The sequence below is a fragment of the Theropithecus gelada genome, chromosome 11, assembly GCF_003255815.1.
Source record: "Theropithecus gelada isolate Dixy chromosome 11, Tgel_1.0, whole genome shotgun sequence".
NCBI classification, from domain to species: Eukaryota; Metazoa; Chordata; class Mammalia; order Primates; family Cercopithecidae; genus Theropithecus; species Theropithecus gelada.
The window spans coordinates 115,164,477-115,308,655 of NC_037679.1; the positions used below are offsets into that span (position 1 = coordinate 115,164,477).

General features: G+C 35.7%; 1 protein-coding gene across 2 annotated transcripts; it reads left to right on the plus strand.

Moving 5' to 3' along the window:
• Window positions 1–16,049: 16,049 nt before the first annotated feature.
• Window positions 16,050–113,707, plus strand: SLCO1B1 (solute carrier organic anion transporter family member 1B1). 2 transcript variants are annotated; one of them, XM_025401665.1, is made up of 16 exons: window positions 16,066–16,092; window positions 18,295–18,296; window positions 20,203–20,351; window positions 59,950–60,091; window positions 61,999–62,131; window positions 64,218–64,339; window positions 66,042–66,188; window positions 66,388–66,486; window positions 84,324–84,566; window positions 87,842–88,006; window positions 89,824–90,019; window positions 92,374–92,539; window positions 97,553–97,737; window positions 99,946–100,010; window positions 102,326–102,443; window positions 112,890–113,707. In XM_025401665.1, exons 3-16 carry the CDS (start codon window positions 20,268–20,270, stop codon window positions 113,098–113,100), a joined length of 2,076 nt encoding a protein of 691 aa, XP_025257450.1. In that variant the 5' UTR covers window positions 16,066–16,092; window positions 18,295–18,296; window positions 20,203–20,267; the 3' UTR covers window positions 113,101–113,707. The 2 variants fall into 2 exon arrangements, with proteins under 2 accessions (XP_025257449.1, XP_025257450.1); XM_025401664.1 differs by lacking the exon at window positions 18,295–18,296 and having other exon boundaries at window positions 16,050–16,092.
• The last annotated feature ends 30,472 nt before the right edge of the window (window positions 113,708–144,179 follow it).

The window sequence follows — 144,179 nt, forward strand, 5'->3', positions numbered from 1 at the left end:
TAAGTGAGTGAATTGTGCACAGAGAAAAGACTTAACTTTCTCCAATCACCTCAAACCTATCAATAGTGGTCAAAAAAGGGCCACAGGTGCTAGAATGAGTTACTACTTCTCCAGTTTGTCTCCATGGCAAGGGGTTGCCAAGTAGTCCAGGCATACTTACCCTAATATTGACATTCACCATCTCACCAATACTGTCTGCCTTGAATTCATAAGAATTAATCTCATTATGTCCTTTGCTCCCATTTATGTCAGTCACGTGAAAAGCTCCAAAATTGCAAGTTAGTTTTCATTCTTTTATAATTGCCATAAGTCTGACCTCCATATACCTCCTATGCTCCACCTTTTCGCCCAGCTTCCAGTTCATAAATGAGCATTCTGTTCACCACTGCACACTCAGCGAAATCTGCTTCCTCCGAAACCTTATCATACAATGGGTGTTTACTTTGTCTTACAACTCTGTGGTTAAAGGGCAAGACCTTGCTTCTCATTTTAGCTTCCAGAACATTATTCTCGCTCCCTCCTTGCCCCCCACAAAAAGCAGCTTCACATTTCATGTCCTTAGACCTTAACACGATACCTACGTCAAAGTTACGTTCCTCTTTTCCAATGATTTGAGCTCCTCTTCTTGTTTCAAGGCTACCCTCATCTTGAATCTTGGTTATTTTTAAGACACTCAGAGATAAAGTTTCAAAGTTCATGGACCTAAAACTTAACCCGTAATTTTTCTCCTTAAACCTGTTCTACACATTCTTTTTCATCACAGTTGCTTCTGGCTGATATCTCTGGACCTGTCTGGGGCCAAAGTGAACTCATGGCCCTAAAAGGAAGTATGCAAGCCATTCTGTAGGTTGCCTGTACACTCTAATGATAGTAATTATTTTTTTCTGCGCAGAAGCATTTTAGCTTAATTAGATCTCATTTGTTGACTTTGGCTTTTGTTGTAATTGCTTTTGGTGTTTTGGTCACCAAGTCTTTGCCCATGCCTATGTCCTGAATGGCATGGCCTAGGTTTTTTTTTCTAAGATTTTGGTTTTACATTTAAGTCTTTAATCCATCTTGAGTCAGTTTTTGTAAAGGTGTAAGGAAGGGGTCCAGTTTCAGTTTTCTGCATATGGCTAGCCAGTTTTCCCAGCACCATTTATCACATAGGGAATCTTTTCCCCATTGCTTGTTTTTTTGTCAGGTTTGTCGAAGATCAGATGGTTGTAGATGTGTGGTGTTATTTCTGAGGTCTCTATTCTGTTCCATTGGTCTGTATGTCTGTTTTCGTACCAGTACCATACTGTTGTGGTTATTGTAGCCTTGCAGTACAGTGTGAAGTCAGATAGCATGATGCCTCCAGCTTTGTTCATGTTTTGTTTAGGATTGTCTCAACCATATGGGCTCTTTTTCTTTTCATATAAAGTGTAAAGTAGTTTTTTCTAATTTTATGGAGAAAGTCAAGGGTAGTTTGATAGGAATAGCATTGATTCTATAAACTATTTTGGGCAGTATGGCAATTTTCACGATATTGATTCTGTGTATCCATGAGCAATATCAGTATGATATTGGCTATGGGTTTGTCATAAATAGCTCTTATTATTTTGAGATATATCCCATCAATACCTAGTTTATTGAAAGTTTTTAACATGAAAGGATGTTGAATGTTATCAAAGGCCTTTTCTGCATCTATTGAGATAGCCATGTGGTTTTTGACATTGGTTGTTTATGTGATGGAATACATTTATTGATTTGCATATGTTGAACCAGCCTTGCATCCCCGGAATGAAATTAATAAGCCTTTGATGTGCTGCTGGATTCCATTTGCCAGTATTTTATTGGGATTTTCGCATCCAGTGTTCATCATGGATATTGGCCTGACATTTTCTTTTTTTCTTGTGTCTCTGTCAGGTTTTGGCATCAGGATGGTAAAGGCTTCGTAAAATGAGTTAGGGAGGAGTCCTTCTTTTTCCATTGTTTGGAATAGTTTCAGAAGGAATGGATCCAGCTCCTCTTTGTACCTCTGGTAGAATTTGGCTGTGAATCTGTCTGGTCCTGAACTTTTTTTGGTTAGTAGGCTATTAATTACTGACTCAATTTCAGAACTTGTTGGTCTATTCAGAGATTCAATTTCTTCCTGATATAGTCTTGAAAAAGTGTATGTGTTGAGGAATTCATCCATTTCTTCTAGATTTTCTAGTTTATTTGGGTAGAAGTGTTTATAGTATTCTCTGATGATAGTTTGTATTTCTGTGTGGTCAGTGGAGATATCCCCTTTATTATATTTTATTGTGCCCATTTGATTCCTCTCCCTTTTCTTCTTTAGTAGACTGGCTAGAGGTCTATTTTGTTAATTTTTTTTGAAAAACCAGCGCTTGTATTCAATGATTTTTGAAGGGTTTTTTGTGCCTCTATTTCCTTCAGTTCTACTGTGATCTCAGTTATTTCTTGTCTTCTGCTAGCTTTTGAATTTGTTTGCTCTCATTCTCACTTCTCTAGTTCTTTTAATTGTGATGTTAAGGTGTTGATTTGAGATCTTTCCAGCTTTCTGATGTGGGCATTTAATGCTATAAATTTCCCTCTTAACATTGCTTTAGCTATGTCTCAGAGATTCTGATTTGTTGTCTCTTTATTCTCACTGGTTTCAAAGAACTTTTTGATTTCTGCCTTAATTATGTTATTTACCCAGGAATCATTCAGAAGCAGGTTATTCAATTCCCATGTAGTTGTGCAGTTTTGAGGGAGCTTCTTATTCCTGAGTTCTAATTTGATTGCCTTGTGTTCTGAGAGACTGTTTGTTATGATTTCATTTCTTTTTCATTTGTGTTTTACTTCCAATTATGGGGCCGATTTTAGAATAAGTGCCACATGGCTCTGAGAAGAATGTATATTCTATTGATTTGAGTTGGAGAGTTCTGTAGATCTCTATTAGATCCACTTGCTCCAGAACTGAGTTCAAGTCCTGATATTCTTGTTAGTTTTCTGTTTTGTTAAGCTGTCTAATATTGACAGTGGGATGTTAAAGTCTCTCACTATTACTGTGTGTTTGTCTAAGTTTCTGTGTAGGTTTCTAAGAACTTGATTTGTGTATCTGGGTGATCCTGTATTGGGTGCATATATATTTAGAATAGTTAGCGCTTCTTGTTCGATTGATCCCTTTACCATCATGTAATGCCTTTATTTGTCTTTTTTGATCTTTGTTGGTTTAAAGTCTGTTTTTTCAGAGAGTAGGATTGTAACCCCTACTTCTTTTTTTTTTTTTTTTTTTTTTTTTTTTTTTTTTTTTTTATTTGCTTGGTAAATATTTTTCCATCCCTTTATTTTGAGCCTGTGTGTGTCTTTGCACATGAGATGGGCCTTCTGAATACAGCACACTGATTGGTCTTGACTCTTTATCCAATTTGCCAGTCTGTGCCTTTTAATTGGGGCATTTAGTCCATTTACATTTAAGGTTAATGTTGTTATGTGTTAATTTGTTCCTGTCATCATGATGCTAGCTGGTTATTTTGCACACTAGTTGATGCGATTTATTCATGGTGTCATTAGTCTTTATGTTTGGTTGTTTTTGCAGTGGCTAGTACCAGTTTCTTTTCCATATTTAGTGCTTCTTTCAGGAGCTCTTGCAAGGCAGGCCAGGTGGTGACAAAATTCTTTAGCATTTTGCTTGTGTGGAAAGGATTTTATTTCTTCTTTGCTTATGAAGCTTAGTTTGGCTTTATTTGAAATTCTGGGTAGAAAATTCTTTTCTTTAAGAATGTTGAATATTGGCCCCCAATATTCTGGCTTGTAGGGTTTCTGCTGAGATATTCACTGTTAGTCTGATGGACTTCCCTTTGTAGGTGACCTGACCTTTCTCTCTGGCCGCCCTCAACATTTTTTCCTTTATTTTGACCTTGGAGAATCTGGTGATTATGTGTCTTGGGGTTGATCTTCTCGTGGAGTATCTTACTGGTGTTCTCTGTCTTTCCTGAATTTGAATGTTGGCCTGTCTTGCTTGCTTGGGTAAGTTCTTCTGGATAATATCCTGAAGTGTGTTTTCCAGTTTGGTTCCATTCTCCCCATCACTTGGTTCCATTCTCCCCATCACTTTCAGGTACACCAATTAATCATAGGTTTGGTCTTTTCATATAGTCTCATATTTCTTGGAAGCTTCGCTCATTCCTTTTCATTTTTTCTTCTTTAATTTTGTCTGTGTGCCTTATTTCTGCAAGGCAGTCTTCAATCTCAGATAGCCTTTCTTCCGCTTGATCAATTCAGCTATTGATGCTTGCATATGCTTCACGAAGCTCTCTTGCTGTGCTTTTCAGCTAGATCAGATCATTTATCTTCCTCTCTAAACTGGTTATTCTAGTTGAAATTTTGTGTAACGTTTTATTAAGGTTCTTAGCTTTCTTGAATGGGATTAGAACATGTTCCTTTAGATCAGAGGAGTTTTTTTATTATCCACCTTCTATGGCCTAGTTCTGTCAATTCATCAATCTCATTCTTCGTCCAGATTTGTGTCCTTGCTGCAGTAGTGTTGTGATCCTTTGGAGAAGAAGCAGTCTGGCTTTTGGAATTTTCAGTGTTTTTTCACTGGTTTTTCCTCACCCTCATGGATTCATTTACCTTTGATCTTTGAGGCCGTTGACCTTTGGATGGGGTTTTTGTGGGCAAGCCTTTGATCTTTGAGTCTGTTGACCTTTGGATGGGATTTTTGTGGGCAGGTCTTTTTTGTAGATGTTGTTTTTGTTATTGCTTTCTGTTTTTTAGTTTTTCTTCTAACAGTCAGGCCCCTCTTCTACAGGTCTGCTGAAGTTTGCTGGAGGCAAACTCCAGACCCTGCTCACCTGGGTATCACCAGTGGAGGCTGCAGAACGGCAAAGATTGTTGCCTGCTGCTTCCTCCAGAAGCTTCATCCTAGAGGGGCACTGACCTGATGCCAGCCAGACCTCTCCTGTATGAGGTGTCTGGCAATCCCTGTTGGTAGGTCTCTCCCATTCAGGGGGCATGGACGTCAGAGACCCATTGAGGAGGCTGTCTGTTAGCAGAGCTTGTGCACGTGCTGGGAGAATTCCCCTTGTCAGGATCAGAGCCGGTAGGCTGGAATGATTAATTTTATCTGTAAGCCCCTGACAGCAGCTGCTGCGTTTCTTGCAGAGATGCCCTGCCCTGTGAGGAGGAAGCTAGAGAAGCAGTCTGGCCACAGTTGCTTTGCTACGCTGTGGGAAATTCTGCCCAATGCAAACTTCCTGGTTTGCTTAGCACTGTCAGGGAAAAACTGCCTACTAAACCCACAGTAATGACGGTCGCCCCACCCCCAACCAAGCTCTATCATCCCAGGTATCTCCAGACTGCTGTGCTGGAAGAGAGAATTTCAAGCTAGTGGTTATTAGCTTGCTGGGTTCCATGGGAGGGGAACCCACTGTGTGAGACCACTTGGCTCCCTGGTTTCAGCTCTCTTTCCAGGAGACTGGATGGTTCTCCTGTCTCACTGGAGTTCTAGGTGCTGCTGGAGTACAAAAACTCCCGCAGCTCAGTGCCTGTCCAAACGGCCACCCAGTTTTTTGCTTGAAACCCAGGGCCCTGGTGGTGTAGGCTCATGAGGGAATGTCTTGATCTGTAGACTGCAAAAATCTGTGGGAAAAGTGTAGTATCCAGGGTGGGTAGCACTGTCCCTAACCGCTTCCTTGGCTGGGAGAGAGAGGTCCCTGGCTCTGTGCACTTCCCAGTGAAGCGACACCCCACCCTGCTTCTGCTCGCTCTCCGTGAGTTGCATCCATTGCCCAACCAGTTGCAATGAGATGAGCTGGGTACCTAGGTTGGAAATGCAGGGATCACCTGTCTTCTGCGCTGATCTCACTGGGAGCTGCAGACCGAAGCTGTTTCTATTTGGCCAACTTGGCCCCTCCTTGCCTTTTTATTCTTAATAGTGTTTATTTGTGCTTCCTCTCTCTCTTTACTTGTCTTTCTAGATTATTTTTATTGTTATTATGTTTTACCTTTTCAAAAACATAGTGTTTTATTTTTTGTTACCTCTATAGTACATAGTCTATTTATTAAATTCTGCTTTTTATTTTTAAAATTTTATTTTATTATCAATCATTTCTGTTATATAGAAAAGACATTGGTGATAAGAGTTAAGTCATACTATAATCCAGCATAACCTCATTTTAACTTTTAACTTAAATAATTCCATTTGCAAAGACCTTGTTTTCAAATAAGGTAATATCGTGAACTTCTGAATGAATATGAATATTTTGAGGAACACGACTCAACACAGTACAAGGTGTTCTATCTCATTAATTAGATTGAAATCATGAATCTGGATTAATCTCTTCATTCCATATAGATACATTATTTTCCCTTTGGAAATTGATATCCCAGAAACTATTGCCCATTTATAGACTTAGAGCCTGTGCATTCAGCCTGTGAATTCGGTTCTGTTTACTCCTTTATGCTTCTGTTTAATTTCTGGAAAACCAGATGTCAAGGACAATGTTTATATTGTCTTTGAACATAGATACGTCCCTGTGGAATTTTAAAAGTATATTGTACCAGTTATTCTTATTTGATATAGAAAATATATCAATATGTAAATTATTTAATTATTTATCAGGTTGTTCTACTTTTTTTTTTGAGATGGATTCTCACTTGGCCACCCAGGCTAGAGTGCCATGGCATAATCTTGGCTCACTGCAACCTCCAACTTCCGGGTTCAAGCGATTCTTCTGCCTCAGCCTCCTGAGTAGCTGGGACTACAGGCGTTGCCACCACACATAGATAATTTTTGTATTTTTAGTGGAGACAAAGTTTCGACTGGTCTCGAACTCTTGACCTTGTGATCTGCACACCTCAGCCTCTCAAAGTGCTGGTATTACAGACGTGAGCCTCTGCATCCAGCCTCTTTCACTTTTAAACTAGCTTTTTTCAAGTCCTGAAGTACCAAATCATCAGGCTTTTAGGAAATAGAGGGAGTAGGCAATGCTTTATTACTTCTGTTCTATTATCTTTTTCCTCTCCTTTCTCTCCCCTTTATTTCCCCTTCTCAGGCTCAATCACCAAGCACAATGTCAGAAACATTATAATCATTCAATGCATTGTGTCTGTCATAATAGTTTTTATCAAAGTATAGACAATACTGTAATAAACATCTTTTTATGTAATTATTTGAATACATCTGTAGTTTTCTACAGTATATCATCTTGGAACCAAAATTACTGAATCAAGGAGTGTAAGCTTTTTGAAGTTCGCTTTTCAAGTTTCTTTTCAAAAAGATTTTACCAAAATAGGTTTTCCATACAGATTGTCCCTGCTTATTCATATTTATCAGACATAGGGTTTTTTCAGTATTCAATAATTTATTACAAAATATCTCATTGTTTGTTCATTTTTGTATATCTGATTGTAGATGGCATGTATGCTATTTTGACAGGAATTTATGATAGAGTCCTCTAAAATATTTTGTATGATAGAAACTTTTCTCAACTCTTTCTGGTTCTCTTGGGCTCATCTAGAATAATACTTTTTATACTCAATAGCTAAAAAATGTGTGTCCTCTTGAATAGCACCAATGTGGCTTTGGTTTACTGTAACAGAAATCCTAATTAGTGCTCAGTTTTCTGATATATAATCAATAATGTAGAAAACAAGATAAAGAGGTTTTCTGAAAATTTCAACTTTCTCATAGAATTCTGAAGTCATATATTCTCATATGATATAACAAAGACCAACCACAATACCTCAGATTTTCTTTGCAGCAACAGCATTCTCCTGTCCTCAACTCCTGCTAATTAAGTGTCTCCCGAAATTCCAGCTGTGACCTGCTTGGATCATCTTGCTCATCTGCCTTAGACCTCTAAAAATGTGTTCCCTGTTCTGTTGACTGCAAGCCTTCTGAGATCGTCTTGACACACTGGATATCTATAGCTGCCTAATAGTTTTTACAACACATTAAATATAAAAAACAAGTTTCTATAACAACCCAAAAGATCACACTAGCTCACCAGCATCCAAAGCAAGCAAATGTGAATTGCCAGAAAAAGAATTCAGAAGGTTGATTATTAAGCTACTCAAGGAGGCACCAGAGAAAGATGTAAATCAGCTTAAAAAATTTTTTTAAATTGTAAGATATGGATGAAAAACTCTCTAGAGAAATAGATAACATACATAAAAAACAATCTCCACTTCTGAAAATTAAAGACACACTTAGAGAAATGTAAAATACATGGAAAGTCTCAAAAATAGAACTAAACAAGTAAAAGAAGTAAATTTAGAGCTTGAAAATAAGACTTTTGAATTAACCCAATCTGATAAAGACAAATAAAAAAGATTAAAAAATGAACAGCCCTCAAGAAGTTTGGGATTATGTTAAATGACCAAACCTAAAAATAATAAGTGTTCCTGAGGAAGAAGGAAAATATAAATGTGTTGAAGATTTATTTGAGGAAATAATTGTGGAATACTTTCCTGGCCTTGATAGAGATCCAGACATCCAAATACAAAAAGCTCAAAGAAAACCTTGGAAATTTATCACAAAAACATCATCACCTAGGCATATAGTCATCAGGTTGCATAAAGTGAAGACGAAGGAAAGAATCTCAAGAACTGTGAGGTAAAAGCATCAGGTAACCCATAATGGAAGACCTATCAGATTAATGGCAGATTTCTCAGCAGAAACCCTATAAGCTAGAAGGGATTGGGATTCTATCTTTAGCTTCTTTAAACAAAATAATTATCAGCGTAGAATTTTATATCCAGCAAAACTAAGCTCTGTAAATAAAGAAAAGTTAAAGTCTTATCCAAACAAATGCTGAGAGAATCTGCTACTACCAAGCCATTTCTACAAGAAATGCCAATAAGACGTTCTAAACCTTGAAACAAAACCTCAAAATACACCAAAATAAAACCTATGTAAAGCATAAATCTCACAGGGTCTATAAAACAATACATAATAAAGAAAAAATAAGGTAGTCAAACAGCAACTAGCATGATGAATAGAATAGTACCTCACATCTTAATACTAATATTGAATGTAAATGGCCCAAATGCTCTGCTTAAAAGATGCAGAATGGCAGGATGGATAAGAATTCACCAACCAAGTATCTGCTGTCTTAAAGAGACTCACCTAATGCATAAGGATTCACATAAACTTCAGGTAAAAGGATGAAAAGAGATGTTCCATGCAAATGGACATCAAAAGTGAGCAGAGGTACTTATTCTTATGTCAGACAAAATAGACTTTAAAGCAGCCGCAGTTAAAAAAGACAAAAAGAGACATTATATAATGATAAAAGAAATAGCCCAACAGGAAAATATTACAATCAAAAAAGTATGCATTCACCTAACACTGGAACTTCCAAAATTATAAAAGAATTACTACTAGACCTAAGAAATGAGGTGGATAGCAATCCAATAATATTGGGAAACTTCAATACTTCACTGACAGCACTAGACAGGTCATCAAGACAGAAAATCAACAAAGAAACAATGGACTTAAACTATACCCTAGAACAAACAGACTTAACGGATATTTAGAGAACATTCTACCCAACAACTGCAGAATATACGTTTTATTCATCAGCACATGGAACATTCGCCAAAATAGACAATATGATAGGACACAAAGAAAGTCTCAATGAATTTAGAAAAATCAAAATTATATCAAGTACTCTCTCAGTTCACAGTGGAATACAATTCTAAATCATCTCCAAAATGAACTCTCAAAGCCATGCACATACATGGAAATCAAATAATCTACTCCTGAATAACCTTTGGGTCAACAATGAAATTAAGATGGAAATTTAAAAATTCTTTGAACTGAATAATAATAGTGATGCAAACTAACAAAACCTCTGGAATACAGCAAAAGTGGTGTTAACAGGAAAGCACATAGCATTAAATGCCTACATCAAAAAGTCTGAAAGAGCATGAATTGACAATATAACATCACACCTCAAGGAACTAGAGAAACAAGGACAAACCAAACTCAAGCCTAATGGAAGAAAAGAAATAACAAAGATCAGAGCAGAACTAAATGAAATTGAAACAAAAAATATACAAAAGATAAATGAAACAAAAACCTGGTTCTTTGAAAAGATAAACATAACTGAATTTTTTGAAAACCTTTATCTGTGCTTTCCCATCCTTCTGAAAGCCTTCTCATATTTCTGAGTGAATATCTCACATTGAAGGCCACTGGGGTAGAGGATTAATAGCTAAGATAGAAGAAGAGATACCAGATCTCTTTCTTTGTGCCAGACATGTTCAGAATTCATGAAGTTGATAATGGAGAGATTTTTGAAGGCATAGCTGATTCATTTATTCAATGTATTTATTTTCTATAATAATAATTTATTGTAATATTAAGTTACAATGAACTTTATTATAATAAAGCTAAATTTATTATAATAAATTAATATTAATGAAGGTTAAGTTCCTATAATACATTAAGTATCTTAATCTATTTTAATATTAAGTTATTATAATAATAATTTATTTTCTATGTATAATGATTTATTCTTTGTGGTAATATGCCAAGCACTATACTAGAATCTGATGACTGATGAAAAAAGATGAAGTTCCTGATCTTTTGTTGATCATATTTATGGAAGAAAAGACAATATACAAACATATTTCATAAAATCATGTAATTTTAAGAGATAGGGGGTTAGGGCAAGAAAGTAGAAATTTACAAATGTTACATTTTTAAGTAGGTCAGGGCGAGCATCTGCAAAGCAATAATAATTGAGCAGAAAAACAATTGAAACAAAAAGTGGACGTCTGTAGATAAAACATTTCAAGTAAAAGGAAGAATCATGTAGCTTGCTTCATGGTCAAGTTTGACTCTTTAAACAAAATAAATGTTGACTGCTTCCTATTTGTATCACATGTATTGATGATTGAATAACTGCTTCACATACAATTACTGTCATCTTTCTTACCATTTAAAAATACTATTGCAGATTAAGTGTTTGTTTTTAACATCAGTTCATTGGTATGCATTTTTAAAATAGATATTTCATTTATTTATTTAAAACATATTTATTGAGTATCTTCTAGGTATGAGACACTATTCTTGGAACTGAGTATACAGCAGTGAACAAGGAAAACAAAAACCTATCTTTGTTCGTCTGGAGATTCCTCTGCAGCATAACTTAATGGTTGTTGAGGCAAAGGAAGGCTGGCAGTAAACAAAACATGTGAGTAAAATTTATAGTATGATGATGAGAGAATAATAATTGAGTACCAAAGGGAGTAATATTTAAAAACTGTTAGAGAAGACCTCGCTGAAAAAGGGTCATTTGTGTGGGTACTAGAATATGGTGAAGGCGTAAGCTATGCAGCTATAGGGAAAGAACATTCCAGACAGAAAGAAAACTAGGAACAAAGATCCTCAGTAGAGGATGTATAACTTATAAGGCCTTAAAGCTGTTCTTTTGATTTTTGAGTTGATCTGTGAAGCCAATGGGGGATTTGAGCAAAGCTGTGACATGGTATGACCCTCACTGATGTGTTAAGATTTACACAGGGGAATGAGGTTGGGGAAGAGGGGCTGTGAGTGGTCAGGAGAAAAGCCGAGATGCAAGTATGAGGGTATTGCAATAATTTAGGACCATCCTGAAAGTTGTGGAGGAGGCGAAAAATCATCAGATTCTGGGTATATTTTGAAATTAGAGCCTAATATGAGTGTGAGAAATAGAGAAGAATGATTCTAATATTGTGTGTGTGTGCATGTGCACGCATGTGTGCAACTGGAATGATAGAATTACAATGTATGTGGATTATTGTCTTCCCTGGACAATAATCCTTGGAAATGGGGATTATTATAAGAGGAGAGGTTTGGGAAGGGAAGACAAAGATACCAGTTAGAAAATCCTAAGTGTAAGATGCCTATTAGAGATATATAGGAAGATGGTGAGAAGTCAGTGGATAAATCTGGAGTTCATGAGTAACTTGGCTAGATAAAAAATTTTGGAATTATCAACATGTGGATAGGATTTAAAGATATGAGAATAGATGAAGTCACAAACACACGATAAGGTTATTTTCTGACATGCTTCAATTTGGAAGACAAAGATAAAGAATTTAGAGTAAATGAGGTGTAAATAGGTAAGTCAGTGAGTTAGAAGGCAAACCACATCCTGCAAAGTTTTGCTTACGGAGGGAATTCTCAGTTCTGAAAATTGCTGCTAATAGCTCAAGTTAGATGAGGACTATTAGATGTAGCATTTAGGTAATTTATGACTTAGGAAAAGTAGTTTCAGTGGAAATTTTGGGGGGCAAAAACCTGATAAGAGTGTGCTCAAGGAGAATGGAAAGAGAGAGATTGAAAGCAATAATTAAACACGCTATTTCTCTGTAAAAATAACACAGAAATAGGGCAATATTAGGAAAAAATGGGATCGAAAGAGAGATTTTTGGAAGATGAAAAAGTGACAGCATGCTTACATGCTGATGGAAACATTTCTTTAAAAAGAGGATGGTGATATCCTTAAAAACACAAGGGGAAGAGTCAATGTCATATGCAAGTGGAGATTGGCCTTAGCTTAAACTTGGGTAGTTCATGAAGGTAGACCATGTGATACTGGGGCTTTATGTAGATAAGTATGGTCAAGGAAGCTTTTGAAGTTTCTTCTTTATTTATTTATTTTTTTTCAGTCAAATAGGTCATCAGCTGAAGGTGGGGAAGAGATGTATTAGAATTTCAAAAAAAAAAAAAGATGAAGGCACAAAATACTCAGAATGCAAAATGATGTAAACGACTTCTTGGCAAAATAAAAGGTCCATTTGGGCTTCCTAATCATACGTTTAAAGTCAGCATGGTTGAGAGATTTTCCTCAGTTACATTTAGCTTCATGAGGGAAATGTGCAGTTATTTGAGAGTTAAATTTCATCAAGATTGTGGCTTTCACATGCAATTAAAATAATGCTAAATAGTCAAAATTACATGAAATTATATAGAAGACAGTGATTACCATGACCATTAATTAACCCAGATGTATAGATAAGGAACAGTGAAATCTCTGGCAAAATCAAATTGTAAGTTATATATCCTGGTCAGTGGAAGCATGTGGATCTAGGGTGTTACTGAGTGTGAGCTAGGAATGATAAAGAGTGGTGCTCCAATCTTTGATATTATGGAGAGATTACAGTGGTGTGAAGTCTAGGATATGCCCATAGCAGTAGGTAGAAGCCAAGATCATTGAGCAGAAGGCTAAAAATTAAAAAAAAAAAAAAAAAGAGAGAGAGAATTAAAAAGATTCTCTTCGTGGTCATCACAATCATGAATAATTAAAATAGTAGTAGCGTTTTGAGAGAATGGCTTTGAATCGAGAGCTAAAATTGTCATGAAATGAGTGGGAATGACTGAGGGTGGATAGATGATTTCAACAAGAAGAATAAGTGATAGAGTCTTTTAATATGAGATCCAAAACTGTAGATTATGAGTGTAAAGGGTGGGGAAATGTAAAGGAACTAGCAAAGTGAGGCACATTGGAAACCAGTCCATCTGGTTTGCAGCAATATGGGGGATAAGGCAACCCCTGTGTATCACTGCTGCGGGAGAGGGAGTGTCTCAGGGAAGACCAATTTTTAAGTTCAAGCCAGAAGTGAAGCAAAATAACTTGGAGAAGAGGTAAAGGTAAGGGGAGTTTCAGTCATGATTAGTGATGAGTTCCAGAAAACTCAAGAGAAGAATTTCAGTCCAGGATTGGGAGCGAGAGAGAAGATGAGGGCAAAAATAGGAATGTGCAGAGCCTTATGGGGATTAGAGAAGTGGTGATGAGTCATCAGGGAATCCTTACCTTCTTTTAGTGGTCACTAACATAAGAGAGATAATTGCCATGGTAATATTGGTCTTGATGATGCCAGAGCTTTGAGCATTGGTGGGTATAGAAACATGTTTGGAGAATAATATGTAGAATAGGGGTTCTTTCCAGGAGAGTGTAGCTTTCTGGAGCTGTCTCTTAATCAGCACCAGTGGAACTGAAATGTTCAGGTACTGGCGGATCTGCTGTGAGCCTGATGGTTCCCTCTTGAGGTGTGCCTGTGGTACACACATGAGAACTCTGGGGCTAAAACCTATTGGAAATATCTACAGGATACAGATCTCAGAGATTTTATTTGTACTCATTTAATATAAAGTAACTGCTTTAAAAATATATAATATGCAAATCTCATACAATTAGTCTAATTAGGTATTGAATCTATAATGTGCCAGGCATTATGTAAGGCACTTTACATACACTAAATCTTTATTCCAAATATTGACTTCCTACTTTATAGATGAGCGCACTGATGCTCAGAAATGGTAAATAACTTACTGATGTTTATACTGCTGGCACGTAGCAGAGACATATTGGCATTTAAGTCTTTCCGACTTCAAAGGCCATGATATTTCATCAGAGCTGTGATAGTTGTTCCTGCAAAAAATTCAGCTGATTCTTTCAATCTATTTTTGTCATCTAATTGATGCATGACTGTTAGCATAATATTGATCTTGAAAGATGTTTCACAACGTCTTTCCCCTGGTGTACTCTTGTTTTTCCATGATCCCACAAAATGAGCAGTCTAATTATTTACACAATTAGGAAGAGAAAAGGGGCACAGAGAATGCTCTTTGATCTCTGAAAATATTGAAGAATTTTACAACTGGCACCTTTACCTTAGGATTAAAAAGGTTGTTAGTTTGTACTGTTTTATCTTCATTGTATATAATATATATATTAGTCTCCAAACATGTTGATGTGTTTTCAATGAAATAGGTGTCTGAGGAGAAAACCATTATCCTGAGAAAACCCAAACTGTATTCCCATTGTGAATAAAAGGAAGTCCATAAAAATGATGGAAAATGTTCTGCATTCCTGCTATGATATCCAAATCTGGCAGTACGTGAAAATTTTTCAAAGTGCTTATTTAAAAGGCATAATCTTTGGTCTCCTGAGCCAGAGTCTGCTGGGTATGGGACTGGATTGCTATTTTGACAACTCGCCAGTAGATTCTTACTCAGCAGAGTATTTGGAAGCCTTACTCTAATGTTTTGGCCTTGGGTCTACATTTCTCAGTTTTGCACAATCATTCTTCCCCTCTACACTCTTTAGTTTGTCTCATGATTCCAATACTCTCAATAATTAACAAAGAATAGAACTAATCAATCAGATGACTGTGACACAGACATCAAATACATTTTGCTGCAACCATATCAACAAATATCCCATGAATGATGAGGAGTAACCATATTCTCATATATGCATCCTCACATTACCACATATATATGTGTATATATGTGTCTAAATGTGTGTATATATGTATACATGTATGTTTGTGTGTATATACACACACATATCTTCACACTTTTCTGAAGTATATATGTTTATGTGAGAGAAGGGTCTGTACTTTATTTCAGAAGAGAGCTTAATGTCTGAAGTATATGGGAGTCTAAAATGTTTGAGTTATTGAATTAATTAAACTTCATCTCTACTCAAGAAAACTTTAACTGAGTTAAGCTCTTCCTTTCTCCAAAAGTCAAGTCAATAAAAGGAAACTGTGATATTAATAATTCTTTCAGGTTTTGATGTAAAGAATCTATCGTACAAAGCAGTCTTAATTTTTGTCATTCAGAAAAATGGTATTGCAGTTAATTTGGACTTTCCTATTCCAGATGGCATATCCAGTCTCCATATATACCATATTAGAACCATACCTATGTACCAAGCAAAGAGGGTATATTTTAATTTGTAAATGCCAGTGTAACCTGTAAGAATATTTTTATGTGTCTTAAATTATTTCCTATTTGGAAGTTTTGAGTACCTTGAATAATTTATTGTATTCATATTTTTAAAGAAAAAAATCTTATGCCACCAACTTGATTGAATAAACAAGTAAAAGCCATTCCCGAAAGTAAGGTTGACTTGTTAAGATTAACATAAAATAATGTGAGAATTCTGAGAAATACAATCTTTAAATATTGGCAGCTGGGGTGAACTCTTAAAACTAACTAGGTTTTATCTGTTTGACTAGAGCAATGACATAATAAGATGGTTAATCATCACTGGACTTGTTTTCAAAAAGCCAACTATTTTAAGAGGAATAAAGGGTGGACTTGTTGCAGTTGCTGTAGGATTCTAAGTCCAGGTAAGAACCATTGAGATTCTCTAATTTTAACGTATATTTTATGTAAGAAATTTTCACTAATTTCATGGAAAAAGATTTTGATGGTCTTGATAAATATTACAAATGTTATGCTCTGTGTCTTCCACATGCTTACATTCTGAGTTCTCAAAACATAGTAAATATTCTTTCTGGGAGTAGAAGAGCCTCAGATTTTTATACTGTTAAAAATAAAGTAGAGAAAATAATACCTTTATATATTTAAATATAAAGTTTCAAATCTTGGTCTTATTAATTTCTAAGCAAATAAAAATCAAGTCACAAAAATGAAGCTCTAGTTACCTTCTTAAAATATGCTACAGGATAATTATTTTTATCAACTACATTGACTGATCACACTAGACTCCTTATTTCTTTGATGTCTTCTTAGCTGGATGAAGGCGGCCAAGGGTGGGAGTAGAGGGAAGAGTTAATTGGCAAACATTAAAAAAAAACAGGTGTCTCAAAGTCACATAACCACCTCAACTTCCTTATTTCAACTTAAGTTTGATACAGGGTGAAGGGAAATACATTTTCTAGATAATTTATCTCCAATTAAGCAAAAAGTGTTCTCAGCACAGTTTTTGGCATGAACTAAGGCCTCGATAAGTATTAATTCCCTGCTCCAATTCAGAAAAGTGTCTGCCTTGGTAAGACAATTGTTTTTATTGTGAAAGTAAGGTGGAGATGGGAGATGTGTCCCCTATGAAAGGTCTAAGAAGTTAGCAAATGCTGTTTTTCCTTTTTGCTCCTCAGTTGCATAGGTACATGGTAGAAATTGGGTCACTTTGCCTAAACCAGTTTTCTATAACCCATTAAGTATTAAAAGCTTGACACAGATAAGTAGAGGCTGATAAGATTCTGCCCTGCACCCTACTCCTATCAGATTTGGAAGAACTGAATTATTCAGGAAAGAGATGCAATACTAAATCCAAATGCCTATGGCTCTATCTATCTTATAAACAAACGGTGCCCTCAAAATTCATTTATGTAAATCATTTGAAGTTTAAGACAAAAAAATATGTTCAGAGAAACATATGTTAAATGTCAAGGTGAATTAGAAAGTGTGGCATTTAGTCAAGCCTAAATTAGTATTCCAACTTTCTAGTTACTTTGTAGTCACTTATTTAACATTTTGGTGATGTGAGGAACAAAGTGTCCACCTTTTTTTTCTCCATATTTTATCTGAAGATCTAGGAGAGAGATGTGGAATAGTTGTCTGGGAAAGTAGGGGAAATACAAAGAAAAGTAATGACTTTAGGTATATTCTCCACTGGCACAGCAGGGTGAGAGATAATATCAACAGGAGGTAAGTATGAAAATATTGAAGAGGTACTATTTGGATCAGCATTACAACCAAGAGATGGAAAAGGACATTCAGGATTGAAAGAAACATACAGGAGGGCAGAAAGCTTTCTTCTTGGGACTGTAGTTCGATGTGTCTGCAGGTGCTATGGGTATTTTGAGAATGGTTCTAAAACCACGGGCTTGGTTTAGGTTGTGAAGACCCTCAAATAGAAACCATGAATTTTATTTTGTGTGGTTAAAGGGATCATTGAAAGTTTCTTAGGATAAATACATAGGATAGAAAGAAAGGTGGGAGACAGGACAAACAGAAGTTAATCAATTGAAATAAACCAGGTTTGGAGTGGTGGAACAATAGCCTTCAAGACTTCAAGAATATTTGTTAGTAGAGAGAAAATAAAAGCCTAAAACTAAGGGAAGAGTATCCACCTTGCAAGTCATGCAAAGATATTTGCTATTACATATCCTTTTAAAAAAAAGGATTTCCTAATATTTAAATTATGAAGAAAGAAATAGAAACAGATATTCATGGAAAAAGTGGGGTGAAATTTATCAAAGGACAGCTTATTACCTTGAGACTACCCAGTCATTGACTTTTTCCTCACTCACTGAACCCAGAAACCCGACCTATCTAGGTACAGGCATGCATAAAACACACACACACACAAAATGTAATAATTGGAGTTCACTTAGAGGTACACATATATGGGTTTCTGTATTCAACCATATGTTTATATATACTCACATATACATAAGTGATAATATCCTATTTATTGCTTCCACATTTATGCACTATCCCTTAAATATGTATTATAATATTTATATTATTCAGAATCAATAAGCCCTTGTTGAATAAATTAGTGAATGAAATATGGAGTCGAGCCGCATTATTCACAAATTCTATGTAAGAAAATTTATCTACTCACTAAAATTCCTTTGTGACATCAAAATCAATACTGTTGGGCTTTCATGGGCATTCACATGCATGTGCAAAGTGGTGAAAAATTTGAGCTGCCATGTTCCTAACTGAGGTTGAACAAAGTGAAGCTCTCTCTTCTTGTTTCAGCTCACATATGATAAACAAAGATCCTTTTCACAGTGTGTTTGTTGCCACATTTTTGGCACTTTTGTGTTTTGTGTTTCTGAGTTTAATGTTTCAAATGGGCCCCAAAGATGGTGCTGAGTGCTGTCCGGTGCATGAGAGTAACCGAGGGAAAAGACACATATGCTGTGTAAGCTTCCTCTAAGCCTGAACTACAGTGTTATTGACAACTAATTCAATGTTAATAATCAAGAGTATGTATTAAATAAAGTGTCTTTAAACAAAACATACAGAAAACACAGTTCTCTATTGAACATTTTACAAAAATATTGTGACCAGAGGCACACAGGCACGTAACTACCCTGACATCTCTCCAAGGAACAACCTTGGAGAGATGTTCGGTGTTCCCAGCAACTTTATTAAACATAACTATTGTAACAAGTATCAACTGTACATATAACATATATCACACATATTTTATAATTAGTGCCCTATTTAATATCATGTATCTATGCTGTGTCTGCTTATATAGATATCTTAGATACATAAATATGTATTGTTTATACACATATGAACTAGAATATATTTCTAAAACTCCATGAAGAATACATTATATTCTATATAAAAGAGTCAATTGAAGTAAAAAGTGAAGTCATTTTACTAGTCTTTAAAATAGGACCTTAATGACTTTCAAAATAACAATTTCCCTTATACGTTGACTCCAAAACTCTAGTTGTTGAACTTATTCTACAGATATGGCCACATAAAACCAAAATGGCACACGATATATTAAGAACATCTTTAATATGAAATGATTAGATACAACCTAAATGCTGATTAATATAGAACCAGTTACATATATTATGGACAACTTAATACCCTGCTACCATAAGAAAAATGAGAAAGACTTTTATTAACACAAAGTTAAGTATATAGAGAAGATAAAAAGGTAGAAAATAATGTTTAAGGTATTGCTAGGACTTGTGTTGAAAAGGAAAATATTATGTACTTACTGAAAAATGCATATTATATTTCTGGATAAGGGGACAAGAGTCAGAGGAAGAGTCTTTGGTTTTTTTTAATTTGCATTTTCAACTATATGCATTTTCTCTTGGAAAAGAAATGAACAAAATCAAAATAAAGTAACATCATGATGGTGGTAAAGTCAAGCAATACCAGAGTTGCTCTGAGAAGTACGAGGAGTACACTTTGCTCTTTTTAACAAATCCAAATTCTGTCTGCCTTTTGAGCCTGATTCCAGTGGTGTCTCCTTTATTAAACTGTCTGAGGCCATTCTGATTTAATTGTTTATATTGTTTTTGTATCCATTTTGAATATCTACTCTGTGCAAGGGACTAATTGGCACATTTTAAAACTATAAGGATAAAGAAAACATATATTTGCTTTTATAAATTTTACAATATAGGTGTGTAGAAAAGATAATTTAAGTTTCTATAATGTAAAATGTTCGTGTAATCTGGCGTGTGATTCTATATTACCTATTTGTTTCAAATTTCTCTCCACAAATTTATTTTTCTATTAAGTTATAATATCCTTAGGCTAGAATTTATGTCTGTCTTTCCTATTTTTGTGTCCAGCATTGATCTAACAGAGTGGTCAAGACATAGTAGACCCTGAATGAATGTTAGTGAATGGTTGATTGATTGGTGATGGCCTTGTGGCTTTTCTTATTTCTAAATTATATACTGTAAAAAATAAAATAAACTATATTTTTTCTTCCTTAGTAGGTGATTGTTTCAAAAGAAGCATCAACAACAACTGAAAATATTCATATGATATCTATATTTCAATCATGGACCAAAATCAACATTTGGATAAAACAGCAGAGGCACAATCTTCAGAGAATAAGAAAACAAGACACTGCAATGGATTGAAGGTAGAATAAATTTTATGTTTTTGAGCTAAAATAAGTAAACAAGGAACTTTAATGTATAGAAAGCAAGTTGTTAAAAAGAACATTATATTTCAAATTACGATTTTCAATTGAAGCATATATTGAAATATTAACATAATGATTCATACCTTCATTTCAACCAGTCTTTTAATCTGATCAAGTATTTCTTTGGTGAAATTTTTGATACTTAAAAGTTTATCAATGTAGAAAATGTAGAAATATTTTGATAGCTTCTCTGGTTTTGGATTGATCACGAGATACTTACGAATGTGATTAAAAATAAAAATGCAAAATGAATAATATGTTAAAAATTCTTGAAATTAACTTAGAAACTTAGAAAATGTCTTGGGACTCACTTTGTGATACTGTCTTATTTAAAAATTATTTTAAAAAAAACAGCATTTAAAAAAATTCTGATAAGTAATTTAGGCTTATGGAACAGAAGTCCATGATAGTCAAAAACCTGGCTCAAAGACCTGTTTGATGATTTAGAAAAGATATTTAATTTTTTCATTTGCGAGCTGATAAAAGTAATAATTCTGCCTTTTGCTTTTGACACAAACTGTATTAAATGATACAGGTGAGGTGTTAAATGATGCTGGCATTTTAATAAACAGGAAGGAGTATTCCTAAGCACAATGCTAAATGGGAAGCCAAGACTCAGAGAAGTTAAGAAATTTACCTGAAGTCATGTACATTGTGAATTGCAAACCCTGGAACCCAAGTCAAAGCCTTTAAATCCCCATACGGAAGTCTTGAGGAAATCAACAAATAAATAAGGGTCACCTTTTAGCAAATGTTTTACATTTTTTATTTAGTCAAATTTGTAGTCTTATATACAGCTGAATAAAGACCACCAAGATTGGAGTCGATTGCAATAATGTGATAAAAGGTTCCTTTTAACTTCGTCCAGGGAACATAAAATTTGTTTTCTGAGATCACTGATAAAATCTTCTCTGATGAAATATTTGAGTATTATTTAGGCAGAATGGCAGACATAAGGAAAAAGTACTGGTTAATGCAAGTGAATTATGTTCTATATTCTAAGGGTAACATAATGTGCTGAATTGTTTTTATTTTGAAATACTGAGTGTTTCAGTGATTTCACTTACATGTGCACAGCAAAATGGCAGCAAATTGCCTGGAGCAATAACATTTCCAGAGTGATCCCTAATGGCATATCTGGAGAAGCTGGGAGTTAGGGAATTAGCATTGTATGGAAAGGACCTTAACTGCAGCCCAATGAAGACGACCAGAGCTAGAGGAAGATACTGGGTATAAGACTGACATCACTAATGCTGGTATTTCAGAAACATCGCTAAATTGGTTAATCAAGTCTACAAGTGATATTTAAAATAGTATTTTCACTAACTTAAGTTGTTAATGTTGATATGTTGTTGAGAAAGAATATTAAACTCAACAATCATTTTATAATTCTGTAAATACCTGTGCCTGTAGTTGAAGTCTGTTGCATTTCTGAGCTTACTTTTTATTCATGAGGAATGAAAACATGATGAAAGAAAATTTTTTAAATGAAGAGTATTTTAATTTTTTATGAAGTTTAGGACTTCAAAGTATTAACAAAAGTTGTTGAAAATATATTGACTTTTACTTTCATTAAATTACATTTTATCTGATTTCTTAATTTTCTGTATTTGAAATATTATGAATTAGAGATATCTCTATAGATAGAAAGATAATGAAAACATAATGGTAAAACAAATGTAATTCAGGAGCATAAAAAAAGATGAGAGAAACCTTAATAATAGTAGCTAACATTTATCGAGCATTTACTATATATGCCAGACATTGGTTTAGTGTTTTACTTTTGCTAACAGATTTTTTTCTTACCACAATTCTGTCAACTGGATGCTATTATCTCCCCTTTTCAGATGAAAAAACCTAGACATAGAAGTGGCAAATGTCTTCTCCTAGGTCTCAAAGTTGGTAATTGTGTACACTGAAGGTCTGAACTCAGGCAATCTGATTCCAAATCTTATGCTCTCAACTCTATCCCATATCGCTAAAATAAATGTGGATTTTTGTAATATTAGTACCCTCAAGATGTTATGGCAAGCAGGGTTTTATAAGTGCTCTCTTTAATAACCTCCCCCTACTTCTAAAAAATTATCTTAAGATTAAATTATTGAGTGTCAAGCAACCGTGGATTCTAACACTTGCTAACATGCATACACACACCCAAATATACATGTTGTTACTTACTTACATATACAGACCCAGCAGGTGGCAATGTATAAGTGCAAATTGATAATGTATCCATGTAAATAAAAGCAATACTTTCAGAAATCAAATACTTGGATTCTTTTCTACCCCTTCTCCTCAATTTTTGTACTGAACTAACTACATTACATAGAACCTGCTAGTATACGCCTCATCATTATGCTCGTCATTTCTTCTCTTCAAATTTAAACTCAACAAGATACAGGAGAAGATTTAAACACAATCCAAAGAAAACAGGAAAACAATTCAAGAGTTTAAAGATGACATAGTCATTTTAAGAAAGAATCAAAATTAACTTCTGAAATTAAATATTTTACTACAGGAATTTCATAATACAATTATAGTAATTAACAACAAAATAGACCAAGCTTAAGAAAGAATCTCAGAGTTTGAAGACTACCCCTTTGAATCAACACAAGCAGACAAGATTAAAAGAAAAATATTAATGAAGAAAATCTCTGAGAAATATGGGATTATGTAAAGAGACTAAACCTGTGACTCACTGGCATTCCTGCAAGAGAAGGAGAAAGAGTAAGCAACTTGGAAAACGTATTTGAGGACACAGTCCGTGAAAAATTTCCCAATCTTGCTAGAGAGGTCAATATGCAAATTCAAAAAATTCAAAGAATCCCTTCAAGATACTATACAAGATGGCCATCCAGAAGACACATAATCATCAGATTCTCCAAGGTAAACATGAAAGAAAAAAACCTTGAAGGCAGCTAGAGAGAAGGGGCCCCATCAGTCTAACAATAGATCTTTCTACAAGCTAGAAAAGATTGGGGACCTAATTTCACCATCCTTAAAGAAAAGAAATTTCAACTAAGAATTTCATATTCTGCCAAACTAAGCTTCATAAGTAAAGAAAAAATATTCCTTTCAGTCGAGCAAATGCTAAAAGAATTTGTTACCATTAGACCTGTCTTACAAGAGATACTTAAGGGAGTCCTAAACATGGAAATGAAAGAGTGATACCTGTCACCACAAAAATGGACTTAACTACAGAGCCCACTGACATTATAAAGCAATTATGCAATCAAGTCAACATAATAACCAGCTAACAACACTATGACAGAATCAAATCTTCATATATCAATATTAATCTTGAATGTAAATGGGTTAAATGCTCACACTTAAGAGGCATAGAATAGCAAGTTGGATAAAGAAGCAAGACCCAACCATTTCGTTGTCTTCAAGAGACCCAACTCACAGGTCATGACATCCATAAGCTAGAAAATTAATAAATTGAAATAATATTTATCTCAGAGTTGTCAGGATATTTATAAGGTGCTTAGCATAGTGTTACATAGAAACTCAATAAATTGGAAAGTTCCAACATAATAGCATTATAGTTGCTGCCCTTTTTTTGAGACAGGGCTTCTGTTACCCAGGCTGGAGTGCAGTGGCATAATCTTGGCTCACTGCAAACTCCACCTCCTAGGCTCAAGTGATTCTCCCACCTCCTGGGTAGCTGGAACTACAGACACATGCCACTTCACCCAGCACTTTTTTTTTTTTTTTTTTTTTTTGTATTTTTAGTAGAGATGAGGTTTTACCTTGTTGCCAGGCTGGTGTTGAACTCCTAGGCTCAAGTAATCTGTCTGCCTTGGCCTCCCAAAGTGCTGGAATTACAGGTATGAGTCATTACAGCTGGAAGCTGTTTCTTTTTAAAGTGACTACATTAATTTACTTGATCACAAGTAATATGTAAATGAAAATTGGAGTATACATTCGCTCCAACATTTGGAATTATGTGACTTCTAGATTTTTGCAATTTAAGTAGGCATAAAATGGTGTTTTATTTTGGTATTTGTCTGTGCTCCTTGATTCTTATAAATATTGTATTATCATGAAATTCATTGCTGAATGCAAGTGGGGCTGGTTACATTTGCCTATTTCCAAGTTTTAGTACATTTATTTTTTAAATATATTTTATCAGTTTAAGGACTTATTTGTAATATCTTTGTCTGGTCTTGGTATTAGGGTAATGTTGGCCTCAATAAATGAGATAGAAAGTATTTTTTCTGCTTCTAACCTCTGAAAAAAATTGTAGAGAATTGATATAAATTAATTCTTAAGTATTTGGTAGAATTCATCAGTGAAACCATGTAGGCCTGTTTCTTTCTGTTTTGGAAAGTTATTAAAATCAGTTCAATTTCTTAAACAGAAATAGTCCTTTTAATATTGTCTATTTATTATTGTACAAATTTGGGTAGATTGTGTCTTTCAATATATTGGTCTATTTTATATGGGTTATTATAGTTGTAGGCAGAGTATTGCTTATAATATTTCTTTATTATCCTTTTCGTGTATATAGGATCTGTAGTTATGTACCCTCCTTTATTTCTGTTATTAGTAATTTGTGTCCTCCCTCATTTTCTTAGATAACCTGGCTGGGTCAATTATCTTTCTAAAGAATTAACCTGTGGTTGTGTCAATTTTCTCTATTGATTTCCTGCTTGTAATTTAATTGATTTCAGGCCTAATTTTTATTCTATTTTTTCTTGTGCTTACTTAAAATTTAATTTGCTTTTCTTTTTGATTTTCCCAAGGTGGAAACTTAGATATTGATTTTAGAGTTTTCTTATTTTCTAATATATGCATTCAGTATAATAAATCTTTCTCTAAGCTTTGATTTTGCTACCTTTCACAAATTTTGATCGTTTGTATGTTTAATTTTATTTTTTTCAAAATGTTTTAAAATTTTTCTTCAGATTTCTTTTGACTCATATGTTACTTAAAAGTGTGGTAGTTAATCTCCACATATTTTGATATGTTTCCAGTTATCTTTCTGTTATATTCTAGCTTAATTTAATTGTTGTCACTACAACCTCTATTAGTTTAAATGTGTTAAGGTGTGTTTTATGGCTTAGGCTGCGATATATCTTGGTGAATGTTCCATGTAAGCTTAAGAAGAATGTGTATTCTGCTGTTGTTGGATGAAATAACTTATAGATGTTTATCATGTCCAGTTAATTGATGATGTTGTTAAGGTCAATCATGTTCTTCCTGTTTTTACCTGCTGTATCTTTCCATTTCTGGAGAGGTGTAGAGTCTCCAAGTACCATAGTGTATTCATTTATTTCTCCTTGTATTTCTACTAGCTTTTACTTCAGATAGTTTGCTGCTCTGCTGTTTGGTGCCTGTATGTTAAGAAGTGTTACGTCTTTTTAAGAATTGACCCCTTTATCATTTTGTAATGCCCCTTTTTTACCACTGTTAATTTCCTTGCTTTAGAGTCTGCTGTGTCCAAAATTAATTTAGATTGTGTTGCTTTGTTTTGGTTATTATTACCATGGAATGTTTTTCTCCACTTCTTTACTTTTTAAAAAAATTATACTTCAAGTTCTGGGATACATGTGCAGAATGTGCACGCTTGTTACACAGGTAAACACATGCCATGGTGGTTTGCTGCACCCATCAACCCGTCATCTACATTAGGTATTTGTCCTAATGCTACTCTTCCCTTAGCCCCCCAATCCCCAACAGGTGCTGGTGTGTAATGTTCCCCTCACTGTGTCCGTGTGTTCTCATTGTTTAACTCCCACTTATGAGTGAGAACATGTGGTGTTTGGATTTCTGCTCCTATGTTAGTTTACTGAGAATGATGGCTTCCAGCTTCATCTGTGTCCCTGCAAAGGACATAAACTCATTCTTTCCTGTGGCTGTGTGTCCAGAATTGGTGGGTTCTTGGTCTTGCTGACTTCAAGAATGAAGCCACGGACCCTCACAGTGAGTGTTACAGTTCTTAAAGATGGTGCGTCTGGAGTTTGTTCCTTCAGAGGTTCAGATGTGTCGGGAGTTTCTTCCTTCTGGTGGGTTCGTGGTCTCGCTGACTTCAATAGTGAAGCTGCAGATCCTCATGGTGAGTGTTACAGCTCTTAAAGGTGGTGCATCTGGAGTTGTTCGTCCCTCCCAGAGGGTTCAGGGTCTCCCTAGCTTCAGGAGTGAAGCTGCAGACTTTTGCAGTGAGTGTTACAACTCATAAAGGTGGCACAGACCCAAAGAGTGTGCAGCAGCAAGATTTATTGCAAAGAGTGAAAGAACAAAGTTTCTACAGCATGGAAGGGGACCAGAGCGGGTTGCCACTGCTGGCTGGGGCAGCCTGCTTTTATTCCTTTATCCGACCCCACCCACATCCTGCTGATTGGTCCATTTTACAGAGAGCTTATTGGCCCATTTTACAGAGAGCTGATTGGTCCATTTTGACAGGGTGCTGATTGGTGTGTTTACAAACCTTGAGCTAGACACAGAGTGCTGATTGGTGCATTTACAGTCCTTTAGCTAGACACAAAAGTTCTCCAAGTCCCCACTAGATTAGCTAGACACAGAGCACTGATTGGTGCATTTACAAACCTTTAGCTAGACACAGAGTGCTGATTGGTGCATTTACAATCCTTTAGCTAGACACAAAGTGCTGATTGGTGCATTTACAATCCTCTAGCTAGACACAAAAGTTCTCCAAGTCCCCACTAGATTAGCGAGACACAGCATTGATGGGTGCATTTACAAACCTTGAGCTAGAGACAGGGTGCTGATTGGTGTGTTTACAAACCATAAGCTAGACACATAGTGCTGATTTGTGCATATACAATCCACCAGCTAGACATAAAAGTTCTCCAAGTCCCCACCCAACTCAGGAGCCCAGCTGGCTTTACCTAGTGGATCCTGCACTGGGACTATGGGCAGAGCTGCCTGCCAGTCCCATGCCGTGTGCCTACACTCCTCAGCCCTTGGGCAGTCAATGGGACCCGGCACTGCGGAGCCGGTGTGGCGCCCATCTGGGAAGCTCAAGCCATGCGGGAGCTCACTGGCAGTGGTGGCAGGGTGGGATTTGGGCATGGTGGGCTGCAGGTCATGAGCCCTGCCCTGCAGGGAGGCAGCTGGGGCCCGGTGATAATTCAAGTGCAGCATGGGCGGACCAGCAGTGCTAGGGGACCCAGTGCACCCTCCACAGCTGCTGACCCAGGTGCTAAGCCCCTCACTGCCTGGGACCGGTGGCACCAGCTGGCTGCTCAGAGTGCAGGGCCTACCGAGCCCGCGCCCACCCGGAACTCATGCTGACCCACGAGCACCGCATGCAGCCCCAGTTCCTGCCCATGCGTCTCCCTCCATACCTCCCCACAAGCAGAGGGAGTTGGCTCAGCCAGCCCAGAGAGGGGCTCCCACAGTGCAGCAGTGGGCTGAAGGGCTCCTCAAGTGTGGCCAGAGTGGACACCGAGGTCAAGGAGGGGCTGAGAGCAAGCGAGGGCTGCTAGCACATTGTCACCTCTCAGCTGCATAGTATTCCATGGTGTATATGTGCCACATTTTACTTAACCAGTCAATTATTGATGAGCATTTGGGTTGGTTCCAAGTCTTTGCTGTTGGGAATAGTACTGCAATAAACATACATGTGCATGCGTCTTTATAGTAGAATGATTTATAATCCTATGGGTATATATCCAGTATGGGATTACTGGGTCAAATGGTATTTCTGGTTCTAGATCCCTGAGGAATTGCCACACTGTCTTCCACAAAGGTTGAATTAATTTACACTCCCACCAACAGGGTAAAGGTGTTCCTATTTCTCCACATCCTCTCTAACATCTGTTGTTCCCTGACTTTTTGTCTTCCTTTTTTTTTTTTTTTTTTTTTTTTTGAGACGGAGTCTCGCTCTGTCACCCAGGCTGGAGTGCAGTGGCCGGATCTCGGCTCACTGCAAGCTCCGCCTCCCAGGTTTACGCCATTCTCCTGCCTCAGCCTCCCGAGTAGCTGGGACTACAGGCATCCGCCACCTTGCCCGGCTAGTTTTTTGTATTTTTTAGTAGAGACGGGGTTTCACCGTGTTAGCCAGGATGGTCTCGATCTTCTGACCTCATGATCCGCCTGTCTCGGCCTCCCAAAGTGCTGGGATTACAGGCTTGAGCCACCGCGCCCGGCGTTCCCTGACTTTTTAATGATCTCCATTCTAACTGGCGTGAGATGGTATCTCATTGTGGTTTTGATTTGCATTCTCTAATAACCAGTGATGATGAGCTTTTTTTATAGGTTTGTTGGCCACATAAATGTCTTATTTTGAGAAGTGTCTGTTCATATCCTTCACCCACTTTTTGATGGCATTGTTTGTTTGTTTGTTTTTCTTGTACATTTGTTTAAATTCCTTGTAGATTCTGGATATTAGTAGCTCTTTGTCAGATGGATAGATTGTAAAAATTTTCTCCCATTCTGTAGGTTACCTGTTCACTCTGATGATAGTTTCTTTTGCTGTGCAGAAGCTTTTTAGTTTAATTAGATCTCATTTGTCAATTTGGGCTTTTGTTGTCATTGCTTTCTGTGTTTTAGTCACGAAGTATTTGTCCATGCCTATGTCCTGAATGGTATTGCCTAGGTTTTCTTCTAGGGTTTTTATGGTGTTAGGTCTTACATTTAAGTCTTTAATCCAACTTGAGTTAATTTTTGAATAAGGTGTAAGAAAGGGATCCAGTTTTCATTTTCTGCATATGGCTAGCCAGTTTTCCCAACACCATATATTAAATAGGGAATCCTTTTTCCATTGCTTTTTTTGATCAGATATGTCAAAGATCAGATGGTTGCAGATACGTGGCATTATTTCTGAGGCCTCTGTCCTGTTCCATTGGTCTATATATCTGTTTTGGTAAAAGTACAATGCTGTTTTGGTTACTGGAGGCTTGTAGTATTGTTTGAAGTCAGGAAGCGTGATGCCTCCTGCTTTGTTCTTTTTGCTTAGGATTGTCTTGGCTATACAGGCTTTTTATTGGTTCTATATGAAATTTAAAGTCGTTTTTTCTAATTCTGTGAAGAAAGTCAGTAGCAGTAGCTTGATGGGGATAGCATTGAATCTATAAATTACTTTGGGCAGTATGGTCATTTTCACGATATTGATTCTTCCTATCCACGAGCATGAAATGTTTTCCCATTTGGTTGTGTCTTCTCTTGTTTCCTTGAGCAGTGGTTTGTAGTTCCCCTTGAAGAGGTCCTTCACATCCCTTGTAGGTTGTATTTCTAGTTATTTTATTCTCTTTGTAGCAATTGTAAATGGGATTCACTCATGATTTGGCTCTCTGTCTGTCTATTATTGGTGTATAGGAATGCTTGCGATTTTTACATATTGATTTTGTATCCTGAGACTTTGCTGAAGTTTCTTATCAGCTTAAGGAGATTTTGGACTGAGACAATGGGGTTTTCTAAATATACAATCATATCATCTACAAACAAAGACAATTTGATTTCCTCTCTTCTTATTTGAATATATTTTATTTCTTTCTCTTGCCTGATTGCCCTGGCCAGAACTTCCAATACTATGTTGAATAGGAGTGGTGAGAGAAGGCATCCTTGTCTTGTACCAGTTTTCAAAGGGAATGCTGACCGGGTGCGGTGGCTCAAGCCTGTAATCCCAGCACTTTGGGAGGCCGAGATGGGCGGATCACAAGGTCAGGAGATCGAGACCATCCCAGCTAACACGGTGAAACCCCATCTCTACTAAAAAATACAAAAAAACACAAAAAAACTAGCTGGGCGAGGTGGCGGGCACCTGTAGTCCTAGCTACTCAGGAGGCTGAGGCAGGAGAATGGCATAAACCCAGGAGGTGGAGCTTGCAGTGAGCCAAGATCCGGCCACTGCACTCCAGCCTGGGTGACAGAGCAAGACTCCATCTCAAAACAAACAAACAAACAAACAAACAAATCAAAGGGAATGCTTCCAGCTTTCACCCATTCAGTATGATATTGGCTGTGGGTTTATCATAAATAGCTCTTATTATTTTGAGATATGTTTCATCAATACCTAGTTTATTGAGAGATTTTATCACAGCTGCAGTGTGCAGCTCCCAAAAAGATCAACGCAGAAGGTGGGTGATTTCTGCAATTTCAACTGAGGTACCTAGCTCATCTCATTGGGACTTGTTAGACAGTGGGTGCAGCTGACAGAAGGCAAGCTGAAACAGAGTGAGGCATCACCTCACCTGGGAAGTGCAAGTGGTAGGGAAACTTCCTTCCCTAGCCAAGGAAAGCCATGAGGGACTGTGCCGTGAGGAATGGTGCATTCTGGTCCAGATACTATGTTTTTCCCACAGTCTTCACCACCTGCAGACCAGAAGATTCCCTTGGGTGCCTACACCACCAGGGCCCTGGGTTGCAAGCACAAAACTGGGTGGCCATTTGTGCAGACACTGAGATAGCTGCAGATTTTCTTTTTAAACCCAAGTGGTGCCTGGGACAGCAGCAATACAGAACCATTCACTCCCCTGGAAAAGGGGCTGAAGCCAGGGAGCCACTTGGTGTAGCTCAGCAGATCCCACCCTCATAGAACCCAGCAAGCTGAGATCCACTGGCTTGAAATTCTCCTTGTCAGCACAGCAGTCTGAAGTTGACCTGGGATGCTCGAGCTTGGTAGGGGGAGGGGTGTCTGCCATTACTGAGGCTTGAGTAGGTACTTTTCCCTCACAGTGTAAACAAAGCCACTAGGAAGTTTGAACTGGTTTGGAGTCCACCGCAGCTCCACAAAGCCCCTGTAGCCAGACTGCCTTTCTAGATTCCTCCTCTATGGGCAGGGCATCTCTTAAAGAAAGGCAGCATCCCCAATCACGGGCTTATATATAAAATTCCCTCTATCTGGGACAGAGCACCTGGGAGAAGGGGCGGCTGTGGGTGTAGCTTCTGCAGACTTAAACTATCCTGCCTGCTGGCTCTGAAGAGAGCAGTGGATCTCCTAGCACCATTCTCAAGCTCTGCTAAGGGACAGACTGCCTCCTTAAGTGGGTCCCTGACCCCTGTGCCTCCTGACTGGGAGACACCTCACAGCAGGGGTCAACAGACACCTCATGCAGGAGAGCTCTGGCTGGCATCTGGCAGGTGCGCCTCTGGAATGAAGCTTCCAGAGGAAGGAACAGGCAGCAATCTTTGCTGTTCTGTAGCTTCCGCTGGTGATACCCAGGCAAACGAGGTCTGGAGTGGACCTCCAGCAAACTCCAGCAGACCTGCAGCTGAGGGGCCTGACTGTTAGAAGGAAAACTAACAAACAGAAAGGAATAGCATCAACATCAACGAAAAAGATGCCCACACAAAAACCCCATCTGAAAGTCACCAACACCAAAGACCAAAGGTAGATAAATCCACGAAGAGAAGAAAAAACCAGCGCAAAAAGGCTGAAAATTCCAAAAACCAGAATGCCTCATCTCCTTCAAAGGATCATGTTTACTTTTAATCTCTATGTGTTTATATATTTAAAGTGGGTTTCATGTAGACAACATATAGTTGGTTATTGTTACTTGATCTACTGTGTCAATTTCAGTCTTTTAATTAATACGTTTAGATCATTTGTGTTAAAAGTGATTACTGATATATAGTCATGTGTCATTTAACAACAGGAACACATTATGAGAAATACATTGTTAGATAATTTTGTCATTGTGCAAACATCTTAGTGTGTACATACACAAATCTAGATATTGTAGCCTACTACACACCTAAGCTTATGATATAGGCTATTACTTTGAGGCTACCAAAACCTGTACGTTATTGTGGTTTATTAAAGACTGTAAGAATTACAACACAGTGATATTGGTGTATCTAAACATATCTGAGCATAGAAAAGATAAAGTAAAAATATGGTATTATAATCTTATGGGACCATTATAATCTTATGGGACCATCATTGTATATGCTATCCAACATTGACTTAAATGTCATTATGACGTGTGTGACTATAGTTAGATTAATATCTACCTAGTGGTTGCCTCGGAGTTTGCAAGATAAATTTACAAATAATGCAAGTCCACTTTCAAATGACATCATACTGCTTCATGGGTAGTGTGAGTACCTGATAATAGCAAATTATTTCTAATACTTTCCTTCCATTTCTTGTATCATTATTGTCATTCATTTCAAATTTTTGTCAGTATACATAATCAAATACATTATAGATACTATTTTAAAAACAGTTATGTCTTAGATTAAGAATAAGAAAAGTAATAATTTATATTTTATGCTCACTTATTTCTCCTCCAATGCTTTCCTCGCTTTAAGTAGATCTGAGTTTCTGATTTATACCGTTTTATCTTTCTGTAAAGAACTCCTTTTAACATCTTGCAAGGCTGGTCTAAAGCAAAACAGTTCTTTAATTTTCATTTCTCAGAGGAAGTTTTATTTCTCCTTCATGTTAGATGGATAAATACACAAGGTATGGGGAAGGTATTTTTTCCTCTGTATTATTTTGGTATTTTTTTCCTTTGTCTGTGATTTTCTATAGTTTTAACATGACATGACTAGGTGTAACTTTTTGGGCATTTATACAAGTTTTTATTCTATGTATTTCCAGGATCTGTGGTTTGTTTTTGCCTGATATTAATTTGGGGAAATTCTCAGTTGTTACTGTTTCAAATATTTCTTCTGTCTCTTTCTGTTTCTCCTTTTAGTGATTCCATTATGTATAGGCTATACCTTTTGTAGTTGGCCCACAGTTTTTTGATACTTTGTTCTATTTTTTGTCTTTGCTATTTTTATTTGCTTTTTAGTTTTGCAGATTTTAATTCATATATCCTGAATCTCAGATATCCTTTTTTCAGTCATGTGCAGTATACTGATGTTTACCAAAGGCGTTCTTCATTTCTGCTACAGTGTTTTGACATTATAATATTGCTTTTTAATGAAATTTGTATCTGTCTGCTTTCATTGTTCTGTTCTTGCCTGCTTCTTTATTTTACCACTAGAATGCTTAGCATATTAATCACAGTTGTTTTAAATTCTCAGTCCAATAAATCCAACATCCTTTCTGTATCTGAGTTTGGTTCTGATTCTTGCTCTGTCTCTTCAAAATTATATATTTTTTTCTTTTAGATGATTTGTAATATATTCTGGATATCCAGACATAATGCACTGAGTTTTGTAAAACATGCTAATCATAGGCCTTTAAGAATTGTTGCTAAGGTGTGGGAGAGAAGAGGCTTTTTTTTTTTTTTTTTTTTTTTTTTTTTTTTTTTTTTGCCTCTGGACTGTAACCTTCACAAGTGTTTTGTAGTATTTTTTTTTCCTTCTTAGTCAGAATGGGTTTGGTAGCGAGAGATGGATTTTTGTATTTTCCATCTGTCACATGGAAGACTAGAACTGGCTGGAGTTGGGTATTTCCTTTCCCTTGGGTCAGTTAGGCTCTAATAACACACCATCTTATGAGGCTCTGATAAACTAGTTCTGCCTGAGGGAAAGCACTACGAGTCCTGTTAAAAACAGAGGGCTCTGGTCTATTTCGAAATGTGTCTTGTCCCCTCATGCTACTGAAAGAACAAGATAATTTTTCTCCAACATTTACTCTAAGAACCTGGTACAGCTCCTGGAGGGAAAACTCAAAATGTGGAGGTCACTGACTGGGTTCCCTTGGAGTGTTTAGTGCTGACTTAACCATACTGAATGAGACTGTAGCAGTTTATCAAGTAGAGTGAAAGTATTTCTATCTTCACACTAGTTCCTGTGTGGTTTCTGTTCATGAGTCTCTACTGCTGTAAGCTGTGACTCTTTGTAATCACCTATTTGTCTCTCCAATCTTGAAGGCAGTCGTTTGCCACTGGTCCTCACCTCTTTTACAGATCCAGGAAGAGTTGTTGCATTTTAAATTGGTTCAGTGTTTTTTTTTGTTGTTACTATAAAACGGCAACCTCGGCCGGGCGCGGTGGCTCAAGCCTGTAATTCCAGCACTTTGGGAGGCCGAGACGGGCGGATCATGAGGTCAGGAGATCGAGACCATCCTGGCTAAAACAGTGAAACCCCGTCTCTAGGTCAGGAGATCGAGACCATCCTGGCTAACACAGTGAAACCCCGTCTCTACTAAAAATACAAAAATTTAGCCGGGCGAGGTGGCGGGCACCTGTAGTCCCAGCTACTCGGGAGGCCGAGGCAGGAGAATGGCGTGAACCCGGGAGGCGGAGCTTGCAGTGAGCTGAGATCCGGCCACTGCACTCCAGCCTGGGCGACAGAGCGAGACTCCGTCTCAAAAACAAAAAACAAAAAACAACAACAACAAAAAAAACAAAACAGCAACCTCCAGCTCTTTGAAGTTTTCCAGAGCTAGAAACCAGAAATATGAGCATATATTTTTTATTGCATTTTCTTATCTCATGTCTTACAGTTATACATTTTACTTAAGATTTCATTGTGATTTCTTGATTAATACACAAGTTGTTTAAAAATAATTTTCTTCAAATATTTGGAGATTTTTCTTAATAAATTTTTTTGCCACTAATATTTGTTGTAATTGCATTGTGGAAGCTATGACAACTAATTTTTGAAATTAGTTGAGACTTCTCTACGTCCTAGTACATCATCAATGTTTGTAAGTCTCCCTGCTGTACTTAATAAAAATGCATATTCTTTGAATTGTTGGATGTATAATTTTATATATGCCTGAGAGGTCAGTCTTGTTAATAGTGTTATTAGGATCTTGTGTGTCCTTGCTAATTGAAAGAAAGATCATGATTTAGCAATATCTCTTATAAAAAGCATGGAGGTAAATTTTGAAGAAAAATGCAAACTGGCCGGGCGCGGTGGCTCAAGCCTGTAATCCCAGCACTTTGGGAGGCCGAGACGGGCGGATCACGAGGTCAGGAGATCGAGACCATCCTGGCTAACACGGTGAAACCCCGTCTCTACTAAAAAATACAAAAAACTAGCCGGGCGAAGTGGCGGGCGCCTGTGGTCCCAGCTACTCGGGAGGCTGAGGCAGGAGAATGGCGTGAACCCGGGAGGTGGAGCTTGCAGTGAACTGAGACCCGGCCACCGCACTCCAGCCTGGGCGACAGAGCCAGACTCAGTCTCAAAAAAAAAAAAAATTTACAAGAAAAAAACAAACAACCCCATCAAAAAGTGGGCAAAGGATGTGAACAGACATTTCTCAAAAGAAGACATTCATACAGCCAACAGACATATGAAAAAATGCTCATCATCACTGGCCATCAGAGAAATGCAAATCAAAACCACAATGAGATACCATCTCACACCAGTTAGAATGGCGATCATTCAAAAGTCAGGAAACAACAGATGCTGGAGAGGATGTGGAGAAATAGGAACACTTTTACACTGTTGGTGGGATTGTAAACTAGTTCAACCATTATGGAAAACAGTATGGCGATTCCTCAAGGATCTAGAACTAGATGTACCATATGACCCAGCCATCCCATTACTGGGGATATACCCAAAGGATTATAAATTATGCTGCTATAAAGACACATGCACACGTATGTTTATTGCAGCACTATTCACAATAGCAAAGACTTGGAATCAACCCAAATGTCCATCAGTGACAGACTGGATTAAGAAAATGTGGCACATATACACCATGGAATACTATGCAGCCATAAAAAAGGATGAGTTTGCGTCCTTTGTAGGGACATGGATGCAGCTGGAAACCATCATTCTTAGCAAACTATCACAAGAACAGAAAACCAAACACCGCATGTTCTCACTCATAGGTGGGAACTGAACAATGAGATCACTTGGACTCAGGAAGGGGAACATCACACACCGGGGCCTATCATGGGGAGGGGGGAGGGGGGAGGGATTGCATTGGGAGTTATACCTGATGTAAATGATGAGTTGATGGGTGCAGTAGACCAACATGGCACAAGTATACATATGTAACAAACCTGCACGTTATGCACATGTACCCTACAACTTAAAGTATAATAATAATAAATAAATTTAAAAAAAAAATTAAATGCAAGTTTAAAGCAAAAAAAAAAAAAAAAAGAAAAATGCAAACTAAAAATTACCTATCTGTAAACTAGCAATTTTGTCCACTTATGTTTATTGTATCTATTGATATAGTTAGACTTGTTTTTACTATCTTAGATTATTATGCTGATTTTCTCCTTTATTATGCTCCCTTAAAATTCTTTCTTATACTTTTTGAATTTATATGCCTATCTCTCTCTTAACAAGACAAGCACTCTAGCATGATTCTATGGTCTGAATGTTTGTTTCTCCCCAAATTTGTATGTTGAGTCATAATCACCAAGGTGATTCTATTAGAAGGGGGGGACTTTGGAAAGTGATTAGTTCATGAAGGTAGAGTCGTCTTGAACAAAATTAATGTCCTTATAAAAGAGACCCAATAGAGCTTCCTTGCTCCTTCTAACATGTGAGGTTGCAGTGAGATGATAGTTTTCATCAAATACCAAATCTGTTGATGTCTTGATCTCAGATTTCCCTGGCTCAAAATTAAATTTCTATTGTTTATAAAGTACACAGTTTTCTTATATGCTGTATTTTGCTATACTTTCTTATAGCACTCCAAACAGACTGAGACATATGTTCACATAATCTTTGATATGCCTCCTTACCGGCTATACAGTATGATGCTATTTGGATTTTCAATCTAAAATTTTAAATTTTAGATACTATGACTATTTTACCTCCTTACCTGTTTTTAGTTTTATTTTTTTAAGACATTGAGAAAATGTATCAAGTATTTTATTCACTTTGCTTTACAAATTTCATGCAACATCTTCAGAATTTGATTCTTCTTTTATTTAAACAATTCTTCCAAAATTGTTTCCAGTGTGAGTGTTTGGTTACAGTATTTTTGAGGTCTTATATGCTTGAGCATATATATCTTTATAGTTGAGTGACTGTTTAGCTTAATATAAAATTATGGGTTCAATGCTCTTTTACTTCAATATTTAAAAAATATGTTTCTTTGTCTTTTGTATACCCACTTTTGCTGTTAAAAGGGATATACTTTCTTTCCTGAAAGGCTTCAAATTTTTTTCTTGTCTTTGATATTCATAAATTTTAATATACTTCTTCCAAATATGTCTGTGTTCTTACTTATCTCTTGTGTTGAGCATTCAATGGGCACTCTCAACCTGCGTTTTTGTTTGTTTGTTTGTTTTTAATCTTAGTAAATTATTGGAAAATTTTCATTTATTATTTCTTTAAATATTTCTCCTCTTCAACTTATTTTTTTTTCTAATTTGAAGGCATTAATAATTAAATTATTCTCAATTTTAGTTAAAAACTATGTGTATCTTAACATTTTACCTATATATGCTTTCAATATTTTAAATGAAATAACCAATTTTATTTTCCAATTCTTTTCTTGTTTTAAACCCATATATTATTTGAAACTATTATACATCTTGCACTCCATATTTTCTACTTCTTTTTTGTTATGTTATTTTGCTTCTATGTCATTTGGCTAATTTTTTTCTTATATATTTTGTGTATTTGTAATGCTTACTTTAAACTCCTGGTAAGTGTTTTCTAAAACAATTACTTCTTATAGTGTCTTCAAACCGGTTTGCTTTTTTCTTTCTCTTTTGAAATGTTTTCTCAAAAACATCACTATTTTGCCCTGAAGTCACACTTACCTAGCTATGATGGTTTCTTTTTTATAGTAATTGCACAAGGGAAGAGCTAAAGGATAGAACTCTGTCATTGTGAACCCGCAAAGGTCAGAAAAAGGGGAGGGAGATGAGCCTGAAGGCGAAGACCAGTCACCAATAAACCACATGTCACTCAGCACTTTGACAAGCATTTCTTTACCCATGGCTCCCTTAGGCCCCTGAATGCGAAATTGCTTTGAGAGATTGTTAACCGGTACTGCAGAAATACTGAGGGGATTACCTGTAGAAAGGAATGCTCCAGGCTGGTTAGTCTTTCGTCCTTTGCTCAGCTGCTCTGTTGAGCAGGACTTCAGAGCTACTCTGATTTTACTCTGGAGGACCCCTGCAACCAACGTCTGAACAGTCGTACTCAATCCCTGCATTGAGGTAGAAAGCACTGATTACTAGAGGCTGATCTGAATCATGCAACTGTATTGAAGGCAACAAAAACATAATAAAATAGCCATGTATTTTAATAGGGAAAGTATGTAGTAATTGAAAAGAAAAACCAAAATCAATACAAGAAGTATTGTGACTGAGAGACAAAGGTAAATTTGAAGATAGGTTTGTGATTTCATAACAGAGACCTTTGAATGCTAGGAGCTACACCCTCCATTTGTAAAGAACAACATTAGGTAAATGATTAAAAAATTATGTCAAAGTCTATGATTTTGAAACTCTACCATGTTTGAAAATATTATATTAAAATAATGATATTAAACAAAGAATTTATGACAAATGTTCATCTTTTAAGTAAAAGAACTTTAAAATTCATAAGCAACTAAATCTAATGACATAGGCAACTGCTAGGATATCACAAAAGAATGAGATTTTAATGGTGAATTTATAAAATTTGCCTGAAATTAATCAAATCAGCACAGAAATGCACAAACAGATGACAAGCATTGTAAAATGTAAGAGGAATTAATCATAAGAAATTTATTTGGCTAACGTGACTACTGTTAAAGATAGAATTGCCTAATGTTAGTTAATAATGGAAAAAAATCTGAGATTTTAAAAAGTGCTATCTTAATCTATCAAAATTATATAAAGTTAAAGCAAAGCAATGTAGGTTTATAAACAAGAACCTTTTAAAAAGCATAATACTGATGCTTAATACAAATTTATATCTTGAGCTGGGGTACATCATCCAATTTATGCATGAGAAAAGTGTTTTATAATTTTTCATTCTGTAATTCATATTTTAAACTCATCCGAAAGGTATTTTACAGAGGTGATAACAAGCAACTTGATGCTCAACTCTCTTCCTGCTCTTCTCCTACTGCTAACATAATTTGTGTAAATGAACTGTGAATGAATTTAAGTTTCAGAAATAAAATTTATATGAATAGAGAGAAAGAAGGATAAATCAATAGTCTTCCAAATATGATACATGTACAATGCATTGATATTCACGAACATGTTCATGAACACATGAACATAATTTCTTTTGAATCTTACCATGAGCTTCTAAAATAAGTAAGTTAAATATTCTATATTATACTACTATTTATGAGGAAACTATATTTCTGTGAATTGTGTAACTTTTTCATCTTTGTAAGGTTAGCAAGCAAAAACAAATAGCAGCAAAATAAACAAAAAACAAAAACTTGGCCCAGATCTGACTCTAAAGTACATTCTCTTTTATTGTATAACATACAATCTAAGTCCACAGATGGGTTTCTGATTTAGCCAAGACTATAGTAAAGTGAGTGTAAAGTAGAAGAAAAAAGAAGGAAAATATTAGGTTTAGAAACACACATGAAATAAAGACAGCCTACGCTTTCTGAAATGCACCAGTAAAACGTACTTGAATCATGTATATTGAGTTTATACTCATACATTCAATTCAAAATTAAACTAAAACTATGGAAACTGATGGCTAATAATAAAATGATGTATACAACATTCTAACCAGAAAATCTTCTAAGCAATTGTACAATTCAGATAAGAAGAAATAACTACAAATGTTCAGAAGTTAATTAAGACTGTAAATTTTTTTTTTTTTTGAGATGGGGTCTTACTGTGTCTCCCAGGCTGCAGTGGTCCACTGCAAGCTCCGCCTCCCAGGTTCACGCCATTCTGCCGCCTCAGCCTCCTAAGCAGCTGGGACTACAGGCTCCCGCCACCACGCCTGGCTAATTTTTTGTATTTTTAGTAGAGACGGGGTTTCATCATGTTAGCCAGGATAGTCTCGATCTCCTGACCTCATGATCTGCCCCTCTCAGCCTCCCAAAGTGCTGGGATTAGAGGCGTGAGCCACCGCGCCCAGCCAAGACTGTATAATTTGTTCCTGAAGGGCAGGGAAAATGCAGTGGTAATTTTTCAAGATGAATTGGAAGATAAAGAGAGGCCAAATTATTTGTGTTATTCAATTGAAATAGTTTTGAATTTCAATAAAACAAGTTAAGGAATGCCCTTTGTCATCAAATTGATGTGAAGAGTAAAATATTTTTAAAAACTGCTTGGGTGTGGTGGCTCACGCCTATAATCCTAGCACTTTGGGAAGCTAAGGCGGGTGGATCACAAGGTCAGGAGATCCAGACCATCCTGGCTAAAACGGTAAAACCCCGTCTCTACTAAAAATAGAAAAATTAGCCAGGCGTGGTGGCCGGCACCTGTAATCTCAGCTACTCAGGAGGCTGAGACAGGAGAATGGCGTGAACCCGGGAGGCGGAGCTTGCAGTGAGCCGAGATCATGCCACTGCACTAAAGCCTGAGCGACAGAGTCAGACTCCGTCTCAAAAAAATAAAATAAAATAAAATAAAATAAAATAAAATAAAATACTAAATTCTTTAATATGTGAAAATAATCAAAGATTATTTAAAATTCAACAAACATTTAACAAGTGTATACCCATCCTATGTTCCAGTTTTATCCAACTTCTTATTCCTAAGTATACTAAGTAAAGTAATAGCTATTAATATGTTGATGTCATTAGCAGAAAAATAACTTTGCAAATGATTAAGTGATGACAATTGTATATCCATGTTATTAGATGTTCAAAATTCAAAAAATAATTAATTCAATAAATTTTTGAAACTAAATTCATAGAATAAAAACATAATTTTTCAAACTGTATTTTTCAAAGGTAAAAATTTCTCACATTAGGCCAGGTGTGTGGCTCATGCCTGTAATCAATCCCAGCACTTTGGGAGGCCGAGGCAGGCGGATCACGAGGTCAGGAGATCGAGACGAGCCTGGCCAACATAGTGAAACCCCGTCTCTACTAAAACTACAAAAATTAGCCAAGTGTGGTGGCACGTGCCTTTAGTCCCAGCTACTCAGGAGGCTGAGGTGAGAGAATCGATTGAACCCAGGAGGCAGAGGTTGCAGTGAGCCAAGACCATGCTATTGCACTCCATCCTTGGAGATAGAGTAAGAGTGTGTCTCAAGAAAAAAAAAAAATTCTCATATTATTGTAAATAACATTACAATAGCTAACATAAATTCAAGATTTATAATAAATTACCTTTTTTTTTTTTGCTCATACAAAATACACATTTTACTGGATCTTGGGTGTTGCAGTAGAAAACAATTTACTAAAATGAAAAAATATAATGTATATCTTAAATACATAGAATATTATTTGTCAATCATACCTTAATATGAGAAAATAATGTTCTTCTTTTTCAAAGAAAAAAATTAATGGAGCAAAGCATTTTTATATTTTACAACAATTTACATATAATCCATAATTCTGTCTAATATTTGATATTCCACTAATTGAAGCAGTGCTTGCCGACATTTACATATATATGAATAATCAAACTGTAAAAGTTCTGAGAAGATGCTGATCTGAATTACAAAAGTTCCTCTATGATAGTAAACATATGCATAAATTAATTCTATAAGGTTTTATTGCATTTTCTCAAAATGCATTGAAGTTCTGTAGTCAAAGTAATCAATAGAGAGTCAAAACTGTTTTTGAACAGTTTAGCATATTTTCACTATTAAAAACAAAACTTGCAGATAGATATAAGAAAAAGAGCTGGCCAAATTAGTTTATTAGAGTTTAAATTGCATAAAATAATTTTGAAATTCTAATATTGTATTTTAGAAAATCTTGACAGATAGAAAAATTATTTTAATACAGGTCTTATTTGAATTAGGTAAACTTATATTCTATACCTGAATAAAAAGCAATTGAAAATACCTATGACTTTGCAGCAATAAAAAATGGCAAATGAAAAAAATAATAAATACAATTTATTCAAATTTTTCTTAGATAAATATTTGTGAAAAGGGGAAACTGAAGAGAGAAAATGTGATAGTTTATTTAAAGTGAAACATTTACATAGTTCAACGTAGATAAAAGTAAATTGAGAAAATTCCTATTTAGCATTATTTGTTGTGAGTTTACCAAGATAATGTTTTTCACCATTTTAAAAATAATGGTCTATGGTCAAAAAGTAAGTCAAACTATCCCTGTTTGCAGATGACATGATTCTATATCTAGAAAACCCCAAAAGCTCCTTCAGCTGATAAACAACTTCAGCAAAGTTACAGGACACAAAATCAACGTACAAAAGTCACTAGAATTCCTATACACCAATAACAGACCGAGAGCCAAATTGGGAAGGCAATCCCATTCACAATTGACACAAAAAGAATAAAATACTTAGAAGTATAGCTAACTGGGGAGGTGAAAAATCTCTACATTGAGAATTATGAAACACTGCTCAAAGAAATTAGAGAAGACACAAACAAAGAGAAAAATATCTCATACTCATAGATAGGAAGAATCAATATCATTAAGATGGTCATACTGCCCAAAGCAACTTACAGGTTCAATGCTATTCTTATTAAACTACCAACAATATTCTTCACAGAACTAAAAAAACAAAAAGAATTTTGAAAGTCATACAGAACCAAAATAGCCCAAATAGCAAAGACAATCCTAAGCAAAAAGAACAAAGCTGGAGACATCATGCCATCTGATTTCAAATTATACTACAGAACTATAGTAACCAAATCAGCATGGTACTAGTAGAAAAACAGACACATAAACCAACGGAACCAAATAGAGAGCCCTGAAATTAGGCTGCATGCCTATGATCATTTGCTCTTCAACAAAGCTGACAAAAACAAGCAATTGGGGAGGGGGGGAACCCTGTTCAATAAGTGGTTCTGGGATAATTAGCTGGTCATACACAGAAAATTGAAACTGGACCCCTTCCTTACACCATACATAAAAATCAACTCCAGACAGACTAAAGACTTAAATCTAAAACCTCCAACTACAAAAACCCTGGAAGACAACCTAGGCAATATCATCCTGGACATAGAAACGACAAAGATTTCATGACAAACGACACCAAAAGCAATCAAAACAAAAGCAAATATTGACAAATGCGAAATAACTAAATTCAAGAGCTTCTGCACAGAAAAAGAAACTGTCAACAGCATAAACAGATATCCTACAGAATGGGAGAAAATATTTACAAACTATACATCTAACAAAGGTCTAATATCCAGCATCTATAAGACACTTACATTTATAAGAGAAAAACAAATGGCCTTATTAAAAAGTAGGCAAAGCGTATGAACAGACACTTTTCAAAAGAAGACATACACATGGCCAATAAGCACATGAAAAAAAAAAAGGCCAACATTACTGATCATTAGAGAAATTCAAATCAAAACCACAATGAGACTATCTCACACTAGTCAGAATCACTATTATTAAAAAATAAAAAACTAACAGATGCCTGGCAAGGTTGTGGAGAAAGTGAACACTTATACACTGTTGGTGGGAGTGTAAATTAGTTCAACCATGTGCAAAGCAGTGTGGCAATATGTGAAAGAGCTAAAACCAGAACTACCATTCAACCCAGCAACCTCATCACTGTATATACATCCAGAAGAATATAAATCATTCTACTATAAAGACACATGCATGTGAATGTTCATTGCAACATTATTCACAATAGCAAAGAAAGACATGGAATTAACCTATATGCCCATCAATGACAGATTGGATAAAGGAAATGCGGTACATACTATGAAATACTGTGCAGCCATAAAAATAACAAGATCATGTCTTTTGTGGAAATACGGATGGAGCTGAAAGCTATCATCTTTAGCAAACTAACGCAGGAAGAGAAAACCAAATACTTCATGTTCTCACTTACAAGTGCGAGCTGAATGATGAGAACTCATGAACACAAAAAAGGGGTTGACAAACACTGGGGTCTAGCTGAGTGTGGAGGGTGGGAGGAGAGAGAGAAGCAGAAAAAATAACTATTGAGTACTAGGCTTAATACCTGGATGATGAAATAATCTGTACCTCAAACCCCCATGACACGTTTACCTGTATAACAAACCTTCACATGTACCTCTGAACTTAAAATAAAAGTTAGAGAGAAAATATTAACAACTTTAAATCTAGTAATCATAAATGTCAAATTTTAAAAAAGAGATTTTAGGCTAGCCACAGTGACTCACACCTGTAGTCATAGCACTTTGGGATGCTGAGGTGGGCGAATCACTTGAGGTCAAGGGTTCAAGATCAGCCTGGCCAACACGGTGAAACCCTGTTGCTACTGAAAATATAAAAATTAGCCAAGTTTGATGGCATATGCCTGTAGTCCTGGCTATTCAGGAGGCTGAGGCAGGAAAATCGCTGGAACCTGGTAGGCAGAGGTTGCAGTGAGCCGAGATCACAACAGTGCACTTCAGCCTAGGTGACAGAGTGAGATTCTGCCTCAATACATCAATAAATAAATAAATATATAAGATTTTAAATAATATTATAAATAAACTAAAATTTCTAGGAACAATTTTTTTAAAATCAGAAAAATAAATCACATGATAATATAGATACTCTTAAGAAATGCATACAATACATGAATATATATGTGTTCTTATTGATGTGCATGAAAATAAACTAATAGATCCAACAAGAATAATTATATCCATTATTTTTTAATATTAAAGTAAGCAATAAAAAGAACACTTAAAAATATTTTATTCAATTTAATGGACTACATTTTTTTAATTTGTAAAACAATTTTAACACATATTTTAAATAGTTTAAATAGAGAAAAATGTAAATAGAGCTGTATTACAAAGATCTTCATGGATAAAACATTTCAAAATTTTTTTAACTTCATTATTTTTATTCTGTGTTTTGCTCTAGAAAATTTCCATTCCACAGGATACATTCGTTGTATAAGAGATACAAAACAAATTCCTACTAGAAGAAATAAAGCTTCGCTAAGGAGGTGGCATTAAGCTGGGCATTAAAATTCATGCAGAATTCCCATTGTTTCAAATGGAGAGAAGCAGCAGTGTACCACAGATAAACGAAATGAGACGTAATAAGGCTTTGACTCAAGATAAAAAGGAGACGAAGAAAAAGGGGGTTATATTGTGTTCATGAACTACTTTTCTTTTTCGTGTATAATACTTTTGTTCCAATTCCGGTTATGCTCACTTCAGTTTTGTTTCTCTAGTTAAATAACTTTGCATCTCAAAACTTTATTATTCTTATTTGTATAATGAAGACAGTAACATACGCCAGGCAAAGATTTTGCAGACACTAGAAATAATATACACAAAATAGCTGGAACAGTTCCTGAAAAATAGTAGATTCCATATAATGACATGATTTATGCTTATGCTCTTTCTGTATTATTTGGAAAGAAATACGTGAAGTGCAGGAAAGTGTTGTGAAGTTATTTTTGTGGGATATCTGATGTAATCCTTCTCCTTTATCGATGTTATCAAATATTTTTCAAAAGCTATATTTCCCATTAATGCTTTTGTGAATAAATTAATTTGGAAAATTTGAAGAAGGGCTACAACATACATCACAGAAAGGTATATATTACAAAGACAGTATATACACAATACCTGTCCAGAAGCTGTGGTATAAGTTAACATTTCGGTTATACTTATTTACTTCAAATATTGCAAATTTTTCTTATTTTTATACCTCTTTTCTTTTAGTGACATTTCCTATATTTTCATTCACTATGACATTGTTTTCTTTATGTCAATAGTTATGAAGAGAACTAACTGTTCTAACTAGGGAGTAGTTAGAATAGTTATTTTAAAATACTTCATTAAAGGACTACAACGTGTGTGCCATCTATGAATTAGTATTGGTTGATTGTCATTTTTCATGATCTTCATAAGTGGATAATTTGAACACTGTTATATTATTTCAAAGTATGTTATTTGCTTGTTCATATGTTCATTTATATCTCTGGTTTTTATTTGAAGAAGTTTAGAACATATAGCTAGAGATAGTAGCTCACACTGATGATGAAAAGAAGTTATTATTATCAAGTTTATTATGTAGCTAGCATGGCATGTACACAGAGGTATTTAGGGAGCCACACATATGTCCAAGGCAAGACATATGTTCATAAAACGTCTGAGAAGATTGTATCCTTTTACCTAATGCTAACCCCCAAGCTTAGAACAAGGCAAGTGAAAGGTCAAAGGAGATAAAAAATACAATAAACAAAATGAAAATTTACAAGAAGGTGTTATAGACTAAAATTTGTTCCCCTGTCCCCAAAACTGTATATTGAATTTCAAAATCCAACGTGATAGTATTTGGAGGTCTTTGGGAGCTAAAGAGATTATGAGAAATTTGCTCTTATAATGCAAGTAGTGCCTTACAAGAAAATGCTGAAGAGCTCACTAGATTTTTTTCCTCCATGTGAGAACACAAAGAGAAGTTAGCTGTTTGCAGCCTATGAGAGGGCCCTCACCAGAAACTGACCATGCTGGCACCCTTATCTCAGATTTCTCACTCTTCACAACTGTGAGAAATAACTGTTTGTTGTTGAAGCCATACAGTCCATCATAATTTGTGATAGCAGTCTGAACTGACTTAGACAAAGGTTCAACAGCAAATTTTAGCAGTTAGAACACAGAATCAGCAAACTTGAAGATAAGACAATTGAAATGTTTAGTCTGAGAAGCAGAAAGAAAAAAAAACTGAAGAAAGATTAACAAAACCTAGGGAACTGTGGGACACTATCAGGTGAACCAGCATAAAAATTATGGTAGTTCCAGAAGGAGAGGAGAGAGAGAAAAGGAAAGAAATAATATTTGAAAAAAAAATGGCTGAGAACATCCCAAATTTGATAAAATATATGATCTAAACATTGTAGAAGCATACAATCCAAATAAAATTAACTCAGAGATCCACTTTGAGGCACATTATGATCAAACTATCAAAGGCCAAAAAATAAAAATAAATACAGAATCTTGACAGCAACAAGAGCAGGAAATAATCATGGGCAAGAGTTCCTTAATAAGATTAACAACTGATTTCTCATCAGAGACCAGAAGACATTGGAATGATATATCCAATAAAGAACTGATATTCAAAAGTATGCAAAGAACACCTAAAACTCAATAATTAGAAAAGTAACCCAATGATAAAATGAGGATGAAATCTGAACAGATGCCTCACTGAAGAAGATACAGAGATGACAAATGAGCATGTGGAAAAATGTTCCACATCACATCATTAGGGAATTGTAAATTAAACAATGAGCTATATCACTATATACTTGTTTAAAGGACTAAAATTCCAAACACAAAAAATGCCAAATACTGGCAAGAATGTGGAGCAAAGGGAACTCTTATTTATTGCCAGTGAGAATGCAAAATAGTACAGCCACTTTGGAAAATATTCTAAAGGTTTCTTACAAATTTAAAGATACGCTTACCATACAATCAAGCGTTTGTAGTCCTTGGTATTTACTGAAATAAATACCAAGTGGGAAGCATGTCTACACAACAGCCTGCAAACAGGTATTTATAGCAGCCTTATTGATAACTGCCATAAGTTAGAAGCAACCAAGGTGTCCTTCAATATGTGAATGGGTAAAGCGATTACAGTACATTCATGCAATAGAATAAGAGTATTTTTGGTGATTAACAAGATATGAGACATAACCAATGAAAAGACATAAAACATTAAAAGCATATTTATAAGTAAAAGAAGTCAGTATTAAAATGTTACCTACTATATGATTCCAACTACATGACAAATTTTATTTTTAAAATGCTTTATAACAAAAGTTATTTCTAAAAATGTTTTAATGCCACCAAAAAACAACCAAAAAATGTGGTGGAGATCATCTTTATAGTTTTTTATAATAATCCTCTTAATAAATATTTTATCATAACAAATCTTGACAGTTTACATACAAGGATATGACATTTTAATTACAAATTAATAAAATCTAATAAAATGTGACAATGAAAATATAGCTCATTATAAAAGAACCTAAATTAGTAGAGGGTGAGAGAGGAATGGAGGAGGGGATGTTTATCAAGAAGTTCTCTATCAGTACAGAACTTCATAAATTAGTAGATAACAGTATGGTAAAGAGCTATTGTAAAGCAAATGAAAATGTCGTAGAACTCCTATTAGTATCTGCAGCCACTCTGGCACTTTAAACATATCCAGTAGGAGAGGTTAATTCTCTCAGCAGGAGACCACTCACATTACTTTTTCTCCCTATAAAATAATGCATTGTTTTGTCATGCTGGTAAAAAACCCATAACATTAAATGTACCTTTTCAACCACTTTTTAAGTGTACAATTAAAAAGTGTAAAGTACGCTCACATTGATGAATAGATCTCTTGAACTTTTTCGTTTTCCAATGACGAAACTTTGTATCCACTAAACTATCTTCTCCACAGTTCTTAGTAAATACCTTTCCACTTTCTGTTTCTATTTTTTCGACTACTTTAAATATTTCTTTCTTTTTTTTTTTTTTTTTTTTTGAGATAGAGTCTTGCACTGTCACCCTTTTTGAGATGGAGTCTTGCACTGTTACCCAGGCTGGAGTGCAGCAGTGGGGCGATCCCTTCTCACTGCAACCTCTGCCTCCTGGGTTCAAGCGATTCTCCTGCCTCAGCCCCCCAGGTAACTGGGATTACAGGCGACTGCCACCATGCCCAGGTAAATTTTTTTTTTTTTTTTTTTTTTGAGACGGAGTCTCGCTCTGTCACCCAGGCTGGAGTGCAGTGGCCGGATCTCAGCTCACTGCAAGCTCCGCCTCCTGGGTTTACGCCATTCTCCTGCCTCAGCCTCCCGAATTTTTTTGTATTTTTAGTAGAGATAGGGTTTCACTATGTTGGCTAAGCTGGTCTCAAACTCCTGACCTCATGATCCGCCCACCTTGGCCTCCAAAAGTGCTGGGATTAAGGGTGTGAGCCAGTACGCCTGGCCTACTGTAAATATTTCATATGAGTAGAATAATACAGTATCTCTCTTTTTGTGACTGACTTATTTAGCTTAGTGTAATGTCCTTGAGTTTCATCCATATTGTAGCATGTGATGTAATTTACTTATTTTTTAAGTCTGCATAATATTCCATTGTGTATGTATACCACATTTGCTTTATTCATTCATCAATAGACATTTGGGTTGCTTCTACCTCTTGGCTGTTGTTAATAATACTGCAATGAATATGCATGTGCAAATATCTCTGCTAGATCCTGTTTTGAATTATTTTGAATATATACCCAGAAGAAGAATTAAATGGCTCATATGGTGATTCTATTTTTTGGTATTTGTGGAACCTCTAAACTCTTTTTCATGAGGGCTGAACCATTTTATATTTCCATCAACAAACATGAAGTTCCTAACTCTTCTATATTCTCATCAACACTCGTTATTCTCTATTCCTGAAATAGTGACTTTTCTGATGGCTGTGGGGTTATATCTCATTGTGATTTTGATTTGCATTTCCCTGATAATTAGAAAGTTGAGCATCTTTTAATGTGCTTATTGGATCTTTGTATATCTTCTTTGCAGAAATGTCTGTGTAAGTCCTTGGCCCATTTTTAAATTGGGTTGTTCTTTGTCGTTGTTTTCCTGGAAAAGCCCATATATTCTAGATATTAACTCCTCACTACTTATATTATTTGCATTTATTCTGTGCCATTCCATAGGTTATCTTTTCACCCTGTTGTTTTCCTTTATGTGCAGAAGATTTAAGTTTGATATAGTCTGATTTGCGTATTTTTAATTTTGTTGCCTGTGCTTTTTGTATCATATTTAAAAATTTGCCAAATTCAATGTCCTGAAGCTTTTCTTCTATTTTTTTTCTGTAAGTTTAGGGTCTTACATTTAGGTATTGAGTTCATTTTGAGTTAATTTTTGCATATACTATAGGGTAAGGGCCCAACTTCATTTCTTTGCATGTGGGTATCCAGTTTTCCAAACACCACTTGAAGAGCTGTCAGCTTCCTTGTACTAAATGGTTTTTTTTTTTTTTTTTTGCTGCTGCTTTTAAGATTCTCTGTTTGTGTGTAATTTTTGACAGTTTGATTGTACTGTGTCTTGGTATAGAGTTTTTTAGATTTATCTTATTTGGAATTATTTGAGCTTCTTAAATGTTTGGGTTCCTTTATCTCCTAAGATTTAAAAAATTGGGGGCCATAATTTATAAGTTTTCAGACCTTTCTCATTTACTTCTCTTCTGGTATTCCCATAATGCATATGTTGCTCTGCTGGATGGTGTCCCATAATTTCTTTAGGCTCTTCATTGTTCTTCTTTTCTTTTTGCGCCTGTGACTCTAATTTTACAAGTTCTGTCTCTGATTTTGCTGATTTTTTCTTCTGCTTAGCCAAGTTACCTTTTGAGCCTTTCTAATGAATTTTTCAATTCAGTTATTTTATACTTCAACTCCAGAATTTCGATTTGGTTCTTCATAGTTTCTACTCTGTTAATATTCCTATTTTGTTTATTTGTTATATTCTTCATTTCATTTAGTTGTCTGTTCGTGTTCTCTTTTAATTCATTGCACATACTTGACTAATTTCAAGTCCCATGTCTGGCAATTCCTGTATCTTCATTTGTTTTCGGTCAGTTTCTGGAGATGTAATTTTTTTCCTTTTAATGTGTGAGAATCCTTTCTTTCTTTTTATACTTTGTATTCTTTTGTTGTTGAGATTTTAACATTTCAAAAATCAGCCAACTCTCCCAGATTTTGTGAGATGATTTTCTACAAGGAGAACTCTCCTCACTAATTCTGGATAGAGATTCCGTGGCCTACTCATGCTATTTTTCTAGTATACATTCTTTTCTTTCTCCTTTAGGCTTGTGTGTGTAATCTGTTAGAAAAGGTTTGCTGATTTCTGTAAAAGACCCTCCCCTGTTGCTTGAGAGTGGCCTTTCTGGGGCTGCATTAAATTGTTGTACTGGTGCTCCACCTAGTGTCTATGTCTGGAACTTCAATTTTGGTGCACCTTTGGTTGCCTTTGCTTTGAAAGACCCCATTTTTTATTGGTACTTGAATACAGGCAAGTCAGAAGCCAGTCCTTGGGCAACCTCCTTAAAAATCAAAATATTGAACATAGGGGATTAAATGTTTCCTTCCAACTGCATTGCACAGTGTGGAGTGAGAAAGACTCTAGTGAGAGAGACTGGAAACAATCATGATTTTTCTTGCCAGGTTGTTTTCACGATAGTCTGGAGGTACAGAAACCTTGTAATTGGTGTCTGAAATTCCTACAGAGGCATTTAGTACATATAGTGTTAAAATTGTGCCTTGCTGTTGAGGTTCCAGGGCTGTTCTGCTGTCTTGCTGATGTCACTATCTTACACATTTTTTAGTCCTTTTTAATAAAATGATTTTTTAATGATTAGGACCTGAACAATTTTCATCACTATTCTATGGCACAAAGACTGTATACATTTTTACAAGATGTTAGAATTGACTATCTTTGAAGAAAATCTCTATAATTTTTGCCTAACTCCATTGCCCCTTTCTCCTGTCTTGTTCTTCCTATCATCAACTTAGTACAACTAGCATTGATACTATTCTACCTTTTATTATGCTGTTTCGTAGATAACTTTTTATATTTTATTTTAAAACTTTTAGTTATATCTCTATAAGTTGTATCATTTAATAAATTTTTTCAATTCCTTTTATCTTCATTAATACCATGTATCATTTGACAGTTTCTTATGCAGAAAGGAACACACCCACATTTCGTCAGCTATCAAAGAGTTTTTTGCGGGGGGCCTTTTATCTCTATCCCCCAAACATGGCCTAGGGCAAGACACACAGTAGGTTTTGGTTATATAAATGTTCACTCATTATTTCTTAAGCATCTTTGTGACAGGCACTGTCCTAATCACTGGGGATGGAGCAATGAACAAAACAGACAAAAACCTATGACTTGATGGGGCTAGTACTCTGCTGTGGCAATATAAAATAAACACATAAAGGAATAAATGTATTGTGAGCAGAAAGGGGTGCAATTTTAAAGAGAGTGGTTGAGGAAAACCTCACTGTGAAAGTTCCATTGAGCAAAACTCTTAAGGGTGTGAAGGAATGAATGACAGAAATACGACTATGGGGAAGAGCCTTTCATGTCAAGTGAAAAGAACAAAAATCCTGGAGAAATATAATGAATTTGGAATGCTCAGTATACAACAAGTAGGTCTAATGTAGCTGGAGAGAAATGACCAAGGACAAGAGTAACAAAGTATAAGATTAGAAGGATAAAGAGGAATATTTGTAGGGAAGTGGGTGTAAAAAAGAGGACAGGTTGTTTATGGTCTCATAGGTTATCGGAAAAAACTCGATATTACTATAAGCCATATGGGAAGACAAAGGGGCAGCATGGTCTATTTCTGATTTATAAAGGACTTCTTTAGCTACTTTGTTGAGAAGAGACTGTTAGGTAGATGTGCACAGAAGTAGACACATGGCTTAGGGGGCTCTTGCAATAACTGAAGCTAGGCATGGTGGTGGAAACCATTGGGAAATATAGGAGGTAATTAGAAGGGGTCATTTAGTCAGTTCAGACTGACAGAATAGCACAGACTTGGTGTCTTAAACAACAGATATTTATCTCTCACATTTCCAAAGGCTGAGAATTCTGATATCAGCATTCTGGCATAATTGAGTTCTGATAAAGGGCCCTATTCCTGGTTTCCAGAAGGCCATATCCTTGTTGTATCATCACTTAGCGGGGAGGAGAGAGAGAGAAATAGAATCTCTAATTTATTGTCTTATAAGGGCACTAATCTTATCAAGAGGGCTCCATTCTCATGACCTAATTTCCTCAAAAAGACCCTATCACCAAATATCAACACATTGGAAATTAGAGTTTCAACATATAAATTTGAGGCAGGGGATATAAACATCTAATATATAACAAGGTAAATGTTAATAGTAGAGAGCCCAAAGAAATTTGTTTATGGATATAAATGTGAGCTGTAAGAGAACTGATTAATCGATACATTTTATTAACATGAAATTGACAAATAAAACATCTATAACCACTGCATCTTATGCTGGATGCCAGTCAGTTGTGTTGGTGATAGAATTTTTCTTTGCCTCTGAAAAGTTCTATTTTTCAGCTGGCTTCCTGGAAATGCTACCTTTGAGAATGTACTGCCACTCCCCTCCCAGTTAGCCAATGCTATTCACGTGGAAATAAAGAATAGCTCATCATCATGGCCATCTGAGAACGTGAAGTAGCTTTCTATAAATCAGTTAATGAGATTAATTTTTTTTTTTTTTTTTTTAAATTTATTTATTATTATTATACTGTAAGTTGTAGGGTACATGTGCATAACGTGCAGGTTTGTTACATATGTATACTTGTGCCTTGTTGGTGTGCTGCACCCATCAACTCGTCATTTACATCAGGTATAACTCCCAATGCAATCCCTCCCCCCGCCCCCCTCCCCATGATAGGCCCCGGTGTGTGATGTTCCCCTTCCCGAGTCCAAGTGATCTCATTGTTCAGTTCCCACCTATGAGTGAGAACATGCGGTGTTTGGTTTTCTGTTCTTGTGATAGTTTGCTAAGAATGATGGATTCCAGCTGCATCCATGTCCCTACAAAGGACACAAACTCATCCTTTTTTATGGCTGCATAGTATTCCATGGTGTATATATGCCACATTTTCTTAATCCAATCTGTCACTGATGGACATTTGGGTTGATTCCAAGTCTTTGCTATTGTGAATAGTGCTGCAATAAACATACGTGTGCATGTGTCTTTATAGCAGCATAATTTATAATCCTTTGGGTATATACCCAGTAATGGGATGGCTGGGTCATATGGTACATCTAGTTCTAGATCCTTGAGGAATCGCCATACTGTTTTCCATAATGGTTGAACTAGTTTACAATCCCACCAACAGTGTAAAAGTGTTCCTATTTCTCCACATCCTCTCCAGCACCTGTTGTTTCCTGACTTTTGAATGATCGCCATTCTAACTGGTGTGAGATGGTATCTCATTGTGGTTTTGATTTGCATTTCTCTGATGGCCAGTGATGATGAGCATTTTTTCATGTGTTTGTTGGCTGTATGAATGTCTTCTTTTGAGAAATGTCTATTCATATCCTTTGCCCACTTTTTGATGGGGTTGTTTGTTTTTTTCTTGTAAATTTGTTGGAGTTCTTTGTAGGTTCTGGATATTAGCCCTTTGTCAGATGAGTAGATTGCAAAAATTTTCTCCCAATCTGTAGGTTGCCTGTTCACTCTGATGGTAGTTTCTTTTGCTGTGCAGAAGCTCTTTAGTTTAATAAGATCCCATTTGTCAATTTTGGCTTTTGCTGCCGTTGCTTTTGGTGTTTTAGACATGAAGTCTTTGCCCATGCCTATGTCCTGAATGGTACTACCTAGGTTTTCCTCTAGGATTTTTATGGTATTAGGTCTAACATTTAAGTCTCTAATCCATCTTGAATTAATTTTCGTATAAGGAGTAAGGAAAGGATCCAGTTTCAGCTTTCTACTTATGGCTAGCCAATTTTCCCAGCACCATTTATTAAATAGGGAATCCTTTCCCCATTTCTTGTTTCTCTCAGGTTTGTCAAAGATCAGATGGCTGTAGATGTGTGGTATTATTTCTGAGGACTCTGTTCTGTTCCATTGGTCTATATCTCTGTTTTGGTACCAGTACCATGCTGTTTTGGTTACTGTAGCCTTGTAGTATAGTTTGAAGTCAGGTAGCGTGATGCCTCCAGCTTTGTTCTTTTGACTTAGGATTGTCTTGGAGATGCGGGCTCTTTTTTGGTTCCATATGAACTTTAAAGCAGTTTTTTCCAATTCTGTGAAGAAACTCATTGGTAGCTTGATGGGGATGGCATTGAATCTATAAATTACCTTGGGCAGTATGGCCATTTTCACGATATTGATTCTTCCTATCCATGAGCATGGTATGTTCTTCCATTTGTTTGTGTCCTCTTTTATTTCACTGAGCAGTGGTTTGTAGTTCTCCTTGAAGAGGTCCTTTACATCCCTTGTAAGTTGGATTCCTAGGTATTTGATTCTCTTTGAAGCAATTGTGAATGGAAGTTCATTCATGATTTGGCTCTCTGTTTGTCTGTTACTGGTGTATAAGAATGCTTGTGATTTTTGCACATTAATTTTGTATCCTGAGACTTTGCTGAAGTTGCTTATCAGCTTAAGGAGATTTTGGGCTGAGACAATGGGGTTTTCTAAATATACAATCATGTCATCTGCAAAGAGGGACAATTTGACTTCTTCTTTTCCTAACTGAATACCCTTGATTTCTTTCTCTTGCCTGATTGCCCTAGCCAGAACTTCCAACACTATGTTGAATAGGAGTGGTGAGAGAGGGCATCCCTGTCTTGTGCCAGTTTTCAAAGGGAATTTTTCCAGTTTTTGCCCATTCAGTATGATATTGGCTGTGGGTTTGTCATAAATAGCTCTTATTATTTTGAGGTACGTTCCATCAATACCAAATTTATTGAGCGTTTTTAGCATGAAGGGCTGTTGAATTTTGTCAAAAGCCTTTTCTGCATCTATTGAAATAATCATGTGGTTCTTGTCTTTGGTTCTGTTTATATGCTGGATTATGTTTATTGATTTGCGAATGTTGAACCAGCCTTGCATCCCAGGGATGAAGCCCACTTGATCATGGTGGATAAGCTTTTTGATGTGTTGCTGAATCCGGTTTGCCAGTATTTTATTGAGGATTTTTGCATCGATGTTCATCAGGGATATTGGTCTAAAATTCTCTTTTTTTGTTGTATCTCTGCCAGGCTTTGGTATCAGGATGATGTTGGCCTCATAAAATGAGTTAGGGAGGATTCCCTCTTTTTCTATTGATTGGAATAGTTTCAGAAGGAATGGTACCAACTCCTCCTTGTACCTCTGGTAGAATTCAGCTGTGAATCCATCTGGTCCTGGACTTTTTTTGGTTGGTAGGCTATTAATTGTTGCCTCAATTTCAGAGCCTGCTATTGGTCTATTCAGGGATTCAACTTCTTCCTGGTTTAGTCTTGGAAGAGTGTAAGTGTCCAGGAAATTATCCATTTCTTCTAGATTTTCCAGTTTATTTGCGTAGAGGTGTTTATAGTATTCTCTGATGGTAGTTTGTATTTCTGTGGGGTCGGTGGTGATATCCCCTTTTTCATTTTTAATTGCGTCGATTTGATTCTTCTCTCTTTTCTTCTTTATTAGTCTTGCTAGTGGTCTGTCAATTTTGTTGATCTTTTCAAAAAACCAACTCCTGGATTCATTGATTTTTTGGAGGGTTTTTTGTGTCTCTATCTCCTTCAGTTCTGCTCTGATCTTAGTTATTTCTTGCCTTCTGCTAGCTTTCGAATGTGTTTGCTCTTGCTTCTCTAGTTCTTTTAATTGCGATGTTAGAGTGTCAATTTTAGATCTTTCCTGCTTTCTCTTGTGGGCATTTAGTGCTATAAATTTCCCTCTACACACTGCTTTAAATGTGTCCCAGAGATTCTGGTATGTTGTATCTTTGTTCTCATTGGTTTCAAAGAACATCTTTATTTCTGCCTTCATTTCGTTATGTACCCAGTAGTCATTCAGGAGCAGGTTGTTCAGTTTCCATGTAGTTGAGCGGTTTTGATTGAGTTTCTTAGTCCTGAGTTCTAGTTTGATTGCACTGTGGTCTGAGAGACAGTTTGTTATAATTTCTGTTCTTGTACATTTGCTGAGGAGTGCTTTACTTCCAATTATATGGTCAATTTTGGAGTAAGTACGATGTGGTGCTGAGAAGAATGTATATTCTGTTGATTTGGGGTGGAGAGTTCTATAGATGTCTATTAGGTCTGCTTGCTGCAGAGATGAGTTCAATTCCTGGATATCCTTGTTAACTTTCTGTCTCGTTGATCTGTCTAATGTTGACAATGGAGTGTTGAAGTCTCCCATTATTATTGTATGGGAGTCTAAGTCTCTTTGTAAGTCTCTAAGGACTTGCTTTATGAATCTGGGTGCTCCTGTATTGGGTGCATATATATTTAGGATAGTTAGCTCTTCCTGTTGAATTGATCCCTTTACCATTATGTAATGGCCTTCTTTGTCTCTTTTGATCTTTGATGGTTTAAAGTCTGTTTTATCAGAGACTAGTATTGCAACCCCCGCTTTTTTTTGTTCTCCATTTGCTTGGTAAATCTTCCTCCATCCCTTTATTTTGAGCCTATGTATGTCTCTGCGTGTGAGATGGGTCTCCTGAATACAGCAGACTGATGGGTCTTGACTCTTTATCCAGTTTGCCAGTCTGTGTCTCTTAATTGGAGCATTTAGTCCATTTACATTTAAGGTTAAGATTGTTATGTGTGAACTTGATCCTGCCATTATGATATTAACTGGTTATTTTGCTCATTAGTTGATGCAGTTTCTTCCTAGCCTCGATGGTCTTTACATTTTGGCATGTTTTTGAGATGGCTGGTACCGGTTGTTCCTTTCCATGTTGAGTGCTTCCTTCAGGGTCTCTTGTAAGGCAGGCCTAGTGGTGACAAAATCTCTAAGCATTTGCTTATCTGTAAAGGATTTTATTTCTCCTTCACTTATGAAACTTAGTTTGGCTGGATATGAAATTCTGGGTTTAAAATTCTTTTCTTTAAGAATGTTGAATATTGGCCCCCACTCTCTTCTGGCTTGGAGAGTTTCTGCCGAGAGATCTGCTGTGAGTCTGATGGGCTTCCCTTTGTGGGTAACCCGACCTTTCTCTCTGGCTGCCCTTAAGATTTTTTCCTTCATTTCAACTTTGGTGAATCTGGCAATTATGTGTCTTGGAGTTGCTCTTCTCGAGGAGTATCTTTGTGGCGTTCTCTGTATTTCCTGGATTTGAATGTTGGCTTGCCCTACTAGGTTGGGGAAGTTCTCCTGGATGATATCCTGAAGAGTGTTTTCCAACTTGGTTCCATTTTCCCCCTCACTTTCAGGCACCCCAATCAGACGTAGATTTGGTCTTTTTACATAATCCCATACTTCTTGCAGGCTTTGTTCATTTCTTTTTCTTCTTTTTTCTTTTGGTTTCTCTTCTCGCTTCATTTCATTCATTTGATCCTCAATTGCTGATACTCTTTTTTCCAGTTGATCGAGTCGGTTACTGAAGCTTGTGCATTTGTCACGTATTTCTCGTGTCATGGTTTTCATCTCTTTCATTTCGTTTATGACCTTCTCTGCATTAATTAGTCTAGCCGTCAATTCTTCCACTTTTTTTTCAAGATTTTTAGTTTCTTTGCGCTGGGTACGTAATTCCTCCTTTAGCTCTGAGAAGTTTGATGGACTGAAGCCTTCTTCTCTCATCTCGTCAAAGTCATTCTCCGTCCAGCTTTGATCCGTTGCTGGCGATGAGCTGCGCTCCTTTGCCGGGGGAGATGCGCTCTTATTTTTTGAATTTCCAGCTTTTCTGCCCTGCTTTTTCCCCATCTTTGTGGTTTTATCTGCCTCTGGTCTTTGATGATGGTGATGTACTGATGGGGTTTTGGTGTAGGTGTCCTTCCTGTTTGATAGTTTTCCTTCTAACAGTCAGGACCCTCAGCTGTAGGTCTGTTGGAGATTGCTTGAGGTCCACTCCAGACCCTGTTTGCCTGGGTATCAGCAGCAGAGGCTGCAGAAGATAGAATATTTCTGAACAGCAAGTGTACCTGTCTGATTCTTGCTTTGGAAGCTTCCTCTCAGGGGTGTACTCCACCCTGTGAGGTGTGGGGTGTCAGACTGCCCCTAGTGGGGGATGTCTCCCAGTTAGGCTACTCAGGGGTCAGGGACCCGCTTGAGCAGGGAGTCTGTCCCTTCTCAGATCTCAACCTCCGTGTTGGGAGATCCACTGCTCTCTTCAAAGCTGTCAGACAGAGTCGTTTGCGTCTGCAGAGGTGTCTGCTGCTTTGTTATTGTTTTCTGTGCCCTGCCCCCAGAGGTGGAGTCTACAGAGACAGGCAGGTTTCCTTGAGCTGCTGTGAGCTCCACCCAGTTCGAGCTTCCCAGCAGCTTTGTTTACCTACTTAAGCCTCAGCAATGGCGGGCGCCCCTCCCCCAGCCTCGCTGCTGCCTTGCCGGTAGATCACAGACTGCTGTGATAGCAATGAGGGAGGCTCCGTGGGTGTGGGACCCTCCCGGCCAGGTGTGGGATATGATCTCCTGGTGTGCCTGTTTGCTCAAAGCGCAGTATTGGGGTGGGAGTTACCCGATTCTCCAGGTGTTGTGTGTCTCAGTTCCCCTGGCTAGGAAAAGGGATTCCCTTCCCCCTTGCGCTTCTCAGGTGAGGCAATGCCTCGCCCTGCTTCAGCTCTTGCTGGTCGGGCTGCAGCAGCTGACCAGTACCGATCGTCCGGCACTCCCCAGTGAGATGAACCCAGTACCTCAGTTGAAAATGCCGAAATCACCGGTCTTCTGTGTCGCTGGCGCTGGGAGTTGAAGACTGGAGCTGCTCCTATTCGGCCATCTTGCTCCGCCCCCTTTTTTTCCTTCGAGATTAATTTTAAAATAACAATCTTAACTGCAATGCTGTAATATTTTGATATTATAACCAAATTAGAAATGATGCTTTATCAGTGTAGTGATAATAACATTTAAATGTTAGTACCTGATTAGTAGTACCTGGTAAGAGGGAAAACTAAGTATGGTTTTTAAGATACAAGTAATGTTTTTAAGTAAAGAAGAAAAGCTATTATAATTCCATGTGCCTGTTGACATTATATAGTCCTTTGATTAACCATTTTTCCCCTTTCCTTCTGATTTCAGATGTTCTTGGCAGCTCTGGCACTCAGCTTTATTGCTAAGGCTCTAGGTGCAGTTGTTATGAAAAGTTCCATCATTCATATAGAAAGGAGATTTGAGATATCCTCCTCTCTTGTTGGTTTTATTGATGGAAGCTTTGAAATTGGTAACATTTATTTTTTTCTATTTTAATAACCAAACTTGCAAAGTTAAAAAAAAAAATATGCTTTACACCACTGGTTATCAACTGGGGTAAATTTATCTCTCACAGGCAATTTGGCAATGACCAAAAACATTTTTGGTTGTCATAACTGGACAGGGACTGGGGGGCAAGGGAAGTACTACTGGTATCTAAAGTAGAGGTCAGGGGTACTGCTAAATATTCTATAATGTGCAAAGCATGATGTAGCCAAAAATGTTGATAGTGAGGATGTTCAGAAACCCTGATTCTACACAAATTCAATTTTTGCAAACTAACACCATGTCCTACTTTACCTCCCCTCTCTCAAGATGAAGAAAGTTTGGGAGAGGACTGTTATTCTTAAGGAGAAAGGAATCTTTTCGGAGCAACCTACATTAGACTTCTATTGTTTCACTGAGCACACCAAAATCTTTCCTTTGAAATATTGAAGATATTTTGTTGTCTTCATTTTAACTTGGATTTCTCCAATAATAGCTCAGGGAAAACATTTTCTGGTTCATATTTGCGTCTTTCCCTATTTAGTTATTTTCTTCTAGAGCATTTATGAGATGAATATTAAATTTTCTGGGAATTTTTCTCTTTAAATTTTTTTCTCCTAAATTTCTGTTGTTTTTCTTTATGTTTCATTAATCTTTGCTGATGCCATCAGTCATCTTACCATATCAAGTTCTAATTTGTATATATATCTATATTTTACATTTACAACAGCACTTACTATTTTTAGGCTGCCAGTTCTGATTTTATGGATGCAATGTGCCCTTGTACTCCTAAAGACACTACATTTTTTATAAAGTAAAAAATTTACTCATTCATTTTAGTGCTTTTCTTCCAAACTATTTTTATGCTATTTTTTTCATAAATGCTCAGTAATCCTTAACTGCTATTTGTTCATTGTTATGCATGAGGCTCCAGAAGGATTAGAAGTGGTCATGACTCTTTCCATTTGATATGCTCTATGTATATTATTTAATATAAATGACTTATGCACGACGTTAAATCTCAAGTGGTTTCTCCTCCAGGAACCTTTCTGGAAGCTCCTTTTTTTTTTTTTTTTTTTTTTTTTTTTTTTAGTCAGAGTCTCGCTCTGTCGCCCAGGCTAGAGTGCAGTGGCACGATCTCGGCTCACTGCAAACTCTGCCTCCCGCGTTCACGCCATTCTCCTGCCTCAGCCTCCCGAGTAGCTGGGACTATAGGCGCCCGCCACCACCCCCGGCTAATTTTTTCTATTTTTAGTAGAGACAGGATTTCACCATGTTAACCAGGATGGTCTCGATTTCCTGACCTCGTGATCCACCTGCCTCAGCCTCCCAAAGTGCTGGGATTACAGGCGTGAGCCACCACGCCCAGCCTCTGGAAGCTCTTGATTAAATTCCCCCTTTCTGTGGTTTAATACCAGCTCTGTCCCTCTGTTTTTGTCATTAGTATGAAACTTCTTGAAGACAGATGCCATGGTTTATTCTTTTTCAAGTAACTTTCTTATTTCTGGCTGTGAGCTTCATGTCAGGTACATGATAGAAATTTAACTAATATTAAGAATAAAAAAAGAAATGCATGAAGGAGCACCTTACCCTCAGATCAGGAAGATTCATCTCCATTTTTCTTCATTGCAATATAATCCAGTCAACTCCAAATTTTTCAGTAAAATTTTGCTTCACTAATATTGCCAAGTAATTCAAGTGCTTTTTTTTTTCTACTTAAAACAACTTTTCAGTGAGTGGTCTAATGTAGGTGAATTCACCTTCTCAATTAAATTACATCATCTTTGAGGGAAGGCACTATGTCTGGATTCTATTTGCATCCATTCTGGGGTTTTCAATTCTAGACGCAAAATTGAACTAAATTGTATCAACATACTTTTGTTCTCTTTCTAGGAAATTTGCTTGTGATTGTATTTGTGAGTTACTTTGGATCCAAACTACACAGACCAAAGTTAATTGGAATTGGTTGTTTCATTATGGGAATTGGAGGTGTTTTGACTGCTTTGCCACATTTCTTCATGGGATAGTAAGTGTTTAAAAAAAAAAAAAAAGAAAAAGAAAGCCTCTGTGCCAGTAACTATCAGTACCTTGTAAATTAGGAGTAGAATTTTATTATTATCCCTTTAAATAGGCAGTTGCCTTTTGAGAAGTATACCCACTAAGTGTGTATAGAAATAGTGTCTATTTGTCTACATAATCACTTTATTTATCATAGCTTTCATAGACTTTGAAGTAACAAAAAGACTAAACTGTAGAGTTTCAAATGAAATACATAGGCATTTTATGAGTTTTTAGTATAACATATATACTGTATGTCTTTGCCTATAAGATTTTGATTATTTTTGATAACACTTCAACACTTATACCTCTACCCACTGGGGTATAGGTGTTCCCATCATTTCGCTGAAGCTGTTATTCCTAAGGTCACTGTGTAGTTATAATTACAGTCAGATGCTCCTCAGAGAAAAGTTAAAATGGCACATGAGGGAGAAACTTATTTTTCACATTAAAGTTAATGTAGCCAGTTCAAGAATGATACGATTCTACCTCTTTCCATCGTAGTGCTATGCCTTGCATGGCCTTGGCCTCATGATCCAAATTATGGCAAAGTATTTCCAGGCAACAAGACAGAAGAAGAGAAGAAGAAGAAGAAGAAACAAACAGTTCACACAGGCTGAGGCTTAAGAAGCATTTTCAGGAGCAAAATATCTCCACTGACTTTACATTTACTATATATGGGCTACATTTCACACATAACTATATAAATGCAAAAAAAAAAAATAGACGTTATTCCAAGATACCATGTTCCCAGTTAAAAATCCCAACTATGATTACTGTGGAAGGAAAGAAGAAAGGATATTGAGAGACAAGGAGCAGTGTCTGTTGGAGACCCCAATTACTTTCTCATTGCCAAATCCAGCGGTGATGTCATTTGCTCACCATATTAATTCCATCTTCCTGCCATATTTGGCCCTTATAAGAAGTTTCTTCTTAGTGGTACTGCTCTAGCTTGTTTTCATCATACTGCACTCTCTTGATTCATTTTCTGTCTTTGTGTCTTCTTCATCATGTCCATTTTTTTTTCCTCTACCTTTGGCACCATACCGTAAGAGTCCCCTAATTCCCTTTTTAATCTTTATTTATTATTTGTCATGATTTGTATGGAAAATAAACCTCAAAGGCAACTGTCACAGCTTCATCTTTCATGCCACCCTAAAATTAAGGACCACAGTCTAGATCAGCATTTCTCTAAATATGACATAATGTGTGACACCTTTGCACCTGTTATTTCTACAGCCTTGAATACCTTTGTTTCTTTGTCTACCCTTCTATTCATCTTCAAGAGTCGTTTTACCTGTCATTCTTATTTTGGTGTCTTCTCTGATCTCTTCCTACAACCTCCAAGCAAAGCTGATCATATCCTTTGTCTCTGTGACAACTCAGGACCTTGTATATTAAACTTATACATTTTATCATATATGTTTATATTAGTGTGAAATTCCTTAAGTACAAAAACTGTGCATTTTATTTCTAGTTCTTTGAAGCTGAGCATAATGCCTGGAATACAGTAGGCTGCCTTTAGAGCTCACATGGTACCTAATTATTTATAGATATTAACATCTCTGTTATTCCTATCAAGTTTTCTCCCATCTAGTTGAAATGGACTAGATTTTATTTTTACTACATTTTGAAGAGTCATACATTAGAGCGTGTGTGTGAATATGTGTCCATGAAAGAAAATCTGACAGACTGATCATCTTTGAAGATAATTCAAAAGGATGAATGGTTACATGCAATTAATAATTACTTTTTAAAAAGGTGAAACCAGGGTATTTCATATATTGACCAAAATATAACCACTCCTAGGATAATAGGAAGGTGATAACCCACCTAGCCTGGGGTGTACCGAATTATCTTTCTTGCTGGACGCTTCCGTTTCACTTTTACCCATCACATCTCTTAAAACACATGCTGGGAAATTGACAGAAAGGATTCTGGTAATTTGGGGAAGATAATGGTGCAAATAAAGGGGAATATTTCTCTGTATTTCTAGGAAAAGTGAAAATATTCAGTAGATAAGCAAAATGTTTAATTCAGTGATGTCCTTACAGTTACAGGTATTCTAAAGAAATTAATATTGATTCATCAGAAAATTCAACATCGACCTTATCCACCTGTTTAATTAATCAAATTGTATCACTCAATAGAACATCACCTGAAATAGTGGGAAAAGGTAAGAATTAACATTGACAGTAAAAAGTCTTCCAACATGTATAAATTTAATTACATCTCTAAAAATTGTTGTGATATTCACTAGCAAAATTTAATTACGAATGAATAGGAAAAACATTTGACTCTTACAGACATAATTATAGTGTTAATGTACACAGTTGACTCTTTAACAACACAGGTTTAAACTATGTGGTTTTACTTCTATGCAAATGTTGTCCATCCAAACTGGGTGATAAACCTGCCAATAAGAATATCTGACATTTTCTATATTTGGATTGCACAGGGCCAACTGCAGAACTTAAGTGTGCATGAATTTGAGAACACACAGGCAGCCCTGTAACAAATTCCTTAATATACCAAGGGATGACTGTATTATATGTAAAAGCGTTTAGAAGTAGATCAGAAAAGAGAATATTTTCAGTAGAAAATTGACAAAGAATATATGCATTAAAGTAAAACAGGAGGAAATAGTATTAATATGTAAATCATATAACTTTGCTTTCAATGCAAAAGGCAAACTATTGTATCATTTAAAGATTTTTTGCCTATTGTAACCAAAATTATAAATTATAATTGCAAATTGTACCGCTAAGGATTTTTTTAAACCTATTAAATAGAAAAAGACTAAAAATATATAGAAACGAGGTGGAGGCAAAAAAGGATTTCACATTGTATATATTGCTGAAAGTGTATACATTTGTAAATCTTTCTGGAGATTCATTATCAACATATATTAAGAACAAAAATATACTTACCTACTTAGTCTGAAATTCTGCTATTATTGATTAATCTTGAGGAAATAACCAGGAAACTGCAAAAGGACTTATTTACAGTTATAGTCATGATGAACCTAACAGAATAAAACAATAAAAAAGAAAATGAAAAATAAGATATTGAATAAACACATTTTGAAACTTATTCAACACATTACTGTCCAGTCATTAAAGTTTTGATGTTAAAAAAATCTTAACAACATGGAACAATTGTTATAATATAGCAATGGTTATATTGTGTATAACATGGTTAATGGTTAACTGTGTATACCATTTCATAATATGAATTGGATTTTTAAATATATAATGGACATAATGAGTATAATGCACATATTTTGTGCAAGTCTGGAAGATATATAAAAACACTTGAGGTGATCTTCTGTGTGCAGTGTGATTACAGATAATTTTTACTTGTTTATGCTTTTGTATATGATATGGCTTGACTGTGTCCCCACTCAAATATCACCTTGATTGTAATAATCTCCACATGCCAAGAGTGGGGCCAAGTGGAGATAATTGAATCATGGGGGCGGTTTCCCCCATACTGTTCTCATGATAATGAATAAGTCTCACAAGATCTGATGATTTTATAAATGAGAGTTACCCTGCACACGTTCTCTTGCCTGTCACCATATGAGACATGTCTTTGCTCTTCCTTCACCTTCCACCATGATTGTGAGGCCCCCCAGCCATGAGGAACTGTGAGTCCGTTAAACCTTTTCCCTTTATAAATTACCCAGTCTCAGGTATGTATTTATTAGCAGCATAAGAATGAACTAATAGACCATATTTTTAAAATTTGCGAAGTGAATATAAATTACTTGTACTTGTAAATTTTTAAAAAAGAGTAGAGTAAGAGTTAAGTAGTTGAATTTGTAATAGAAATGCTAAAATTAATGTTTACAATGAAACACTCTCTTATCTACACAGGTTGTGTGAAGGAATCTGGGTCATACATGTGGATGTATGTGTTCATGGGCAATATGCTTCGGGGAATAGGGGAGACTCCCATAGTACCACTGGGACTTTCTTACATGGATGATTTTGCTAAAGAAGGACATTCTTCTTTGTATTTAGGTAACGTACACAAAATATTAAATTGCATGATCACTTTCCCTTTGTCTACTTTTGAAATAGTAGAGTTACTAAACTTATTATTTCACCTATTAGAACATATATTTGGGTGTATGAATTGTATCATGTTTCTTTTAAAAACATGGTGAATAAGAGCCATGCATTCTTGGCATCTAGTAAAATTGCTTTATAATATTTTCAGGTATATTGAATGCAATCGCAATGATTGGTCCAATCATTGGCTTTACCCTGGGATCTCTGTTTTCTAAAATGTACGTGGATATTGGATCTGTAGATCTAAGTAAGTGCAACCAGAACAAGGTACTATGATAATGTCTTTCTAAGCACACACGCAGAAAACATTTTTCCAAATAACTGAATTCACTCTTTCAATAGTCCTTTGCTTAATATAATTAGAAAGTTACAAGTAGGAAATAAATGCATTACTAATCAGAATAAATATAAAATCTAGCTCCCATTTATACTATCTTTTACAGCTAAGTGTAAAATGAGAGAATATAAACAAATTTATTTTCATGAGCTTGGTCCAAAATAACCAAATGTAAAAAGTCTCCCTCCCAAACTGACGGTCCAGTCAAGTAAATTTTATTTTTCAGTTGATGGTGGCTTGGATGTTGATGTGTAGAACTTAAAGTTTGCTTTGCTAAAGTCTTCCTGTGGCTGCTGCATTGGTTTATGGCTGGAGTTATTTGAGAGACTTCACTGTGTAATTTATGGTCATTTTCCCTGGTCCTAGCAGAGGACTTGGCATATGGCAACATTCAGTAAGTACTTGTTGAACAAAGGAATAAAGCAGAGGACACATAAATTAAATCTATGATTTTCTTCTTCATTCTCAGAGCATACTTTCCTTCTTGTCTCATAGGTGAAAGTGATGCCATGTTATAAAAACTGTCTCGACTTCAGGCCCTTTTCCCTAAAAATATTCTTGCACCATATCTGTCTTTATCTTCTTTTTCTTTTTCCCAACTCAGTGGAAAATATATCCATCTGTATCCAATGCTGATAGATCTAGCTGGAGCTTAGATTCTCCCTTCCTGTTTCTTTATCTCCATCTTCTCTTTGATTCAGCAAACACACTCAAGTATTTCCCATCTTTATACATAGCTACAGTTTTTTACACCCCCACACAACTTTCTAGCTGAATCTTTTTTTTATTCCTCTTCAGAGCCAAGCCCCTAGGAAAATATCAACTAAATTAGCTAAGATATCTCACCTTCTCACCTCCCATCCACTTCTCAATCCAGTATAATCTGCTTCTGTTGTTAGTGAAACACAATCGATTTCTACCTACTTTGCTATAGATCTGTAAATGGGTATATTTCTATCATTTGTGTTAACTGATATTTCCAGTTCTTCTTCATGTTTTCCCTTCTTAGATACCCTATTAGCACCTAAAGCGCAATATGTCAAAATCTGATCTCATCATCTTACCTCCAAACCCACTTTATTCCCTCTATTCCTTCTCTTGATTAATATCCATGCCTTATTCAAGTATTGACTGAGTTACTGTGCCCTGTAATCTCACATTTCTCTGCATTTACACTTGGTAAAACTTTTCCCTTTTTTCATTTGCATAGTTCTTGAAGTCTCTTCCAAAATATGGCTCCTCCTAGAGAAACCTTACTTCACCACTTTCTATTAGTCCCAAATGAATAGCCAAGAGCATGCCTTTATTGTAACCCTTCTCACAATGAGCTATTAATACTTGTGTGCTTACTTGCCATCTCTTTACCACATGACAGAATGACATGTTCTTAGCAAATAATAATTAGTTATGTTTGTGAATAAATAAATATGATTTTCTATCTCACTAGGACTTCAATAGATCATTCCAAAGAGATCAAAGGATCCATTTCCATGATGAGATAGACATCACAGTGGGCCAGCAACAGCCAAAAGCTTGAAAGTGTTTGCTAATCTAAAACTATAAAGAAAATACTTGATAAAATGTTTTACATGTTCAGTGTTAGACATATGACTTAGAGTAGCTACATGTTATGTACATTATTTCTACTCATTCAACTCCAGTTTCATCATTGCTTTATCACGAAGAGTACAGAAATAAGTGGTAAATGTCCTTAGGTAAATTATTTTATAAGCTCTCTATTAAGAAACCATTACATGATTTTATAATTTATCACGATACAATTTCTAACATTGAATGTTCAGGTATTATTATATCTTCTCTTATTCAGTGATGAGTATGAGCTTCACTTATAAAGTATACTTTGGCAAACTCCAATGCTTAAAGGAGCTGAAGAGATAAAATAAATGAGTAAAAAGTGCCAGGAACAGGAATTTAGGGTGTGATGGTTAGAATAGGAGAATTTTTTTGGTTGTGAACTGCTCTCCCCACAGGTCCAAAAGCACTTGTGTTCCTCAGCTCTGGCTTATTCTTTTAATGCACAAATTTAGGCCCTGCATTGACAAGGACTTCTGATTGGTTTCCAAGAAAATCCAAAATCGAAAATTTTTATGTAGAATTTTTCAATTTTTAAGACTGTGAGTAAGCCAAGAAAAACGATTTCTCAGGTCCTATCTAGCGAGATTATGACCCTGAGTTAGTATGTGTAGAACAGTGAAAGAACAGAAAAAAAAGTCATCAAAATTACAGTTGTCACAGGTGATGAACAAATACTTTGCATGTAGATGGAGTCACTGATTTAACCAATCATTTCCTGAAGTCTGAGTTGTTGATTATGACACAATATGATCATATAGATCAAATTTAAATCTGTGCATACTTGAAAATAAATTATTTCTAGATAGTTTGTAATCAAGTCAATGTTATCTCATATTAACGAGTTTTCTTATAGATCAGAGTAATGGTACCACTTAATTGTGCCACAAACTACTATGGTGTGTATGTTTCTGTATGCATATGCTTTTTTATTTCTTATTTTTCTTTTATTGTGGTAAGAACAATTAAAATGAAATCTACCTTCTTAACAGATTTTGAAACATACAGTGTACCCATGAATAATAGGTTTAAATTATGCTTGTCCACTTATGTACAGATTTTTTCAAGAAATATATTGAACACCTTTGAGGAGATTTGTGAAAATTTGAGAAAATTTATAGATGAATTGCATAGTGTAGAAATATAGAAAACCCTAAGAAAAAGGTATGTCATGAATGCATAAAATGTTTAGATACTAAACTATTTTATCATTTACTACCATAAAATATACACAAATCTATTATAAGAAGTTAAACTTATTAGAGGGGACAACATGGCCAACTGGACACACTCAGGAAGCACCACTTCCACTGAGGAAGCCCAAAATATTCAGTAAACTAACATACTTCCAGCATATCTTTTGAGAGAAAACACTGAAAGTCAATAGAGGTGACACAGACACTGAGGCTGAAGAGAGAGAAAACTGGAAACCCAGTGCAAGGTTGTTGAACACCAGAGATAGTTTCCAGCCCTGAATGGCTCCTAGCTAAGGGGTGAGTAAAGTGGCAGTGGAACAGCCTATTCTTGCTGATGACATCTGGGATCCTACCTACAAGAGAACCCACGACCCCCAGAGACAGTGGAACAGGCAGAGGCACCTGCCCAGAGAGTGGACAGAAATAGAACTACAGCCAGCATTGAACCCAGGAGGGGTTGCATATTGGGTAGCTGCAGCAGAACGCAGCTGTAGGTGTCCAACATCCAATGCTCCCTTTCTTCCACCAAGTAGCTCTCAACTCACCTGACTGCTGAGCCAAGAGAGAGTGGGGCCAACTTTCCTGTGAGCTGGGACACATCTGTACTGTAGGCCCTTCTGCCCGCCAGTCCCTCCCAGTACTCCTGCCTGGCCACACCTGCAAGAACATGTGCACAGCACAGCCTCCACTGCTCAGCCTGAGGGTTTTTTCCAGTACTCCCACCTGGGTACTTCCTCAGTGTCCTTGGAGCACTTCAGATCCCCCAGTGTAGCTACTGCCTGAACCAGAGGGACCAGACAATGGAGCCACAGGCTAGTCCCAAAACCTCAGGGCTGCAGTGCATAGCTTGGGAGTGTGAGCTGAGATTGGTGCCAAGCACTCAAGCAGAGGAGGAGCCCCCAATCTCAGAACACTGAGAGGGGTGAGATGCATGGGGTCATGGGCCAGTGCAGAATGAGACATGCCTCTTTTCATAGGCCCAGTCCGGGAAGGCTGTGTCCTGTCTGCTAGCTCCTGCCTCTGCCTGAGGGAGCTCCATGGCTCAGAACAGTTTCCTAACAAAGGAAACGCAAGTATGGTACCAGTGACCAGAGAGGGCATCCCCCAAGGCCCAGGAGTAAGCCTGTTATGGGGGTCATCTGTCTTCCCTGCTGCCACAAGCACTGTTGTAAACACACTGAAAAACAAAAGAGCTATGCCCCTGAGTAACAGTTTATCTGGCAGCCATTACTCTTAAGCACCATTTACTGGATTACAGCTCAATTTAAAACATCTATATTTATATAGATAAACATAGATAACATAGATAAACATCTATACAAATATATATACACACGTATCTATGTGTGTTCATATATATATATATGCACACATGTGTGTGTGTGTGTGTGTATATACATATATATATATATATATATAAAATTTGAGACTGTGTCTCGCTCTGTTACCCAGGCCGGAGTGCAGAGAAGTAATTATAGCTCACTGTAGCCTCAAGCTCCTTGGCTCAAGTCATTCTCCCATAGCTGGGACTACAGGCACACACCACTACACTTAGCTAATATTTGTTATTTTCTGTAGAGACAGAGTTTTCCATGTTGCCCAGGCTGATCTCAAACTTCTGGCCTCAAGTGATCCTCCCACCTTAGCCTCACAAAGTGCTGGAATTACAGACTTGGGCCACTGTGCCTGGCTTCAAACATAGTTTGCCAGTATACATTGTGTACGAAACTGAGAGCAAGAATCTACCTACAAATAAAAATACTGTACAGAGTCTTATCCCAGAAATTAACCCAAGTGACCATACTGAACTTGTACCACAGTTAAACGAACACCAGCCACTCAAGATTAAAAGGAATCAACAAGAAATCTGGCAATTCAAAAGGTAAGAATGTACCTTAAACTTAAAATGGGTGCATTTGAGCTCTCCAGCGATGGTTCTTAACCACATTGAAATGACTAAAATGACAGACAGACAATTTGGAATCTGGATAGGAAGAAAGCTCATTGAGATTCAGGAAAGTGTTGAAACACAATTTAAGGAATTCAGTAATTCCAGTAGAATGAACCAAAAGCTGAAAGACAAAATAGCCATTAAACAAATACTACTACTGGAATTAAAAAAAAAAAAAAAAAAAAAAACTACATGAATTTTATAATACATTCAGACCTTTAGCAGCAGAAGAGCATACCAAAGAGAGAAAAGAATCTCAGAGCTTGAAAACCAGTTTTTATAATCAACTCCATCAGACAAAAATAAAAAAAACCTTAAAAATGAAGAAAACTTCTAGGAATTTGGTTTCTTTCGGTAAAGAAACCAAACCTATGATTCTTTGGAATTCCTGAGAGAGAAAAAGAGAGAGTAAGTAACTTGTAAAACATATTTGCAGATATGGTCCATGAAAATATTCTCAATCTTACTAGAGAGATTGACATGCAAATTCATAAATTACAGAGAACCCCTTTGAGATGCTATAAAGATGGCAGTCCCCAAGGCATCTACTCATTAGATTCACCAAGGTCCATATGAAAGAAACAAATATTTTAAGATTTTTTGGGGGGCAACTAGAGAGATGGATCAAGTCACTGTCAAGGGGAACCCCATCAGTCTTGCAGAATGCCTTTGAGCAAAAGCCATACAAGCCAGAAGAGATTGGGGGTCTATTTTCAGCACACTTAAAGAAAAGAAATTTCAACCAATGAATTCATATCCCACCAAATTAATTTTATAAATGAAAGAGAACTAAAATCCTCCTCAGACAAGCAAACATTGAGGAAATTTCTTATCACTAGGCCAGCCTTATAACAGGTCTCTAGAAGAGTGCTAAACATGGAAACAAAAGATTAATACCTGCCACGACAAAAACACACTTAAATACCTAGCCCAGACACATAAAGCGACTACACAACCAAGTCTATGAAACAACCAGCTAACAACATGATGCCATGATCAAAATCTCACATATAAATAATAACCCGGAATGTAAACAGGCTAACTGCCCCAATTAAAAGACACTGAGTGACAAGCTTCATAAGAAGACAAAACTTAGCCTTCTGTTATCTTTTAAAAGACACATTTTACATGTATAATACCCACAGGATCAAAGTAAAGGGACGGAAAGAAATCTATCCATGCAAACAGGAAACAGAACAGGGCAGTAATCACTATTCTTACATCAGATAAAACAGACATTAAACCAAAAACAGTTAAGAAGGATAAAGAAGGGTATTACATAAGGATAAAGTGTTCAATTTAACGAGAAGACTTAACTATTCTAAATATATATGCAGTCAAAAGTGGAGGATCCAGATTGACAAAAAAATTTCTTAGAGACCTAAGGAAACTAAAAACAGACGGCCGTACCATAATAGTGGAAGATTTCAGCAACTCGCTGACAGTGTTAGGTATCGAAGCAGAAAATTAAAATGTAAATTTTGGACTTAAACTCAACTCTCAAACAATTGAATCCAAAAACATCCTACAGAATACTCCACGCGACACTAACAGAATATACTTTCTTCTCATCTACATATAGATTGTATTCTAAGATCAATCACATGCTCAGTCATAAAGAAAGTCTCAATACATTCAAAAAATTAAAAGTTTTTTGAGCACATTCTTCAACAAAAGTGCAATAAAAATAGAAATCAATACCGAAAAGAGTTCTTAAAGCCACCCAAAACATGGTAATTCAACAACTTTTCCTGAATAATTCTTGATTTAAGAATGAAATTAAAAGAGTTTTTTGAAATTAAATGAAAGAGAGACATACCTCACTAAAATCTTTGGAATCTATCTAAAGTAGTGTTAAGAGGAAGTTTACCATGCTAAAGGCCTTCATCAAGAAGGCGGAGAGATTTCAAATTAACAATTTAATCTTGCACTTACACTAACCAGAAAAAAAAAGGACATCCCCCAAGCAAACTGAAAATAAATAAATAAAATCGGAGAAGAACTGAATGAAATTGTGATGCAAAATGTAGACAAAAGATAAATAAAACCAAGAGTTTGTTATTCGAAAGAATATAAAAAGTTTAATAGACTGTTAACTAGATTAACAAATAAAAAAAGGAGATCTAATTAAGCACAATCAGAAATGACAAAGATCACATTACAACAACTCCCATAGAAATGCATTATGAATGCCTCTGTGCACACAGATTAGAAAATCTAGAGGAAATAGAGGCATTCTTGGAAACAACCTCCGAAGATTAAATCAGAAAAAAAGTGAAAACCTGAACAGAATGATAACAAGTTATCAAATTGAATTAATAGTAAAAAACCTACTGACCAAAAAAAGCCCTGGACCAGATGGATTCTCAGCCAAATTCTACTAATTCTAATTTTATTTTATTCTAACATAAAAGTTCATTTTTTTAAAAGTTAAACTTTAAATTTAAGGACAGAAAGACATATATACCTCATATTATGTCATCCGCAGTCAAGAGAAGTGAAAACAAATATGAAGATGTACTATTAAGGCATAACTTTATAAAATTGACTGTAGTACATACTTTACTGCTATAATAATTTCATAGCACCTCCTGTAATTGTAGTAATAAGGCTGTGTTGAAAGCACCTGCTTAAAACACCATGTGACACTAATTATCTCCACATGAACAGTTCCTCTCTCCAGTAAATTGTGGATTGCAGCAAAATCTGATTGCTTGTGATTCTTATGTATTTTTATACTGTTTAGTGCAATACTGTAAAGTTGGAATAACACCATTGGAGCCATATGAATTGTCACTAGTGATGCTGAAACTGCTCCTAAGAAACTGAGAAAGTCACGACATTACAAGAAAAGTTGAATTGCTTGATATATAATGCAGATTGAGGTCTTCAGTTGCCCATTGTTTCAATACAAATGAATCCAGCATAAGGATCATTGTAAAAAACAAAAAAAGGAAAAAGAAAAAAGGAAATTCATGATGGCATTGCTGAGGCTATGCCAGCAGGCACAAAAGCTTGCACTTTTAGTAATATACCATCGTATCTCATATTGAAAATGACATTGTTATGTGGCTGCAAACTTTTATAAGAAAGGCATAACCATAGACTTTAATGTGACTTGAGAAAAAAATGAAGTTATTATATGACCATTTAAAGCAAAGGAAGGTGAGGGATCTAAAGCCGGAGAAACTAATGCAAGCAAAGGATGGTTTGATAATTTTAGAAAAAGATTTGGGTTTAAAATTTTTCAGAATAACAGAAGAAGCAGCTTCTGCCAAATGAGAGAAAGTGAACAAGTTTTCAGATTCCACTAAGAACATCATTGAGAAAGGATATCTGCATGAGCAGGGTTTTAATGCAGATGAAACTGGGGGGAAAAAGCCACAAAGGACATTTATTAATAAAGAAGAGAAGTGAGCACTAGGATTTAAGGCAGGAAGGGATAGATTAAGTCTACTACTCTGTGCAAATGAGGTCAGGCTTATTATCAAAACTGTTCTTATCTACAAAGTTGATAACTCCCAAACCTTGAAGGGAAAAAATAAAAATCAACTGCCAGTCTTCTAGTCATACAAAACGAAGGCCTGAATAATTAGAACTCTTTTTCCGTATTGCTTCCATCAATGCCTTGTTCCGGAAGACAGGAAGTAGCTTGACAGTAAGGGACTGCCTTCACAGTTCTTTTCATATTAGTCAATGCCCCTGGTCACCTAGAACCCCATAAGTTCAACACCAAAGGCATTATAGTGATCTATTTCTTCCACCACAATGTCTCTAATGCAGCCTCTAGATCATGGAGTCATAAGAAACTGCAAAGGATTATTACAGATGATACTCTATGGAAAAGATTGTCAGTGCTATCAAAGAAAATCCTGATAGGCAGAACATCATAAAAGACTCAAAGAATTGCACCACTTAAGATGCTATTGTTGTTGTAGGGGGGAAAAAAAAAAGTGAAAGTCATTAAGTGCAAAACAATACATTTCTACCAGAGAAAATTTTGCTCAGATGTTGCGCATAAATTCGTAGGATTAACATGGCCAATCAAGAAAATTATGAAAGAGATTATAGATATGGAATAAAAGGTGAGGAGTGAAAATTTCAAGATACAGGTATTGGAGAAATTCAAGAGCTAATTCGTACTTCATCAGAGAAATTAACAGATGACTTGATGGAGATGAGTGCCTGAGAACTAGCGTCAGATGATGGAGATGGAGACACAGAAGAAGCAGTGCCAGAAACAAATTGTTATTAGGCTATCTAACAGAAGGATTCTGACAATTCAAGACTGTTTTTGGCTTCTTTTACAACCGGGACTCTTCTCTATTGTGGGCACTGAAACTAAAGCATATGTTGGAAGAAGGATTAGTTCCATTTAGAAAAATTTTTAGAGAAATGACAAAACCACAAAGTCAAATAGAAATTATGATGTATTTCTGAAATAGTTACTGAATGTACTTGCCTCTTTTGCCTTCCCTTCTACCTCCTCTACCTCTTCCACCTCTTCCACCTCTGCTAACCTAGTGAAAGCAAGACCAGTGCCTCCCATTCCTTCTCCTCCTCAGCCTACTTAATGTGAAGAGATGAGAAAGATCTTATCATGTTCCACCTCAACTTAATGAATAGTAAATATGTTTTATTTCCCTGTGATTTTCTTAATAATATTTTTTCTCTAGCTTACTTTATAGTAAGAATACTATGTACAATACGTATAACATACAAAACATGTGTTAATCAACTGTTTATGTAAGGATTCTGATCAACAATAGCTGATATGATTTGGATCTGTGTTCCCGCCAACGTCATGTAGAATTGTAATCCCCAATGATGGAGATGGGACCTGGTGGGAGGTGATTGGGTGATAAAGGTGATTTTTCATGAATAGTTTAACACCATCTCCCTTAATGTTGATCTCATGATACCGAGTGAATTCTCATGAGATTTATTTGCTCAAAAGTGTGTAGCAACTCCCTGCTCTCATCTTCCTCTAGAGACTGCAGAACTCCATAACTGAAACTTTATACCCATTGACAACTCCCTGCTTCCCCTTCCCCTTAATCACTGACAATCACCATTCTACTCTTTGCTTCTATGAGCATTAATGTTTTATGTTTCCTCAAATGAATGTAATCATGCAGTATAGGTCCTTCTGTAACTGGTTCATTTTGCCTAATGTCCTCAAAGTTCATCCAAGTTATCACATATTACAGAATACCCTTCTTTTTAAAGACTGAATAATATTCCATTGTGTGTGTATACAATATTTTCTTTATCCATATATCCCTCAGCAGACATGAGGTTGTTTTTACAGCTAGCTATTATGAATAGCGCTGCAATGGACATGCAAATGCAAATGTCTCTTCAAGATAATGATTTCAATTCTTTTATGTATGTACCCAAACGTGGGATTGCTGCGTCATGTGAGAGTTCTGTATTTAATTTTTGAGGAATCTTTATAATACCTTGTATACTGGCTGTACCTTTTTGTATTCTACCAGCAGTGTACAGTGTTCAAATATCTCCACATTCTTGCAAACACTTTCCTTTCTTTCTCAAATGGTAGCCATTCTACAGGTGTAAGGTGTAGGAGAAGAGTGGATTTGTGCTTTTGATTTGCATTTCCCTGATAAGTGATGTTGAAAATCTTTGTATTGAGCTGTTATTCATTTGTATGTCTTCTTTGGAGAAATTTCTATTCAGGTATGTAGCCTAATTGTGTTTTCAAATTTACTTTTTTTTTTTTTCAGTCAGAGTCTCGCTCTGTCACCCAGGCTGGAGTGCAGTTGTGTGATCTTGGCTCACTACAATCTCTGCCTCCTGGGTTCCAGTGATTCTCCAGCCTCAGCCTCCAGAGTATCTGGGATTACGGGTGCCTCCACCACACCTGGCTAATTTTTGTATTTTCAGTAGAGATGGGGTTTCACCATGTTGGCCAGGCTGGTCTCAAACTCCTGACCTCAGGTGATCCAATTTGTCTTGGCCTCCCAAAGTGCTGGGATTACAGGCATCAGCCACCGAGTGACATATATAAAATTGTATTTTTATCATGTACACTCCAATGTTTTGAAATAAATATATACGTGGAATAAATTTAGCTAATTAACAAATGCATTATCTTACATACTTATTTTTGTAGTGGAAACACTTAACATCTACTCTCTCAGCATATTTCAAAAATACAACATATGGTGGTTAAGAATAGTCACGCTGCTACACAATGAATCTCTGTAATGTATTCCTCCTACCTAATTGTAATTATATATGCTTTGGCCAATATCTCCTCTTGTGGGAGATCTGTCAGAGTGGTGGAAGAAGCTATAGGGAAAGAGCAGACCTTTTGAAAGGTCAGAAAGCTCTGCAAAGCTTCATGGGAGAATAAGCTGATGACAGCTGTTCTCTTACCCTGAGGCAGAGGGCGAGAAATAGGTACAAGGAAGTATAGACGAATTTATCTAAATAGGCTTGTTTACCCATGTTGTCCAGAAACTGACCTTTGACCATCACGCACGTGACTGTTCCCTGTAAGGGGGAACAATAACGTTAATTGCCCACAGATTAACATTATTGGCTCCAGGTTTTCGGCATTGTGTCTATACTAAATAAAAGCGAGAAGCACCAGCTTATTGGGACTGCTGCTCACTCTTCCGCAGTCCCCTAGCCACTCTTTCACTGCATACCTGTGTCTGAGTACTCCTTTCATCCATTGGTAGGCCAGGGTCTGCAGGACGGACCCGACATCCTCAACTCCACTCTTCTCCCAACCACCTGGCTTCTGGTAGCCACCATTCTACTCACTAATAATTAATTAATTTTTATTTCAATAGCTTTTGGGGTAGATGTTGTTTTTAATTACAAGGGTGAATTCTATAATGATGAATTTTGATATTTTAGTGCACCCATACCTGAGTAATGTACATTGTATCCAACATGTAGCTTTTTATCCCTCAGTTCCCTCCCATCTTTCCCCTTCTGAGCCTCCTAAATCCGTCACATCAATCTGTATATCTTTGTATCCTCATGGCTTAGCTCTCAATGATAAGTGAGAACATACAGTATTTGGTTTTCCATTCCTGAGTTACTTCACTTAGAATAATGTCCTCCAGTTCCATCCAAGTTGCTGCAAAATTTTTAATCAAGTTATTATATTTTTGCTATTGAGTTGTAGGATTTCCTCATATGCTTTATAAATTAACCTGTTTTCATATATATATGATTTATAATATTTTATTTTATTCTGCATGTTTCTTTTTTACCCCATTTATTGTCTCTGTTCTGTTCCATTGGTCTATATTTCTGTTTTTATGCTGGTAACATATTGTATTAATTACTATAGTTTTAAAATACATTTTGTAATTAGGAAATGTGAGGCAGCTTTATTCTTTCTCAATGCTTTTTTGGCTATTTGATGTCCTTCTTGGTTCCATATGTATTTTAGAATTGTTTGTTATGAGGCCGGGCGCGGTGGCTCACGCCTGTAATCCCAGCACTTTGGGAGGCCGAGGTGGGCGGATCACAAGGTCAGGAGATCGAGACCATGGTGAAACCCCGTCTCTACTAAAAATACAAAAAATGAGCCGGGCGCGGTGGCGGGCGCCTGTAGTTCCAGCTACTCGGGAGGCTGAGGCAGGAGAATGGCGTGAACCCAGGAGGCGGAGCTTGCAGTGAGCCAGGATCGCGCCACTGCACTCCAGCTTGGGCGACAGAGCGAGACTCCGTCTCAAAAAAAAAAATTAAAAAAAAAAAAAAAAATAAATAAATAAAAATAAATTAAAAAAAAAAAAAAGAATTGTTTGTTATATTTTTGTAAAAATACTGTTGGGCTTTTGATAGGTATTGTATTGAATCTTTACATATATTTGAGTAGTATGGACATTTAATATTAATAAGTCCTTCAATTAATTAACACAGAATGTCTCCCCAATTATTTATGACTTTAATTTCTTTCCTCAGTGTCTTGAAGTATCTTATGCACAAGTCTTTCACCTTCTTAAATTTATTTTTGTGTTTTATTCTTTATGATTGTAGTGTAAATGGAATTGCTTTCCTGATGTCTTTTCAAATAGTACTTGGTTAATGCATAGAAATATAAGTAATATAATGATTTTGTATCCTGCAACTTTACAGAATGTGTTTATTCAATTCTAACAAGTGTCTGTGTGTGTGTGTGTGTGTGTGTGTGTGTGTGTGTGTGTGAGATCTTTAGGGTTTTCTGTATACAAAATCATGCCATCTGCAAGTAGAGGCAATTTTACTTCTTTCTTTCCAGTTTGAATACCTTTTATTTCTTTTTCTTGCTTAGTTGCTCTGGCATAAAATGGCAGGACTATGTTGAATAGAAGTGATGAGAATGGCCATTTTCCTTCGTTCCTGAAAGTTTTCAGTTTTTCACTCTTGAATTTAATGCTTGCTGTGGGCTTTTAAAATATGCATTTCATTTTGTTGAGGCAATTTTTTATCTATTCCTAGCTCATTGAAAGTTTTTATCACAAAACATTGTTGGATTTTATCAAATGCTATTTAACGTCTGCATATATGATCATGTAGATTTTGTCCTTTATTTTGTTAATGTGTTATGTTACACTTGGTGATATTTGTTAAACTTAGCATTTCAGGTATAAATCCCCCTTGAATGTAGTGTAGTGTCCTTTTTATATGCTATTAAATTTGGTTTACTAGTATTGTTTTAGGATTTTTTCCTCTGTCTTCATCAGAGATATTGGTTTGTAGTTTTCTTTTGGTGTCTTTGTCTGGCTTTGGTATGAGAATAATGCTGGCCTCATAAAATTAGTTTGAAGACGTTCTCTTCACTTTAATTTTTGGCAAGAGATTAGAATGGATTGCCATTAATATTTTCTTTAGCTATTTAGTAACACGCACCAGTAAAGCTATCTGCTCCTAAGTTTTTTTGTTGAGAGGTATTTGATTATTAATTCAATATTTTTATTAGTTGTAAATCTCTTTATATTTTCTATATTTTCTGTGTTTTATGTCTCCAGGAATTTATTTTTTCTTTCTTATCTAATTTTTGATGTGTAATTTCTCATAGCAGTCTCTTATGATTGTTTTATTTTTCTAGCATCAATTGAATGTCTCCACATTCAGCTCTTGTTTTGTTTGAGTCTTTTCTCTTTTGCTTAGTCTAAAGTTTGTCAATTTTGCTTATCTTTCAAAAAGATCAACACTTAGTTGTGTTGATATAATTTTTTTCCCTATTCTTTATTTATTTCTTCTCTAATCTTTTTTCTTCTGCTGCTAACTTTGGCCTTAGTTTGTTTTTCTTTTTATAATTTTGTGAGGTGTAAAATAGGTTGTTTATCTGAGATAATTCTTTACTTTTTACTAGCATAATTATGTTTTTTATCAGTGTGTATTAAGTGTGTATAATTATGATATTTATCAGTGTGTATTAAGAGCAAACAATGCCAGATGCTGCTAGTGACCATAAATTAGAGAAATAACCTCTGTTTTTTGAATATGGAAATAAAATTTACCCTACAAATGTAGATATTTATTACTAAACACTTCCCTCTTACTACTGTTCTTGCTGCATCTCATATTTTAGAATGTTTTGTTTTTGATTCTCTTTGTATCTAAATATTTTCTAATTTCCCTTTTGATTTCTTTGACAATTTAATTATTGAAAAGTTTGTTAATATCCATATTTTTACAATTTTCTACTTTTCTCTTTGATACTAATTTCTAGTTTTATTCCATTGTAGTTAGAAAAAAAATTGGTATGATTTTAATTTTAAATTTATCAAGACCTGTTGCATGATGTAACATGTGATCTATCTTAGAAAATGTTCCATTTCTGTTTGAAAAGAGTATACATTCTGTTTTTACTGAGTGAAGTATTCTCTATGTGTCTGTTATGTTCAATTGATCTATAATGTTGTTGAAGTCCTCTGTTTCCTCATTTGATATTCTCTCTGGTTATTCTATTTATAATTGAAAGTGAGATATTATGACATCAGCCTACTATGGAGGGCTCACTGTAATACACTATTTTATATAAGAGACTTGAGCATCCTTGAATTTTGGTATCCATAGGGAGTCCTAGAACCATTGCTCACAGATACCAAGAGATGATTGTATTGTATTTCTCTATATTTCTCTTTTCAGTTCTGTCTATGTTTGCTTTATAGCTTTTGGGTTTTTGAGATTGAGTGAATATATTGGGTTGTATATTCCTGGTGAATTCACTTAAAAATCATTCTATAATGTCTTTTTGCAACTTGAGACAGTTTTTTACTTAAACTCTTTTTCTTTCTTTGACAAATAGGTTGCAAATTTTCCAAACTTTTATGCTCTGCTTCCCCTTTAAATATAACTTTCTACTTTAGGTCATGTCTTTGCTCTCATATCTGAGCATTGCAGGTTGGAAGCAACCAACTTATATCCTTAATGCTTTACTGCTTAGAAATTTCTTCCATCAGATATTCTAAGTCATCACTCTTTAGTTCAAACTTCCACAGATCCCCTAGGGTATGAACACAATGCAGCCAAGTACTTTGCTAAGGCATAAGAAGAGTGACTTTTGCTCCAGCTCCCAATAACTGTCATTTCCATTTGAGACCTTGTCAGCATGAACTTCATTGTCCATGTCACGATCTGCATTTTGGTCATAATCATTTATCCAGTTTCCAAGAAGTTTCAAACTTTCCCTCCTCTTCTTATCTTCTTCTGAGTCCTCCAAACTCTTGTAAGCTCTGCTCATTACCTAGTTCCAAAGTCAATTCCACATTTTCAGGTATCCTTATAGCAATGTCCCACTTCTTGGTAACAATTTTCTGTGTTAGGCCAGTCTGGCATTCTTATACAAGAATACGTGAGACTGGGTAATTTCTCAAGTAAAGAGGTTTAATTGGCTCATGATTCTGCAAGCTGTACAAGCATGGCACTGGCATTCTCTCAGCTTCTGAGGAGACCTCAAGGAGCTTTTACTCTTGGCAGAAGTTAAAGCAGGAGCAGACACATCACATGTTGAGAGAAAGAGCAAGAGGGAGGCGAGGTGCCACACACTTTTTAAGCAATCAGATCTTCTGAGAACTCATTCACTATTGCAAGGACAGCACCAAGCAATGAAGGATCAACCCCTATGACCCAAACACCTCCCACCAGGCCCTACCTCCAACATTGGATATTACATTTCGGCATGAGATTTGAACAGAACAAATACCCAAACCATATCAGCCTCCAAGTCTTCACGAACTGGTATTATATAGGAGAAAACTTTCATCGTTCAACCCAGGCAGAGCTTCTGTCGGCCTCTCAAATTTTGATTCTTGTTTAAACTGCTATCTTTTTGTTAGGAACTTCCAGAATCTAGAGTATGTAGGGTCTCATGAGCACTTTTAGACAGTGGACAGAGAAGCCTGTCACTTGGTCAACTCTCAGAAAATTTTGATTATTTCACATGCTATACAATTTTTTGCCTTCCCAAGGAGAATTTGAAAACTGAAGTGTTTTCTTTATTTTTTGTTCGTTTGTTTGTTTGTTTGTTTGTTTGTTTCCTTTTATTTTTTACCTCCTCACTCTGCATAGAACTGGGAGCAGGGAGGATCTGTGGCAAGTGCTCATTTGCTAATTTAAGCCACCATTTTTGCATTCTTTGTAGCCCATTGGAAGCAAGCATATGCCTAGCCCCAAGATAGGCAAGACAATGACCAGCTGCTGGAGTTGGACACAGAAAAGATGAAATGTTAGGTGTGTAGTCGAAATATTTTCCTCCCCATAGAGAAGCTGGAGTTAAGTTTTTGTTTTTAAGTTTTTTTAACTTGGTCACTCTGCCCTAAGCTATGGGCCAGGAGCTATGGAAATGCTTACATACTAGTTCAAGCTGCCATCTTTGTTTTCTGTAGCCTCCAAAGGTCTGGTATGTGCTGGGTCCTGTCAACACTTCAAGATGGGTGATATAGAAGACAGTCGCAAGAGTAGTACCTGAAAAGTTACAATTTTGGATGTTCAGTCCCACTCTGTCTCTCCGCAGGGATAAGCTGGAGATGCGGTTTTCTTATATTCAATCTCTGTTGAGCCAGGGAAAAGAGCTATTGCAAGTGTTCGTATACACTTTCAAATTTCTAGTTCTTCTTGAAGGCATGGTATTATAATGAGGAGAGGAACAGCAAAAAGGTGTCTCCAATCTTCTTAAAAGTGTCAATGTAGCTAATATTGCACATTCCTGGGGTACAGTGGCCTGTCAACTAGTTTCTGGATTTTTCACTAATGGAATTGATCTGCATATTATTGTTGAATCAGTATGTTCATGAAAGAAAAAAGGGTCCAGTCCTTCCTATTATGCTATCTTGCTGATAACTCACTTAGGCTTTCTTATTACTTAGATTGTTTACTTTATACTTGTTAAAAGAATGCATTTACCCTTGAGATATAGCATTTACAGAGTACTCTTATTCAAGATTTAAAGAAAAATACGATTGAAATAAAATGGTTAAACTATCCTTAACATTTAGAGTCTTAACTCTTCAGGGTTACTTTTAAACTCATATTTTCTTATCCTCTGTGCTGTCAAGAGAGTTGGAAATACTTATTTCAGGCATGGTGGGAAGCCCCTGTATTGGCTCAGTGGATTTCTTGCAAACTGCTTACATTTCATTGCTGACCCTTTCTTGATTTTATTAGCTTATGCCAATAGACATTTTCAGACAACAATGAGATGTCATAGTTCTTCCACAGGTAGTTATTAAATGGTCTGCAAGCTTAAATGTCCAGTGATAGAAATTGTCCAGTCATGTAATCAGAAAAGCCATCAGTGCACACAAGCTCAGGCAATGACAACAATATCATGACTGATTCCTAGACAGTATCAGTTGCATTATGTCATCAAATGTTAGACTGATCCTAGTCTCAGAGATGACAAAAAATTAAAATAAAAAAAATCATGTCTTGGAATTGAGGAAATTTAGTTTACTTTCTTCATACCATTACTTCCCTGAAACTATTGTATTTCAAAATGATTTTTGACTGGCTTCTTTAATTATTTATTCTAGGCACTGTCAGGATAACTCCCAATGATTCTCGTTGGGTTGGAGCTTGGTGGCTTAATTTCCTTGTGTCTGGATTATTCTCCATTATTTCTTCCATACCATTCTTTTTCTTGCCCCAAACTCCAAATAAACCACAAAAAGAAAGAAAAGCTTCATTATCTTTGCCTGTGTTGGAAACAAATGATGGAAAGAGTCAAACAGCTAATTTGACCAGTCGAGGAAAAAATATTACCAAAAATGTGACTGGTAAGTATTTTACATTTATTGTCAATTTGGAGTTGTTAATCTCAACGAAAAGGAAGAATGAGTATTCCAAAATAATAAAGCATACCCAACTCATCTGGAGTTGGCCTTCTTTTGCACTAAATTTAGATAAATTATTTTTCTAAAACTACTATTAAAGTTAACATATATATCTTGAGCACATAACAAGTGGAAGAGAATTAGGTTTGGGCTTTTTAGCAGGGAGAAACCAACCAAAGTTCACAAACATCCATTTTTTTATGAGCCAAGTACTATATATTAATTTTAATATTATATGATCTAAACTGGGAGAGTTCAAAGAATTATAATATTTCATTTCTTCATTTATTCAACAAATGGTACCAGGAACTGTACTATGCCCTGGTAATAAAACATTACCTCTATTTTTCAAGAACCTAGTGGGCGATACTGAGAAATATATAGACAATAGCAATATAGTGCCTTAAGTAACATGGTGAAATTAAACTTAACTATTCTCAGGAGAAGGAAGTCAGGAGAAGTTTCTCCCTAGGTAATTAGAGTAATATTTCTTTTGGTAATTATCTATCTATCTATCTTATCTAAATATTCAAAATAAAGTGGAACCTAGGGTGGTAGTTAAGATAATTAGAGTTAGTAATGTAAATTGGGATGCATCAGCATTTGATAGTGCCTCCTCATTTGAATATAAGCCCTGGGACTAATGGAGAACCATTGAGTCAATAAACAAAGAGAATGACTTGGCAGCAGTCAGAGCAAGATATGTGAATCAGTGAGGTGTTGACAGCAGTTTTCAGATTAGGGAGAAATGGTGAAATAGTAAAAGCCAAAGCAGTGCAACACCTAAACCCTTGGCATCTTTTTCAAGTTTTCTTTAAAGTAAGATGACAAATTCTCCAGTGTAACCTACGTTCTTGCTTTCATCAGGTCTTTTACTTATTACTTTATTGTTATTTTCTCCTTTCTATCACACTAACCCAAGAGCAATGGTGTTCTGGTACTCTTTATATTGGCTCATAGCAGAGGACTGTTAAGTTTCAGCTACATTGATAGGTTGAAATTGTTCATGGCAAGAGAATTACCATGATTTATTACCATGAAATTGGGATATACTACAAGCAGAAGTTTGTTACCTAAGAATCAGATGTTAAACATTTATGTTTTTCAAATTTAACGTTCACACTAAAAGTACTGTACCAATAATTTTCATTTTGTATGTTTCTACTCTGCCAAATCAAATCTTCAAAAAATATTAGATTGTCTAAACCTATAAGGCGCAGGGTTGACTGTGATCCAAAAAGAACAGAGAGGATACTGAAGATGTAAAAAGAGGACAGTTGCAGACATAATCTCTATTATGAACAGTTTTTGTAGGAATGACCCTAATAAAGAGGATCTTAAGTATGTATCTGTTAGGAATGGATAAAATAAGAACATATAGTCAGAAAAAAAATATTGAATTTATTCCGTATGCTCTTGAATAGAACTAAAACTGATTAGAAAGAAAAGATGATTTCAGTTCATTACAAAAACAGTGTGTGAACAATGAGAACTTTTCAAAAGTGGAGCAAATTGCTTCCTGAGGTACTCAGTTTAATGCCACTTAAGTTGTTTATTGATCCACTTATTAATGATATATAGTAGATCACGACCATACAGAAGTTTACACTGGATGACATCGAATTTCTCATCCTCAAAAATGCAATGATTGTGTGAATGTATATACTCCATTTCTGTTGAAGAAAGGCCACAACTGACTTATGATACTTACAAATCAGGGACGGTTCTTCATGACTGCGGAGACCTGTGGAGAGAAATGTGGCACTTTTGCCTAAGAATTTTAAATGTTTTTTATTCCTACTCTACATTTTCTTACCTCTCCTTTTTTTCTCTTCTGTGTCTTTTCTCTAACTCCCTTTTCTCCTTATTTTAAGCGGATGCAACTCTTTTGTAGCTGACATTAGATGGATGTCTTAGTTCTGACCATATCTAATGAAAATCTTTAGAGATTTAAATAGAGAAAAATATTTCAAAGCCCGTATTCATCCATCTCTCAGTAACCATATCTTGGCTGTGTCTTGATAAACTCTGATACTTCCTACTGTTTTTCTAAGTAGTTCCTTCTACTTTTAACTCCTATTACAGCTAGTTGACCTGGTGATCACAGCTCCAAATGACATAATTTCTACCATGAACAGAAGTTAGAAGCTTGTTACCACAGCTGTTTGTAGGGATAGGTGGTTGTATTATTACTATTATAATACTACTTGGGACACAACATTATCTCCTGGCTGTTTTCCTTGTATCTTAAGACAGAGGGTTAATGATATTGCCAAATTTACTGAGAAAGTATGTTATGGTAGAAAAGCTGTATATTAGAGAAACAAGAGGTCTGAGTGCTCATACTAAATTAATCTTTAAGAATTTTGAACCTTAATGTTCTTATTTCTGTGAGTTTTGGATTATGCTGTCTTTACATTTCCATTTAATAGTTATATTTTTAATATAATATATAATTAAGTACTAAAAAATAAGAAACATCATATGTCTTTTTCACTTTTTTGTTTGTTTGTTTTTGGTTTTGTTTGTTTGTTTGAGATGGAGTCTTGCTCTGTTGCCTAGGCTAGAGTGTAGTGTCACCATCTCAGCTCACTGCAACCTTTGCCTCTCGAGTTCAAGCGATTCTCCTGCCTCAGCCTACCGAGTAGCTGAGATTACAGGTGTGTACCATCATGATGGCTAAAATTTGTATTTTTAGTAGAGACGGGGTTTCACCATGTTGGTCAGGCTGGTCTCGAACTCCTGGCCCCAGGTGATATATCCGCCTCGGCCTCCCAAAGTGCTAGGATTACAGGAGTGAGCCACTGTGCCTGGCCTTCACTTTTGTTTTTTGAACAATTAGCATATTGTCTGGTACCCAGTTGAAAACCTAACATTTGTTGAATGAATGAATAAGTGAATTAATATGTTTGCAATAGTATTGTAAAGTACCCAGGATAACCAAATATTAAGTGAAGAAAGCAAGTTACAAAGCAGCAGTTATGTACGACCCTATTTGAGGGTAAAATAAACTCATAAATATTAATATTCGTATGGAAAATTTTGAAAGGATACATTTAAAAACTGTGAACAGCCTGTGGTATTGCAGGCTATTCTCACTCTTTGCATTGTGTGTTTATAGAATTTTAAATCTTACACGACTTACGTTCACAAGTTTTAGGTATAAATATATGTCTAAGTTACATTCAAATATTTTCTTTATTTTTACAATTTTATAGGTTTTTTCCGGTCTTTTAAAAGCATCCTTACTAATCCCCTGTATGTTGTATTTGTGCTTTTGACGGTGTTACAAATAAGCAGCTATATTGGTGGTTTTACTTATGTCTTCAAATATGTAGAGCAAGAGTATGGTCAGCCTTCATCTAAGACTAACGTCTTATTGGGTAAGACATATTTTTTACTTGTGTGCTTAATAAGTGAAATACTACTAAGTACTGTATTCCAAGTGACATTTTATTGTAAAAGTGACTTTGTATTTTAGTAATACAAAATAACTATAATTTTCTTGTATTCTTTCTCAAATGCTATTAAACATATGAAACTTGTGATGTCATTATTGCTCTGCATTTGAAGTTGTATCTTATTTTAGATGAGTTCCTGAAGAAAATGTTGCAAATAAATGGAAAATTTAGAGGTAATATCTGTATAATTGGAACTTATAATTTAGTGCTGAGATCCTGAGACAAACCCTTTTGTAATTATAATCATTATAATTCTATAATTTATGGACTTTGAAATCAAGACTCAGTTACTTACAAAAATATGACACTGATAGTTCCAGAGTATCAATTTAAATACATCAAAATATGCATAATTCAAAACAAATATCATATTTTACAGAGTATTTTTTGCTACAATATCTATTTTCAATGGCATATTTAGATGTGCTTATTAAGGAAAGTTTCCTTGTATTATTCTTCCCACAACTCTAGTATTGTAGACACATTATAGAAATTCAATAAATATATGATGAATTAGACAACTTATCATGTGGTATGTAACTAGGTCATAAGTAAACAAGAAAACGAATGTACTGAAGCAGGAGACCAAGCTTCCAGATAATCTCTTTACTGATCTCTTTGTAGATCTTAAAATCTAAAGATAGTGTTTTGACTCCCAGTAACCTAGCCTGAGCTTTTTCCTAGAGAAGACTTCATCTTCAATAACTCTTACTAGACAATGATATGGAAAAGTTACAGGAGGGATTAAACATTATTAATCCTGTGTGTAGACCTATTTGTCAATTCAGGTTCTATATGTTTTTTAATAAATGACAAAGATATATTAATTATTCTATTGTTAAGCTCTGGGCAGATTTAGTGTGAATTATTGAGGGTTAGAACTCTATGTGAGAGAGGTAAAAGGCTTTAGATGAATTTCCATAAGCAGAAAGATGGTGTTTTGTTGTTGTTGATTTCCAGAAAAACAAAATTGCCTCATAGAAATTATCTGCTCCAACAAACAAATATCCTTAGCCACTGCCTTTTGCTATTGAGGGAACCAAACTGTCATCATTGGCAGGAACAAATTACATGGATCTCCTACCAGCATCCTGCTCTGTCATTCTTCTTTTTAAAAAGTAATAAGATTGGCATTCTACTATAAAGACACATACACACATATGTTTATTGCAGCACTATTTACAATAGCAAAGACTTGGAACCAACCCAAATGACCACCAATGATAGACTGGATAAAGAAAATGTGGCACATATACACCATGGAATACTATGCAGCCATAAAAAATAAAGCGTTTATGTCCTTTGTGGGGCATGGGTGAAGCTGGAAACCATCATTCTCAGCAAACTAACACAGGAACAGAAAACCAAACACTGCATGTTCTCACTCACAAGTGGGAGTTGAACAATGAGAACACATGGACACAGGGAGGGAAACATCACACACCGGGCCTGTTGGGGAGTAGGGGGCAAGGGGAGGAAGAGCATTAGAACAAATACCTAATGCATCCAGGGGTTAAAACCTAGATGACAGGTTGATAGGTGCGGCAAACCTCAATGGCACATGTATGTGTATGTAACAAACATGCACGTCCTGCACATGTATCCCAGAATTTAAAGTGAAATTTTAAAAAGAAGTAATAATATTGAATAAATTTGATTGACATACACTGTGTTTCATCTATAAAGACATATCAGAAAACCTATATATGTTTACAAATTTTTTTCTTTTTTTTTTCTAGGAATTGTAACCCTACCTATTTTTGCAAGTGGAATGTTTTTAGGAGGATATATCATTAAAAAATTCAAATTGAACCCAATTGGAATTGCCAAATTCTCATTTTTTACTGCTGTCATGTCATTGTTCTTTTACCTATTATATTTTTTCATACTCTGTGAAAATAAATCAGTTGCCGGCCTAACCATGACCTATGATGGGTTTGTATATATCACTATATCAATTGCATAATACGTTAACCATCTAATTAAGAATCTCTGTATAAGTAATACAAGGCAGAAAACAATTTTAACTAAACTTTCTTTAAGTTAAGAGAAATTTCAATTTAAAATTTTTTTAAATATCTGTTTCTTAAGACCTCAAACACATTCTTTTATTCATCCATTAAAAAGAAGCAACATAGGTTGTAATAATAACTATTATTTATGTGGTACTTACAGTTAGTAGAGAGTACTTTTATCCTTATTTTATGAATGGGAAAAGTAAGGCTTAGAGAAATACATGGATTACACAGCTAGCATTGTTAAGATTCTAATTCAAATTTGGGGTTTTTTTAAGTCTAAAACTCTTAGTCTTAACCACCACTGTAATCTTGGATGGATCACAAGAGTCACATAAATGGCATTATCCAAAAGTGACTAAACAACTTTTATCTACAGTTCATATTGATGTTTAACAACTGCCTTTACAAAAGAAGACATTTAATGTTGTACCAAATTTTCTTTTTTGCAAGCTAATATTGTTTTTTCTCATATTATCTACATTGGAAGTAGCATTAAGAAATATTCTATATATAATTGCATATTAGACATTGAAGAATCTTTACTTTTCCACGAATACTATGTATAGCAAAGTATTTTTAGTGCAACAGTCTCCACCTCAAATCAAGGGCAAGAATGCTATGCAATTTTCTAATAATCTCCTGAATATAGTGCACAAGTTCAATACTATTTTTATAATAATACTAAGAGATTATTTGCCTTTTTATTCTCATGCTCTCCTGGCAGTATAGTGATATTTTCTAATGCTCCAAGGTATGTTGTTAATTCATCAGTCTGACTGCTAACAATGTGTGTGCTTATGTACTTTCGTGTATTAAAATTTTCTTAGTATTACTTTCTAATATACATGTCAAGAGATCAACTTAATTTAACAAAATCCCTTTGGAACAGGCCCTCAATCTTTTATAAGAGTGTGAAGGACTTCTGAGAACCAATATTTTTTTCCAAAAAAAAACCCTGTGAGGTTGACATCATTATCTATGACTTACAAATGGCAAAACTGATTTTAGAAAGAAGTACCAGAACTAATATAAACACAGATGTGACTGATTGCAATATCTGGACTGGGTCATTGTCTTAGTCCATTTAGGCTGCAAAATTCCAGGTAGCTTATTAATACACAGAATTTTTCAAGATTCTAAAGGCTGGAACATGTAAAACCAAGGTGATGGCAGATCTGGTGTCTGGGGAGGGCCCATTTCTTAATTCATAGATGGTACCTTCTCATTGTGTCGAGGCATGGTGGATGGAACAGGCAAAGGGTCAGTAATTCCATTCATGAGTACTCATCCTCATGACCTTATCACTTGCTAGAGGCCTGACTTCATAAAGTCTTCATATACGAGATTAGTTTTCAATCTATGAATTTGGGGGTCGCAAACATTCTGACTACAGTAGTCGTAAACCATTCTGCTTAACCACTCCAAGTAGTATTTCCTCAAGCAGAATATGCTTTTTAATAAAATTATTGATAACGTAATTTCTGAAGTATAAATCTTAGTTTTTCTTTTAAATTATGTGCTCATTCAAAGATAACACATCAATCCTCAATTATTATCAAACATTTGAAAGAAAATTTTTTTAATGTTTAAGCAGAAATGAATTATACAAAAAATATATTTTATAATTTTAGCTATGGCATAATCATATTTTATAATTTATAACCATTTTATAAAGGAAATCAGTATAAAGTGTACTATAGTTTTATTATAAAAATATACCCAGTTTTTCTAGCCTTTTTCTATTATTCTTGATTTTTCATTTTGTAGAGGCTCTGCTTTAAGCATGTCTGATTTTTTTCTTACACATTACAATAGAGATTTTTAAATTCAACCTAGTTAAATAGCATTCATAGACTCACAAGACTTTACAGTGAGCTGAGAGGAATGTCAGTCTAATGTCATCACCTTACTGAAGAGAAACTCAGTCTCAGAAAACAGACGTAACTTATCTAATGTGAAATTTCTTGATAGAATTATAACAACTTCTTGTCTAAGTCTTACTTAATATCTTTGGTTTATTTTTACATTTTGCTTTTTCTAAGTCACAAGTCATGTCTTAGCAAAAATGGAGAGCATAAAATAAATAAGCACTAAAACAAACTTTGCCATTTCACATCATCAAAGCAAATTTCTTCATATAAAGAAAAATTCTTTATCTTCTCTTTTTCTTTTCCCTCTTTCTCTGCTTCCACTTCTTCCTTCTCCTGCCCTTCTTTGTCTTTTTCTTCTCTCACTCTCTCTTTTTGATATATGTCTATCATGTATTTCCAGAAATAATCCAGTGACATCTCATAGAGATGTACCACTTTCTTATTGCAACTCAGACTGCAATTGTGATGAAAGTCAATGGGAACCAGTCTGTGGAAACAATGGAATAACTTACATCTCACCTTGTCTAGCGGGTTGCAAATCTTCAAGTGGCAATAAAAAGTCTACAGTGAGTATTAGTTTTTACTTTCCTCTCCTTATTCAAAAGCAAGGATTAGATTGAACAATTTTTTACCAAATCTTTCTGTAACTGTAAACTGTAAGGACTGCATTTAAAAGATAAAAGAGAAAGTTTCCAATATTATCTGTTATTGTGATGGGTGTGATGTTGTATAAACAAAGTTTTATATAAAAGTCTGTTTAGGGCAAAATCAGGTTTTTCTGTTACTTGAATTCTAATTGGAGATCACTCCACTTTTTTCCTTTGAGATTATAAGACTATGATCTTTTAGAATTTGAATACCTTTAGAATATCTAAAAAGCACCTAATTTGACTGAAGCCTATAATTTTCATTACTTTATCCCTCAGAATTCAGGAAAATGTCCTGAGTTAACCCATTATTAGCACTTCCTATCTTACTAAGACAAAAATCAATATGCAATGTTATATTCAGATTCTGATCTGTTTAGCTCTGGGATCACTACCCTTTTTAATTTCTAAGAAATTAATCAAGGCTTCATGCTCACTTAACTGCCCTATTCTTGATTTTCTATTTTGATTTTTCCAAAACTGGCACTTCTACCCAAGATAATGTAGTATCCTGCTCACCTATTGCCAATATATCCCACAGAAATGTCATTTCTTTCTTCTCGCAAAACCTTTCTTTCCATGTGAACTATGGTTTTTCTCTAATCTCCTAAGTAGTTCCCTATCATCGGGAATGGGTTATGGTGTTTTCCACTCAACATCTCACAAAGTCGTGTAATGTTTTCCTAGGAAATTTTACTATTACCAACATTAGTGAAACAGTCAGCTACAATTATTGCTCTCGGCCACATCCTTCTGTGTTTGATTTTTAAACATTCTCCATCTACTCTTGCCCACAGATCTATCAACAGTAATATGTAAGGGCATGTAGAACTTTAAAGAATAAAGCATCCTGGACTTTTTGAAAATATTTAAGTGCAACTTTAATAAACTTACACAAATATGGCCCAAAGACTATACTTAAAACTCACATCTCAGTCATGGCAATAATGGTTCTGTTGTTCAGTTGTTTCCTTTTCCTTCACTATTTATTTTTACTTCGCTATTTTTTAAAAAATAATTCAACTCTTGTTCTAGATAAAGGGGGTCCAAATTAAGATGTATTACATGGGTATCTTGTGATAAGCCGAGGTTTAGGGTACAATCGTTCCCATCCCCCAGGTAGGGGGCATAATACCCAATAAGTAGTTTTTTAGTACTTGCTCCTCTTTTTCTCTGTCCAGTCTAGTAGTCTGTAATATGTATTTTTCCTGTCTTTATATTCGTGTGTACCCAGTGATTAACTTCCACTTATAAGTGAGAACATGTGGCATCTGATTTTCTGTTCCTATGTTAATTCACTTAAGTTAATGACCTCCAGTTGCATCCAGGCTGCTGCAAGGGACATTATTTCATTCGTTTTTGTGGCCATGTCGTATTCTATTGTCTATATGTACCACATTTCTTTATTCAATTCACTGTTGATGGGCACCCAGGTTGAGACCATGTCTTTGCTATTGTGAATAATGCTGTGATGATTATATAAGTATATAAGTAGATGTGTTTTTGGTAGAAGAATTTCTTTTCCTTTGGGTATATACCCAGTAGTGGGATTGCTGAGTTGAATGGTAGTTCTGTTTAAGTTCTTTGAGAAATCTCAAAACTACTTTACACAGTGACTGAACTAATTTACATTCCTACCAACATAGGATAAGCATTCTCTTTTTTTCTGCAGCCTTGCCAGAATATTTTTTTAATGTTTTAATAACAGCCATTCTGACTGGTGTGAGATGGTATCTCCTTGGGATTTTGATTTGCATTTTTCTGATGATTAGTGATGTTAAACAGTTTCATGTGTTTGTTAGCTGCTTGTATGTCTTCCTTTGAGAAGTGTCTGTTCATGTCCTTTGTCTACTTTTTAATTTTTTATTATTTTTTGCTTGTTGAATTGTTCAAGTTTCTTATAGATTCTGGATATTAGTCCTGTGTTAGATGCATGATTTGCAAAGGTTCTCTCCTGTTCGATAGGTTGTCTGTTCACTCTGTTGATTATTTCTTTTGTTGTGCAGAAGCTCATTAGTTTAATTATATCCCACTTATCAATTTTGTGTGTGTTGCAATTGCTTTTGAGAACTTAGTCACAAATTTTTTGCAAGGCCGATATCCAGAATATTTTCTAGGTTTTCTTCAATGGCTTTTATAGTTTTAAGTTTTACATTTTAGTTTGTAGTACATCTTGAGTAAATTTTTTTTATGAAAAGAAGGGGTCCAGTTTCGTTTTTCTGCATACAGTTAGCCAGTTATTCCAGCACCATTTAATGAATAATGAGTAATTCCCCATTGCATTTTTTTTTTGTTTGTTTGTTTGTTTTTTTGTTAACTTCATTGAAGATCAGGTGTACGACAGGTTTTAGGTTTGCAACTTTGTTTCTGGGTTCTCTATTCTGTTCCTTTAGTCTATGTGCCTGTTTTTTGACCAGTACTATGCTGTTTGGTTACTATGGCCTTTTAGTATCGTTTGATATCAGGTAATGGAATGACTCTCACTTTGTTCCTTATGCTTAGGATTGCTTTGACTACTCAGTCTCTTTTTTCGTATTGAATTTTACAATAGTTTTATTCTAATTCAATGAAAAATGAATTAGAATGAAAAACGATGCTGGTTGTTTGATAAGAATACCATTGAACCTGTGGATTGCTTTGGGCAGTATAGACAGTTTAGTGGTAATTTTTCTACCAATCCATGAGAATAGAGTATTTTTCAACTTGTTGGTATCGCCTATAATTTCTTTCATTGGGGTTTGTATTTATCCTAGTAGAGATCTTTCACTTCCTTGGTTTAAATGTATTCCTAGGTATTTAATTTATTGTGGTTATTCTAAATGGAATTGCATTCTTGATTTGGGTATCAGCTTAACTGTTATTGGTGTATAGAAATGCTACTAAGTTTTGTCCATTGGTTTTGTATTCTGAAACTTTATTAAAGTATGTTATCAGTTCTAGGAGCCTTTTGGCAGAGTCTTTAAGGTTTTTGAGATATAGAATTATATCACAGTGCAGAGAGCTAATATGAGTTCATTTCCTATTTTTCATGTTTTACTTCTCTCTCTTTCCTGATTGATCTGTCTAGGATTTCCAGTACTATGTTGAATAAGAGTGGTGAGAATGGGCATTCATGCTTTGTTCCTGTTCTTAAGAAGAATGCTTCCAGCTTTTGCCCATTTTATATGATGTTGGCTGTGGTTTTATCATAATGGCGCTTATTATTTTGAGCTATGCTCCTTCAATGCCCAGTCTGTTGAATAACTTTATCATAAAGGGATGGTGGATTTTACTGAAAGCTCTTTCTACATCTGTTAAAATGCTCATATACTGTTTATTCTAAATTCAATGTATGTAGTGAATCATTTATTGATTTGTGTATGCTTACATCTCAAAAATAAAACCTACTTGGTCATGATGAATTAACTTTTTGATGTGCTGCTGGATTCAGTTTGCTAGTGTTTTGTTGAGGAATTTTGCATCTATGTTCATCAGGGATATTGGCCTGTTGGTTTATTATTGTTGTGTCTTGCTAGATTTTGGTACCAGGATGATTCTGGCTTCAAAAAAATGAGTTAAGAAAGAATCGTTCTTCCTCAATTTTTCAGAATAATTTCAGTACAGTGGGTACTTGCTCTTTTTTGTATTTCCAGTAGAATTTGGCTATGAATGCATTTGGTCCAGGGCTTTTATTGATAGGCAGGTTTTTTAAGTACTGATTAAAATTTGGAACTCCATATTGGTGTTCAGGGTTTCAATTACTTCTTCATTCAGTCTTGGATGGTTGTGTGTTTCCAGGAGAATAAGAATGACCCAATTAATACATGGTCCCTCTTTGCACACTAGTGAAGGCCTGAAAGTGATGTAATATTAGAACCCTGAAAAGAACTCTGTCTACCACAAGACATAATCTACATTATACTGGCAATGACTATGCCATTTGGGGGCTACTGCAAAGTTTTTATTATTTATTTATTTATTTATTTATTTTTTACTAAATCCTAGATAATGAACCATCACGTCTTAAAACAGTGTTCTTTGTACCAAAGCTTAGTTTTATTGACCACTACACTTGTTCCATAAAAAAATTCTTCTATATTATTCCTAGTGAAAAAAAAATAGTAAGAACTGTAAGTTTGGCAGAACTGTACTTGTATAGATTTAAATTCTTCTACAATTCTTCCTTCAATAATTGGTCTTTAGTATTAATAGATTCAAGGTGAGCTTCCCTTGAACTTTTGCCTAGATTTAGAGCAGAATTTATTAAAGCCACCTATCTACATAAACTGTCCAACTGATTAAAAATCTGAAATCACTTGTTTCTACATTTTCCACTTCTGTGCTCTAAACACTAGTGGGGCATTCTGTTGTGTTTAATGTCTCTGGTAATAATATCATCTGTCATTATGTCCTTGGATTTTGTGTATGCCTGCTAAATTAAAATTTTAGCATCTCTACCTGCCTCTATTTTTCCTGAACTCAGTGCCATTTTCATGGGTGACTCCAGTTAAATTTTGATTCCTCCCAAACTGCTATATTATCTGAAGTCTTTGGATAATTCCTCTTCAGGGCATGTCTCTGAAACTAAGAAATTGTCCAAAAGACCATCTCTGTTCTGCAGAGAGTAAAATGGAATGGAAAATAATTATTAAAGAGAATCTACAGAGATAAGAAAATTATATACAGAGTTCTAAACACTAACTTCTTTGTTTCTTAATTTTAAAATTAAGAATGAATTAAATGTCAATCATGAATTACATTTTCTTATATAGAAAGAAATCCAAAAAACTATTTTACATTTTATCTGTTAAGCAACTGTATTTTTAGAATCTTCGTAAACTGTAAATATATTAGTTTGAACAAGTGAGACTTCACTGGATATAATGCAATGTATTTGCAGCACTGTTGTGTCTTCCAAATTTCTTATGTCATATTTTATACACAACATTTCAGGTGTTTCATAACTGTAGTTGTTTGGAAGTAACTGGTCTCCAGAACAGAAATTACTCAGCCCATTTGGGTGAATGCCCAAGAAGTGATGCTTGTATAACGAAATTTTACTTTTTTGTTGCAATACAAGTCTTGAATTTATTTTTCTCTGCACTTGGAGGCACCTCATATTTCATGCTGATGGTTAAGTAAGTATGACTTTTAGAAACATTTTCATATGCATGAGACTATAAACACACCTAATGACCTAATGGTATGCATATTTTTACATAATATACTGGGATTCAAATTCATATTTTGTCAAATTTTAATTTTCTGAGAATTCATTTTATTAAAATTACTATGAATTCTCAAGGCCATAATTAATAATTTTGCCTCTAATTTTTCCATTAAAAGTCCAGATTCCATACTTTCTTCTCTTATTAAGAAGCTGATGACATAGACCGGCAATTGCCTCAGTTGTAAAAGGATCTCCCTAGGATTCTAAAAGAACCTTTTGAATTTTGAGTTGACTTGCATCCTAATGGGTCTGTCAGGGTAAATCTATTGATTTCACTAAAATAAAGCATTTGAAAACTAGATAGAAAATATGCTCCATTTGATAATAACATTCCAAAGTTTTTAATCCATGCACAGCATGACTTTTATAATATCCTTGTAGAAAAATAAGAAAATCCACGGAAGCATTCATTCCTTTCTTGGCTCATTAGAAAAGATATAATGCTTGATGAATATTACATGGTAAATGAAACCAATAAGATACTTGTTGTAGTACAACTTTCAAAATTACAGGAAAGACTGGTGTGAGATAAATAATCTTAAAATCAAAACATATTTATAAATTGTTCTGAGTGCTCATCAGGAAAAAGATTTCCCTAAAAAGAAAGATTCAAAGGGAAAGTTAATTTAGGATTGGGTGGGGGGGCAGCTGTGAAGAAGAGGAATCAGAGTACATCTCAAAATAAGTAACATTTTTTCTAAAGGTCTAAAGAAAAAGCTAAATCAAAGGGTTTCCGGGAGAAGGTCTGGGTGCTGACGCCTCAACACAGGAAGGAGCTGATGTGTTTTAGAAATGAAAAGAAGCTGGCAGATTCAAACATACTGAATGAGAGGTTGTGACACATGATAAGATTGGAGAGTTAGGCAGGGTACAGGTTAATGCATGTCCTACTGGCCAACTTGATTCAATCACCTAAAACTGATAAAACCTGTAAATAATTGGTCTTAGATCTTAAAAATATATGTGTGTAAGTATAGTGACCTGGGTTAACATTCAACTGTACTTTTAAAACCTACACAGTTGATCACAAGTTCACTGTCAGCAAACAGCATGACACAGTAGAGATGAAAAAAGCAAAAGCATTTTAACATTTGTTAACATTAACATCAACTTGTAATTTGAATTTACAGTTGTTTAATTTTGACTCTGACCGCAAATCTTATCAAATTATTTATACTAAATATTCCACAGATATAGCTCCATCTCAATATAAAATGTTGTCTACTCAAAAGAAGTCTTTCATATTTGCCAAATTAAACTCATTAACATACTAAAAATACCTTAAAATTCAACAATAGTTTGCATATCAACAGGTTTTAGCTTTTTATTTTAAACTCATGAGTTTTAAAAAACACTGTTCCATCATTGATGATAACAATATCATATCTATTTCAGAAACTGATTAAATCAGCATTACAACTTGTCAAAAATATTTAACTCTCGCTAGCCTTTGATTTTATTGAAAGAAGCATTTTGGGAATATGACTACAGAACAAAAATATAAATTTCAGTTTGTTAATAATTTTCTAATGGTTAGACTGTGAAGCTATTTTTTAAACTTGATTAAGTGGGCAGAAGGACATCCATTTATTCAATATGTATTCATTTTGTGTGTCAGGCACAGTTGTATGCACAGAGGATGCAACTGTGAACGAAAGTGATAGAATTTTATTAGTTTTTAGTGTGGGTGGGAATGAAGGAATGAATGTATGTAGCAGAAAAAACAATAAGCAAATAAGTGAGTAAATATACAGAGTAAGTGTGAAGCACTAGAAAGATAAATAAATCGGAATTAAGAAAATAGAAAAAAATGAGAAAATAGGTAAGAGATACTAGTTCAGATATTATGCGTTGAAAGTCCTTTGAGTGACCTGAATGAAGAGATAGAAAAGCCATCTTGAAATCATGATGCATTGAATAAATAAGGTAATAATTGTTATTATTGCTGAAGTGTTTGCCTTTTAAAACAACTGAAATATAACTTTATACAATGGGGCCATTCAACTGAGAACTTAATTCTATCATGAAGAAAAACAACACAGGAGAAGGCTTTAATGTTGTTTCATTTTGATATTTTAATGATATTTAATGTTTCTTTGCCTTTATCTTGTTTCAGAATTGTTCAACCTGAATTGAAATCACTTGCACTGGGTTTCCACTCAATGGTTATACGAGCACTAGGTATGATGAAAAATGTATATATATATATATACACACACACATATATTAAATTTAAGTTATAAATATAAATGTCAAGGTTTAAAGACTGAATGTAATGAATCTTTAATTGTGATAGTAAATAAAATTAGTATCGTTTCTATTTTGTGATAAATAAAAACAATAAGAGATAGAGTAAAATTGAGTGACCTAAAAGAGAATTCGATTGTTAATTATACGTAAAGTTAATCTGTTAAGACTAAGGAATTATTGTATTTATATTACACTCTTTCAAACACAAAGGTAGATGGTCCTCCACATTTTTCTTTTTTTAGAAAAATAAGAATATTTCCTCCCAGTAGGCAGAGTGAAGGGCCTAACTTCTAAACTGAGGCATGATTTAGGCAAGGCCTAAAGCTAGCTTGGGAAGCATGGGAATCTGGCCAGGCTATGGCCAAATTACAATGAAGAAATTGTCTAAGAAGCGTATTTGATGATAAAGTCACAAATCCTCCAAGTTAAAAAGAAGAAATATACAGGAAATAAAACAGAGGAGAGAGATGCTATAGTATTCCATTGGTTTTCTTCCCACCATTCCCTTTCGTGTGTCTCTAATCTCCCAGACTCTGTACATCCTGGCAGTTTTCTACCTTCAGATTCAATGGGGATGCCTCACTGCTAGAACATGGGTGACAAAAGCTTAAAGTAACACCTGGGTTGTTAGTACTCCTTCTGATATGTAGAAATGAGACCAAGAGAATGCAGTAAAATTTTTTTTTAGCAATAGAAAATAGGAAAAAAAATGAGTTTCACCATACTAATTCTGGGTATCCTATTTCGATGTATCCAATCTGTGGCACGATGGAACCTAATGCACCAATGGAAAAAATACGCATTTAGTACAAAACTTCCACTTCACAAACAATTGTCTTGAATGCAATAAACGTGTAAATTGTGGAAGGTCTATATAGTGAAAAAGTCATTTAGAAAATAGGTTATGAGTTTTAAAATTGTAGTGATTAGGACCAAATTTGTTACTTAAAACAATCCATTACATTTGTTCAAATCAGTGGCATTATGTGGGGAAAATAAATTGTTAGCATATATTTTTCATTTTTCAAAGAGTGGCTGTGATTTTTGAAACCTGAAAATTTCTCATCCATTTCCTCAGTACCAGGTTTTTTCAAATACATTAGCCTCAGTCCCTTGTCATTTTAAGATTTCTCACTCTCAAAAAATTAAGACTGATGAAAACTAAATGGAATAAGTAAAATTGTGATACATCAATCACTGTCATTTTTTCCATGACAAAATAAACTCTGAAAATTATTCACCACAATACAAAAAAAGAACAAAGTAAAGTTATGAATACTTCAGTTGCACCGTCTGAAGGATAGTTCTCTACTGGCATGTCCCTAAAATTCTTTATCAGATTACCTTTGCCTAGAACCAGGAGTCAATCTCAGAGTTCATTAAAACAGCAGTGGAAGCAGATGGACACTTATTATATAAACAGTTTATTATATAAACAGCATATCTGTCCGTGCATTCTGCAAAATCATGAGCTCCAAATAAAAATTAACCAAAAAAAAAGACCACTGAAAACTTATGCATCATTGTGATCAGAACACTAACACAAACAAAATTTAGTACCACAATCCCCTAACTTAGCCTAAGCTGCTTCAGGAGGTATTTACAAATGCACAAAATCAATTAGTAGAAAATCACTGGACTATGACCTCTAATGACATCAGTAAGTGGGAATTAGACATCTGAGCCCAGAAAAAAAGTACAGCCTGCCAAAAGCTAAGCACTCCCTGAAGCTCAGCCTATACTTATCTGGGGAGGGAGTTCTGATTAAGCACTCACTTTTAAATTCTCTTAAAATAGTGTTTAAAAAAATAAAAATAAAAGTCTGCCTTTACAGCAGTTGAGCCAAGATCTTTTTCCTTTCCCCATAAAGTTGTAATTCTACTCCATTTCAGGTTTCTTTGCCTAAGAAAAATCCTGTATTAACCAACATAACTTCCCAGTTTTACTAACAACATTCTCCTTTTTACCATTCAGGCTTAAGTTAATTGCTACCATAAGAACAGAGTGTACAGGCATGTATGTAGGGAGGGTACAAGTGGGTAGAAGGCATCAATGACATTACTACATGATTCAGGTCTTTGAGATTTCAAATAACCTTTATTATTGGGTAGATGCAGAACAAAATAATAAATAAATCCTCCAAATTTTTAAACGTTTATTTAATCAAAATGTATCAATGTGGAATATCATACAGTTACATTTAAAATATGTTCCCTGGACTGACATCTTCTCTTCTCCTATTACAGGAGGAATTCTAGCTCCAATATATTTTGGGGCTCTGATTGATACAACATGTATGAAGTGGTCCACCAACAACTGTGGCACACGTGGGTCATGTAGGATATATAATTCCACATTATTTTCGTAAGTTGTCATAAATATATTTCATTAATTTCTCTTTGACTATAATAATTCCTAAAGAATATTATTTTCATTATATAATAATATTAATAATGATAGCCACCATTTAATGGAAACTTACTTTGCAGGCACTATGGTATCAAGCAATCTGGTATCTCATTTTAGTACTCATAGAAACTATAGGACATGGATATTTTCTTCTATTCTGTTATATGTGAAGAAACTATGATTCAAGGATAATAACCAACTTGTCAAAAATTAGAGATAATAGAAAATGGCTAGGATTTGTATGTGAATGTTTTTTGTTTCCAAAACTCTCTTCATGTTAGTATATATAAGGATAAATATGCACATGTAAATATATATATATGTGTGTGTGTGTGTGCATGTGTGTTTGTGTGTATTCAATTGCCTCTGACTTCTCTAGAAAGACACAGAATGACTAGCTTGGGCTCTGGACATATGTCAATTAAGAAATAAAGGAAAATATGTTTCTATATTACTCTATTCACAGGGAGAGATATTCCATAAGTGACACGAAGATAACTGCATGGGCATCTGGAAAAACAAAACGCTACAATTATACTTTACCTCTTTAAAAAAACTAATTTCAAATTCATATATTGACAAATTATACACTTTGAAATGTGAAACTATATGTATTAAAACTCATAGTATAATTTCTTTCAATTATCTACAAAGCAGAAACTAAGTATGACCCAAATGCCCAGAACTACAATAGAAAAAAAAGACAAAATATTTATAACATCTGCATCATTAAACTTTTAAAAGCAAATTTCAAAGTGAAAATATAAATTAGGAGAATAATTTGCAACTTCTGACACAGACACAGGCAAATATCCTAACTATATAAGGAACTCTTAAAAATCAGCAAAAACAGCATCCAATGCTGGCAAAGATGCAAAACAACAAGAATTTCCTTTCATTTTTCTTTCATTGCTGGTGAAAATGTAAAAAATAATAGAGCCATGGTAGAAGACAGTCTGGAATTTCTTACAAAGGAAAACATGGGCTTATGATATGGTTAAGTAATCATGCACCTAAGTATTTACCTAAGTTAGATGAAAACATGTCCCCACAAAAACCTGCACTTGAATATGAAGAAATGGAAGCCAACAAGATGTCTTTCAATAGGTGAATGGAGAGCCAAACTGGGGTACATTCACACAATAGAAAATTATTCAACAATAAAAAGAAGTGACCTGTCAACCTACAAAAAGACAAGAAAGAAACTAAAGGCGTGTAGCTAAGTGAAAGAAGGCAGTCTACAGAAGTTTCTGGGCCTGGTGTGGTGGCCCACGCCTGTAATCCAGGCACTTTGGGAAGCCGAGGTGGGAGGATCCATGAGGCCAGGATTTCAAGACCAGCCTGTACAACATGGCAAAACTCTGTCTCCACTAAAAATACAAAAATTAGCCAGGCACGGTGGTGCACATCTGTAATTTCAACTACTTGGGAGGCTAAAGCACAAGAATCCCTTGAACCCAGGAGGCAGAGGTTGCAGTACGCCAAGATCATGCCACTCCTCTCCAGCCTGGCTGACAGAGCGAGACTCTGTCTCAAAAAAAAGAAAAAAAAAAATTAACAAAAATTAAAGAAGCTTCTAAGTATGTGACCTTTTGTAAAAGGCCAAACTGTGAAGACAATGAAAGATCAGTGGTTGCTTGGAGCTCAGTGGGGAGAAGACAGGGATGAGTAGGTGGAGGACAGGGCATTTTAAGGGTGGTGAAATGATTTTATATGATTTTATAATGGTGGATACATGATGTTATGTATTTGTCAAACCTGTGGATCCATACACATACCACACACAAACCACATAAAAAGCAAACTAATCTAAAATATGAACTTAATAATAACGCATTCATATCAGTTCATCAATTGTGACAAAGTTACCACACTAATATAAAATAATACAAACTATTAATGATAAGGGAAACTGTGTGTGTGAGGCGGGGAGTATACGGGACTTCATACTTTCTATGCAGTTTTTCTGTAAATCTGAAATTTCTGTAAAAAGTAGGTTCTATTAAAAAAATCAAATATCTCCCAAAGAAAATAATCACTAATGGCTATTAAATATATAAAAAGATGCTCAAATTAATTGATAATGACAGGATTGCTATTAAAACTCACCCAGATTTTCAACAATCAAAAATGTTAAGTAGACATTGTATTGGCAAAAGTACAGAACTTTGAGCTAGCAGCAAACTTCTAGAAATTTATCCTACAGATAGCTATACTCCAAATAGATAAAATGGCACATATGTAAGATTACATACATATGTATGGCAACATTGTTTATGATGGCAAAATATTGGAAGCAACTTAAATATCTCTTGATAAGGGAGTCATTAAATAAATAGTTCTACAGTTCTACTTGCAGGAAAATGAATAGTCTGATGTCTTGAAAAAAGAAGAAAAAATTATTTGTTTACTAATGTGGAACCTTCTTCAAGACATATTTTTGTATGAAAAAAAAGAAACATGAAGAATGTGTATGGAGCATGCTATCATTTATATGAAAGTGGAGGAAGTTTATTAGTTCAGGATACATCTCTGTAGTAAAGACCTAGGATCAAATTTACCAAAAAGACTTCCTTCCATTTAATGTGTAAATTCACTATCTAAAATCCCCAATGGATAAAATGATCCAGCTTTTTACAGAATTGTACCCCATAGGCATTCTCATAAATTTATTTAAATATTAATGATAGAAAATTTCTCACAAAATGGGAGAAAGAAATGAAAGGAGATTACAAATGAAAACTTCATATATTTATCTTAATGACTTTTTTTAAGAATGTGTTCGTTTTTTATTGAACTCATCATTTATTTCCAGAACACCTGGCAAGATGCTCCTCAGAATTTCCCCAAAGCAATGACCACAACTTCAAGTATTCATGTAACATTTTGAGATGGCTTTATAATGGTTTGAGTATAAAAAGACCCTAAAACTATTTTTAAGCCATACTAGTTCCTTTTTGTTCAGTGAAGATTTAGTTAGAACTAAAGTGAAATTTTTAAATTTTTTATGTTAATTGATTGATTAATGCATTCTTCTTGTTGAATAACTGTTATAGTATCCAAATTTTTAATATACTGCAAAGACCATTGTGATAACATTAGTGTATATGTGTGCTATATATATTTAATATGCATATATATGCATATATAAGATAGATATATAGTATATATGTTATTCTTATGTACTTTAATTTATGCTCATCCCAAGACATTAAGATTTAAAGGGTCAGTCTTTGTACATCTCGACATATTTATCATTTTATTTTCTCTGATTTCTTCTTGCATGTCTACAAAATGTCTCAAGTACTGATCTTAGGTTTTACAATAGTGATGTTATCTTCAGGAGCAATTTGGGTAGGGTCAGAATCTTGCAGCCTTCAACTACATGGCTCGTAAATCATAATTTCTAATATTCTGGCTAATTTGTTAGTTCTGCAAAGGCAGTCTAGTCCCCAGGCAAGAAGGGGCTTGTTTTAGAGAAGGGATTTTATTGTTTCTTTTTTCAATCTCTATAATATAAACGAAGTTCTTCCCAGAGTTAGTAGCAAAAGGAATAATTATTTGTCATATAGGTTCTTTTATAAAATTGGCTATGTTGAAACTTTATTCTATAAGGAACATTATATTCTAATTTTAAAGCCTTGAAGTCCCACAGGTTTTCTGTACAGTGTTCCTGACCTGTGATTTTGTGCCATCACATACTTGTAGGAGTTGGGTAATTTTTCCTCCTCTCAAGGTCCCAAGATAAAATGTGCCAAGAAGAAAGGGGCATTCTTATCACAGGTCAGGAACACTGTACAGAAAATGCATAGACAAGATATAAGGCCAGCTTTTCCCAGGGGCTTTTATTGGATCTGTAAGTCAACTTCTATTCCTCAAAGAAAGTATTCCATTCCAGTTAAAGCCTTGGTAAAATGACCAGTTTATCCAGTTAGGTCCTGTCATTGTCTCAGTTACAATTTTGCAGGGACAATTTCATAAGCATTTAGTGCAATAAGCTTTCCACTTTATGCTGTTTATGCTATATCCTACAGGTTTTAATATACTTTGTCTCGATTTTCATTTGTTTAAAACAAAAAAATTGTGTTTTGCCCTAATTTTGTTATTTACCCAAAAGTAATTCAGGGCTAAGTTATATAGGTTTCTTGTAATTGTGTAGTTTTGAGAGTTGCTCTTGATATTGATTTCTATTTTTATTCCACTGTGGTTCTTGAAGATGTTTGTTATAATTCTGATTTTTTAAAAAATGTATTGTGACTTATGACTTAGAATGTGGTTAGTTTTAGAGAATGTTTTATAAACAGATAAAAAATGCATTTTCTCTGATTTTGGGGTGAAGTATTATCTAGAAATCTATTAGATCCACTTGGTAAAGAGTCTAGTTCAAGTCGAAATTTTTTTTAGCTTTTGGCCATGATGCTGTGCCTGCCTAGTGCTGTCAGTCTGGTGTGGAAGCTTATTTCTCAATGTATTACTTTCTATCTCTTTGCTTAGGTCTGGTAGTATTTATTTTATAAATATGATTGCTTCAGTATTGAGTCTGTATATATTTAGACTAGTTAAATCTTGTTGAATTAAATGCTTTATCATTATATAATGCACTTATTTGGGTTTTTTTGACACTCTTGTTTGTTTAAGGTCTATTTTATTTGATACAAAGAGAGGAATTTCAGCTTGTTTTTGCTTTCCATTTGAAAGATAGATCTTTCTTCATCCTTTTACTTTAATACGAGATGGATTCCTTAAGGGCAGCAGCAGATTGTCTTTTTTTTCTTTTAAATCCACTTTGCTACTCTATGTCTCTTATATGGAGCATTTAGGCAATTTACATTCAAAGTTAATATTGATATGTGAAACTTTGTACCTCCCATACTGTTGTTAGTTAGTTGCTTTGCAGATGCCATTGTGTGGTTACTTAATAGGATCTGTAGGCTTTGTAATTATGTGTGCTTTTATGGCAGCTAGTATCGGTCTTTGTTTCCTGTTTTGAACTCCTTTGAGCATTTTTTCTAAAACTGATCTGGTGGTGACATATGTCCTTAGCGTTTACTGGTCTGGGAAATACTTTATTTCTACTTTATTTACAAATCTTCATTGGGGAGGTTATGAGGTTCTTGGCTGTCATTATTATTATTATTATTATTTTGTAGGTCTAACAATAGGCCCCCAATCTCTTCTGGCTTGCAATGTGTCTGCTGGGAAGTTCACCTTTAGTCTAATGGTATTTCCTTCATAAATAATTTGGCCCTTTTCTCTAGCTGCCTTTAAGATTTGTTCTTTCGTGCTGAACGTAGCCAATCTGATGACTATATTCCTTTAGAATGGTTATTTTGTGTAGTATTTCATAGGTATTCTCTGAATTTCTTGTATACGGATGTGAAGTGCTCTAGCAAGATTATTTTTTAATTTCTGAATTATTCCCACAACTGTGTTTTCTAAGTTGCTTACTTTTTCTTTTCTCTCATTAGTGCTAATAATCATACGTCTTGTTTCTTTAAATAGCTCTATGTTTCTCAAAGGCATCACTCATTTTTTTACCTTCTGTTTTCTTTTTTTTTTTTTTTTTTGTGACTGTGTTAATTTGAAAGACCAGTTTCGAGATTGTATTAGTCAGGGTTATCTAGAGGGATAGAACTAATAGAATATATATATATGTATAAAATATGATACACATAAATTATATATATAATTATATATATCTAGATTATATATATCCTGTATATCATATTATATATAATCCACATATAGAGAACTAATAGAATATATATAATATGATTTTATATTTATAGCAGCATATTAAGGAGTGTTAACTCACACAATCATATATATATCTCATATATATCATATATATATATATTACATGGAAGTGTATTAAGGAGTATTAACTCACAAGATCACAAGGTTTTCCAATAGACCATCTGCAAGCTGAGGAGCAAGGAAGCCAATTCAAGTCCCAAAGCTGAAAAACTTGGAGTTTGATGTTTGAGGGCAGGAAGCACTCAGCATGGGAGAAAGATGTAGGCTGGGAGGCTAAGCCAGTCTAGTCTTTTCATGTTTTTCTTCCTGCTTTATATTCTGGCCATGCTGGCAGCTAATTAGATGGTGCCCACTCAGATTAATGGTAGTTCTGCCTTTCCCAGCCCACTGACTCAATTGTTAACCTCCTTTGACAACACCCTCGCAGACGCATCCAGGATCAATACTTTGCATCCTTCAATACAATCAAGTTGACACTCATTATTAACTATCACAAATATCTTTAATTATTTTTTATGTTTAGTCTAATTTATTGTCAAAGTTTCCAACTGTATTTTGGAATTCTTTTGGTAACTTTTTTAATTCCAGAAGTTCTGTTGGTTTTTTTCTTAATATGTCCATCTCACCTCTCATATCCTAAATTGTTTTTCTGGTTTCATTTATTGGTTTTCAACTTTCTCTTGGATCTTATTAAGTTTTCTTGCAATTTATATTTTGAATCCTTTATCTGTCATTTCAAACTTTTCAACATGATTAATGTCCATTGCTAGAGAGCTAGTGTGACCCTCTGGAGTTGTCAAGATATTCTGGCTATTTGTTCTGCCAGAGTTCTTGTGCTGATTTCTTCTCATTTGAGAAAGCTGACACTTGTTATTTTGAATTTTCTGTTGTTCGAATAGGACATTTTAAATTTTTTATTATTTCTTCCCTTGAGGATATGACTGTGGTGTATGTTGTGCATGATGGTTTGGCCTCATTTCTGGGTTTCATAAGGCCGAGGCTTAGTAGGGTTCCCTTGGTTGTGGATAGATTCTGTGCAGTGGTTTTCTTAGATGTTACTTGTTGTTGTGATGTATTGGATGTATGATCTGACACACTATCTCTTATGGGGCTGAGGGTATGGAGGTCTCAGGAATTTTATCTTGGGGACTAGCTCTAAGTTCTTCCGGTGGCACATTTTTAATTTGGTGGAGAGTTCAGGCTGCAATCCAGTAGATGGTACTTAAGAGTGAGAGCCAATTTGCCCTCAGTTAGACTGAAATTTAGTTGAAGCACTTTCCCTGGCCCTGATGGGATGTGGTATAAAGAAATCATGTATGGGTATGTAAAATTTGGTGGAAATGGGCCGGGGAGGTTCACCAGTTTCTCATTCTCAGCTGGCAGAAACATAATCTGCCTCACTCTCATGCCCCTGTTACAGGGCTCGTGACCTTCAGTCCACAAAGTCCTTGTCCTCTGTTTCCTGGCCACAGTGCAGCTGCAGGCTGCAGGCATGACCATCTAGTGACTATCATAAAAATGGATTCAGGGTGGAACCTCTTTCCCAAGTCCAGAGCAGGCATCTCCATGACCGGTTTGTCCTCCACTGCCAGGATACTACTGTTATGTGTAGGGAGGGGTAGCTGGACCCCGCCCTTCATGTAAGCCCAAGCAGTGCAGGCTCACTTTTATCTGGGCTGCAACTCCTGCAAAAAACATAAAAGATGCTTTATCTGAGTGCACACATGCCAGTCCTCAGCAGGAAGAACCACTGCTGTATCCACAACAGTGTACGGTGGAGAGGGTGGGAAATTACCGTCTATCCAGATTCATTCCTGAGTGTTGGTACTGCCTCCTTTAGTAATTGTTGCTGTACCCATGTTCTCTTTGTCCCGAGGAAAGCTATAGTGGGCTACAGTCCCCACTCTCTTAGGGGAAGAACGCATTGAGAGTTAGATCTCCAGAGGTCCTGCTGTTTCCCCAAAGTCCACTGACCCCTGTACCTGCCAAAGTCAGAGAAGTTGGTTGGATATGTCTGCCAGAAATTTGGTGGTGTGGTGGCTCAAAGATGGAGAATCCTTAGGCAGGGCAGTGGCATACCACAGATGCACAAACAGTGTGGCACCTCCTTCCTTCAGATGGGAAGGTGGTGCAGCCGTACCTGTGCAGGCTGGCCGCCCACTTGTCTATCCCTGGGGAGTTCCCAAATTGCTACCAATAGCATTACCCTGGGTCAAGAGGGCAGAGGAAATTCCCAACAATTTGGTGGTCAGCAGATTATCAGACATGTGAGGGGAGCAGAGAAGCACTTTTAGCTGTGTTTTCACAGGGTTCTCTGGGGTTGATTATTGCCAGACTTTTACTGCTTTTCTTTACTGCACCACAGCTTCTTCTTTATGGGCACTTTAACAGTTCCTGGCTCTCTTTCCTCAGTTTTTCATTTGGAACTTCCTTATTCACCAGTAACCTTGATCTTCTTTCTGAGGAGAACTGTAATTTGATGTCCCTGGTCAGCCATCTTGAAAAGAACTTGACTATTTTTATTTTTATCAGTGGTAGCATGATGTATCTTCCTGCACCTAATTACTTTTAATCTATACATCTTTAAAGTAGATTTCTCAGAGGCTACATATAGTTTGTTTCTTCTTTTTAATCCTTTAACAAATTCAGTCTTTTAATTGGTGGATCTAGATCACTGACATTAAAAGTGACTACTGATGTTGTTAGACTAATGTTGATCATAATTTTACTATTTTCTATTAGTTATACTTGTTCTTTGACCTATTTTTGTCTTCTATTCTTTTTTCTTCTGTTGTGGTCAGCTGAATAGTCTCTATGACTCTGATTTTATATGACTATATAATTACGAATTTTTATTTTACCTTTCTTTGTGTATGTCAAGTTTCCGACCTATATGGGTCTCTCTAAAAAGCTTCTCTTAACATTTCTTACAAGGAAGATGTACTGGAAAAACATTTCTTCAATTGTTGTTTGTCTGACAATGTCTTTATTTCTACTTTACTTTTAAAAGAATTTCACAGAGTACAGAATTTTAAGTTGGTGATTTTTTTCTCTTAGGACTTTAAATATTTCACTCCACTCTCTTCTTGCTTGCATGGTTTCTGAAGAGAAGCCTGACATATTTTCTCCCCTATAGATAGAATTTGTTTTTTTTTTCTGGTTAGTTTCAGGATAAAGTTTTCTTTATCTCTGACTTTCTGTAATTTGAAAATAACACACCTACAGGTAGTTTTTCTGATCAGTAATAACTTATTTGTATATTTTAAAATAACTTAGGAAGTGTAGTTGAATTGTTTGTAACTCAAAGGATAAATTCTTAGCATTTTCTAAGGTTCCCGAATCTGTGATTAGTGTCTGACATTAATTTAAGAGAAATTCTTAGTAATATATATATTTTTTGAGATGGAGTCTCACTCTGATGCCCAGGCTGAAGTGCAGTGGCGTGATCTTGGCTCACTGCAACCCCTGCCTCCTGAGTTCAAGTGATTCTCCTGCCTCAGCCTCCCGAGTAGCTGGGATAACAGGCACCCACCACCACGCCTGGCTAGTTCTTGTATTTTCAGTATAGATGGGGTTTCACCATGTTGGTCACGCTGGTCTCTAACTCCTGACCTAGTGATCCGCCCACCTCAGCCTCCCAAAGTGCAGGGATTACAGGTGTGAGCCACTGCACCTGGCCAGTAATTATTTTTTTTAAATATTTATTTTGCTCCTTTTCTCTTTGTTTTCCTTCTAACTTTTCCATACACACACTTATATAATTGTCTCAAAATGTTTATATAATATCAATTGACTTGCTTTTTAGTCTTGTTCCTCTTTGCTTTTCAGTTTTGGAGGTTTTCATGGATATATCCTCAAATTAGAGAGTCTTTGTCAGCGGTGTTCTACCTACTAATAAACCCATCAAAGGCATTCTTTATTTCTGCTACAAATTTTTTTATTTTTAGCGTTTTTCTTGGAGTCTTAAAATTTTTATTTTTATACTTACGTTGCCCATCTGTTCTTGAATGCCCACTACTTTATCAATTAGAACCCTTAACATGTTAATCATAGTTGTTTTAAATTCCATTTTGAAAATTTCCACATCCCTGACATATCTAGATCTGGTTTTAAGCTTACTTATTCTTTTCAATCTAAGTTTTTTTCACTTTTGGTATGACTGGCAATTTTTTTCATTACAGTTAAGCATAATGCATTGGGTAAAAGGAACTGCTTTGATAAGTTTAGTAATATGGTGTAAGGTGCTGGAGAAGGGGTAGCATTCCACAGGCCTATATTTAGGTTTAATTATTTTAGTTATAATCCAGTAACCTCTGGATTATAAATTTCAAGCATACTTCTCAGTTTCTCCTCCCAGCTGTAGGTGGGGCGGGATGGCTTAAGAGGGCTTGGGTTGTATGTTTTTCTCCTGCTATGAAGAAGGCCAGAGGCAACTGGAGCATAGTTTCTATGGCTTCATAACCCTATTATAATAATAAAATATCTATCATTATGCCCCAATACAAATAATTATTAGAATTATTGTCTTAATATTTTATCTCTAATTTTATTTTTTTCTTTAGGATCCGGATACTGGAGAAAATGTTGTAAGTTATTATAGACAATTTAAAATGATTTACTGTTTTATTTTGTCTATTTCCACAGAAAGGTCTACTTGGGCTTGTCTTCAGTGTTAAGAGTCTCATCACTTGTTTTATATATTATATTAATTTATGCCATGAAGAAAAAATTTCAAGAGAAAGATACCAATGCATCAGAAAATGGAAGTGTCATGGATGAAGCAAACTTAGAATCCTTAAATAACAATAAACATTTTGTCCCTTCTGCTGGGGCAGATAGTGAAACACATTATTAAGGGGAGAAAAAAAGCCACTTCTGCTTCTGTGTTTCCAAACAGCATTGCATTGATTCAGTAAGATGTTATTTTTGAGGAGTTCCTGGTCCTTTCACTGAAAATTTCCACATCTTTTATGGTGAAAGTATTAATAAGCCGATGAATTTATAATAAAACAAACTATATGTAGAAAAAATGAGAGTATTCATTGTTATGTTATAGCTATGTATTTGTGGTTAAGGCTAGACTATAAGATCCATACAAATTTAAAGTAAGAGGCATGGTTATTGTGTAATAAAAGAAAAAATACTTGTTCAAGTAGTTGTAATTCTTAATAAAATAAATGAGTAGAATACAAGTAGAAGTTAAAAAGAAGGGGCTAGATTAGTATCCTAAGTAAATAGAAATGCCTAATGTCTATTTTGTATTAAACAAACAAACATGCAGTTTGAACTGTAATACTGAGGCCTGAAGTCTAGCCTGGATGAATGCTACAATAATATCTGTTACTCACATAAAATTATATATTTCACAGACTTTCTTAATGTATAATTAATTATTTTGGTCAAGTAAATTTAGAATACATTTAAATATTAATGAAGAAATAAAGACATTCCAATATTTGCAAGCTGTGATTGTCAAACAACATATTACATTATGTGTTAAGTTTCTGTTGGATTTAATGGATTAAGAAAAATTGACTTTGACTAATGTAGCCACTCTTATACTTATCTTAGCTAGATTTCCTGGATCATTTGCTGCACCTTCTACATCAGCACTTGCTTCTTCACTTTGCACTTAGGTAATGAAACCAGCTTCTTTTTTTAAACCCCATGAACTAAATTCTACAGCATTTTTTCTTTTGCAGCTTTCCCACCTCTCTTAGTTATCATAGAATGACAGAGAGGTAGGGCCTTACTCTAGATTACATTTGGCCTAAGGGAACATTATGGCTGCTTTGATCTTCTAACCAGGCTACTGAAGTTTTCTCTATATTAGCAATAAGTCTGTTTCACTTTGTTATTATTTGTGTGTTCACTGAAGTAGGACTCTTAATTATCTTCAAGTACTTTCTTTTTGCATTCACAACTTGGTTAACTATTGAATGCAGGATGCTTAGTTTTGACTTACCTTGGCTCTTGATATGCCTTCCTCACTAAACTTAATCATTTCTAAAATTTGATTTAAAATGAGAGATGTGTGACTCTTTCTTTCACTCAAACACCTAGAGGTCATTGTAAGGTTATTAATTGTCTTAATTTCTATGTTGTTCTGTCTCAGGACATAGGAAGGCCCAAGGAGGGAGGTGTAGCAATAGCTGGTTGGCAGAGCATTCAGAACACACACAGTTTTATTGATTAAGTTCCACATATTATACGGGCATGGATAGTGGCAAGTCGAATCAATTACAATAGTAACATCAAAGATCACTAACCACAGGTCACTATCACAGATACAATAACAATGAATAAGTCTGAAATATTGTGAGAATTAGCAAAATGTGACACAGAGACATAAAGTGAGCACGTATTTTTGAAAAACTGATGTCAATAGACTTGTTTGATGCAGGATTGCCACAAACTTTCAATTTGAAAAAAAAACCAAAATATGTGAAGTACAATAAAGTGAAGTTGAATAAAAGGAAGTATTTCAGGAATAAAAACTAGCAGGATCACAGCATCAATATCTACTTAAAAGTATTAGAAATATGGAGGTAAATAGAAGAAATAGCTAAAAAGAGTTGTAAATGCTTGCCTCCAGAAAGCAGTAATAACAAGCAGAGAAAAACTCATTTTCAATATGAGATTTTTGATGTAATCTTATTTTTACAACTTTGTGCATAAATTGCTTTGGTAAAAATTAAAAATCAATCATCAGACTGGTATGTCTCTTATTAATCAACAATAAACAATAATATTGATACCCAGGTAATACACTGAGAGCCTTGGGTGAGTCTCCAAGTCTCGCTGGTTTCAGATACCAGAGAGATCACAGGGGTTAACACACTAAGCAGACTCTTGAGGTCCTTGGTTCCAGAACTTGACTCTTGGATAGCATTCCTGAACCTGCCCTTGGCCAGAGAGGAGCCCACTGTCCTGCAGGTTGAATCCCAGGTCAGGCAGAATTCAATAGAAGCTGATTAAAGTGCCCTTGGGCCTTAAGGAAACATTGGCAGTAGTCTGGCAGTACTCCCTGTGGGCCTGAAGTGGTTGTGGCTATGGGTTGAGGCTCCCCTGTATTTGGAAATGTGAGGAAAGAGTGGGAAAGACTGTCTTGTGGTTTGAGTGACACCTCAGCCACTATATGATAGAACACCAAGTAGCCTTCACGAGTTTTGGCTCTAGTCTCTGACTCCTGGATGGCACCTCTGGGACCTGGGGGACCTCACCACCCTGAAAGGAAGGACACAGGCCTTGCTGGCTTTGCTGCCTGCTGATTGTAGAGCCCCATGGGCAAACATGGGCAGTAGTCAGGGAGTAATTATAGCAGACCTTGGGCAAGACTCAGAAATGTGCTGGCTTCAGGTGTAACCCAATGTAGTCATAGTTCTGGAGGCCACAGAGCTGCTCATGCCACTCCAAACCTAGATTTAGTTGTTTCAGAACAGAGAAGGAGACTGTATGTTTGGGAGAAAATAACCAATAGAACAAGAATCTCTACCTGGAAATCCAGACAATTCTTCTGGATGTTGTTCAAGACCATTAAGGCGGTACCTCTACGAGTCTGCAAAAACCTCAGCATTACTGGGCTTGGGGTCCTCCCTAAAGCAGACACAGCTTATCTCACAATAATCAAGTTCTTTTAAATGCCTGGAACCCTTTCCCAAGAAGGATAGCTGCAAATAACCCCAAACAGCCAAGACTACAATAAATACTTTGCTCTTCAATGCCCAGACCGACAAATATCTACTAGTATCAACACCATCCAGGAAAACATGACCTCACCAAGTGAACTAAATAAGGCATAGGAACCATTCCTGGAGAGAGATGTGTGAGCTTTCAGACAGAGAATTCAAAATAGCTGTTTTGAGGAAACTCATAGAAATTCAAGATAATACAAAGAAGGCATTCATAATTTTATCAGATAAATTTAACAAGGACATTGAAATAATTGAAAATAATGAAGTAGAAATTCTGTAGCTGAGAAATACAATTGGTATACTGAAGAATGAATAAGAATCCTTTAATAGCAGAATTTATCAAGCAAAACAAAGAATTAGTGAACTTGAAGACCGGTTATTTAAAAATACACAATCAGAGGAGATGAAAAAAAAAAGAACATAAAACAATAAAACAAGCCTACAGAACATGGAAAATAGACCCAAAAAAAGCATATCTGTTATGGGCCCTAAAGAGGAGGTAGAGAAAGAGATGGGGTAAAACGTGTATTCAAAGGAATAATACCAGATAACTTATCAAACTTAGAGAAAGATATATCCAAGTACAAGAAGGTTGTAGAACACCAAGCAGATTTAATCCAAAGAAGACTACCTCGAAGCATTTAATAATCAAACTCTCAAAGGTCAAAGATAAAAAAATGATCCTAAAAGCAGCAAGATAATTAAGATAGAGTGGCACTCCGAAATTCTGGCAGTGAAGTTTTTACTGGAAACCTTACAGGCACGCATGGCATAACATATTTAAAGTGCTGAAGGAAAAAAAAAAAAAAATTTTACCCTAGAATAGTATATGCAGGAAAAACACCTTTCAAACATGAAGAAGAAATGGAGACTTAGCGAGACAAACACAAGCTAAGGAATGTCATCAATACCAAACCCATCCTATAAGACATGCTAAAGGAAGTGCTTCAAATGGAAAGAAAAGAACATTATTGAACAATAAATAATCACCTAAAGGTACAAAACTCACTGCTAATAGTAAGTATGCAGCATAACATAATGTCATAACACCATAACTGTGGTATGTGATCTGTTATTCTTAGAAACACTAAATGATGAACCAATCAAAAATATAACTTCAACAACTTTTCAAGACCTGGTACAGTAAGCTATAAATAGAAACAAGAAAAAGTAAAAAAGCATGGAGATAAAGTTAAGGCGTAGAGTTTTTATTACTTTGATTTTTGCTTGTTTGTTCATGTAAGTAGTGTTAAATCGTTATTAGGTTAAAAATAATGAGTTATAAGATAATACGTGCAAGCCTCATGGTAACCTCAAACCAACAAAACATACAGTAGATGCACAAAAAATAAAAAGCAAAAAATAAATTATATCACCAGAGAAAATCACCTTCACTTGAGGAAGATAGGAAGAAAGAAAGAAGGACGAAAAGAAGAACAACCAGAAAACACCTGTGGTGTAGGCACTTATAGCTATAAACTTCCCTGTTAGTACTGCTTTTCCTGTATCCCATAGATTACCATTTGTTTAAGAATTTTTTCAAGATTATTTTAATAATCTTCCATGATGTGCTTATTTTACATTGCATGCCTGTATCAAAATATTTCATATACCCCATTAATATACATATCTACTATGTAACCACAAATAAAATAATTAAAAACAACACAATCTCTTTGTGATTAGAAGTGTCTAAATAATCCTAAGAAGGAAATAATCTCAAATTTTACCTGGTCCTGAGAATATTTACACCAGACTCAACTCCTTGAAAAGAATGTCCAAAATTCCTATTGAAAAAATTGACAAAAATGACTCTGTGAGTGGAAGTGAGAGAGCCACAAGCACAAAACAGGCTGATGGATTAGAGCTTGCATCTTCCCATTCCCATTACAGTTGAAATTATTCATTGAAGTAACATACTTCAAGTATTAGTGTAATTGCTTTTCTATGAATAAATATCTGACACTAAGTATTATGAAGAAAAGAGGTTTAATCAGGTCATGGTTCTGCAGACTTTACAGAAAGCATGATAGTGGCATCTGCTTCTAGTGAGGCCTCAGGAAGCTTACAATCATGGTGGAAGTTGATAGAAGAAGCCTGCATGTCACATGGTGACAACAGGTGCAAAAGGGAGAGAAGAGGGGAAATCCCAGACTTTTAAGCAACCAGATCTGATGTAAATTAATTGTGTGAGAATTGACTGATTACTAAGTGATGGTGCTAGTCTATTTCTGAGGGATCAAATTCCATGATCTATTCATCTCCAACCAATCCACCAATGCACCACAATGTAGCAGTCTCTTGTTGCCTAAGGTAGTACCAGGAGTTCTTTGTCTCTGCACCAGCAAAGTTAAGGAGTGCAGACACCAAGGGTGATGTTGGAGTGGAAGCTTAATAAGCTAAAGAAGAAAGCTCTCTGCTGTGAAGAGGGGGCCTGGAAGAGTGTTGCCGTTTTTACAGTTGAATGCAAAAGCTTCTATAAAAAAATAAGGGGTGGACATCTTATTTGCAAAGGGACAACTTTCCGGTGGCTCCACCCCATCCTCTTAGTGTGCATGTGGGCCCTTAGCTTGAGTTGCTCCATATTCCTTTGTTCCCCTTACTGCGCATGTGTCAGGGGATGCAATTTTCCATTGCGGACATGTCTGGGCAAGTCACCTGTGTAGCCTTTCTTATTTGTGTGGCTGTGGGCATGTCTTAGGCAAGCCCCTCTGTGCAAGTTCCCTTATTTGTGGCTGCAGGCTGTTCTTTTGTTTGAAAGGAATTCAACCTAATTCAACCGAGGACCCAGCCCAATTGGCTGCCTGGCTAGGTTTTTTGCTTTCTCCTCTCTTAACATATTAACATGAGATTTGGAGGGGACAAACATCCAAACTATGTCATTCTGTTCCTGCACCCCAAAAAATGTCATATTCTTTTCACATTGCAAAATACAATCACCCTTTCTCAATAGTTCCTCTTAGTCTTAATTCATTCCAGCATCCACTAAATCAAAATCTGATCCAAAATCCAAAGTCTCTTCTGGAGATGAGTTCCTTCAACTATTGAGACAAGAAGTCTCCCGATCCAAGGTTTTTCTTGATCGAAGGGTTCATGGTCTCACGGGCTTCAAGGAATGAAGCCGTGGACTGCAGTGGCGAGTGTTACAGCTCGATTAGAGAAACGCACAGACCTAGAGTGTGTGGCGGCAAGATTTATTAAAGCGAAAAAGTGAAAGTACAGCTTCCATGTGGTGGAAGGGGACCCAGAAGGGTTGCTGTTTCTGGCTTGGGTGTCTTATGCTTATATCCCCTTATGACCTCTCCCGTTTTCCTTTCTCTGTGCTATAGAATTAGCTTATTTTCTCTCCACTTGTGGGTTGGCGGGCCTGATTGGTTAAAAACATCAGGCTGCAGCTAGAGCTTAAACTCCCTATATGATTGGTTGAAGTTTCATTCCGTTAGCTTGCACCTGTGACTCATTTTGGCCTAGGGGAAAGTCCCCTTAGGGAAGTCCCTATTGACCCAAGAAGTCCAGTCGACTTAGCCACTTAGTGCCTCATTATGAGCTTGTGAAATCAAAACTAATTTAGTTACTCCTAAAATACAATAGTAGTACAGGCATTGGGTTATTCATTTCCTTTCCCAAAAGGAGAAATAAAGCGAAAGAAAGGGGCAATAGGCCTCACACATGTCTGGAACTCAACAGGGCAGTCATTAAATCTTAAAGCTCCAAAATAATCTCCTTTGACTTGATGTTCTGCATATAGGGCAACACACTTGTGCAAAAGGCTGACTCCCAAGGCCTCAGGCAGTTTCATTTCTGTGGCCTTGCAGGGGGCATCTCTTGCGGCTGCTCTGATGGGTTGGAGTTGTGTGCTTCAGTCTGCTCCACACTAAGGCCACAAGCTTCTGTTGGCTGTACCATTCTTGGGTCTGGAGAGCAACATCCTGTTTTCCACAGCTCCTCAAAGTGCCCAGGTGGACTGTGTGTGGGCACTTTAACACCACTAGCGTTCCCTAGTAGAGCTTGTTTGTAGGGGTTTAACCCCCGTGGCAGGCTTTTACCTGGGCACGCAGGCTTTTCCACACATCCTTTGAAATCTAGATGGAAACTACCCAGACCTTCTTCAAGCTTGCATTCTGAGCATCTGCCGACTTAACAGCACGTGGAAACTGACGAATCTATGGCTTGCACCCTCAGGACCTGTGACCCAAGCTGCACCTGAGTCCCTCTGAGCTGAGGCTGGAACCAGAGCAGCCAGGACACAGAATCAGTCCCTCAAGGCTGCTCATGAAAACAAGGCCATGGGCCTGGTTCAGGAAACTCTTTTCTTTTCTCTTAGGTCTCTAGGAAGAGGCTGCCTAGAGGATCTCAGAAATGACTTTAGGGCCTTTATCCATTGTCTTGGATATTAGCACTTGACTCTCTTTTAGTCATGCTAATATCTCTAGTAAGTGTTTGCAACATGCTTGCATTTCTCTCCCCCCAAAAACCTTTTTTTTTTTAATCTTTACCACATGGCTAGGCTGCTAGTTTTTCACATTTTCCAAACTTTTACACTCTGCTTTCCTTTTAAATATAAGTTCCAACTTTAAATTATTTATTTTCTCCCATATCTATTTACAGGCTATTAGAAATAGCCAGGCCACATCTTGAATGCTTTGCTTCTTAGAAATTTCTTTCAACAGATACCCTATTTAAAACAATTTGAATTATTATTAATTTTTCATTCATATGAATTTAAAACAATTCATATGAATGAAAAAAGTAAATACAGAGTTTCAGACACTAATTTCTTCAATTTGTAATTTTAAAATAAAGGGTGAATTAAATGTTAATAATGAATTAAAATTTCTTGTATAGAAAGGAATCTAGGAAAATATTTTGCTCTTCATCTACTAACTCTATTTTTAGAATTTTTAACTAAATAGTTTAGTTTTAATGAATGTGAATTCTTTAAATACAATGGGATATATTTATAGCCCCATTAGGTGTGAAAATGCATTTCGAATTAGCACTCAAGTGTAATAATTCCCAAACTATTGTTTTAGGTGTTTTTTAAGTGTACTTGTGTGGAAGTGCTTGATCTCCAGAGCAGAAATTACTCAGTCTCTTTGGGTGAATGTCCAAGAGGTGATGCTTGTGCAGGGAAATTTGACATTTACATTGCAATGCAAGCCTTGAGTTACTTTTCCTGTTCAATTGGAGGCCCCTCACATATTATGCTGTCAGGTAAGAATGCCTTTTTAACACATTTTCATATATAACAGACTATAAACACACTTAATGATATACATATTCTTCCACAATAAATTGAGAACTCAAACTTATATTTTGTTACATTTTAATTTTCTGAGAATGAATTTTCTTACTATTACTGTGATCCTTCAATGCCATAATTAATAATTTTGCTTCTAGATTCCATATTTTCTTCCCTTAGTAAGAACATTAAGAGACAGACTGACAATTGCCTCAACTGTAGAATATCCATATGATTCTAAGAGAACATTTAATTTTGAGTTACTTTGAATCCTAATAAGCTAGATATGGTAAATCATCTATTGATCTCATTGGAAGAAAATATTTGGGAACTGTGACTGTAATCTTCAGTCTATAATGAAATTCCAAAACTTTTAATCCATGTACAGCATGGCTTTTGACCTAGTCTCCCATAATACACTTACAGACTAAAGAAAAATACACAAAAATAATTTGTGCCTTTCTTTACTCGTTAGATATATATTTAGACAAGATATCATGCTTAATGAAGAAGAATTCCTCATTGAATAAAATGAATTAGCTACTTATCATACAGCTTAGAAAATGACAGGAAAAGACTGACATAAAACAAATATGCTTTAAATCAAACCCAGAATTACAAGTTGTTCTCAGTCCTCATGAAGAAAAAAAATCTATTCTTAAAGGAAAAAGAGGAAAATCTAATTTGGGAATGAGGTGAGGGGTTGTGAAGGAGAGGACTCAGAGAGTACATCTCTAAAGAAGTGACATTCAATCTAAAGGTCTAAAGAAAAGTTAGCCAAATAAAGCAATTCAGAGAGAGGGTCTAGGCAGGAAAGAGCTGGTGTGTTTGAGAAATAGAAAGAAGCTAGTTGACTGAAACATACCCAGTGAGAAGGATGTAGCACAAGATAAGAATGGAGAGTTGGGGAGGAATGCATACCCTACTGATAGAGTTGATCATTGAATCACCTAAAAACTAGAAACATGTAAAAATGTGCATGTATATCTTAAAAATTTGCATGAATAAGTATGTTGACCTGGGTTAACATGTAATTATTACTTTTAAAGTCAACGTAGTTGATCACACGTTCACTGTCAGCTAACAGCATGACATCATATGGGAAAAAACCAAATGTTTTTAACTTTTGTTAAAATGAATATAGACTTGTAAACAGAGTTTTTTTGGTTTTTTTTTTTTTTTTTTTTTTTTTTGAGACAGAGTCTTGCCCTGTCACCCAGGCTGGAGTGCAGTGGCGCGATCTCCACTCACTGCAAGCTCCGCCTCCCAGGTTCACACCATTCTCCAGCCTCAGTCTCCCATGTAGCTGGGACTGCAGGCGCCCACCACCGTGCTCGGCTAATTTTTGTATTTTTAGTAGAGACGGGGTTTCACCATGTTAGCCAGGATGGTCTCAATCTCCTGACCTCGTGATCCGCCCGCCTCAGCCTCCCAAAGTGCTGGGATTACAGGCGTGAGCCACCGCGCCGGGCCAAACTGAGTTTACAGTTGTTTAAATTTAACCCTGCCCCCAGATCTTGTCAAATTAATCCTACTAATTTATTCTACAGATATAACTCCACCTTAATGTAAAATATTGTCTACTCAAAAGGAGAACCTTTTATATTTGCCAAATTACAGATTTATTAACTTACAGAAAATCACCTCAAACTCCTTACTAATTTGCATCCCAACAGGTTCTAGGATCTTAATTTATACTACTTTATGAGTAGTATAAATTATAAATTTATATACTTTATGAGTAGTATAAATTATAAATAAATTTTTTTAAAAAATGCTTGTGTATCTTCATTGCAGCACTATTCACAACAGCCAAGACATGGAATCAACCTAAATGTCCATCAATGGTAGAGTAGGTAAAGAAAATGTGGTACTTATTATACGCCATGGAATACTGTTCAGCTTTAAAAAACAATGAGATCATGTCCTTTACAGGAAAATGGATAGAGCTGGAGGTCATTGTCCTTAGCAAATTAATGCAGGAACAACAAACCAAATACTGCATGTTCTCACTTATAAGCAGGAGCTAAATGATGAGAACACAGAGACACATAAGAAGGGGACAAAAGACATCGGGGCCTATTAGAGGGTGGAGGCTGAGAGGAGGGAGAAGATCAGGAAAAATAACTAATCGGTACTGGGCTTAATATTTGGGTGATGAAATAATCTGTACAACAAACCCCAATGACACAAATTTACCTATATAACAAACTTTCACATATACTTCTGAACTTAAAAGTTAAAAAAATAAAATATATTTGCAAGAAAAAAAAGAAAAAAATAAGAAAGAAAAGAACACTTTCATTATTTATAGTAATTATATTTCATTTTATTAAGAATGTGATTAAATCAATGTTATCACTTCTCAAAAACATTATTAATTATTAATATCTCAGCAGCCTTCGATTTTATTGAAAGAATATTTACTAAGCTGACTGTAGAACAAAAATATAAACTTCGGTCTACTAATGATTTTATAATGCTTACATCATAAGTCATTGTTAAAACAAGTAAGTAGGAGGGAGGACATTCCCTTATTATATATTCATACGTGTCAAGTATAGTTCTATGTACTGAGGATGCCCCTGTGAAAAAACAGGTGATAGAACTTCACTAGCTTCCAGCGGGGATGGGGAATAGGGGAGTGGATGGGTGCAGGAGAACCAGCAAACAAATAAGCAAGGAAATATGTAAAATAGGGTAATTGTGAAGCACTAGAAAGAAAAATAAATTAGAGTAAGAAAATACAGAAAGTGGGATAGGTAAGAGACAGTAGTTCAAATATTGTACATTGGAAGTCCTTTGATGAAGACATAAAGAGTGAAGGTAAAACCATGCTAAATAAGGACAGGGAAGAACAATCTAGGTAAGGTAGAGCAAAGACAAAGGCCCTGGTGTAGAGCATACTCAACATGTATAATACGAGGTCAGAAAAAAGTGTGAAGAAGAGAGATAAAAAGTTCAGTGAGAGAGCTAGCATGGTCCAGACCATGTGGGTCACAGGAAAGGTCACCAATAAGAGTGGAGTTTACTCTGAATGTTTTGGGAAGCCCCGGGGTTTTACGCATTAGCATTGCACAGCTGACTTACCTAACTAGATCACTCTGACTGTGCATGAATTATGTTTTGGGGAGACAATGAAATCAGAAAAAAAAGAGGCTTTGATTGTCTTTCACAATATGAGGGTTTGAATGAAGATGCAATGTTAGAATGGAAAGTGATTTGAGTTCCAGTCTTCATTTTGTTTTGTTTTTTAATGCAAAGCCAATAAGGTTTGACGATAGATTGAATGTAGCCTTTGGCAAAGAGAATGTAAGGATGATCCCAGGGTTCTGGCTACACTCTGGAAGGATGGTGGCACTATTGAACAAAATGGGAAACACTAAGGAAGAATAGGTTGCAGGAAGTGGAGAAGTGAGAATGTGTTCTATCTCCAAAAATTTGAGCTGCCTTCTAGATATCTAGCAACAATGCCACATAGGCAATCCAACATTCAGGAGAAAGTTTGAAGCCACAAACATACATTTTAGACTGAGCAACATTCAGATGGTATTTAAATCCATGGAATTAATGAGATCTTCTAGGGACTGAGTACAGACAGAAACAAGATCCTAGGACCAAGGACTCTAAGTTTAGAAATCAATAGTAGAAGGAGAAACCAATGAAGAAAACTATAAAGGAGATCCTATGGGAAAAACTAAGAAGGGGGAGTGTCCCCAAAGCCTAATTAACCATGTATCAAAAAGGAAGTAGTAGTAATTGCTTCAAGGGTTGCTGAGAGCTCATAGGAGTTAGGGACTAGAAAGTGACCATTGGGTGTCATTATGTGCTGGTTACTTAACCTAAACAAAAGTAATTCATGAAGATGAGAGGTGGGAATAAAAGACTGTTTAGTAAGGAATCAACAGAAAATGCAAGAAGGGGAAGTACAAACAGCCAGTATGGAAAATCCTTTTCAGGAAAAGTGTTATAAAAAGAAGCAGAGAAATGGCGTGGTAGCTGGCAGGGTTGTGGCATCAAAAGTTCTGTTTATGCCTAACTCTAGATATAATAGCATGCTTGCATACTGATGAGAATTGTCAGGTAGAGGAAAAGACAGTTGTTAACCCAGGAGAGGAGTGGAATGAGTAAAGAAGAAGATGAAGAGAGATATCAACAAAGACAGACAGTTTTGCCCTGCAGTAGAAGGGAAGGTTGTCTGTGTGGGTAAAAGGCAAGTAAATGTGTAGTGGTAGTGGTGCAAGAGTATTGAAATTCTTTTCTAATTGCTTGTATTTTCTCTATTAAATAAAAAGCAAGATAATCAGCTGTGAGTAAGGTGGAAGAAAAGAAAGAGGTGAGATGAGATCAGGACATGTGAACTAGCAATCTTGAAGACTGGAAGAATATAGTGACTGGGAAAATGTACCAGTGAACTCTTGCTGAATTGCCCTGGAGACCCCCTGAATGTTCATGCTTATGAAATTAAAGTGAGTCCTGTCAGCATGCATGAATTATTTCCTCCAGCAATGCAGCTCTTTGTATATAGGTACAGAAGAAGCAAAGGGTTAGATGAAAGCATTTTTGTTTGTTTAGTACAATAAAGGATGAAATGGGAAAAAAAGTACAGAATATATTCAGAAGAGTGATTATAATAAGAGATCACGTTGAGAAAGGAAGTGAAGAGGTGAAACTACACATAGCCTGTGAAAAGTTAGAGGAAGAGAAGGGCCTGAAGAGCTATACGGGGCTGAAGATTGTTGCAGCAGGTGTATTAAAGGGAGTAAATTTTAAAGTTAGGAGGTGGTTATGATGACAGTGATGCTCAAAATGGAGAATTTTAAGTGTGTTCTGATGGGCTGACTATGGGTTGAAGAGGTAAGATTTCCAGAGAAGATGTCAAGGCACTGGAAGGCCAGAGCGTTGGGAGAATGATCTAGGTGGATATTGAGACAATTGGAAAAAGTGGCAGAAATTTTGACAAAAATGACAGAGACCTTCTAATGAAAATAATCAAAGAATGATGGAATGATGTTGTGCCTGCCCATAGCTATGTTCAACAGCGAGATTTGAGTATGGTATATGAGGGTGGTGCATCTCTTCCTGGAATCTAGAAGTCTTTCAGAAGAGGGACTCAGATATAGAAGTGGTAAAAAATGATCAAGAAGGACAACTACATTTCAAGCCCATTAATACACAGGATATGGGAAGAAAATGGCCCTCACTTGAGATGGATGCATGGAAAGAGAGTCATTGGGAGATAGGCTTTGTTTCAATAAAAATATGAAAAGATTGCAAAGAATATAAATGTGAACATTTTGCTGGTAACAGACATGAGTTTTCTTAAGCAAAATGGAAGGCTTTGAGTGACATGAAAGGAGTGGAAGAGTGAGTGGAATTAAGAGATATACTAAACCATATGGGGTGAGAGCCTTGGTACCCACAGATGTCTCAAAATCTTGGGATCTTGCTGTTCACAGAGAGGTGGGCATCATGTAAGCTTATGACTAACAAAATGTTAATCTTAAATAGCCCTGAAGAGGGCAGTGTTTTAAAACTTTTTAAAAATTTACAGTTCATTGATCTGGCTCAGCTATGAAATGACTTAGAACTTTTTTTCAATCTTTTGCAAACAGTAAGACAAGCATTCCCTATCTATACTGCCTATTGATAGGTTTTTATTAGATCTGACTGGAAATCATCTCAAGAAACAACAGATCCTGATGGGTTATTGTCATTAATGAGAACAACAGAGTATCAATTTAAATTACATCGGTTGTATTAAGAATATATTCTTCAGTAATTAAATGAAATAGCACATTTAGCTTCACAGGGTGCTTTAGTGATGAATTCATCCCGTGAGAGGTCTATCAAAATACAGAGCTGCTCAATATCACATGTAAAGCAGGAGTCACATTACAATTATAAACATCTTACATGATAACAACGCATGGGTGTGTGAATGTGAGTGAGCATGTGAGTATGAGCATGCGGGGAATAGTGTGAGTGTACATGCATGTGAATGTAGAAGTGAGTGTGTGTGTGATTGTTATTGGATATGTATGTTACTATATCACACGCGTCTATCATTTCCACTGAATTGTTGAAGATTTTAAGCCAACTTTTAGGAAAATATTATCTCTACCTGCAAGTCCCCCAATTCTCCTGCATGCTAACCTTTTCCCTGGGTGAAGATACAAGTTGATAACAAATGTCAGCTTGCCTCTTGTGTGCGTAGTATGCAGACAGGGTACAACCACCACTGAAACTCAATTACAATGAAAAATACACGTCAGGCACTTACCAGAGAACACAACCAGGAATGAACTACAACCTCTACCTTCCCAAAATCTCCCTTGAGAAATGTAATATTTGAGAGAGACCTCAGTAGATAAGATAACTTCCCTTTCCTCATGATTTCCTCTTGACAATCTCCTTATGAAAGAAACTTCTGCCTTACATAGCAGACATGGCTTCACTGTCCTCAGTGCCCTCTACTGGGCTAACAAAGTGTTGCCGTCCTTTGCAAAAGCAGAGCTAAAAGAGTTTTCTTTGTTTTGTTTGTTTGTTTTTTTGTTTGTTTGTTTTGTATGTGTGTCTCCTAAAAAATAACTATACGTTTAACTTTTATTATATTATGTTTAACTTAATTTTTGCTTCTTTTAATCTTATAGGTGTTCTTGAACACTTTTGAGAACCTTAATAAATGGTAACTATCCTACAAACTTTAAGGGGAAACTACATGTAAAAAAAATTGAGGTTTACAGCACTAGTTCATTGTGTTGAAGATTTTCATAACATATGAGATAAGTATTATTATCCTCACTTAGCAAACAAGGAAACTGAGGCTAAGAAAGGTTAAATGACTTACTTGTTCTAGTCACTCAGTGGAAAGGAAGCATCATTTATCTCTTTATGCTGAAGAACATGACTAGTGTAGCATCTCCTAGGAGGTGCTTAGTAACTGTTGAATGATGCCAGCTACTTAGCTCTGAAAAAAATACAGTCATCAAATAGTTCAAGGGGAAAAACACCTTTTCATCAGTTAATTCAATATTTCAGTAAAAATGGAATTTCGAATCTTGGTCACCTCCCCAACCCCAAACCATCTCCTCCACTACTGCACTATAATTTCATTTCACTTGGTAGGTGTTACCACAGGGATGGTAGCAACATTCATTGATCACAGAAAAACAAAATTGTGGAAATAGTTTTCTAAATGCAAGAGTGAGTAAATTTCTAAGCAAGGATATAAATGTGTTCCTGGTCCAGCGCGGTGGCTCACGCCTGTAATCCCAGCACTTTGGGAGGCCGAGGTGGGCAGATCACCTGAGGTCAGGAGTTCGAGACCAGCCTGGCTAACATGGTGAAGCCCTCTTTCTACTAAAAATACAAAAAAAATTAACTGGGTTTGGTGGCCCGTGCCTGTTATCCCAGCTACTCGGGAGGCTGAGGCAGGAGAATTGCTTGAACCTGGAAGGCGGAGGTTGCAGTGAGCCGAGATCACGCCATTGCACTCCAGCTTGGGCAACAAGAGCGAAACTCCATCTCAAAATAAATAAATAAATAAATAAATAAATAAATAAATAAATGAATGAATGAATAAATAAGTTCCTTACCTTTAAGGTGGCAGTTATATACTAGACACTAGAATACAGAAAACGTTTTTGACTCCTCTGGATATATTGTGTAATTTATGAATCATATTGGTAAGCTTTTTCATTAACGTTGATAACAGAAATAAGGTGGCAAAAAGAGGTCTGCTAAGACTTACCCTGAGAACAAGTATCTGGTCTTTTCATATGAGCTATCAGGACTGAATAGACCATACAAAAATCAGTGTTTTTAACGGACATAAGAAAGTCTGTTCTAAGCTTACTCATAGGATTTTCATAAGGACCAAATGTGAAAATATTCATTCAACTGTCTTGAAATCATAATGCCTTCAATAAAGAAGGAAGTAATAATTGTTATCATTATCATTCTGGTGTTTGCCTTTTAAAACAACTGATAATATAACTTTATATAATGTGGGCCATTCACATGAAGGAATGTATTATATCATGAAGAAAAATGATACTGAGAAATGTTTTGATGCTTAGTTTAATATTTTAATGATGTTTAATATTTCTTTGACTTTATATTATTTCAGGATTGTTCAGCCTGAATTGAAATCACTTGCAGTGGGTTTCCGTTTTAAGATATAAATAATAGCAATAAAGGTAAGATACAAATATTTGTATCAAAGAATAAAGACTAAATGTAATTAATTTTCAATTATGAGAAAGTTAAGAAAGGAATAAGTAAGACTCATTATTTTTTGCAATCAATGAAAATAAGAGACGGAGGAAAAGTGTTACCTAAAAGAGCATTTTAATTGTTATTTCTAGTTCAAATCTATCTGTTAAGAATAAGGAATTATCATATTTTTATTACAGTCTCTCTAACCGAGTCTCTCTCTCCTATTCTATGTTAAGAATAAGGAATTATCATATTTTGATTACAGTCTAAACTACTGAAAGACAGGTGGTTCTCAAAGTTTTCTCCTTTCAGAAAGTTAAGAATATTTATCCCAGGTAGGCAGAGTGGGGGACCTTCCTTCTGAACTGAACATTATTTAGGGAAGGCCTAAAGCAACTTGGGAGGCCTGGGAATCTGGCCAGGCTGAGGCTGTGCAAAACAGGAGCTGACATTAACTGTGCCACTTCCCACTGACTGGTCATGCAAGGCTGGGCAGCTAAGCTTTAGCAGCAGTTACTGCAAAAGGGAATGAAAACTCAGACTCTAGAACTGGGGATTTTTGATTAAGAGAATGTTCTGAATAAAGGAAAGCTAAGGAATCGTGTTTCTCTTGGCAAACAGTAAGAATGTAGACTCTAGAGGCTAAAGGCTTGTTTATAAATATTTAAAGATGATGAGAAAAATATTTAGGATATTACTATCTTTCTTGTTGCCATTTACCATTTTTAGCACACTGGTGCCTGTTATTGTTACGTAATATCTATTCTAATCTTCGTGAGTGCACGTTTGTAAGAACTGTAAATGTTATGTGCTTATTCCTGGGAAGTAGAAAAAGGGCATCATTCCTCTAGGGTTTGGTGCAGAGGACTGATCCTGACAACCTTTGATAGCAGAAGGAAAAGAAAATGGGCGGGGTCAATTTCTGGAACCTTTGTAAGTAAAGGAAAAAAGTGTAACTCTATGATGGCCAAATTACAATGAAGAAGTTGTCCAAGAAGTATATTTGATAAGAAGGTCACAATTCCTCAAAGATTAAAAAAAAAAGAAAGAAATATAAAGGGAATAGGAGGGAGGAGATGGAGATGCTGCAGGGTTCCATTGGTTCTCTTCCTTGTATTCTCTTTTCTGTGTCTCTAACCTAATCTAATCCAGCTTCTTTATATCCTGGCAGTTCTCTACCTTCAGAATCAATGGAGATATCTCACTCCTAGCAGCTGGGCCACAGAAGCTGAATATAGAAATTGGGTAGTTAGCACTCTTTCTGATATGTGGAAATAATAGTAGAAGCAATATTTTTGGCAATATAAAGTAGAAAAATTGAATTTTGCCATTCCAATTCTGAGCATCCTATTTTGATGTGCTCCGTATATGGCAGAATGGACTCTAAATGATTCCATGGGAAAAATACACAGAGCACTAAACTTCCAATTCAAACATAATTGTCTTGAATACAATATATGTGTAAATTGTGGAAGGCCTATAGAGTATTAAATTGAAAAAGTTATTTATAAAATGAGTTATGAGAAGTTTTAAAATTGCAGTAATAAATTGTTGACATTTTTTTTCAGTTTTTAAGGACGGCTGTGATTTTTTGATACCTGCAAATTTCTCACCCGTTTTCTTGCTACCAGCTTTCCTCATATTCATTGGCCTCAATTCATTGTCATTCTAAGATTTCTCACTGTCAGAAAATTGAAACCGTGAGAAGTAAATGGAATTAGTAAAATCGTGATATATGGATCATTACGATTTTTATGTGACAAAATGAAAGTATTCATCGCAACACAAAAAAAGAACAAAATAAAGTCATGAATACTTCAGTGCTACCATCTGAAGGACAGCTCTCCCCTGTCATGTCCCTAAAATTTTGATAAGATTACCTATGCTAGGCTGGGCGCAGTGGCTCATGCCTGTAATCCCAACACTTTGGGAGGCCAAGGTGGATGGATCACCTGAAGTCAGGAGTTTGAGACCAGACTGGCCAACATAGCAAAACCCATCTCTACTGAAAATACAAAAATAAGCTGGCATGGTGGCACACTGCTGTAATCCCAACTACTAGGGAGGCTGAGGCAGGAGAATTGCTTGAACCCGGGAGGTGGAGGTTGCAGTGAGCCGAGATTGCACCACTGCACTCTAGCCTGCATGATGGAGTGAGACTCTGTCTCAAAAAAAAAAAAGATTACCTATGCTTAGAACCAGGAGTCCATCTCAGAATTTATTAAAATAGGATTACGACCAGATGTACACTTCTGCTATACACAACATATGTCCCTGAAAAGCCACACATTGTGCAAAATAATGCACTACAAATAGAAATTGACTAAAGGATAGAACACCGAAAACATATGCATTATGCATTATTGTGATCAGAACAATAATCAGAACTAACAAATGAAATTTAGCACTGTAGTCTAAATTTCCAAGTCTAACTTGGAAAGCCCTAGTTGCTTCAGAAGTATTTAAAAATCCACCAAATCAGTAGAGAGAAAATGCTGGATTATGGGCACAAGTGACATCAAGAAGAAGGAAGGAGAGCTGTGAACCCAGAAAGAGGTATAACCTGCCAAGAGCCAAGCAATCTCTGAATCTGGGCCTGCACTTCTCTGGCGATGGGGTGCTGGTGTGAGAACTCACATTTTAATTTTCTTAAAAGAGTGTTGAAAAGTCTTGTCTGTATAGCATTTAAGCTGAGAATGTTTTTCTTTTAACATAAAGATATACTTCTACTCCCACAATTCCATCTCTCCTTGCCTAATAACATCCCATATGAAACCATATAACATTCCTGTTTTACTAACAATATTCTTTTTACTAATCAGACTGAAGTTAATTGATATTGTAAGGAGAACAGAGTGTACAGGCATATAATGCTTCTTCCCTATGTGTGTAGAGAGGGGAGGGTAGATAAAACATGTCTATAACACTACTATATAATTCGGGACTTTGAGATTCCTTATAATCTCAATTCTTGGGCAGATTTAGGCCAAAACAGTGGAAGAATCCTCCAACAAGTTTAACTTTTACTTTATCCATTATGAATCAATGTGAAATATTATCCAGATGCATTTGAAATACGTTCCCTGTATTGACACCTTCTCTTCTCCTGTTGCAGGAGGAATTCTAGCTCCAATATATTTTGGTGCTCTGACTGATAGAACATGTATGAAGTGGTCCTCCAATAGCTGTGGGAAACGAGCATCTTGTAGGATATATCATTCCATGTTATTTGGGTAAGTTGTCATAAATTTCATTAACTTTTTTCCTTTGCATTATTAGTTTCTAAAAACATGATTTTCAGTATGTAATAATATTAGTGATAGACACCATTTAATGAACACTTAATTTTGTATTTAGTGTTTTATCAGGCAATCTGGTATCTCATTTTAATACTCATAGAAAATGTAGGAAATTGATATTTTTCTCCTTTTTCTCTGTTTCTCTAGAGAAGCGAGAGGCAATTGAATGTGTGTATGTATATACATGTGTGTACACACATGCACATATGTGTATGTATATACATATACATGTATATATGTGTGTATACATATACATGTGTACACACATGTATATACGTATCTATACATATATACACGTGTATATACACGTGTATATATACACATGTATATATGTATATACATATACATGTATATATGTACATATATACATGTATTCACACATTCAATTGCCTCTGACCTCTCTTGAAAAACACAGAATGACCAGCTGGAGCCTGGTCATAAGTCAATGAGAAAAAAAAGGGAGAATATATTTCTACACTCTTCTATTCATAGGGAAAGATATTCTGTAAGTGCCATGAAGATAATTGGATGGTCATCTGGAAAGAAAAAATGCTGAAATTATACCTTAACTCTTAAATAAAGTCGATTCCAAATTTGTACATTGACAAAATACATACCTTTAAATGTGAAATTAGTGTTATTAGAACTCGTAGTAGAATTTCTTCTAATTATCTAGTAAGCAGGAATGTGTTTCTAAGTATGACCCAAATGCCTAAGGCCGTAATAGAAAAAAATGATAAAATAGTTTTAAAACTCTGCATCTCAAAACTTATTTTAATCAAAGTTTGAAAACAAAAGATAAAGTAGAAGAATTTGCAACTCCTAACAGAGACACAGGCAAATGATCTAAGCATATACAGAGCTGTTAAAAATCAACAAAAACAATGCCAATGCTAGTAAGGATATGAAGCAACAGAAATTCTCTTTCACTGTTTGTGGAAATGTGAAATGGGATATTCATATTGGAAGAGAGACTGGAAGTTTCCTACAAAGGAAAACAGACTTATTACATGATTAAGTAATTGTGTTTCTTGGTATTTACCTACATAATTTGGAAACATGTACACACAAAAACCTGCATTTGTATGAAAAATGGTAGCAATCAAGATATTCTTCAGTAGGTGAGTGGATAACCAAACTGAGGTACGTTCATACACTGAAATATTATTCAGTAATTTTAAAAAATGAGCTATCATTACTGATATTATTCTGTAATCTTAAAAAATGAGCTATCATCTACTAAAAGACAAGAAGGAAACTTAAATGCATATAGGTAAGTGAAAGAAGAAAGTCTAAAAAAACTTTAGACTATAGGATTCTAATTGTATGATCTTCTGCAAAAGGCAAAACTATGAAGACAACAAAAGATCCATGGTTGCTAGGATCTCAGTTAGGAGAGACGTATGAATAGGTGGAGCACAGGGAATTTGCAGGCATGGAAACAATTATGTATGATAACTGCTCTAAAAAGAATAAATTTAGATTTCTACTTTCCTTCATCCCATTTTCTCAATTACTCTCAATATACCATTCCTTCTAGTTCATTGGACGGTCAGTCTGTTGACCTCTTCATTCTCTCCCTTTCATTAAGACACCGATGTTCAGTAAAAACATAATAAAATAAGATTATTCTGTAGGATATTTTGGTAGATACCTTTATCACCTTAAGGAAATTATTATTTTTTTTTAACTTTCAAGGTACATGCAATAATTTAATACATTCATATAATTTTTAAAGATAAAATTAGTATAATCAGGATATTCATTATTACTATTGTCTCTTCGTTATGGTAGAAATATTCAAATTATTCCCATCTGTCTATTTTGAGATATAAAATAGATTATTGGAGACAATTGTCACCCCACTGAGATATTAAACACTAGGTCTAATTCTTCTGTCAAACTGTATATCTGTACCTATGAACAAATTCCTCTTTACCCTCTTCTTTCCCCTACCCTTCCCAGAGGAAGTTTTTGTCTATTCATAATTTGCAAGTTTTATTCCTCATGAATGGATGCATTTTTATCAAAAGATTTTTGTATGTCTTTTGAGATGAAAGTGTAAGTTCAAGAATTTTTACTGGTTTATACTGGTGATACAGTGAATAACACTATTAATTGTTTAATGTTAAGTCATCCATTCATGTTAAAAAAGAAACAAGCAAACAAACAAACAAAAACTTACCAGAAAACTAGAAATAGAAGGGAACTTCCTCAACATACATCTACAAAACCCACAGCTAGCTGCATATTTAATTACAAGTGATGAAAAACGTTTTCTCTTTAGACTGAGAACAAGATATGACGCCTGCTTTCACTACCTCTTTTATATTTATTTATTTATTTATTTATTTATTTATTTATTTATTTATTTATTTATTTTACCCTTTTTTATTTTATTAAACTTTAAGTTCTAGGGTACATGGGCACAACATGCAGGTTTGTTACATAGGTATACATGTGCCATGTTGGTTTACTGCATCCATTAACTCATCATTTACATTAGACATTTATCTTAGTGCTATCCCTCCCCCCTCTCCCCACCCCACGACAGGACCCGGTGTGTGATGTTCCCCACCCTGTGTCCAAGTGATCTCATTGTTCAATTCCCACCTATGAGTGAGAACATGCGGTGTTTGGTTTTATGTCCTTGTGATAGTTTGCTCAGAATGATGGTTTCCAGCTTCATCCATGTTCCTACCAAAGGACATGAACTCATCCTTTTTTATGGCTGCATAGTATTCCATGTGTATGTGTGTATGTGTGCCACATTTTCTTTATCCAGTCTGTCATTGATGGACATTTGGGTTGGTTCCAAGTCTTTGCTATTGTGAATAGTGCCACAATAAACATACATGTGCATGTGTTTTTATAGTAGCATGATTTATAATCCTTTGGGTATATACCCAGAAATGGGATCACTGGGTCAAATGGTATTTCTAGTTCTAGATCCTTGAGAAATTGCCACACTGTCTTGCACAATGGTTGAACTTGTTTACACTCCCAGCAACAGTGTAAAAGTGTTACTTTTTCTCCACATCCTCTCCAGCGCCTGTTGTTTCCTGACTTTTTAATGATCGCCATTCTAACTGGTGTGAGATGGTATCTCATTGTGGTTTTGATTTGCATTTCTCTGATGACCAGTGATGATGAGCATTTTTTCATGTGTCTGTTGGCTGCATAAATGTCTTCTTTTGAGAAGTGTCTGTTTATATTCTTTGCCCACTTTTTGATGGGGTTGTTTCTTTTTTTCTTGTAAATGTGTTTAAATTCTTTGTAGGTTCTGGATATTAGCCCTTTGTCAGATGGGTAGATTGTAAAAATTTTTTCCCATTCTGTAGGTTGCCTGTTCACTCTGATGGTAGTTTCTTTTCCTTTGCAGAAGCTCTTTAGTTTAATTAGATCCCATTTGTCTATTTTGGCTTTTGTTGCCATTGCTTTTGGTGTTTTAGTCAGGAAGTCCTTGCCAATGCCTATGTCCTGAATGGTATTGCCTAGGTTTTCTTCTAGGGTTTTTATGGTTTTAGGTCCAACATTTAAGTCTTTAATCCATCTTGAATTAATTTTTGTCTAAGGTGTAAGGAAGGGATCCAGTTTCAGCTTTCTACGTATGGCTACCCAGTTTTCCCAGCACCATTTATTAAACAAGGAATCTTTCCCCATTGCTTGTGTGTGTCAGCTTTGTCAAAGATTAGATGGTGGTAGATGTGTGGTATTATTTCTGAGGCCTCTGTTCTGTTCCATTGGTCTATATCTCTGTTTTGGAACAAGTACTATGCTGTTTTGGTTACTACAGTCTTGTAATATGGTTCGAAGCTAGGCAGCTTGATGCCTCCAGCTTTACTCTTTTTGCTTAGGATTGTCATGGCAATGCAGGCTCTTTTTCGGTTCCACATGAAGTTTAAAGTAGTTTTTTCCAATTCTGTGAAGAAAGTCATTGGTAGTTTGATGGGGATGGCATTGAATCTATAAATTATTTTGGGCAGTAAGGTCATTTTCACAATATTGATTCTTCCTATCCATGAGTATGGAATGTTTTCCCATTTGTTTGTGTCTTCTCTTATTTCCTTGAGCTGTGGTTTGTAGTTCTCCTTGAAGAGGTCCTTCACATCCTTGTAAGTTGGATTCCTAGGTATTTTATTCTCTTTGAAGCAATTGTGAATGGGAGTTCACTCATGATTTGGCTCTCTGTTTGTCTCTTATTGGTGTATAGGAATGCTTGTGATTTTTGCACATTGATTTTGTATCCTGAGACTTTGCTAAAGTTTTCCTTTTTTTTTTTTTTTTTTTTTGAGACAGAGTCTCACTCTGCCTCCCAGGCTGAAGTGCAGTGGCTGGATCTCAGCTCACTGCAAGTTCGGCCTCCTGGGTTTACGCCATTCTCCTGCCTCAGCCTCCCGAGTAGCTGGGACTACAGGCGCCCGCCACCTCGCCCGGCTAGTTTTTTGTATTTTTTTTTTTTTTTTTTAGTAGAGACGGGGTTTCACCGTGTTAGCCAGGATGGTCTCGATCTCCTGACCTCGTGATCCGCCCTTCTCAGCCTCCCAAAGTGCTGGGATTACAGGCTTGAGCCACCGTGCCCGGCCAACGATGGGGTTTTCTAAATATACAAACATGTCATCTGCAAACAGAGACAATTTGACTTCCTTTTTTCCTTTATGTCTTCCTCTTGCCTGATTGTCCTGGCCAGAACTTCCAACACTATGTTGAATAGGAGTGGTGAGAGCGGGCATCCCTGTCTTGTGCCACTTTTCAAAGGGAATGCTTCCAGTTTTTGCCCATTCAGTATGATATTGGTTGTGGGTTTGTCATAAATAGCTCTCATTATTTTGAGATATGTTCCATCATTACCTAGTTTATTGAGAGTTTTTAGCATAAAGGGCTGTTGAATTTTGTCAAACGCCTTTTCTGCATCTGTTGAGATAATCATGTGGGTTTTGTCATTGGATCTTTTTATGTGATGGGTTTTGTTTATTTTTGTGCGTATGTTAAATCAGCCTTGCATCCCAGGGATGAAGCCAACTTGATCGTGGTGGATAAGCTTTTTTGATGTGCTGCTGGATTCGGTTTGCCAGTATTTTATTGAGGATTTTCGCATCGATGTTCATCAGGGATATTGGCCTAAAATTCTCTTTTTTTGTTGTGTCTCTGCCAGGCCTTGGTATGAGGATGATGCTGGCCTCATAAAATTAGTTAGGGAGGATTCCCTCTTTTTCTATTGATTGCAATAGTTTCAGAAGGAATGGTACCAGTTCCTCTTTGTATCTCTGGTAGAATTCGGCTGTGAATCTGTCTGGTCCCGTACTTTTTTTGTTTGGTAGGCTATTAATTATTGCCTCCATTTCAGAGCCTGTCATTTGTCTATTCAGAGATTCAACTTCTTCCTGGTTTAGTCTTGAGAGAGTATATGTGTCCAGGAATGTATCTATTCTAGATTTTCTGGTTTATTTGTGTAGAGGTGTTTATATTCTCTGATGGTGGTTTGTCTTTCTGTGCGATTGGTGGTGATACCCCTTTTATCATTTTTTATTGCATCTATTTGATTCTTCTCTACTAGTTGGAAGAGTTTAAATACCTTGAATAATCTGTTGTATTTGTATTTCTAAAGAAAAAAGAATCTTTTGCTTAATTTAATAACAATAACAATTTAATAAGCAATATAATACAAGTCATTCCCAGAAACAAAATTTATTTTTAACATGAGCATAAAATGATATGTTAATTCTGAGAAATTATTAATACAACCTTTAAAATATAGGAGCCCCGGAGTGAATTCCTAGAATTAGCTAAATATTCTGTTTTCTGTTTACCTAGTACAACAACCTAATTGGATAGTTAATCATCATTGGACTCATAAAAAAATACTAACTCTTTAAAAAGAGATTTTAACAACAGAAAATGGATAGACTTGCTGCAGTTGCTGTAGGTTCTAAATCCAGGTAGGAACTATGGAGATTCTCTAATAGCAGCATGTCTAAATCCAGGCAAGAACCACTGAGATTCTGTGGTATCAACATTTCTTTTATATACAAATGTTTACAAATTTCAGGTAAAAATGTTTTGATGGTCATGATAAATATATATTTTATGTTCTGTGTTTTCTACACACTTGTGTTCTGAGCCATTAGTATTTTATCGTAAGATCTAGAAGACAGGTGTGGAATAGTTATCTAGAAGACTAGGGAAAATATAGAGAAGAGTTATCAGTTATCACTATACACATATATTCTCCAGTGGTACAGCAGGGTGCGGGAAATTATTTCCAGTGGGGTAACTGAGAAAATATCAAAATGATATTATTTGTACTAAGCATCTCTTATGACCTAGAAAGGAGGGAGGACATTCCAGCATGAGAAAAATCATACAGGAGGGCAGAGAGCTTTTTTCTTGGAACATTGGTTCCATAAGTCTGCAGGTACTTATGGGTAAATTGAGAAATTGACTAAAAACAAGGGCTGGGTTTGGCTTGTGAAGACACTCAAACAGGAAGTTTTTTTTAAGGCTGAATAATATTTTATTTTGTGTGTGTGTGTGTGTGTGTTGTCTCTCTCTATATATACACACCATATATATTAAAATATATATATAGATATATATAGACACATATATATAATGTTTTCTTTATTCATTCATCAATGGCCATTTGGGTTTCTTCTACCTCTTGCCTATTGGAAATAATGCTAAAATGAACAAGAATGTGCAAATAAATATCTCTTCAAGATCTCATTTTGAATTATTTTGAATATAACTCAGAAGAAGGATTAATGGTGCGTATAATAATTCTATTTTTTACATTTTGTTGTTTTGGGATTTTTAAGTTTTTTATAGTCCCATTTGTGTATTTTTTATTTCACTGCCTGTGTTTTTGGTATCATATTTTAAAAATTATTGCCAAATTTAATGCCCTAAAACTTTCTCCTTCATTTTCTTCTGAAGTTTAAGGTCTTACAGTTAGGAATTTAATACATTTTGAGTTAATTTTTGCCTGTAAGGTAAGGTAAGGGCCTAACTTCATTGCTTTGCATGTGGGTATTCCATTTTCCTAACACCATTTGTTGAAGAGACTCTCCTTTCCCTATTGTGTAATCTTGGCACCCTTGTTGAAAACCATTTGTCTGTATATTCAAAAGTTTATATCTGAGCTCTCTATTCTGTTTCATTGGTTTTACATGCCATTACAATAACATCTTAATTAGAGTTGCTTTGCAGTATGTTTTGAAATCAAGAATATGAAACATCCAATTGTGTTCTTCTTCAAGATTTTTTTTTTTTTTTTTAGCCATTCAGGGTGTATTAGGATTTTATATAAATTTTAAATGGGGTTTTCCTATCTTTATATAAAATGTCATTGAAATGTTCATAGAAATTGTGTTAAATCTACACATGGCTTTTGATAGCTTGGATGTTTTCTTAACAATATTAAGTCTTTCAATCCATGAACACAGAAAGTTTTCCCATTTACTAATGTTTTATTTCTTTTATTAGTGTTTTAAATTTTCAGTATTTATGGATACATAGTAGGTATATATATATTTATGCAGTACGTGATGTATTTTGATAAGTTCGTTATTCTTCCTGATGTTCTCACTCCTCCCACCCCCAACCCTCCAACAGGCCCCAGTGTGTATTGTTTCTCCCCATGTGTCCATGTGCTCTCATCATTCAGCTCCCATTATAAGTGAGGACACATAGTATTGGTTTTCTGTTCCTGCAGTAGTTTGCTGAGGATAATGGGTTGCAACTCCACCCATGTCCCTGCAAAGTATATTATATCATTCCTTTTTGTGGCTGCATAGTATTCCATAGTGTATATGTACCACATTTACTTTATCCAGTCTATCACTGATGGGCATTTAGGTTGATTCCATGTCTTTGTTATTACAAATAGTGCTGCAGTGAACATACACATCCATGTATTTTGTAATAGAATGATTTATATTTCTCTGGGTATTTTCCCAATAATGGGATTGCTGGGTCAAATGGTATTTCTGCCTCTAAGTCTTTGAGGAATCACTACCACACTGTCTTCCACAATGGCTGAACTAATTTACACTTCCACCAACAGTGTGAAAGTGTCCCCTGTTCTGCACAACCTCACCAGCATTTGTTAGTTTTTGACTTTTTGATAATAGTTATTCTGATGGGTGTGAGATGGTATCTCATTGTGGTTTTGAGTTGCATTTCTCTAATGATCAGTGATATTGGACTTTCTTCATATCCTTTGTTGGCTGCATATATATATGCTTTTAAAAACTGTCTGCTCATGTCTTTTGCTCACTTTTTAATGGTTTCATTTTTCTTGTAAATATAAGTTCCTTATAGATGCTGGATATTAGAACATTGTCAGATGGATAGATTGCAAAGATTTTCTCCCATTCTGCAGGTTGTCTGTTTACTCCGTTGATAGTTTATTTTGCTGTGCAGAAGCTCTTTAGTTTAATCAGATCCCATTTGTCAATTTTTGCTTTTGTTGCAATCGCTTTTGGCATCTTCATTATGAAATCTTTCCCTGTGCCTATGTCTTGAATGGTATTACCCAGGTTTTCTTTGAGGGTTGTTATAGTTTTGGGTTTTACATTTAAATGTTTAATCCATCTTGAATTAATGTTTGTATAAGGTGTAAGAAAAGGTCCAGTTTCAATTTTCTGCATATATGGATAGCCAGTTCTCCCAGCACCATTTATTAAATAGGAAAGCCTTTCCCCATTGCTTGTTTTTGTCAGATTTGTCAAATATCAGATGGGTGTAGGTGTGCAGTCTTATTTCTGGGTTCTCTATTCTGTTCCATTGTTCTATGTGTCTATTTTTTTACCAGCATTATTCTGCTTTGGTTACTGTAGCTTTGTAGTATAATTTCCTTTTTTTTTTTTTTTTTTTGAGATTGAGTCTGGCTCTGTCGCCCAGGCTGGAGTGCGGTGGCCGGATCTCAGCTCACTGCAAGCTCCGCCTCCCGGGTTCACGCCATTCTCCTGCCTCAGCCTCCCGAGTAGCTGGGACCACAGGCGCCCGCCACTTCGCCCGGCTAGTTTTTTGTATTTTTTAGTAGAGACGGGGTTTCACCGTGTTAGCCAGGATGGTCTCGATCTCCTGACCTCGTGATCTGCCCGTCTTGGCCTCCCAAAGTGCTGGGATTACAGGCTTGAGCTACCGCGCCCAGCCTGTAGTATAATTTCAAGTTGGGAAATGTGATGCCTCTAGCTTTGTTCTTTTTGCTTAGGATTGCCTTGGCTATTTGGGCTCCTTTTGGTTCCATATGAATTTTACAATTTTTTTTTCTAAAAGAGTGTCAACGGCAATTTAATGTGAATAGCATTGAATCTATAAATTGCTTTGGGCAGTATGGCAATTTTAACAATATTGATTCTTTCTATGAGCATGGAATAGCTTTCCATTTGTTTGTGTCCTCTCTGATTTCTTTGAGCAGTGGTTGGTAGTTCTCCTTGAAGAAGTCCTTCACTTCCCTTGTTAGCTGTATTCTTAGGTATTTTATTGTTTTTTGTGGCAATTGTGAATGGGAATTCATTCATGATTTGACTCTCAGCTTGCCTGACGTTGGTATATAGGAATGCCAGTCATTTTTGCACATTGATTTTGTATCCTGAGCCTTTGCTGAAGTTTCTTATCAGTTTAAGAAGCTTTTTGGCTGAGACAATGGGGTTTTCTAGATAAAGAACCATGTCATCTGCAAGAAAAGATTATTTGACTTCCTCTCTTCCTATATGAATACACTTTATTTCTTTCTCTTGCTTGATTGCCCTGGTCAGAACTTCTAACACCATGTTCAATAGGCGTAGTGTGAGAGGGCATCCTTGTCTTGTGCTGGCTTTCAAGGAGAATGCTTCCAGCTTTTCTCCATTCAAATATGATATTGGCTGTATGTTTGTCATAGATGGCTCTTATTATTTTGAGGTATGTTCCTTCAACACTTTCAACTCTTTACTGAGAGTTCTTAACATGAAGAGATGTTGAATTTTATCAAAGGCCTTTTCTGCATCTATTGAGATAATCATGTGGTTTTTGTCTTTAGTTCTGTTTATATGATGAATTGCCTTTGTTGATTTGCATATGTTGAACCAATCTTGCATCCCATGGATGAAGCCAGCTTTATTGTGGTTGATACACTTTTTGATGTGCTGCTGGATTCAGTTTGCAAGTATTTTGTTGAAGATTTTTGCATTCTTATGGTTTTCTACATAAAAGATAGTATCGTCTGTGAGCAGAGATAATTTTACTTCTTACTTTTTGACTTAGATGCCCTTTATTTCTTTTTCTTAATTGCTCTGGCTAAAACTTTCAGCACTATGTTGAGTAAATGTGATAAAACCGGGCATTCTTGACATGTTCCTGATCTTAGAGAAAAGGATTTCAGTCTTTCATCATGGAGTATGACGATTGCTATGGGCTTTTCATATATGGCTTTTATTATGTTGAGGTAGTTTCCATTTTCTCTAGCGTGTGGAATGTCTTTATCATGAAAGTGTGTTGAATTTTTTCAAATATTTTCTTCTGCATCAGTTAAGATGTTCATGTGTGTGTGTTTTTTTTTTCCCTCCATTCTGTTAATGTGGTGTGGTTTTTTCATCAGTTTTCATATGTTGAACCATCTTTGCATTCCAGGAATAAATTTCACTTGGTTATGGTTTGTAATCATTTTAATGTTAAATAAGGATAAATCATGTTCACTAGTATTTAGTTAAGGATTTTTGCCTCAATGTTCATCAAGGTCATTGGTCTTTAGTTTTCTTTGCTTGTAGTGTTTTAGTCTGGATTTGGTAGCAGAGTGAGGCTGGTTTCATAGAATGAGGTAGGAAGAACTCTCTCCTTCAAATTTTTTTGAAAAGTTTTGGAAGGATCAATGTTAGTTCTTTAAATCTTTGGTAAAATTCACCAGTGATGCCATCAGGTTCAGGGTTTTTCTTCATTTAAAAATTGTTGATTACCGATTTAATATCCTTACTATTTATAGGTTGATTCACATTTTCTATTTCCTCATAAATTGGTCTTGATAAGTTTTGTTTTTCTAGGAATTTGTTCATCTAGAATATCTAATTTGTTGCTGTGCAACTGTTCATAGTACTCTCTAATAATCTTTCTTATTTCTGTAGAGTTAATATTAATAGTAATGTCTCCACCTTCATTTCTGATTTTAGCAATCTGAGTCTGCTCTGTTTTTCTTTGTCCATCTAGCTAAAGCATTATTTTTCTTGATATTCTCAAAGAATCCACTTTTGCTTTCATTTATTTTCTCTATTGTGTTTCCATTCTCTATTCATTTATTGCTGCTCTAATTCTTATTATTTTCTTTTTTCTTCTAGCCATGGGTTTAGTTTCTTTCTTTTTCTTATTTCTTACATTGTAAAGTTAGATTGTTCATTTAAAATGTTTTTGATGTAAAAATTAATAACTATAAATTTTCCCCTTAGCACTGCTTTCACAGCATTTCATACATTTTTCTGTTTTTGTTTTCATTTTCCTCTAA

Excerpts from the sequence above, each read along its gene's own strand:
- SLCO1B1 (XM_025401664.1), top strand. The coding sequence starts at position 20,268 with ATGGACCAAAATCAACATTTGGATAAAACAGCAGAGGCACAATCTTCA. Across the intron at positions 66,189-66,387 it reads ACATTCTTCTTTGTATTTAG|GTATATTGAATGCAATCGCA; the intron begins GTAACGTACACA and ends TAATATTTTCAG. Across the intron at positions 102,444-112,889 it reads TATAATTCCACATTATTTTC|AAAGGTCTACTTGGGCTTGT; the intron begins GTAAGTTGTCAT and ends CTATTTCCACAG.